This window comes from Sturnira hondurensis, unplaced genomic scaffold, assembly GCF_014824575.4.
Source record: "Sturnira hondurensis isolate 20B ecotype Veracruz unplaced genomic scaffold, ASM1482457v3 Scaffold0019186, whole genome shotgun sequence".
Lineage (NCBI taxonomy): Eukaryota > Metazoa > Chordata > Mammalia > Chiroptera > Phyllostomidae > Sturnira > Sturnira hondurensis.
In genome coordinates, this window is record NW_028091817.1 from 1,801,050 (window position 1) to 1,945,228 (window position 144,179).

The window sequence follows — 144,179 nt, forward strand, 5'->3', positions numbered from 1 at the left end:
GAACACAAATTGGTGGTTGCCAGAGGGGCAGGGGTGAGGGAAACTGGGTGAAAAAGGTGAAGAGATTAAGAAGCAGAACTGGTAGTTAGAGAATTGTCACAGGGATGTAAAGTACAGCATAGGGAATATAGTCAATAATATTGCAATATCTATGTATGGTGTCATGTAAGTACTGGAACTATTGAGGGGAATAATGTGTCTAGCATACAATTTTCTACCCACTAATCTGTACACCTGAAACAGATACAAAATAAAATTGAAAAAGAGAACATAATAAAATAAAAGTGCTGGCAAAAAAGGTTGTCCTTCTAAGTAATGTTTCAGCTACTTAAAAAAAATAATGTGTTTTGCAAATGGTGATAATAGCTCATTACTCCATGTTATTGGAGTGTGCTTGAAATATTTCATGGACTTCTCAGACCTGCTGGGCATCTTTCAGTGTGGGTAAGACCTAAGCTGGTAAGACAGATTTGAGGAAGTGTTGAGGAACCATAGCATGTAAAGAATAGCCTAAAGAAAGAAATATTTGGAAGGATCATGAAGGCCATTTTCAAGTTTCTGAAGGACAATGGAAGGGGAGATTAAACTTTGATATTCTCAAATCATAAAAATAAAACCAAGGTTCAGAGCTGAATCAGACAGTTTCTGGTGGGTTGCATTCTTCGGAAGGTAGGGAGTGAGGAGAACTTTGTCCTGGGATGCTGCGGATGGGTATCCAGCCTTGATCAGGGGTCCTGTGGTTTTCGTCACCGCCATTCTACAATTTGATGAAATTTTAGTGCTCAAAGCACTCTTGAAAACCACTGTCAGCTTAGCGCTTTTTTTTTTATTAATCTCTTTCTTCAGTTTGCTGCTTCCCCCCTCACCCCACCCCAGTGATATGCATGGCTGTGTTTCTCTCCCACCTCTCTCTGCCTTAGGAACTGGGCCTGGGAAAGGAAGAGTTGCCTGGTGTGTGGGCCCAACTGAAACACTAACTCAGGTGTGGCTTGTGCACTTTGCTTGTTTCTCTGGGACAACAACATCCTCCCTCCCACTCTGATAAGGGCTCTGTCTGTTCCTGGGAAGGAGTGAAGGAGATGGCTATGAGCTGTGGCTTCCACAGGTTCCCCTCCTATCTATTTGGATGTCAAAAAAGGCCCAGATCATGACAATCAGGAGGGAAAATCCAGAGAGAGTCTGTGGTTCTAATTTGCTACAACAAATTATTCCAAACCCCACACCAGCAGGGGCACATATAAGTGGTTCAAAAATGGGAAAAAAAAAGTGGAATTCTTATTTGGGTGAATGCAGTGGAATTTGCCAGGTGATTTCCAATCTTTGTAACTTCTGCAAAGACAGAAGCCCTACACTGGGAAGTCCTGCTCACTTTCCCAAACCTCTAAACCCTATTTCTCCCAGACACTATTGAGGAGCTTCCCTCAACCCTACACACTGAGAAAGTCTCATCTCTCAGAATTTCCACAGCATGGTGTTTATATCTATTTAGCATAAATTTCATTATGCATTGCTATTTGCATCATTGTCTTCTCCACAAGATTGCAATTTCTCAATGGCATTTTCATCTTTATATTTCGCCCAGGTTATGTCATCTGATGCCTGCTCATTGACAGGTAGTGGGTTATTTGTAAAGAAAATAGATTCACAAATCTACGTAGCTCATTTACTCACCAAGTCTTTTCTCTGTCTGAGTGAAGCAAACTGCACAACAACATCCCAGAGCAGGAGGAAACCCTAAAGTGAGTAAATTAATTAGATACCTGATGCTTCAGAATAATTTCACATGAGCTTGAGCACAATAACCTTTGTAGACAGTCTTTGTTCCAGAAAGCTTTTCTTTTCTTTTTTTTTTACATAGAGCTATTTTATTTTTTATATATTTATTTTTATTTAACTCTTGTTCAAGTATAGTTTTCTTTCTTGTATTCCCAGCTCTGCCCTCCCCAGTGCTCCCCACCTTCCTCCCATCTCCGCCCTCCACCTCAGTTATTGTCCATGTGTCCTTTATACTTGTTCATGTGAGTCCATCCCCTTTTCCCCTGTGATTCTCTCCCCTCTCCCCTCTGGACCCTGTCAGCACGTTCTGTATTTCAGTGTCTTTGGTTACATTTTGCTTGCTTGTTTGTTTTGCTGTTAAATTCCTGTTAAAGGTGAGATCATATGGCATTTGTCTTTTACTGCCTGGCTTATTTTGCTCGGCATAATGCTTTCCAGTTCCATCCATGATGTTGCAAAGGCTAGGAGCTCCTTCCTCCTTTCTGCAGCATAGAATTCCATTGTGTAAATGTATCATAGTTTTTTGATCCAGTCATTGACTGATGGGCATCTAGGTTGCTTCCAACTCTTGGCTATTGTAAATTGTGCTGCTATGAACATCGGGGTGCATAGGTTCTTTTGGATTGGTGTTTCAGGGTTCTTAGGATATACTCCTAACAGTGGAATTGCTGGGTCAAAAGGCACGTCCATTTTTAGTTTTCTTAGAAAATTCCATACTGTTTTCCATAGTGGTTGTACCAGTCTGCAATCCCACCAACAGTAAACTAGGGTCCCCTTTTCCCCACAACTTCTCCAACACTTGTTGTTTGTTTCTTTGTTTATGGTAGCCATTCTGACTGGTGTTAAGTGGTATCTCATTGTGGTTTTGATTTGCATCTCTCTGATAGCTAGTGATATTGAGCATCTTTTCATGTGTCTCTGGATCCTCTGTATGTCCTCCTTGGCGAAGTGTCTGTTCAAGTCCTTTGCCCATTTTTTAATTGGGTTTCTCATCTTCTTAGAGTGGAGTTGTGTGAGTTCTTTGTATATTTCGGAGATTAAAGCTTTGTCTGAGGTGTCATTGGCAAATATGTTTTCCCAAACTGTTGCTTCTCTTTGTATCTTGATACTGTTTTCCTTGGCCATGCAGAAGCTTTTAAGTTTGATGAGATCCCATTTTTTTATTCTTTCCTTTATGTCCCTTGTTCTAGGGGATGTATCAGTAAAAATATTGCTGCGTGGAATATTTGAGATTTTCCTGCCAATGCTCTCCTCTAGGACTTTAATGGTTTCCCGGCTTATATTTAAGTTAGAAAGCTTTTCTTTCTTTCCTCATTAAAAGTGCCCATATCTGCTTTAAAATCAAAACTGAACGTTTGGAAAGGTTCAAAATGAAATCTCTGGATTTATACGACAAGTTCTTGGAGAACCAAAAGTGTCTCCTTTATTTTAATCCCCAAGGCGATTGGTCTCATCCCAGGCAGCTGTGGGTTTTCTGTAAATAAATACTTGGATGAGTTTCTGAAAAAATAAAAGATAAAATTTCTGATAAAGTATGCATTTAATGTGTATTTCACTCCATCTGATTCCAAAAAGTCAATGACTAAAATTTTACTTTTTCAATCTTTAGTATTGGTTCAATCTAGAGAATAAAAGACATAGAACTAAAAAATGGTCAAACATTTTGGTTACTTTAAACTAGTAGGTTAGAATTGTGACAGAGGCAGGAACCAAAATTTAAAAAAAGAAAGAAAAAGGAAAAAAACCCTAACAAAATTGCGGTTGATTCAATGGTGTTATGTGGACTCAGATAAGTAGAATTGTCTAGTGCATAATGGATGTGGGGAGATGGCCATCTACTATTTAATGGTTTCGAAACTAATGTTTAAAGGAAAAAGAGTGGTTTATACCAGAATCCAAATCATATAGTTCTCAGCCAATATGAGTGTTGATCTTGGATTAGTAATGGTAGTGTATTAACAGGAAGGCTGAAAGATTATATTATCTCTGTGGGTTACATAAATAAATTTACAAAGAAAAATTTTTGTGTGGAATAATAAGAGTGATATTATATATGGATAGTGAGGAAGGCATTGTACTTGGAGTCTAGAAACCCCATCATTTTCTTGGCCTTGTAACCAACTAGCTCCCTCCTCTGGGAAACGGCAGTTTTTATCCATCTTTTGATTGCTGTGTTTGCAATTATATTATAGTTAACTGTATAAATATTTTTATTCCATTACCTCTTTCAGGTCAGAGGGTGAGTTGTTTATCTTTAAATTTCCAGTGCTTAGCAGAGTGAATACATATGTATTGGCTGCCCAATACATATTCAGGAATTGCATTAAAATGCAAAGGTTGTAAAAGATCATTAATTTCTGCTTCTAAGGTTCCAAGATCAGAGAAATCCAACACTCATGAAGTTGAAATTATGGGTTCAAAGAGATTTCAGCAGGAAACTACAGGGGGCATTTCATCCAATTTTTCTCCCTGGGTGAAGATGTAGCAATTTATTCTATAAGCTTTGCAGGTACAATATAACTACCAGACAGGAACTCCTGTAGGTTTCCCATACAGCCTCAACCCATGGGTACCTCTTTTCTCTCAGTAGCACAGGTTCTGGGGCCTCTTCTTGTGGGTGCCATATCCCCTCTTCCTAACTATCCTATTTTCTTTCATACATTAAGATTCTCCTTCTCAGCTTGGGCTATCTTAATGTTTTTGTTTTAAACAGTCTTAGTATTCCTTTCACTTAAAAAAACACAGCTTTTTGGATCTTATATTTCTATTTATCTCAGCCAAACTTTCTTAAAATTGTTATCCACACTCACTGTCCCTACTCCCCCTCCTTCTACTCTCTCTGCACTCTTCTAGCTGCCATTTGCCTCCAACACACCAATACAGTAGCACATGCTAAATCTGTGAGCAACTTGTTATTGAAAGTGACATAATTCTGGTTGCTCTTTTTCAGTCTCTTTGTCAGGCTCAACTTCCTCAACAATGTCTTTAAAATTAGGAATTCTTTAAAGCTCTAATTCTAAGGCCAATTCTCTTCTTGCTCCATACTCTTACTGCTTGATTCCATGCCCACATTTCCCTTTGTTTCTTAAACAAAACTCTTAAATTTATACTTCCAGTTCAAATCCCTCATCCCTCACACCCTTTCGGGTCTCAAAGCCATCAAGCCAAACATGTCCCCAAACAACTCATTACATTTCCCCTTGACACCAAAAATGTTGATACTACTTCAAAATTTTTATCTTTGCAAAGGGTCTTGACCATACATCTCATTATAAAATTCACATCAGCTCACTCCCATTGGACATTCTTTACCATATCTGATAGATTTTATTCATTTAATGCCTTTAATCTATGTCTATTCATTTCCACTGTCAAAACTCTAGTCCAAGCTACTATTAACTGTTTCCTGGATGATTTCTTGCTCTTTAATTGGTCATCCACATCTTCTCTTGCCCTCTTGCAATCCAGTTTCCAAAGTACAGCCCAATGGATCTTGTCAAAATCACAATTTGCTTAAATTATTCATCCTGTTTATAAATACTTAAGTGGCTTTCCTTTGCTCTTAAAATGAAAACTAAAATGCTTAACCAGTATTTATAATTGTGCATGGTCCACCCCTACTTACTGTCTGCCTCATTGCCCATTACCTCCTCCTCATTCTTAGCACTCTTCACACTTGACTTTCTTTTTGTCCAGTACATTGGCTGTCCTCACTCCAACCACAGTACTTCATGATGGTTTCTGGAAATTGTTTAAAAACTGGCTCCCTTGTAAAAATTTAAAAAATCACCTTCCACCCCCCAAAAACTTTTATCATATTTAAAGATTTTATTTACTTATTTTTAGCAGGAGGGGAAGGGACAGATAAGGAAAGGGAGTGAAACATTGATGTGTGAGAAAATATGTATCAGTTGCCTCTCACATCCCCCCAATCAGGCATGTGTCCTGACTGGGAATCAAACTGCTAACATTTTGGTCTGAGAGATGACACCCAACCCACTGAGCCACAACCCACTCTCAGAGCAACACTTATCTTGTAGCATTGCCAATATTCATGATGTAAATATTTCCAACACAATATCAAATGGCTTGCAGAATTTCTGAAAAGTCAGCAATCTACTCTTGTAAGCCAGTATAAGCTTGGTTCTGCACATGACTACAGCTGTTTCCTCTGCCTGGATTTGCCATTGTTAATGCTTTCAAAATGTCTCCTTAGTTTTGAGAGCTCAACTAAATCACTGCTTCCTCAGGGAGGTTTTCTTAGATCTCCTTGCCTGGGTTCAATCTTTTTACCAAATGTTTTCATAGCCCATGCAATGACTTTTTATAGCATTTTTCATATTGTACTTCTAGATTTGTTTGATGCATGTGATTAATGCCTGTATCCATGAGTAGACTTTTAAGCTTCATGAACAAGAGGAACATGTCTTCTTTAAGTCATCATCGAATCCCCAGGACTTCACACAGCTTCTGGCATGCAGTAAACATGCAACAAAGATGTGGTGAGTGAATGATCAAAGGGACTTTTGGAAAGAGAACATCTCAGTTCACCAGTATCTAGTTGTGCATACATCTGGCACAGAGCAATGTTTGGAATCAAAGCAATGTTTGGAATAGGGTCTCAATGCACTCAGATACGTTGTCTTACAAACCTACATCTAAAATTTGTTCTTCAAGAACCCAGCTAAGTTTGACAGAGGGAGAAAAGCATAATTGGGTTAAATCTTGTTTCTTACATTTGATTGACAAATTCTCCTTAGTTTACTGCTTCTTCTTTAGGTAAATTATAGCCCTGATTTCTGCCCCCTCCCTTTTCTCCTCCCCAAGGTAGAAATGGTGGGCACAAAGGGGGAGGAAAATGGCTGATGGGGTCTCTCTTAATAGTAGCTATGAACAATGCATCAGCTTACCCTTTGAAAAGTCTGCTTTTAGTTTTCATTACACCATTTGGCTCTATGGACCTACTGTGGTCCCCATGGAGTGTGGCATAGAATATAAAACTTTTGTGGCTCCCAGGACTCTCATTAGACCACTTTAAGATTTCCCACCTCAGACTGGAATGACCTTACAGTTCATTGGATATGTCTGGAACTTCTTTATTTCTGCACTTTTACTATGACAGTCCCTTCACTTGCAGTGTTTCTACCCAAACCCTATTCCAAGCTCACCTCCTTTGGCAGCTTTCCTTCTGTCATCCAGCCCAAGAGACTGGACTCACGGACACATGGTGAACTTTGCTATGTTTTTCAACATGGAAGTCTGGGTAGGTTGCATTCCAAGCTCTGCCTCTAACAAGTTGAGTGACTTTAGGCAAGTGGCATCAGTTCTCTAGGACAGATTGATTCACTCACCAAGACAGACAGTGAGTAGAAGAGTAAGCTGGGGAATAGAGGTTTAGGTGAACTGTAAGAGTGTTCTTGCAACTATGCTCTAGGCCACATTTTGTAGCTCAGAATCCAAAAGTCATGTAGTTTTTAAAATACTTAATTAGTAAACAACATGTAAAAATGGAAACTTTTTCATAATCTCTAAATTTCTGAGGTCTTTTGAAATAGATTTGTCACTATGAGGCTGACATCTTCACACAACAACCATATGTTGGTACTGCAAGGCCCATGGACAGGAGCTGTGTCCTCTGTCTCCCACACCCTTCTGGGCTTTTGTCAAGCTGCTTGGCACCTGCAGACACTGAGATTTTTGGTCCTGTCTTTAGGTAGTTCCTTGTGCCAATTCTTACACTAAACTATGATTCTTGCATTGTTGTTTAATTGTGTATGAATTAGTGGTTTGTTCCCCCAGGCACCCAATAATGGCCTTGAGGCCAAGTCTCTTATCTTATGATAATGGTAGCCAACACTTTCAAGATCTTGCTCTATGCCAGAGACTGTAATAGGTACTTTACATGTGTTAACTCATTTAATCAAACTTCTTATTTTATTTCCACAGCACATATGAAAATGTATTGCATGTAGCTGTTGCCAAATTAACTTGTGAATTATTTCACAAACTATCAGAATGGAGTCTGGCTCCCGTGTTCAAATTGTGCTCAAATTTCACTTCCATTATAACTGTGTAGCTTTGAGAAAATGGTTAAAGATTTTTACCCCCCCCCCCCCAATACTAAGCTCTATTTATTTATCTATCTGTCATCTATCTCTACCCTTTTTGGGGATATGATTTTCATAAAATAAAATGCATAGCTCAGTGAGTTTTGACAAACATGTGATGAACACATACACCTATGTAACCACCATCTTCACCAACATTTCTATCACTCTAAAAGTTCTCTCATGTTCATTTCCAATCAATATTGACCACCTTTTGATTTCTACCCTGATAGGTGAGTTTTATCTATTCTATAACTTCATATAAGTAGAATCATATATTATGATTTTTGTATTTTATATTTATATATTTTTGGCTGGATTCTTTACTCATTAAAATGTGTTGATTCATTCTTGTTATAAGATGTATTAGTAGTTCATTTTCTGATGGCTGAGTAGTATTCCTTTGTATGAAGATACCAGAATTTGACCTTTTGTTGGTGGATATTTGGGTTAGTTCTAATTTGGGATTATTACAAATAATGCTTCTATAAATATTCTTGTGTGATTCCTTCTTTGCAAACATATCATTTTCCCCTTAGCTTTCTTCTTTGCCAAATGGGGTCAAAAGCAATATCGACCCCTTCTTATCTTTTGAGGATTAAATGAAAACCTGATTGTAAAGCCATAACACAGCCCCAGCACATAATAAATTTTTATAATTAATTTTATCTATTATTGTTTTACAAGGATAACTAAACATGATTTTGCTATGTACATAGAAAGTGTTAAGGTATTAATTAACTATTTTATTTGTCTACAAACAAAAAAAATAAAGCACATCATTTCATAGCATTCTTTACTTGAGATCATTTGAACTATACAGATACTTACATTACATTAGAATTATCTGGATAATGTCTGCAGCTCAATTTCAAAGGTATTCAATTTTGAGTTAAACTCAAGTCACACAAACACATGCTAAGTTGAAGGGCATGTGAAACTGGTAATTGAGAGAACTTGTTTATGAGAAAAACTAATACCAGCCTTCTACAAGAAGATCAGATAATTTTCTGGACTTAAAATGAATCTTATGGGATAATGTTTGATAAGTTGAGTAGAAGTGAATTAGGACCATGTGGGAGTATATTTTCCATGAAAGGAACTTGAGTGTTCAAATATAATGAAAAAACCATGCTTAGGGAAAATGTATTTAAAACTTTGACAAACTTAAAACTTGTAACAGTTGCATAACCATGAAGGTCATTACTGCTCAATTTCCCCCCAGTAACTAGAGTTCCCTCTTCCACCTGCCACTTCACTCATGGAGACATGATAAAAACACACTTGTGTTGGCAAAGGAACTAAGTATAACATATTTCACCCTATAGGTAACATATCAACCACTTGCCACTGTCATTGGATTCTTTACATTATTGCTGAATGTCTAATGTTTCCCATGGGCCCTGTGTCATGGCATGGCTCTCTCAGGCAGGCCAGCCCGTGAGTGATGTGAGCACCAACCCTTGAACTACTTTGGGAAGACCCTGTGGAAAAGAATTACAAAAAAACTTAGACTGTTCAGTTTGTTGTACATCCATTACCTCGTTCTTGAATATTTTATTACTGGGNCATTGGATTCTTTACATTATTGCTGAATGTCTAATGTTTCCCATGGGCCCTGTGTCATGGCATGGCTCTCTCAGGCAGGCCAGCCCGTGAGTGATGTGAGCACCAACACTTGAACTACTTTGGGAAGACCCTGTGGAAAAGAATTACAAAAAAACTTAGACTGTTCAGTTTGTTGTACATCCATTACCTCGTTCTTGAATATTTTATTACTGGGAATACTTGTTCTAAGTATACATAGTTAAACAACATAACTGGGACATAATAAAAGAGAAATGCTTTTTTATTAATTAAAAAAATGTGTAATGGCACTGTTTAAGCTAGTTCTTCGACCTTGCATAACTTACAATTTTAAAGGGGAGCTAAATCATATGTATATAAAAACTATTTAACTTAAGACATAACGAATGCAGTTATGTCTAAATTTTTTTCCTCTTTTTTTTATTCCTATCACCATAAAAATTATCAACACTCTCACCTTTGAGAAAAATTCATATTAACATTTTTCTAGGTTTCTTGAAATTTCTATTTTTCTGTGAAATTTTCACATATTTGAGATCAACTATACAATCAAATGAGCATGAAAACAGTCTCTATGCTATTAAAACTTTTTCAAATGGTAATTTTTAAAAAACTGTGTGCCATTTATGTCTCCACTCCTTCTTCTATAAACATTATGGTTAAGTATTTAGGTTTTTCCTGTATTGCATCATTATAAACAAGCATCATCACAAATACAACTTTTTCTGTTTTTTTTTTAATGTTTAATCCTTTGTCTCATCTTTCAGGGAGTTAGGGGAATCAGGCTGCATGCCCATGTTGGGGCACTCACGCACATCGCCACTACTATGATGCTGCACCAGTCCGCACCTCAATAACCAGTGTATGATGAACTCCACAACTGCACAAGCAGCACCTCTTAGCATAGGAAAGTCCTGGAGAATCGAGTCACTGGGAAATCATCTTGCATTGCTTCAAGTTCCTAGTTCTGGGACAACTAATGAAGCTGAATACTTCATATATATATATATATTGGCCATCTCATATATGCTATTAACATGTATAAATAAAATCCTCTTATTATAGCCAAAATGTGGAAACAATCCAAATGCCCATCAATGGATGAATAAACAAAATGTGGCATACCCATACAGTAGAATGTTATTCATCCATAAAAAGAAATGAGGTGCTGATTCACACTGCAACATGGGTGTTTAATATTGCACACATTTTGCCAAGCAAAAAGTCAGTGCAAAAGATCATGTTTTATGACTTGATTTATATGAAGTATTCAGAATAGGAAAATCCATCATAACAGGTGGTAAGCTATTGCTTCCATGGTCTGGGGCAGGGGGTTAGGGAAGTTACTGGCAATGGCAATACGGCTTCTTTAAAGGGTGGTGAAAATGTTCTGGAATTGGGTAGTTGTGATGTTTGCATAACCTTATTAATATTTTTAAAAATTATTGTGTGCCAGGCATTAGGCTAATTGTTGGGGATACTAGATCAATAAGATCATGATGGAGCCTATACTTCAGTGGAAGAAGATACCTATGGGCACAGAGGGAGTACATGTAACTGAGTCTTACTTTTTTTTTAATGAACAACCTCTCCACACTAGTGTGTGCAAGAATAGTTGAGGTAGGAATGCCCTTATGGATTTCCATAAATTCTCTGATTTGTGTTATAACTCTTTCTCTTCTGGAAAACTGCACTCTTCCATTTGTCTCCCTTGATCCACTTAATTTAATAATTGGGCAATTATTAAATCTCCACTCCATTGTAGGCTATGCAATACATATAGGAAGTCTTCATAACTGTGACTTATTTTCTTAGTATTTATAGTACATATTAAACTAAGGAGAATCTCCTGTACCCCAATACCTTATTCAGTGAGTAATAGGTTGTTCTGCTCAAATGGTACCTAGAAATAATTAGTCTTCCATTGCTTAACATATTTTATCAGTAAGTGTAAAAATAATTTTGACTAAGTTATTTATTTTGTTTTGCTTGATTTTATACAGGTCTGTTGCTTTCAAATCCTGCCTTCATGAAAATTACATTGAATTTCTTTCATGATCTGTAAAATAGAAAAGACCTAAGTCAAATTTCATTTCTCATGTAGCCTGGAAATGTGGCTGAATAAGAAGAATTCAGGGTAAACGATCAGACCTTGGCTTAGTCCCCCACCCTTCTCCACTCCCCCAGTTTTTCAAGAGCTGGTATATGCTAAGCAAGCCATATCCTTTGGGATTCCCTTGCTCATCTAAAAAATGAATAATTTAACTGCATTGTGTCTTTCATAGAATTTCTTGTAAAGACCAAATGAAAAATAAATATGATATTTTGCAGGGCAGAATGCATTCTATAAGCTGAAACATCATCATCAATTAATCATTCTCATAAGTATTTTTTTCAGATGCAGACCTCTTTAGTTGTTAAGCAGGATGGCAGAGAATGAGATCAGAGTAGGGAATTATTCTTTCTTATTTCTCAAACTAATCCCAGTGAAGGTAATATTGGTCACCATCTAGTTATGACAAAAAAGGAATATTGCATTGGATTCATTTGCTTCAATTATATAGTGGAGTGTGCAGGAAAGCAGCAATTTTCACTCCTGGGCAGACTGATCATTAATTGGGCTGATTTATCTAAGTGTGCCACAGCGAGGCTGTACTGTAACCTCTAGGCAGTGCTCAGGGCTCCTGTCATCATTTTGTAGTGCCTCGCGAAGGCGCGCTGGAAAACAAGGCTGAGTTGCAGGCTGAAAATGACACTGCCTGCTAGCCCTGGCAGGCAGTGTCATTTTCATTTGCTGTCATTGAGTGCAGGAGAGTGAAGAACCACAAGGGCACCATATTTTGTGTCACACAGAATTGCTCTGTGATAAATGCTTACTCTGTAGCAATGGGAGACTGTAATGAGTCTCTGGAGGGTGGTATTGACAAGCACCCGTTGCCCTAGCAGCAGGAAAGCAGGGAGAGGGCTAAAAGTAACCATACTTATTCCTTTGAAGAGCAAACCGTTACCTTGTCATGGAGGAGGAGGAGGCAGCAGTGACCTGCCACCCCCTCTGAAGCTTTGCATGCTGACCTGATTGGAGGGTGTTCCCTAGACTATTTATAGGCAGCACAACTCATGGTGCTGCCTGTGATATAGAGATGCTTAACATGGGAACAGAACTGAGAGTATCTGGCTACTTGGTCTGACTGTGAGGAGCCACAGGGGTGCGGGCTATACTTTCAGAGTCCAGTTAGAAAACACGTTTCCCTCAGATTTATTTCTCAGAATCATTAGAGGATGCTCCCTGGAGGTAAGAGTTTCTTTAAATGATCATATCCCAGTGGCAGCTGCCCCCACTGGTGTTATATTTCCCACTTCCTTCCACTGAGACTGCAGGTCCACAGTCACAGATATTTTAGGCTTTTTCTTAGAAGATTTGATTTATTTATTTTTAGAGGGAGGGGAAAGGAGGGAGAAAGATGGAGAGAAACATCAATCGGTTGCCTCTTGCATACCCCCAACTGGGGACCTGGCCCACAACCCAGGCAGGTTCCCTGACAGGAAATTGAACTGGCAAACTTTTTGTTCACAAGTCACTGAGCCACAGCAGCCAGGGTTATTTTAGGCTTTTTAAAATCTACAACACAACCCTTCCTATAAGTTGGTGCTTGAAATTTTTCCATTGGAATGTCATTGTTCCTGTGAACATTCTTTCTGGATTCTTCACTCAAAACGCAAATAAAGATTTAACTAGAATGAGGGTTTTGGACCACTTTTCCTGTGGCATAGAAGAGAGAATCTGAGGTCCTGAAAGCAGTGAGCCTAAAGGGAGAGGGCAGAGTGGTGTGGGGAAAGGGAAGGAGTGGAGTACCTTAAAGGAAATTCACTTTCTTCCCATTGTTTTTGGCTGAGCCTGCCCAGATTCCTTCCATTTGGAAGATGGGTCAGCAGATGTGACCTTCTTGGATTAAAAGGATAATTAGGGGTAGATCTCAGCAGCTCCCACTTTCCCAGCCACACCTTGGAAAGGACAGCAGGCAGGTACCAGCTGGCCTCACCATCTCCAAATCCACCCAAAGGAGGCTGGAAGAAATGGGCACCATGGATCAAAGGGAACCTCCCCTGTTTGTTTTCACCTAAGGTAATGGAGCAGTTACCACACCCTTTCCCAGAGCCCTTCTAAGTTCTTCTTAATTCCTTAACCAGCATGAATAATAATCCACTTGACCCTCTTTCACGAATTAGAGCTGACTACATGAAAAGCTGTCCCCATTTTGGGGGGGGGGTGTTTTTTCTAGCTTATGTTTTATTACATAAAAAGTGTGTATTGATTTTATACAAAATAGAAAGAAACAAGAACATTATTCAAATGGATTAAAATACCGTCACTTTGAGGTAAATATGATTGACATTTTTGAAGCATAATCTTTAAGACTTTTTATTTATATGGATACACATATACTTTCTCAAAAACAAATTTTATAGACCACTTTGCAACATAATTCTCTCACCTTGTTATGTACATATCTGATGTAAAGTACATATCATCATCTTATAAAGAGATAAGTATTGTACCTTAATTTTAATTTATTTAGTAAGTTTCCTATTGTTGAATAATTAGGCTTCTTCCTTTCTTCTTCCTTCCTATTATCTGTGTATGTATATATGTATGATCTATTTATTTATCTATGCATCTATGTACCTATCTATCTAATCTGTCTGTGTATTGTAAATCCCTCTATCTATCTATTGTTCTGATAAATTGAACCACCAAAAGCATTCTGGAATATAAATTATATGGGCACATAATTATTATTTCCCTAGAAATGGGGTTTCTAGATAAAATGATGCATTTAAGGTCCTTAATAAATTATACATATTTTACATTCTCTTCATCAGAGTAGGAGTGTCCACTTCTTCAAAGTTTAAGAGAATGGCTTTCAACTCTCACCACTCACTGAAAGCATCTGAGGAAATTGTAGAATAATGCCAGTGCCTGGGCTCTACCACAGATGAATGACAGCAAACTCAATGCACAGCCCAGGTTAAGAAGCTACCTCATCCAGGGACGGCATTCTTTCTCCTTCCCCATGTCCACAGCTGACACCATCAAGGGAAACACTTTTCTCAAGCCCAAGCTCACAATCTCTGTCCTCTGGTTGCCACCTGTGGTGACTAACACATGGTGGACCTCAATCTGAGAGGGGGTTGTTCCGATTTGGTATGAGTTTACTGATTTTTGCTTGCTTATCCTATCAGTTGTTCAAAGAGGGTGTTAACACTTCATAAGTAGGATTGTGGAATTATCTATTCTCCTTTTATTTAATTCATGCTTTGTCATTAGATGCCTATCCATTAATAAGTATTATGTCTTCCCAATAACTTACACTTTTAACACTATAGAATATTTCTCTCAATCACTGGTAATATTGTTTTGAAGCTATCTTTTTTGTTTAAAATAGCCAACCCAGTCTTCTTATGCTTACCTTTTGCACTGAATATCAATTTTAATCAACTTATTTTCAAACTAACCCTGTCTCAGTATGTCTCTGAGAGACATACAAACTTTTTAGTTTGTGTAGAATGAATATTGGCACCATTTCATGTAAAATGGAGGGGTTGTATAAATATCATTAAGATAGAGTTTTTTGTTTTGTAATTCTTTACCAGTCTCAATATTTATCTTTTCCTGGAGGAAGTTAGGTCCTCTTCTTCCCTTTCTTCTTCCTACTACTTCTCCTCCTCATCTTCTTTTTGTAATTATGAATATATTTCATCCATTGGAAAACACCTATTTGCAATCTCCTGTCTTTTCCTTTTTTATTCCCTTTCCTCTTCTCTACTTTTCCAGGTTTCACTATGTTAAGCAAGCATCTGTAACACTTTACCTAAGCACTAGTAAAAGCATGTGCTTGGAAGTCAGACTGTTTGGTTTGAATTGCAACCTCTCTACTTATTAGTTGTAGAATCTTGGGAAGGCAGCCTCCCTCAGTTTTCTTGTCTATAGTATAGGGATGGTAATAACTCCTATATCACAGGATTATGATGAGGAATGGGTTAAAATACACAGAGCCCTTAAAATAGTGCCTGGCACATTGAAGTAACAACAGGTACATTATCCCCTAGTGCTTTGAAGGTTACATATTCAATTGTATTGCCAGTGGTAGCTACCTTTATTTAGAAAAATAAAGGAAACTAATTCTCTAACAGCAACAAAAATGTAATCATGGGTATTAAATCAATTAGCATAAGAAAAGAGTTTTGGCACACTCTTTTTCCACTCTCACAAATTATTCATTGTTTGAGTAACCTTAAATCCAGATAATAATGTATAATGTTATAAGTATTCTCATTCAATAATTTTTGGCATTTATAGTTTTTCATCACTATTTTAACAATATTTATTGAGTTATTTTTTGTTTCCTAATTTGGTTTCTCTCCATAATCTATCTTATGTTTTCCCAAAATTTATTTCTTTATTTTATTCATTATTAAGTTGGTTGGATAATTTTTAAAAAATAATTTGGAGGATGGAGTAGGATAGAGTGCAGAGTACCTTTGAGTAATTGGGTTGCTGGGAATTTCTCTTTATTTTCTTCAGTGATAAGATAGCTAGGTGGGCCCTGGTTGGTGTGGCTCAATGGCTTGAGTGCCAGCTTACAAACAAAAGGGCCACTGGTTCAATTCCCAGTCAAGGCACACGTGTGGGTTGCAGGCCAGGTCCTCAGTGGGGGTGCATGAAAGGCAAACACACATTGATGTTTCTCTCCCTCTCTTTCTCCTTCCCTTCCCCTCTGTCTAAAAATAAATAAATAAATACATTTTTAAAGGATAGCTAGGTGAAACAGAATTCTTTAATAATTGTCAACTACCTCCATTCCTATTCTTATTACTTTCTGGGATTTAGTAAAGCAAAAAAGTCTGATGACAATCTTTTCTTTCTGTCTGTAGGTTGAAAATCCCAACTCATACAAGATTGTTTTTATGATATTTGCTGAAAAACCAATAGTGATGATGATGATGATGATAGCATCTAAATATATCACCATTTAGATGATCTCTTCAGGTAGGTCTCCTTTCACTGTTGCACATTGTATCCTGGGCAGTGGGGGGTTGCCAATATCAAATGCAACTGAGTTAAAGAGAGTAACATTAAATCAGGTGAGCTCAAGCTCCTCATTTGAAGACCTGCAGTCAACATGTGACCAAAAACCTGATCTAAATGAGACACCTAAGATGTCCTAGCTTCTTCTCTTTCATCATTGTTAATAACTTTTGTGTGAGTTTCTTTACCTGTCTGTGTCTTAGTTTTATGTCAATTGGAGAAATGAGACCACATCAAAACTCTCCACCAAATTTTGACATGTTCACACTTAATGTAACTACCAACTAAACCAAGATTTGGACCATCTCTAATACTCTAGAAATTTTCCTTCAAGTCCATTTCAAGTTAATATCCTACCTTCTCCTCACCCCTACGCAAATAGCCACTGATCTGCTTTCTGCCATTATAGTTGAGTTTTGACTCTTCTAGAACTTTATATAAAAGTAATCATAAGTATGTTTTCCTGTCAGCAAATGTAGGTGTCCGATCTATATTTTTTGAAAATCATTTATTTTATTTTATTTGTTGTCTCCCCCTTTTATTTTTGCTAAGTAATACTTTATTGCATAAATATATCACTTCATTTGTTAAAATAATAATAATAAAACATTTATTGATAAATATTGGATAATAATTATTATTGTTGTTTAATAAATAATACTTATTATTATTATTCTCTTTTAGTTTTTGGATCTCCTCTAACTCTTTGAGTTCCTTAAAAGCAGACATTGTACATCATACAGTGCTTGGCACAAGTACTTCAGTAAATGTGTCTTGAATAACTAAATAAATGGAACGAACACAACTTGGGGACAGTCTTCTGGGTCTCTATTGTTCAGACCTACAAAGATGCACACAGAAATTGGGTCTAGAATATGGCAGTATATGAAGACTATACCAGATGTGTACAATTATGGTTGGTGATATTTCTCCTTATCTGAGCCACAGTCCTCACATGGACCCAGACTGCCCATGTGCTTGAGTGTGGGGTCTAGGAAAGAAATGTGGAAAGAAATGAGAGGAATTGGTAGAAATTAAGAGAAAAAAAGATGGAAGTTCTCTGAATGAGAGAGAAACCAGAGAGAGCTCCTGATGAAGGAAAACATTCTGGACTTGGGTCTACATCTTAGCTCTATTTCTTAGTACTTGAGTCACCTTGGGTGAACAATTTCATCACAATGGAATTCCATTTATTGATACAAATGGACTAGATGAACTCTAAGAGTCCTTCTAGTTCTAAGACACTATAAAACCCATTTTACATGGATAAACAAGAGAAAGAACTGACCATGCACTGTCAAAGCTCTACCCACAAGGCACAGGATTACTGGTTACTATGAAAGTGTTTGGTTTTACCAGGAAAGCCCCCAGAAAGTGCCTTTTTTCTTAGATTCTCTGCCTGAGCCTCTTATCCTGAGCTGTTCACTAGGCAGTTTGCAGGGTGGGGGGATGTTAAGACTGACTGATGCTGAGTCACTGAAGGCAGGAGGTCAATGTCCATAGATCAGATTACAGGAGGGTGGGCTTTGTAGGCAGTGTCCTTATCTTGGATCCAGGAAAACCTTGTCTTTTACTGATGAGTGCAGAGAGAAGGCTCTTACAAGACAAGGGACACGGGCCCAAGAGCAAATATCTGGCTAGCTCAGTGCCTTTTTAGCTCTTAAAGGGCTGAGTGTTCTATTTGATGGGAAGGTGTGTTTTCTCCCTAACAAACATCAGTGTCTGATCCCCAGCTCTCATTTCTAGATTTCATAGACAGAGCATCCACTGCTGGAGGTGGAAGCTAATACGATCCATTAGGAAAGTTTGGGTGTTTATTGTGGGAATCATCTTTAAATCCCCCTTCTTGGGACATTATTTCCTCCTTAGCTTGTTTTCTCTTGGGTAGCAGGGAAAGGGGAAATGGTTCAGGCATAAGAGCTTATGGGAGGATCTTAGTAATAAGAGATCAATCCTGCCATTTCAATAAGCACTTAGCTGATTCCAAGCCCTGGTTCCCTTCCCAGAATAAAAAAAAGTAACTTGCTCTCAATGAGTCTTCAGTCTCTAAGTCTCAGAATTGGTTGCATCAATGTGAACAGCAGAGCATCTGTATTTCATGAGGCCTTGCTACTTATGGAGGTCAGAATCACTCACTGTGACTGCTGGAATTTTACCCAGTTTGTGGACTATTTTTCAGTATGTTATTACTACTCAGGAAGTTTCATAGAAAGCTGTGGTATATGCAGTTTTCACTGTATTTTTTTCTTGGACCATGGTTAATATCCTTAAAAGATATAAAATATTTAAAAATAAATATGGACCCTGGTAATGGGCTCAGTGAATAACAGTCAGACATTAATTCTTTTGCAATGTTGAACTTTCTATAATAATGGGTTGAACACTAAAAGGGTTCTAGGGTGACTTTAGTTTTTAGTAGACTCTTGGAGCAATAGGGGGCACTGACATCCCCCACCAATGGGCTGTGTGCCAGTCACATAGTTCCTCTAGGCTTTAATGTCCGCTGTAAATGAAGAGGTTGGAAGTAATCATTTGGAGGTTTCAGTTTTGAGTATAGCCAGGATGCTGGACTCAAACAACTGAAGAATTCCTGGCTAAGACTAAGCTTGTAGAGACCAAAGAAGGAAAACAGAAGGAATAGGAGGAAGCTATAATAAACTCTGGAGGGGGGTGTTTGCATGTGTGTGTGTGTAGGAAGTTGGCTGGGGAAGAATAAAACAGAAAATAATTATTAGAGTTTTTCTGCTTCTTCATTGCCATTGCCTTAGAACAAAGAAGTAACCCCCTCTCACCTGCTGTATCTTGATCTCTGGTCCACAATCCTCAGGACTCAAATTGGGGCACATAGAAACCCAGCATTTATGAAAGCCTTAAAATAGATGTGCACTAGTGAACTACGGCAGTGATTCAGCACCAGACACAAAAGTACTATGCAGCCCCTCCTATCTACAAGGGGAGACCCCCCCCCCGCAAATAAAATTATCTTCTTGAGGGTGGGCCCCTTCCAGGACAGGCTTCCTTTACCAGGTGAGTGTTCTAGGAACCCATCTGAATCAATGTAGCATCTGGGATTGTTGTGAGAGACTGTGTTCAGCTTCAGTGAATTTTTAAAAGACAACATATTTGCCCATTTCATGATGGATAACTTATGAGAACACCTGCCCACATCGTGCCTTGTGTTCAGTAGTTTTTGACCAAAAAGGACATGACCCCCATGCCCCACTTTCCCAATTCACCTGATCTCACCCTAAGTGACATTTTTAGTTTCCCCAGATGAAAAAAATTCCTCAAAAAAAGAAACATTGCCAATGTGGAGGATGTGAAACAAAAAATAAAATAAAAGAAAGCTAAGGCACTAAAAGGCATAAAAATTGATGAGTTCAAAAACTGTTAAGCAGTGGAAAAAATGCCTCGATGGGTGTTTTGCATCAAATGGAGAGTACTTGAGAGGTGACTGAAGTTTAAACATGTAAGAATAAATACATATTTTTTTATGAATTAATTCAGGGTTTTGGGGGTCCTCCCTTACATACATGTTTCCTATGTGATTTATATACAAAAGTCAATTAAGTTTTAAAACAGCAGTAACCAGAAAAATTATTAAAAGTAGTCAAAATTTACAGTAATATCAGAGGATAGTAAGCATATCAAGGAACAAAGTGAACAATATAATTATAAGGTATCTACAGAAAAATATTAAAAATGTGTGGAGACACTAAAAGTCCTAAATAAAAAATAAAACATACTTATTGGTAAGACTTAATATTGTAAGTATGCAAATATTCCCCCAAATAATCTATGGATTCATTGCATTTTTAGAACACACACAGAATCTTCAAAGCAATGAATTATCTTGGTAAAGTAATTATATATATACTGTATATATATATATATATATATATATATATATATATATATATATAGTAAAAAAGGACTTGAGCTAAGGAGGAGGACTTCTTATAAAGTTATAGTTTGGGGGCAGTGTGGCTTTGGCATGAGGGTAGACAAATTGATTAGTTGGAAAGAAGAGAAAACCCAGAAGTAGGCAGCAAGAGAGGTGACATGTAAGATTGATAGGAAAGAAAAGAGACTTTATTTTTTTTAATTTTTTTAAAATATATTTTATTGATTATACCATTACAGTTGTTCTACTCCTCCCCTTCAATCCCTTCCACCCGCACCCTCCCTCCCCCACCATTCTGCCCGCCTTAGTTTATAACCACGTTTCTCAAGTTCTTTGGATTCTATATATCCCCAATATTCTCACCCTCCCCCCTATCTATTTTCTACCTACCATCTATGCTATTTTCTGTGCCTTCTCCCCCCTTCTCCCCCTCCCACCCCCCTGTTTCTACCCCTCCATGTGTTCTTCATTTCTATGGTTCCACTCCTGATCTAGCTGTCCTCTTGGTTTGCTTTTGTTTTAGGTGTGGTTGTTAATAGCTGTGTGTTTGCTGTCCTTTCACTGTTCATATTTTTCATCTTCTTTTTCTTATATAAGTCCCTTTAGCATTTCATATAATAAGGGCTTGGTGATGATGAACTCCTTGAACTTGACCTTATCTGAGAAGCACTTTATCTGTCCTTCCATTCTAAATGAAAGTTTTGCTGGATAAAGCAATCTTGGCTGTAGGTCTTTGGATTTCATGACTTGGAATACTTCTTTCCAGCCCCTTCTTGCCTGTAAGGTCTCTTTTGAGAAATCCGCTGACAGTCTGATGGGTACTCCTTTGTAGGTGACTGTCCCCTTATCCCTTGCTGCTTCTAGGATTCTCTCCTTCATTTTGGTCTTGGCTAATGTAATTATGATGTGCCTTGGTGTGTTCCTTCTTGGGTCCAACTTCTTTGGCACTCTCTGAGCTTCCTGGATTTCCTGGAAGTCTATTTCCTTTGCCAGACTGGGGAAGTTCTCCTTTATTATTTGTTCAAATAAGTTTTCCACTCGTGGCTGTTTCTTTCCCCCTTCTGGTACCCCTATAATCCGGATGTTGGAACGTTTAAAGATGTCCTGGAGGTTCCTAAGCCTCTCCTCATTTTTTTGAATTCTCATTTCTTCATTCCTTTCTGGTAGGATGTTTTGTTCTTCCTTCTGGTCCATTCCATTGATTTGAGACCCCGTTTCCTTTCCATCACTATTGGTTTCCTGTGCATCTCCCTTCATTTCAATTAGTTTAGCCTTCATATATTCCTCTAATTTGTGACTTTGTTCCTCTAATTTGTGACTATAATCTACCAGTTCTGTGAGCATCCTGATAAATTTTGTCCTGAATTGTGCTTCTGAGAGGCTGGCAATTTCTCGGTCGCTTAGAGTTATTGGCTCTAGGACTTTGAGTTCTTCTTGTGCCATCTTTTGGGTTGTTCGTGCCTGTTCCATAGCAGGATCAGAGCCCTAAAATGTTCACTAGAATGGGGCAACTAAGTCTCTGGGTTGTGACGTTGTATGTGGGGGCGGGGTCAAAGAGGGACTCTGGTGTCCTGTCTGCCGCCTGCTGCCCCAGCCCTCACCGGTGCCGAAGGGCAACTAAGTGGCTGGGTTGTGATGTTGTATGTGGGGGTGGGGTCAAAGAGCGACAATGGCTCTCACCGGTATTGCAGGGCAACTAAGTCGCTGGGTTGTGACTCTGTATGTGGGGGCGGGGTCAAAGAGGGACTATGGCGTCCTGTCCGCCGCCTGCCGCCACGGCCCTCACCGGTGCCGCAGTTGCTGCCATCACCTGGCCCACACGTTTCGTCCCACTGCTCGCGAGTATGCCACCGCCGTCAGCCCTCGTCCCCTGGGGCCTGCGTGGCCTGTCTCACTGTGCGCAAATATGCGCCCGCGGTCTGCCCTGCACCCCAACTGGTTCTCGTCTGCCTGCGCGCCTGGGTCAGGGGCCCTGTCCTGCCCGACCCTGCTCGCTGCTGGGTCCGCCCCTCTTACCGTCCCCGTTGAATGGTTAGATGTAGTCGGACTTCCGTATAATTCAATTTTCTGTCCTTTGGTTGTGTCTTTGTTTCTCCAAACCTTTGTTTTATTCAAACTTGGTTGTTGGAGAAGGCACAGTGTTTCCACCTGTGCCTCCATCTTGGCGGAAGTCGAAAAGAGACTTTAGTAAATGGAGCAGTAAAAAAACTGGCTGTCCAATATGGGAAAAATAACTGCATCTTGACCTCACACCATATATAGAAGTCAATCTGAAATGGCTTAAGAGTTCAAATATCAAAATAAAACTTTAAAATAGTAGAAATTATAAATATTTTTTTAGATCTGAGTATAAGAATGATTTTCTTAAACAAGGCACAAAAAAAATGCACAGTAGAAAAAAATGGTAAATCTGACTTTTTAAAGTTATTAATCAAAACATACTTTTAAAGGGAAAATAATTTTCAAACTAGGAGAAGATATTTGCAAAGTCCAGAAATAAAGCATTCATATCAAGAAGAGGTAACTTATATAAAAAAGTAATTAGAGAACAAATAGAAAGATAAGCAAATGTCTTAAACAGGCAGTTCACACATAACCAACAAACATGTTGGAAATATTTGATATCATTAATGATGATGGCAATGCAATTCATGGTGACAAGATAACATTTTATACTCATCTGATTGACAAAAAAATTATGAAGCCAACGATATCTGGTGCAGCAGAAGATATAGATCTGTAGGTTCTCTGAGATGCAGTAATTTTGAGTCATTTGTTCCCAACATTGAACCTTAACATACTCAGTAACTCAGCATTGCCACTCCTAGTTGTATACTAAGAGAAGCAAGCATACAGGAGAAATGTACAAGACTGTTGTTAGCAGAGCTGTTTGCTATAGTAAAAAACAGAAAACAATTAAAATTTCCAGTCAGGGAGAGTAGTTGAATAAACTACTATATTGATACAATGGAATATTATGTAGCTACCCAAATCCACAAATATAGTGACATGCAACAGTCTGCATACATCTTAGCAATATACCATTACGTTTGTGAAGACTACATATGGCTCCATATCTTTTTCATAAAACTAAAAATTGTATGTGTTTATAATTTTAGAAACACATAAAGGTACCATAAGTTAACATGAAAAGGAAAGCAAGGATATGATGAATACAGGATTTGGGATGATGGTACCTCAGGTGGGGGAAAGAAAGAAGTGGGATAGGAAAATCACATGGCTACAGCCCAATTCCCACTTTTCATTTGGGATGTCAGGATCATCAATGCTTATTACATTATTTTACATTATTATGAGCTAAGAAAGAAATAAAGGAAGGAAAAAAGAGAGGGAAGGAGAGGGGGTGGAGAAAGAGGGGGAGGAGAAAGAGGAGGAAGAAAAAGAAAAAAAGGAGAGCAATGAAGAAAACAAGGAAGCAAGCTTATTAAATGCCCTTCTATGTCTGAACAAGATGAAGTTCTCCAAGCAGGCTCTCAAAAATTTTCTCTGCAGAGCAGCACTTGGTAACTTGTTCCCCAGCCTGTGGGCTCTGGTTAAATCTGTCCTCATTAGGGATATGAAAGAAAACACTGATGCACCTGGGACATGCATGTATGTGAACAGTTGTCAACCACAGTGGCAAATCTCTGGCATATATTTAGGAAATACACACGCATTAGAACAGATATATCTTATATGCAGAAAAGACAAGCCCTCCACCGTTTGTATGCTTCCCTTCCTTTATTTTTCCCTTTTCTTCTTTTTCTTTCTTCCTTCTCATTGTTTCTTTCTCCTAAACCCCCACACCTTGCTCACACTCTGAAGGTGCGATCGTGTTGAATTTCTTTAGGGAGAAGGAAATATTAAGTCTTTGTCCTGGTGGCATCAGAACACATTTTGTTTAGGCAATTTATATTTTATGACACACATGTAAATTACTATGTGGAATTTAATAGCCCAATTGAGTACTTTCAGTTGGAGCCAAATTGGCATTTATTTCCTGATTTTTGAAGGGGTTTTCTGGGCTTAAGAATGGGGAACTTCTCACAGATGGCAGCATTTTGATTTAAAAGATTTTTCTGTGGGGAGATCAGTTCCAGACTTGTCCAACTCATAGAGCTTGGGGGAAGAGAGGAGCGGAAAGTGGTAATTTGCTAAGAAAGGAAGGAAAAACAATAATATTTATTTGATTACATTTTCTCGTGTTCTAGTAGGGGGTAAATTACAGGCCTAATGACTTCAGTGTTGAGGGTTTGCCTGGAACAAAGCCTCCTAAGATGTTGAGGGCTTTGGAGTTAAAGGGAACTCAGCAGAGTGGAAATTCTTCCTACATCCCCACTAGGATTTTATGTTCAAGGTCAGCATTTCCAATAATACCTTTTGGCTCCAAACACCCACGATTTTCCTGCTTTCCCTATGTTGACAAAAAAAAAGCAATAAAATAAGAGGGGGAAATTAGTGGATTATTAATGATAAAAATATGAATATAGTAGTATTTCTTACTTCCATTTTAAAAGTGAAGAAACTGAGACTTCATGTCCTTTGCATATGATTTACTGGGTGTTTAGACTTGAACTTTGTGCAAGCGTGTGATACTATTTTCCAAACACTGAGTTTCCTAGCCTTGCCACAGTAGTTCCAGACCCCGTTTTTCAGAGCTTCCCGTGTCCAGAAAAGGCAAGGCAGGGTGGGCTCCAGGATCAAACTGTGCTGGAATGGCCATCAGCCCGCATGGCTGACCAATCCCAAGGGCTTGGCCCACCCCTGTGTTTGGGTCTGCATGCTGGGAATCTGCACACGTGTACTGGCAGAGCAGAGGTTTGGGGAGTTTGTGGGCTCGGGGTCTGAATCCAGACCTTCTACTATAGCAGTGATCTTGGAGGGATTTTTAGCCACTTCAAGTTTCCCATTCCTCACTCTCTGTTTAGGGAAGATAATACCTGCCTCCCACGGTAGTTGGAGGCCTACGGAAGTTTAAACAGCAAAGCCCCCAGCACCACACCAGGCTGGGAGGGTGTGTCTGTGGCGCTGCTCCAGTCCACAGTCATGGACTGGGGGCCTTATCTTAAAGAACCACAAGGCTTCACACTCTTTGTTTAGAGAATCAAGGTGACAAAGAAAGGGAAACACATGCATTCAGGTCCTCCTGATTGGATGGAATTGCTTGGAATTTCCATTAGGGCGGAAAGGAAGCCTCTCCTCTTCCTGAAAAACTGAGCCCTGCCCTCCTATGTGATCCTGGGAGGGGACTACTGTGGCAGAAAGAACACTGCATTGAAAAAAATCCTTGTGACTCAAAATCCCAGCTCTGCCACTTCAGAGCTGAGTGACCCTGAACCATTCACATGGCCTGTTTGAATCATATAAATAATACCTGCTCTGTCGCCTTCCTGGTATTAAAAGCATTTAAAAGAGGCCAAACATGCAGAAAATACTTTTTAATTATAAAGTAACCCCCAACATAAAGCTGCATTATATTTACTCTTGTAATTATTAACATTCTATTCTGCAATGTATATTTCTGTATAAAATTTCTCAAGGAGACCAAGACTTAAAAATCTTCCTAAAATAGACCAAAACTTTGTTAGTAGAAAGTCCCACTTCTACTGCCCCTGGTGGCCTGGGCTCTGTGCTCAGGAATATCAGAAGGGTCTTGCTCACTAAGAACCATGGGAAGGTTGGGGGCTATTTCTAATCTGTGAGACTGGAGGAGAATAAGATCATGTGCTTTCTCATCTCAGTGGCAGAGAAATGCATTCTTAACACAGCTAGCAACCTTTAAATAAATGGTCCTTGTGACCAAGTATTTGTAAAAGGTTAATTGAAGGTACATTTCACATTTTCATGGATCTCAACCCAGGGACCTGATTGCATTTGGCTCAGTTCACCCAGTGTTCGTCTCCCTTCTACTTGTACTCATCCAGTGATAAAACGCCGTCTTTCTGCTACTGGCATTTGACCTTTAAATGGCAAAGCGCTGCTTTGTCATAGGATAGCATCATGAAGAGCCATAAAGGGGGAGGTGAACTTAGAATACTAACTCATTTCAAGCCAGTGCATTATAAAGCCCTTCGACTCAAGCATCTGTCAAAATAGGGAGAAAACAGAGTTCTGAATTTCCCCTCATCCCAGAGTCAATTACTGCAACACTATATAATTTATTGAGAGCCAGCTCTGCCATGATTCATCCATTCTCTCTTTCAAACTAGACTTAAAATTTCTACTTCCTTCTGATTCTATCTGTCCACCCACTTCCTCTGTTTAGGCTTATGATAATAATTTATGCCTGATTGCTGATGCATGCTAATGCATAGTTCTGTTTCCTTGGGTTGTCCAGGGTCCCCAGTCGTGGACACTGAAGACTCCCCAGTGCTTGAGCATCCTCTGTAAGGCCCTGTTGTGCAGCCTCAGCAGTACACAGGACACTGAGGATCATGTGTCTACTGTCATATTGCTGGACCACTCTGCCAAGCCTTTCTGCACCTCTGCTTGCATAGCTCTGAGGTACCATGTGTTCAAGAATATAACCTAACCTTCTAATGGGAGTATTCTGAGGAATAACTAATGCTAAACCTTGTAAAATAGGTGGACACCATAAAACAGGACATGAAAACAGGCTTTAACTTTTCTTTCAGGACTGTGGGGAAGAGAGAAGAGGACAAAAGAAGAAGGCACTGTAGCTGCATGTCTGTGCTGCACTCTGAACATCCTAATCCTTTTATGTTTTTGTACCCCACAAATCGATACATAATATATCTGGCATGAAAGATAACTATGTAGGACAGTAAGGGAGAATGAATAATCAATCGGGCAATGGTAGCTTTTTTAATTCCAGCTGGGTTTTTGGGTACTTCAGTAATCTAAGGTGACAAGTGTTCCTCATTGCTTGTCAGGCTGTCTCCCTACTCTTGGCCATCATCACCGCTCCTTTGCCACTCCTCACTTTGCATCGTGGGGAGTTGTTGCTCAAGAGGGCATGTTGGAGAGATGCTGAATTCATTGTTATCAAATCAGCACCTTGAGAAATTTTTCTCGAGGCCCTGGTGTTTAAACTTAAATTCTTGCCTTGTACCATTTTCAAATCAACACATACAAAATGCACAAGAGTTAGATAGGAATTTAAGAGATGTAGAACTATAAGACATGGTACCTGAAATACCAGGCATGGAACAATTCAGACATCACATAAAACTTTATATAAGTCAAAGTTAATGTAGAATGGACTATCAATTTGTAGGGTTCTGGAGAAGAAAAATCTTATAAAAAGAATAGTCATCAGAACAACATTTGCAAGTAAATAAGAATTGAACCAAGACTTTTAGGTGGATAAAATTGGAATTGGGGTCAGTGGTGGAGGAGATGAGGAGGCCATTACAGGGAAGGCAGGATAAACACAGATACAAAGAAGAGAAAGGGCTGGCATGAGTGTGAATGGGACATTCTGAGGAGCTGGAGAGGGACTGGAGAAAGTGTGTGCTGGGGCAGGGGAGCTCATTGGCTAAAGCTGAGATTATGCAGGAATTTGAAAGCAATACTAACTGCCTTACTTTTAATGAAATGGTTAGATGAAGAGGTCTAAAGGAAATGCTACTTCTTTTGCTGTGGACTAAAATTTGTGAACATTGTGATAGCTATTTGCAGCTCAAAACCCTTTTCCCTCTAACTTCCTAGTACAATTTGGTGTTTTGGAAGCCGGGAATTAAGAGAGGTAGAATTTTTAGATAATTGGGCTTTATTGTCCCCACTGCAGGTCTACTTCACAGCATCATTGTTATGAGCAAACCATTGAAAATATTGTTTAGATGTTAGAAAAATATAAAACAGAGTGTAGGATAGGAGAGCCCTCAATTCTCTAGCTGTACAGTGTGAGCTTAACAGTTAGGCAGAATAAGTAAATGTCTAGTCATGGTGTGGACTCAAGGATTTTGGCAAATTCACAAAGTGTCAAAGAAGAAAAGGCTCCCCCAGCCTCTAGCTGACTGCAATTCCACAAACAGCCCTAATCTCTTTACTTTAAGGTGTTGATCCCTATAAAAAATATCTACCCCATGGAAGTGGTAAGAATTTAAGCTGCCCCTCAAGCTACTGTCCCATTTTTTGCTTCTTTTTATTGTAAACTTTTAAATTAAGTGGTCTGCACCCCATAGCCCCCATTTCCTTACCACCCACCTCCTCCTTAATCTTGAAAAATTTATTTTCTGTCCCACCTTTCACCAGAAGCCATTCTCCCCAAGGTGACCAAAGATCTGCTAACTACCAACTCTCTCCTCACTGCTCTGAGCCCTTTACAATGCCTTCTTCCTGAAACTCGCCTTCCTCGGCGTCCATGGCACAATGTGCCATGATCTTCTCCTACTGGGCCCAGTGTTTTTTCTATGTAACTTCACTGGTTCCTTGTTCTTCTCTGATTCTCCACAATACCTAGTACTTGTAAATTCCTTTACCAGTCACTACACACATTCATTCCTATTTGCTCTGATTTTCAAAGCTTTTGGAGGTAGATATATTGTCACCCTATCAAGGACAAGAAAATCAAAGCTCAGAGCACTGATAATAAGCCATACAAGTGAAAAGTGAATGCAGGTGTCCTGACTCCACTCCCAGCCTGCACTCTAATTACGGACACATCTGCACAGCCAGATTCCAGTCCTATTTCCTTCCTCTGGACTTTCCACTACAGTAAATCCAGTTGCCTCCATAGTTTAAACTTGCTCATTCGTTCAACATAAATTATGCTGTGTTCCAGGATTTTAAGAATCTGGACATAAAATTTGGACAACACATCTCTAACTAAAACCCAGCAGTATAGGAAGGCAGAATGAGGAAGGGTTGAGTTCTGTGTTAGAATTCTGGTTTTTCTACTTAGTGGTCTTATAATGTAGGGTAAGTCTTACAATCCTTGCTATTCTTACTTCCCTTTATTTGTAAAACAGGGATAATAAGAATAACTCTTCCTAGTTTCATGAGAGGGAAAGGAGATAACATGGACAAAACATTTAACATGGGGTCTGAGATGTTGAGAGAACTCACACATATATGTGAGGTACTATTATTGGCTCTAGTAAAGAGGCCTGAAGAAATGCCCTTGAAAAACTTTTGCTCACATCTCTTCTTCTAGTCAAATGTAAGCCCTTCTTAGACCTTCTCCTTTCTATCCATGGTACTGGCATCACTCATTCCCCCGATCACCTGGATTTGAAATCTGGATCCTGTTCTTACCCTTATCCAATCTGCTACTAGCCCTGGTTTGGTCTTCCTCAACTGGGTCCTTCCACCCAAGTCACCAGTGACTTAGTTGCCATGGTCTTTCAGTTTCTGACCTCTTCTGACCTCAATTCAACCTTCCGATGTTAGTGAGATTACTTTTTCAAAACTACAGCTTTTACTACTTTTTTCTTGGCTGAAAAACACCTAGTAGTTGTCTATTTCCTATAGCAGAGCACAAATGGTTCCACGTAAAATTCAAAATCATCCTGAATGTGAACCCCACACCTAATTCTCATTTTCTGTTCAAAGTTTGAATTCCAACTAGAATCTCTACTCACAGCCCTAGACATTTGACTGGTAACCCTACCTTCCCCACTAGTATGTCCTTACCCTCTTCCAGGTACTCTTCTGGGATGCCCTCTGTTTACTTCTCTTCTCACTGGTCTTGGCTTTAGCCCAGCTGCCACATCCTTCTTCTCCAAGTCATCTCAACTATATTTAACCCCATACAGTAACAGCAGTCACTGTTTATTGATCATTTGCTGTATGCTTTACCCACCTTTTGTGTTATTAAATACTACTACCTCACAAAGCAAATATTGCTACCATCCACATTTTATAGCTGAAGAAACAAAGCCTTTAAGGGTTAATAAATAAACTTCACTATTCACGTATTCATAACACCATTTCTTCCATTTAAATATAAGCATCTGTTATGTTGTATAAATATTTTCAATATTTCTGTGGTGATCCTCTTCCCTTGTAGTGGACTGTGTGCTTCTTGAGGCCATTGTTGATGACTTAACAGAATATACACCTGTAGCTGTAGATGACTTGTCTAGATGTTCCACAGAAAGTAGAAAAGATTAGTATACCTGATTGCAGTGTACATTCTCCATAAATTCCCTATATCTTGAGATACCCAACAAAGGAAAAACAAGCTCATACTAGCCAAAAGAAGCATGAGTGTGCATCAGCCAAGTTATTTCACTTGGAGAAGAAGAGAGGGAAGGTACTGATTTTGATGTAAGAGGCCTTCTTTGAGTACACACTTACATTACTATTTAATAATACTCTTGAAAGTATATTACTGACAGCTGGGTCACCACAGAGATTTTGGGTCACAATGTATCACCTTTTGTGACATTGTGGAATAGATCTACATGCCTACTTTGATATTGCTATCCCTAGAATCAATATTTTTTACCACAAGTTTTTTTCCTTCGTTTTTGTCACAATGCATCTTCCCTATAAGTAGGGGTATTGTTCTGTTTTCACACTGGGATATCCAATATGTATTTGTATATTACAGACAGCACTAATTCATCTTCCATTATAGACCTGATAGATAATTATGAGAGAAAGGTGAATGTGAGACCTTGAAAACATTACCTTCATTTTCTCTTCTCATTTCAATACTCATTCAAATTTTGGAACTAACTCAGTCATTTAAACCTGTGTTCTTGGGAGGACAATTTTAGGAGAGGTTGTCCAATAAGTAAGAAAAAAGACATTCTTTAAAAAGTTAGTAATAAGCATAAAATTAAAAGACATTTTCTTGAAAACACATATTTCTAGGCCAATCTCAAAGACATGAGACTATCTAGGTACAAGATGAAGCTTTCTCCTTGATCTTTATTTAAGGCTCCTACCCTGGGGTTGATGTTCTCTAGGCCCCTCACCTGTGGTGGCTTCTCTGGGTTCCCCAGCTTTCTTTAAAGGGAATAACCTTGTGTTGGCTCTCTCTAGTTCTCTATTCTTGCTGATTCCTTGGAAGCTTTTATTCCCTGCTTCTTTTTAGAAGTCAACTTTTCTCTTTCATGCAACTTGGCAGGAGCCCCCAAAGACTGAAGATTATGGCATTTCTCTGTATCTGTGTGTGAATCTTTGTAATTATGTTCTCAATCACAAAGAAGTAATTTTCTTTACTCCTAAGCCCCAAAGCTCCCCTCTAAAATTTACAACCTGCTTCTGACTCAACCTGCTTTAAGTTGCTAACTTACTAAATTCTAAGACTACAAGAACATAATTACTTTTCAAAAGCAGATTTGGTCAGAATGCACAAATACTAAAAAAGGATATGAAACATTTGTCCACAGTCTTATTCCATTATATCAGTCAAAAGAATCAAAGTGAACTCTGTGTATTCTTGGCATCTCTGAATCACAAGTATACAAAGAGAGGTGTGGTGTCCACATTAAAATCTTTTTGCGTTCTTGGGTCAAAATTAAGTTTTGAATCCAGAACAGAGCAGACAGCAATGATCCATCAGTCATTGGTTTCCTGCTTCTCGGGGTCCTGTGTCAGGCTCCATGGGGAATAGGAATATGTACAAGACACAGCTGTTCTTTTCAATAAGCTTGGAGCCTACTAGATGACAGCAGAGTAAACACACAAATCATTCGGCCACAAAACAGAATTTCAAGGGAATAAATAAGAGAGAACACAGCTATAGACTCAGTGATTACTTTGTAAATGAAGGACATCTATGCTTTACTTTAAAAGACAGAGATGATGTCAGCAAGCAGAAATGATGGACAGGCATTCTGGATGCAGCAAGACAGTGAGCAAAGATAACGTAGGCTGAAAAATTCCAGCCATGATCTCAATAATTAAAAAGTCACATTTGGCTAAAGCAGCAATAGAATGAAGTCTAGTGGTGAATAACTGGCCTAAAACTGAGGTTGGGAGCATATAAAGTGGGGCTTAAATGTAAAGAAGTTTGAACATTATTCTTTGGCAATAAGAAACCACTAAAATTTTCAGAAATTATACGATATCAAATCCTGTGGTGATAGAAAATTCAAAATCACCTTTGGTGTGGAATCTTGTCAGAATATAAATGTATCCCTTGGGGATGTGTAAGTCCTTTTTAAGTTTACCAGAACTAAAAAAGAAAGAAAGAAAGAGATTAATAGAACAGTGATGGAGGGCAGAATGAATCCAGGCATTCTTGGTGGATACTAATGTTCTGTTTCACAGTACAGGATTTCAACTGTCTCCACCATCATAACAATAGATGCTCAGAGCCTGGTGTTCAATTGAGTGTTAGGCAACATGTTCCAGAATCTTTCTGTTCTCTAAAAAGCTTTGCCATTCATGGAAGAAAATATGTGGTCTCTCCCAAAAATCCAAGCATAGTCCTTATGGGCATTTTGTTGGCATAACAGCAGACTGTTAGCATACAAACAGTCATTAACCACAGGCTGTAGGCAATGCTAATCCCGAATGCATCGCAACCCTTTGGTACCAGGAAACCTGATCTACAGCTTTTAGGCTCCCAGCAGCTGATACCTTAGCCAGGTTTGGCCCAGCTTCCCATCCACAATAACAGGGTTAACTGCTTGCGCCCTGATGTTTAATTTTTGTTAGTGGATGTTTAACTGGGTGAAAGTAAAATCAAAGGTCAACATTCTTTTTCCCTCTGAAAATACAATATCAGAACTGGACAGGGATTTTAAAATCTTAATGTTCAATTATAATTCATATGTGGATACTGAGGCCCAGAAGAGGAAGGTTGACATGCAAAATTGTGCAGTGGTTTGTGGCCATCTCCCCATTTTCCAACACTACTTCTCTCACCTTCTCATGTTCAATAAATCAAGAAAGCAACAATTCCTTTTTCTCAGTTTTTCATTCATGAATGTTTTTCTTTCAGTGTTTCTCCTGGACATCTAAACTTATAAAATATTTCATTTGGTTCTGGTCCTTCTCCACAATGTCTCCTGAACATAGATCTTCATAGACTATTTGACAGAATGAGAGCACAGAGAAAAGGAAGGACTGACAGACCCAAGGAGCCAGAATAGGCAGAAGTGTGAGGGAATGTGCCCACAGTGGCACAGCCCACTCAGCCCAATGGATGTCAAAGACCAACTGTGGGATGTCTGTCATATAAAGGTCATAAGAAAAAACAATTCTGGACATCTCATCTCAACACTTACTTATGCATGTATTAAATAAAATATGAAGGCTGTTACCACATGTGAGGTGTTGAGCTTACTGCAGAGATTGGCCATCCCTTATTTTACCTATGAAGTTCAAATTTCTATCACACAGAATCTAGGTCACAGATCCATATCCTAGTGGCAGCTGCCTCTCACCAAAACTCACATAGGGCAGAGTTGTATAAATGCAAGATATTGAGTGGCCAAAGGAAATAACCACCTCATGCAGATGAGAAAACATATTCCCATAAAAAGGTCAATTCTGGGATTGGATACAGACCATGGTGGAGAGATCCCAGGGTCCAGGAGATATGTGATAGGGCTGCAGGTAAAAGAAGGACAAGCTGAAACATTTGGGTGCCACACCTATTCTCCTCTCCAAGTTCCCAGAAAAGAAGGGGCCCTGGCACTTCCAGATGGCACACTTCAATCAACTGAAATAATCATAACAGGACCATCACCTCATACTGAGGGAATATGCACCATAGGAGACATGTTAGACACTGTGACATAGATCCAATGAAGTGTTTTTATATGGAATTTTACTTCCTATAATGGATCTTGGCTTGAAGACAATGCAGCTGATCATATTGCTTGGTGTATGGGCATGCGTGTGTTTTGGTGGGGTAGGAGTGAATATAGGGCTTGGAAAATTAGGGATATTTTTCCTCTCTGGATAAAGTTTCTTTGATTCTTGCCATTATAACAAGATGGAGAAATTCGGAATTTTAAGACAATACCTTAGACTAGTCTCTCTCTGCTCAAAAGGTCTCCTTTATTACTTATTAAAATTCCCTTTTTCAAATTCAGTGAAATGCTATGCGCCATTCAAATAGTAACTTTATACCTTTAGTATTCCACCAAAAAGGGAAATCACTTAATAGTCAGAATAAACTGGACTTTAGCAATAATTTGACTTTCCCAGTGATAGGCTGGGAACTCAAGTAGATTTCTTCTACAGCCACATAGCTGATCTTCTGCGGAGGCAACTGGGCAATTGTTCAAGTAGTTGGAGATATTCTGACTCATTTTCCTTCCTTCCTTGTGGCAGAAATTGTGTTATAAACAATATTATCTTCTAATTTATTTGGGGACACTGAAGGGAAGTTTTCTCTCTACATATATTTACTACATATAACACCTATTATATGGAATATGTGATATATATCTGTATGTATAATATCATGCAAACATGATTTCTAAACAAAGAGATACTTTAAACATGGAAATTATAGACACAACATATTCTCCTTCTTCTCACAGATATGAAACTTAATTTTTGTGAATGAAACTTGCAGTTTGTCTCTCTTGCTTAATAACAATATAAAATATTTATACTATCTGCTTACTTTCTATTAAAAAGGGAAAATAATTACATTGTAATGTTAAAAGTTTTTGATTCCCAAAAGATCACTTCTTCTTTGGCCATGAGAGAATTAGGGAATAAGATTGATATTAAGTTATCAAATCTGTGATTTCTAGTTCTCACGAAGAAAGTCTTTTATTTTTTAAAATATAGGCTGACTAGCAATCCTGAAACTCTGATTACCAAACACAGGTTTTAGGAAAATAATATTACAAAGCTTTTAAATTCACAGATCAAATTGTAATAAAGCAAAGATATTTTTCTGAAGACAGGAAAAATGTGAGCACATGACTTGAGGATGTGAAGGGAGCCCTGGAGCCACCACTGCCCTTGGGGCAGACCCCGGGCTAAGAAGCTGGGAGCTCTAGCATTAGGGAGGGAGAGGGGACACAGCCCTTGAGTTTTTCAGGGTGAGGAGGCATATCACAGAAATGTCTGTGATTTTGTCTATCTATCTATCTATCTATCTATCTCTACATCTATCTATATATATATATATACACACATATATATATAGGAACTTAGAGTTTTATTTATATTATATTATATTATACTATATTATAATCAGTGGCACATGAGAAAAAGGTGAACTAGGACAACTCTAGAAACATCTTGGGCTTTGGGTCTAGGTAAGCAGGGAAATATGGAGACTTCTCCTCTCCATAAAGAAATCACAGTCATTACTGGCTTCAAATGGGTTTATACACTGAATTCACAATATTTATGTGGCTTTATAACTTACAATTTGAGAATTTTAACTAAAATTCACTTATGGGTGAACTAGGGGTGGTAGTAGCCCAAGGAACCTGACAGAAACAAGTGCTGTTTCTTCATGACAAATAATCACACTTCAGGCCTTAAATAATTTCCACTGATAGAGCTTTAGCAAACATATACTCACAATAAAAAATAATAAAAGAGCCCTGGTTGGTGTGGCTCAATGGATTGAGTGCTAGTTTGCTAACCAAATAATCACCAGTTCCATTCCCAGTCCGGGCACATGCCTGGGTTGCAGGCCAGGTCCCTAGTTGGGGGCGTGTGAGAGGCAACCACACATAGATGTTTCTCTCCCTCCCATTCTCCCTCCCTCCCCTCTCTCTAAAAATAAATAAATAAAATCTTAAAAATTTTTTTAAAAAAATGTATTTTATTGATTATGCTATTACAGTTGTCCCAATCCCCACCTTCATTCTCCTCCACCCTGCACACCCTCTCCCACCCACATTCCTCCCCTTTAGTTCATGTTCATGTGTCTTAAGTTCTTTAGCTTTTACATTTCCCATACTATTCTTGCCCTCCCCCTTTCTATTTTCTCCCCACTGTCTATGCTACTTATTCTCTGTACCTCCTCCCCCCTTTTCCCCCTCCCACTCCCCTGTTGCTATCCTTCCATGTGATCTCCATTTCTGTGGTTCTGTTCCTGTTCTAATTGTTTGCTTAGTTTGTTTTTGTTTAATCTTTAATAAATAAAAAATAAAACACATAAAGCTACTAAGCATAATGGGTTGAGAGCAGAACCAACTGCAGAGCCACACCTTAAAAATTTCAAGTTGAAGTTATTAGATCCAGAATACAAAATATGTATGTTAATATGTTTAAAGAAATATAAGAATAGAAATTATGAGTAAGAAGCAAGAAGCTATCAAACTTGAAAAGACTGATTATAAATAAATATACTATAATATTTTTATTTCAAAATACATAGTGATGCAGATATATATTTAAATTAAGACTCAATAAAAGGAACAAACAGAAGATTTAATTGAATTGGAGAGTGAGTAAATAAAATGGAAGGAACACTTAAAGGTATAAACAGAATGCATCACAAAGAGGAAAACAATCAGAAAAAAAAGTGAAAGAGATATTGAGTAACATTGAAGAAAGAGCAAGAATAGTAAAACATACATTTACTCAAAGTTCCAAAAGTTTAATAGAAAAAAAACAAGGGAAATGTAATGTTGATATTTGATGGTTGAGAATTTTCCAGAATTGATAAAAGATATGACTCCTTAGATTCAAAAAGCCCAATAATCTTTATACGAGAAAAATAAAATAAACTGATAATTTAAGCATGTCATAGTGAAATAGTAGAACTCTACATGAAATAAATTGACTTTAAGATGGACAGAGAAAAACAAACATTACTTACACAGAAAAGAAAGTAGATTGCATCTGACTTCTCAGTAGCAACAGAAACCCAGAAGACAATGTTATGATATCTTTAACTGATGAAAGAAAATAATTTTCAAGCTAGAATCACATTTCTAGCTGAGTTACCTTTCAAAAACAAGGATTAAATAAATACTTTTCCTGATAAACAAAGTCTGAGAAAGTTGACCAGCACAGACTTGCAATACAGGGACTTCTAATCTTTATATTTCAGGAAGAAGGAAGATTCAGAATACAAGAAAAACTGAGTTAAAAAAGGGTACTAAGGAAAGAAGTATAAACAGCTATGGATGGTATAAGCAACAACAACAGCAACATCTAATTTATTGAGTTAAAAAATGCAGAACTCAAATACTGGACAATAATACCACATAAACCAAACTGCTCAGTTAGATTTTAAAAACTCTAAGTTTCTTGTATTTTTCAGAAAGAAGGTAAAGATTAACTTAAAAATATGCTAATGATGCATGTTAATATTTCAAAGGTAATCACTAAATAATATAAATGTGGTATATAAATTTTAAACCATCAAAAGGAAAAGATGGAATAAGGAGGAAAATACCTGATCATTTCAAAACAATAAGAGGAAGAAAGAAAATGGAAATAAAGGGGGAAAAAGATATCCTAATGTGGGTAGTCTCCCAAGCCAAGACTGAAAGTAATACTTGTGCATAGGTAGTTTATTTGTGGAAACTGCCCTGATCCCAGGCAGTTTCCTGCTCTTCCAAGTAGGATGCTGGGAGGAGTGAGACGGGAAGGATGGAAAAGCCAGTCCAGAGGTGTGTTATTTAGAGAATCATCACTGAAATGTCAGCAGGAGCCCAGTGTGAAGTCATGGAGAAGATATCCCACAACTGTGCCCCTGAGGGAAGGTGAGTGGGAGTGTGTATCTGCTAGTTTCTATCTGTCACCTATTGGCCAGAGGGTGTTAGCTGTTCACCACTCCAGGTATCTGCGTGCATTGAAATGGTGAGTCTATTCTTGGAGCTATGGCACGTGGTGGCAACAGAGCTGCCCCAAGGGGAAGAGATGAAAGACACATGGGGCAGCTGAGATGAACTGCTGTTAGCTTACATCTGTGTGGAGATGGTTGCCACAACAGTAACTGAAATGAAGTGGTGGAGTAATATGATGCATGGCTGAGCACAGGAGATGTCTGATCAAAGCACAGACAGGAAGCAAAAACAAGATGATAGAAACACATACAAATTTGTCAGAAGCCACATGTAGTGTGAGCAGCCTTACACGTAGTTAAAAGGTATAGAGCATCAGTCGAGATTTTAATATTTGTTCTTTGGTGTTTATGAGATAGTGAAACACAGGGACAAAGGAGTGGTGGGTAAAAGATGAAAGGAAATCTCCCTCTTCCTATCATTGGCTCGTATACTTCCATCTCAGGGACAGGCTGTTTCTTCCCTCTGCACACCCTGCAGTGCCTTCTTGCTGGCAGCCTTGGGCCACTTTTTTTCACTGGGCTGCAGAGTGAAAGTTACCAGAGAAATGAAGTCTTTACAGATGAAGATATCAAGACATAAGGAGGAAAAGAGACCTGTTCAAAGACACATATTAATAAAGGTAGATCTGGGTCCAGCAGCTGGATATATTAACTTCAAGTCCATTTTCTCTTCCTAAGACCAAGGGGGTTGGTGAACATTTTTACATGAAAGTTGAATCTTTGAATGCCATTAGGTTTCTGTTGCAACTGCTCAGGTCTGCTGTTTCAGCACAAAAGCAGCCATAGACAATATGTAAATGAGTGGCCAGGGCAGTATTTCAAAACAATTTCACTTACTGAAAAACTCAATTTGGCCCATGGGCAATGGTTTGCTGACCATCACACTACACCATGATCATTGTTTCAGCTATACTGAAAACAATGGCAAGCGATATCATTGCCCAGGTGTCGCACTACAGAGAAACAGCCTCACATGTTCAGGGATGCTCAGCAAATGACAGGTGGTGGTCTCCACCCCATCCCACCAGCTGATGAAAGAAAAAGAAAAGAGAAAAGGTTGATTATGATTCTTTTCAGGATGACTATTTGAGCCCATACCTTTCTCTTTTCTCCAAAACTGCCTTGAAGTTCAGGGTGCCAGTGGCCTCCCGATGCAAGAAGCATGCTGGGTGGAGAAGGGCTGTCCCTTCAATTCACACCACTCAAAGCAATAGCACATTCCTGGATCTCTCCCTCACCCCCACTCTCTTGGCCTCTTGGATAAGTTCCTTCTCCCTGTGAAGGCCATTTTCCCCCTCATTCTAGACAAATACAAAAGAGACCACCCAAATCTAAAACAATATACATTTTCCCTCTTTCCTATTTGTCCAAGAGTAGGGACAAATTTCCCTTTTTTCTTATATACATTTTCTCACATTTCCACAAGGATCATAGGTTTCACTTTTAAGAGAGAAAAAAGAGTTCAGGACTGCCACAGAAATACTTTGTTTTTCTTCTTTCTTACAGCTATAAGCTTCTCTCCCTCTGAACATGACAAAAGATGGCTTATGCTTGTTAAAATAGAAAACTTGGCACCCTCAAGGCTAAAAAAGGACAGAATTTAATTTGTCCTTTGTAGTTCCTCTTTTCTATCCCTTTTGGTAACATTTCATTAACTTTTTGCTTTTCTCAAAAGTCAGTGTATTATTCTTTGTTTTTGAAATAACAAAACAAAACAAATCACAATCCAAAGCTAACAGCCCTTCCACAAAGAACAATAGGAAATGAAAAGTCGAGCAGTGACGATGATTATTATTATGAATCTTTGTGAGAAAATGTCACTGGGGCTTGGCCTCAGAATTGAATTCCTCTTCCCAATTTTATTGGTGCTTATTGGGTCTGACAGTTTGGTGAGAGAATTGTGTATTATTTAGAAGCTCTTTCATCTCTGATCCAATTCAGTTTGATAAAAATCATTTATTGAGTATTAGTTACAACCTCAGGTACCACAAGGAGGAAGAAGAAAAATTTAATCTGATGCCTTGCCTCCAGGAGAGGAGGAAAAGGAGCAATTCATGAAAGACATTCATCTTTTTGTACATTTAACCAAGATTTAGTCTTCACTTACATTTTACATGGTCAAGGGAAGAAATGCACAAATTGTTACAATGCAGAATGATGAAACAGAAGTTCTCAGGGGGATCTGAAAAATGGGGTGGAGATAACAGGGAAATCCTTCCTCAGGGATTAAACAATGCTAGATCATTAAGGAAAAAGAGAAAGGGAGACTCTAGTTTAAAAGAGCCTCCTCTATGCCTAGGATATCACAACTGCAAATCAGAAGATGTACAATTATTCCTTCTTTGAATACTCCCATTCTGTTAAGAAAACATTTAAATCTCCACCTTAAAAAAAAGAAGTACCTGCTTTCCCTCCCACTGCTTTTGAGTGTGGGCTGGACCTAGACTCAATCCAAAGAGAAACTGGAGAGAGAGACCTGGCCGATACTGCCGGCACCAAGTACCAGGAGTGAGCATCACTAGTGATAAGACACATGGATTTTAGCTGTTTCCTGAGTTGATGTGTTGAGAAAGGCACCTTACCTCTGTGGTATTCTTTCTCCAAAGCCTTAACCCCATATAATTATGAGAGCAGCCTCAGACAAGCCCAAGTTAAGAACATGCTATGCACAAAATGTCTGTGCAGAAAGCCCTGAAATTGCCAAAGTCATGGAAAACAAGGAAGGACTGAGAAACTGTCACAAATCAGAGGGAATTGAGGAGATATGTTAATTAAATGCAGTGAGGCATCTAGATTGGATCCTGGGACAGAAAAAGGACATAAGTGGAAAAATTAGTGAAATCTGGACATAGCCTGTCGTTAACAATAATGTACAAATAGAAATGTACCAAAGCGTGGAAATGATTTTTAATTTTGGCAGATCCACCACGGTGATGTAATATGTCAACCAGAGTGGGGGGACCGGGTGACGGGTATATGGAAGAACTCTGTACTATGTTTATTTACTACAGTGCTATGAGTATAAAATAATTCCAAAATGTAATGTTCAAAACAGTTGAAAATTTGAACAACATCCTCAAGTGCAGCAAATGCTGAAGGTGAATGCTATGATTTTCAGAGGATCAATTGATGTGATTTTGAACTTCAGTTGTATCTGAATGATTTATCATAGGGAGATCCAGTTTACATGTTCTACTTCACAAGAAAAAATAATGAAATATGAATAAACTTTTTAAAAAAGATAAAACAGCCACCATTGGATCCTTTGCAGGCTTCCCTCTGAGTTGCACACGAGGATGGAACAACACACGCAGACAAAGACTACCCAGCAATTCCACTGTTAGGAGTATATCCTAAGAACCCTGAAACACCAATCCAAAAGAACCTATGCACACCAATGTTCATAGCAGCACAATTTACAACAGCCAAGAATTGGAAGCAACCTAGGTACCCATCAGTAAATGAATGGATTAAAAAACTATGGTACATTTACACAGTGGAATTCTATGCAGCAGAAAGAAAGAAGGAGCTACTACCTTTTGCAACAGCATGGATGGAACTGGAAAGCATTATGCCGAGTGAAATAAGCCAGGCGGTGAAAGACAAATACCATATGATCTCACCTTTAATATGAACCTAAACAACAAAACAAATGAGCAAGCAAAATATAACCAAAGACACTGAAATACAGAATAGGCTGACAGGGACCAGAGAGGGGAGGGGAGAGAATTTTAGGGGAAAAGCGGAAGGATTCACAGGAACAAGTATAAAGGACATAAGGACAAAAATTAAGGGGGGTGGAAATGGGAGGGAGGTGGGGAGCACTGGGGGGTGGGCTAGGATGGGAGTAAAAGACAGAAAACTGTACTTGAACAATAATTAAATTTTAAAAATGCTTTTAAAAAAGACTTCCTCATGAGCAATGAGCACTGAGGGGCAGTGGCCATGCTCCTGGACTCTGCCAGCTGGTTGGAGCTGACTTAAGAAACACCAGGCAGAGTTCACCTAAATATAGAAAATACCTGTAACCTACTAGCTGATCTCAGCCCCTATTACTCTCCTTGTTCGCTCTCCCCTGGCACACTGACCTCCCTGCTATTCTTTGAACATAACAGCTGTATTCCTACCTTGGGACATTGTGTTGGCTTTTTCTTCTACCTGGAACTTCCTTCCCTTAAACATTCATATAGCTAACTCTTCTCCTCCAAGTCTTTTGCTATTAAAATATTCAACCCCATTAATATTTCAACTCATACCTACATGCCTATTCCCTAGCCCCCTTACTCTACTTCGCTGTTCCATTTTAAACTACTTCCCACCTTCTAACATTCTATAACATTCATTTATGTTTATTTATCACCAAAAATAATAAAATCCACCATAATATAATTTTATGAGAAAAAGGATTTTTTTTGTTTAGTGAACAATGTCTAGCACATTGTCGGTACTCAAATATCTTTTAACGTAAATGATGATACACTGAAAAAGAATGTTTAGCAGGGCCAGAGGTGAGAAGAACCTTACAGACCAGCATGCTGGGTAATGGGTAATATTATTTATTTAATAGATGGGCTTTATAATAGAGAACAAGACAACATGGTAAATGGTATTTCTTGGTAAAGAAGAGTTGCTCAAGTGAAAGTCATCTAAGTCCAGGGAATTGAATGTGGAGCTACACATATCAACATGTCCTCCACTATAGAACTATGAGATATATAAATGGATTTGGCCATCAAATTATAGTCAGGTTCTGTAGAAGCTTCTGGCTTGTTGATTGTCACTCAGTCTGGACAGTTCTTGTTTTAGCTGAAGAGGAGATTAAAAAAAAAACCACCTAAACAAATAAAACGGTAAGTCATATTGCTGTCATAAATATACTTGTTACATTTAGTACAAAGGATGTATATCTTTAATATATAAAGAATTTTCCTGCCTATGAGCAAAAGACAACACTAATACTGAAAAACAAAACAGACAAAGATGTAAATAGGCAAATCACATAGGGTAAAAAAAGTTTAATTTATTTAGTATCCTAAGAAATAGAAATCAAAATTATGATACTCTGTTTTCTATAGTGATATTAAAATATGAGTATTACAAAATTGTTCACAGCAAAGACTGTAACAATACACAGCATCCTTAGATTTAGTAATCTAATGCCTAGACATTTATTCCAAGGAAACAACCATGGAGGCATTAAATAATTGTTGCAGCTCTTTTCATAACATCAAAAATTGGAAACAATCTACACACCTGTATTTAGTTGGTTAACACAATAGATTGCTCAAAGGAAAAGTGCATGTGATCTATCATCGTTGCTTGTACTTCAATCCCAACTCTATCTCTTTTAAGCTGTGTAGCTTTAGGAGTTTTAGTAATCTTTACAAGTATTTTACAAGATGGATCCCTGGACTAGTATGGTATATTTTAGGAGGAACTAGAAATTCAGTATGGGTACATTGTAGATTTCCTTGGTAGGGTGAAGATATCTCTGAGAAGACAGGTGAGGTTTAGGCTTTAAATGGTGCTTGTTGACCACAGGAATCAATAAAGGAATTGAATATATATATATTAAACATATTTATGAATATATATTCAAGTGCTATTGTACATGTATTCATACATATATTGAATGTACATATATTCATATATACATTGGATGTATATATATTCAATTGATCATTTCAGCAAAACTGAGAAGTGACCATGAGAGGTGATGCTGGCAAATGCTGTAGCCCAGAAGGTCTCATAAAAATTCAGCATTGGAAGTAAGGATGATGGAAAGTCTGCACTTTGCAATTGAATTGATCCTCACGACTTTTCTCATCAAAATCGGGAAACAACTTGGGTTGGAGAATGAGAGCCTACGTGGGGATGAGAAAAACATTCAGAGACATTGTTGAAATGGTCCAATGATACTGAGTTAGTTGTTCAAAAGCAACATACTTAACCTCCTTCTCTGGTTGAGTTCATCAAGACAGCTAGGATTTAATTTCATATTAAATTGGATAACAACCTAGACAATTTAGAGACCAGTACTAGGCAAATACATGCTAGCTGCCTTCATGCTTTTGTTTTCCTTCCCCTTAAATAGTCATCAAACAAACATTCATTTTTAATACTTTTCATCTTTGGCCAGTGGTTGGAGGAGCCGGCAGTGGCCCAAACAGAGGTCAGCAATTTCTGAATCTTTCACTGCCAAGAGAATGTCCATGTACAATTGACAAACCAAAGCCAGAGCTTCAAGTTTGGGAGAGAAATATTTGTGAATATTTTGTGGGAACAGAGAATAGGTATAAGAAAAGAGGAAGGGAGGGAAGAAGGGAGGGAAGGAGGGAGGGAGGGAGAAAAGAAAGAGCTGAAGAAGAAAACCTATATGTCCAGCTTCAGAACTCAACATAGCTACAGCTCTACATGCTGCTGCAGTTATCACACACAAAGAACGATATTCAGTAATCTTTTTGATCAGTTGCTGAGGCTTCAAAATATGCCTTTGAAACACAAGTCACCATCTGGAGAAAATTACTTCCGGGGGAGCCCAAAGGCCCCATGGGATGAAGAAACATGGCTCTGGAGTTTAATGTCCTAACTTGCCACATCTTTACACTATTCCCTTCTCCAGGGTGAACCCCCATGAAGCAGTTGGCCTCTGAGGCCCAGGGCACTCACTGAGTCTAGTTCTTCAGACTTGGTTACACAGAGAAGAATATGGTTTGTATGTTCCTGCTTGGGGGTTTCTGGATTCAATTAAGAGAATATGGGGAGTTGGGTACAAATTAAATGACTCCTTAGCACAACTCCAGTTTCTCTGTCCCCTGCCTCTACTTTCCTTCCCACCACTCACTTCCAGCATTATGTAGGCCTATCTGGGAAGGCTGTAAACTAGGATTAGTTCGGCTGCAAGTGACAGATGATTAAATATTACAGTGGCTTAAACAATTCAGAAATCCACTTATTTTTTATGTAAATGAGTTAGGCAACCCCAGATACTGAGGAAGTTCCACAGAGTCAAGAGTTACTCATGTCCTTTTCAACTTATCAGTTCATAATTCCTGGATGCAAACTTGTTCTCATGATCAAAGATAAAGAACAGAACTCCAACCATCATACCAGAGCTTTAGGTATCAAAACAGAAAAGATAAAAAAGAAAAGGAACAAAGATTACACATCAGTAATCTCTGAAAGACATTTCTTAGAAGTAGCCTCACTCACATATCCTTGACCAGAATTTAATCATATTTTCATATCTAAATGTATGGGAAACTGGGAAATGAAAGTTTAGCCAAAAATCTGAGATATTCTTATTGAGACAGAAAGGGTGAATAGAAACTGAGTTCTTTGCCATGTTTGAAAGTTTGGCTACTGAAATGATCATGGGAACATACATTATGCACAGGACCATTCATGCCCCTCTCCAAAGAGGCAAATGCAAAGTTTCCACCATTTGCTACCTCCTAGCTCAGAGTCCAGAATCCATAGTCCTTTTCATCTATCTCCAGTAACTGCATCTGGCAACTTGAATATTTAAAGATAAGTTAGCTCTCAACACACCATGACAGAGAAGGAACAGGGTAATGGTGATGAAATGGCCCACTCCTAAACCAGGAGAGTGGCAAAAACAGCAGTTCCTGGCCCACAACAAGCTCAGTCCTGCTGGGCATGAACTCTGTTGCCCCTAATTCAGAAATGGAGAACATTCCTCAGTTAAAGGACTTTCCTGGTACTCGATTTTGGGGGGAATGTCCTTGTCTGGTGTATCCAAGCCTCTGTCCCCTGGTTGATTTCTGTACATTGTCATCAAAGGGGTCATCTAGAAAGCACCATTGTTTTGGACAGTGTGACCTCCATGTGTGCCGTCCAGCTCTCCAGGCCACTTTCTACTAATGTAAGTTCAGGGGCCCAAAGATTGTTATAGTATTAAGGGTCCTGGGGTTTAGCAGGCCTGAGTCAGGATTCTTTGGCAATACCATAACCTTAAAAATGAAGTAGGATTTTGGAATACTTCCTCTTAGTCAATTTTAGGTTTAAGTACCCATAGCGTAAGACTTTGTCCTGACCTAGTGTTTAGGCCTGGTGTTTTTATCTGGTCTTCATATTCTACCCATCTGGATGCTGTTTTGAAGCATCTGAAATGATAGATTTATGACAGAAAGACCATCCTTCCTTCTTTGCCACTGGGCCTATAGTCTTCTAATGGCAGGTCAGCAGCCTTCTGCTAAAATTGGACTTTCACTGCTATCCTGTGTCATTGTCTCTGTATGTGCCATAGAAGCAGTAGATTTTCTATCTTGCAAGACTCCAAATTATAGAACACAGTTGGCTACAGAGCAAGGATTCTACACTTACGGAGCTGATAGTGCTAAGAATGGGCAACCAAGGCCACTATTCTGAAATTTTCAGACTCCTGGCCTTAACAATACAAGCCCAGTCAGCCTGTGATCTGCCTTCCAATCTTGAGCAGACAACAGTTTGACCAAGTACATCACTAGTATTTCACAAAGGTTACACATTTTCCAGCTCCAATAACTGAGTCTTGCTCTTTGCCTCTGCCTCTACTAATATCATACCTCAGGTATTGATCTTACAATTTAACAGTTTCCAATGCTAAGTTCTGCATCAGTTAGTATTGCCTTAGGCATGGCTTAAGGAAGGAGAAAATTTATTTCTCATGGGGAGAAATAAAGTCAGGCAGACAATTGAAAGCATGTTAGTTATGTGGCCCTACAAAATCATTAGAAATGTGACTCCTAGCTCTGGGATTCACCATCCTTTATCCCCAAAGTTTAGATGAGAGCTAGAACTCCAGCTGGTGTTTCTCAGCTCCAGGTATGGGCATGGAGGAAGGGAGAAGAAAGACCTAGCTAGAACCAAAATTTCTACTAAAAAGCTGCTATCACCTTAGTAATAGCTAAAGTAAAGAGTGCTAATGAATATTGCCACAGTACTATTATCAACATTTAAAATGAGTTATCTGCAGCAATTTCATCCAGAAATGGTAAGAATATAAATTGGTGCAACATCTGAGGACAATTTAGCAGTATTTACTTAAATCTGAAGTGGGTAAATTCTTTAAACAAGAAATTTCACTTTTAGAAATTTATCCCACAGAAATATTTATACAAAGAAAAGAAGAGCTAAATGCAGTCTGCCTTCCACATGCTTGGGTTCTGCATCCTCAGGTTCAACCAACCACAGTTGGAAAACAGTTACCTCCATCTGCAGTTTGGAATCTGCGGATGCAGAGGGAGGTCTGTGTGCAATGTGCTATGGGACTTCAGCATTCTGGATGTTGTGAAAGTGTAATGGGCCAAGAAGAGATTATAAAATTTTCAGAAATAGAAAAAAAATGTGGAGAACTTGTCTTTCCAGATATTAAGACACTATTATGCCAGTGGAGGAAGACACTCACAGATCAATGGAGTCAATGAGAGTATATAAAATACACTTAAAACTTTATGAGATTTTGTCATAAGATAGAGATGTTACAATTAAATAAAGGGAAAATGGGACGATTATAGCTATATGTCCCTGCCTCACAGTGTGCACAAAATAAACTCAAATTATATCTAAACTCTGGATGTGCAAATGTGAAAAAATATGACAGAAATATAGGAGAATATCTTTATGGCATTAGGGTAAGAATGGTCCTTTTATTATTAAGATTCATTTTTCAATTATTGTGACAAATGTGGTTTCATTTATTAAAAGTTTAAATATTTAAAAAGAATATTAATCATGGCCATTTTCAAGCATATACAAAATTAGAGAAAATTGTATAAGAAACTCCACTTACCCATTACCCAACTTCAATCTTTTAAAAACTTTGTTCTATTTTTGTGTCATTTAGTCTTCCCTCCCCTTTCTTTTTTACATCTTGTTGAAAATTTAAAACTAATTCTCAGAACTATATTATTTCACATGTAATGTGTTTCTAACAGATAAAACCTTAAAAATCATATTCTACAGTACCAATTATCATACCCAACAAAATTAATAATAATAATTCCTTAATACCCCCTAATGCTCTGTATATTATTTTCCCAAATTGCCTCAAACATATCTTTTTATAGTTTATTCAGATCAGAATGCAAAAAAGCTCTAAATAGTTGCTTGTTATGTTTCTTAAGCCCCTTGCGATCTACAACAGTTTCTACTTCACATTCCCTCTCCACACCCCCCTTTTTTCCTTATCTCATTTGTTTTGATGACAAAAACTAGTCCACTTTTTTGCATCTTCTACTTTTGGCTGACTGCCTCCTATATCTCCTTTGCTCTTGCAGATAAGTGGTTTGAGCTAGAATTTTGGTTAGGTCCAGCGTTTGTTTGCCGAGAACAGTTTACAGGAGCTGCTGTGCATCTTGGAGCAGCCCAGCACATCTCAGTGGGTGCACAGTAGGCCTAGTTGTCTCATTTTTTAAGATACCACAATTGTTTGCCAGCCTCTATCCCCTAAGTATTCATGAAGTTTTCACCGAATGATTGAAGCAGTTGTTGGAACCTCTGTCTTAGACCCATTTTAAAAAATATATTTTATTGATTATGCTTACAGTTGTCCCATTTTTCTCCTTTTATTACCCTCGACCCTGCACCCTACTCCCACCCTCATTTCCCCCCAGCCCTGCCCTTAGCTCATGTCCATGGGTCGTATATATAAGTTCTTTGTATTCTACATTTCCTATTCTATTCATAACCTCACCCTGTTTATTTTGTACCTACCATCTATGCTACTTATTCCCTGTAGCTTTCCCCTGATTCTCCCTCCTCCCTTTCCCTGCTGGTAATCCTCCAGGTGATCTCCATTTCTGTGATTCTCTTCCTAGGTGCTGCATGGGGTTATTTTCTAATTCTATCCTCTCTTCTGCATTTATTTGCTTAGTTCTCCCCCAAGAATTCCCTCATCTACTCTGTAGTTACTTAGAAGAGTGGTTCTTACAGGGGAAGTAGATCATATAAGGTGGTGCCAACTTCCAAAAGTAATCAATAAAGTTTACTTTTTTGTTTTATACTACTATGACCTCGTGGACTTTTATGTATTTAACTGGTCTTGATTTCCCATAGTCATTATTCATTGTGATGCTCAAATTGCCCCTACTCTAACCAGATTGGTCCCTCCAAGTTGGCTCCTATGTCCTTTTGACACTGCCCCATTATTCTTTGGCAACTTTCTTGCTTTCAGGTACAAAATGTTTCGAGATCATCTTTTACACTGTCAGTCCTGGATATGAAAACATCAATTTCCCAAGGGAGATATTTCCTGTTATGGGAAAATTATATTAGGATACCATGACATTTGTGCTAAAGAAGAAAAGAATTTCTTAAATAGGACATAAAAACTGTATCATGTGGCAAAGGGCTCTTTGATTTTGTCAAAATTTTATTATTAAAAAGATTTTAAAGGTTTACTTTTATGTAAAATAAATACACTTTAATTTTTAAAATTAGTTAAAAGTTTCTGTGCTTCAAAAGGTGCCCAAAACAAAGGCAAAAGTCAAGTCACGGATTGGGAAAAAGAACTCTTACAAGGAAATAGTACTTAGGACAGATAAAGAACTCATACAACTGAAACCAAAAAAGGTAAACATCCCATAGAAAAAATGCAATAACAATAACAAGAAATTTACAGTAGTATGAAAGTAAATAATCAATAAACATCTGGAAAAAGACTTCGCTAGTGACTAGAAAAATAAATATTAAAACAGTAATGGTTTTACAACCAACACATTGGAAAAACTATGTTTTATAACAGACAATACCAAGTGTAGACAAATATGAGAGAAAAATAACTACAATCTTGCTACAACGTCAACAGAATTTGATATTTTTTAGTTAGATTGAAAAATAAGTCTAACTATTGATTCAGTAATTCCCCTTCTAGGTAGTTACATAAGAGAAACTCTTCATGTGTGTAAAAAAAAATATGCACAAGAGCGCTCATTTCAGTGCTGTCTGTGGAGTTGTTGAAAACAACTTTCTATTCACCAATGAGGGAATGGGGTGAATAAATTGTGTTGTCATCGCAGAATGGACTCCTACACAACATTAAAGTGAATGAAGTAGATCCTTATGCATGGACATAGAGAAATCTAAAGAAAATATGGAGTACAAAAGGAAAGTAGAAGAAAATCACAGATGACATTACTCAATATTAATTTAAATCAAATCTAAAAGTGACCACATATTTTTATGTATAAATAAATAGACATAAAAAATATGGGCAAGTTGAATACCAAAGTCATGAGTATAGTTTCATCTTGTGAGATAAGAAAACAAAGGGGACTTCAGTTTATCCACGATGGCTTTTTTACTAAAGACTTTTACTAAAGACAGTATTTTTAAATTACTAAATAATAGTGAAAGTAATATGATAACGTATAAACATGTATACATTTTGTTATTCTAGTATGCTCATATTAATATTTCTGTGTATGTTTTCCTTTTAACATTTTAGAAAATATCACTTTTTAGCCCTGGCCAGTGTGGCTCAGTGAACTGAGAGCTGGCCTGTGAACCAAAGGGTCCCTGGTTCAATTCCCAGTCAGGGCACATACCTGGGTTGTGGGCCAGGTTGCAAGTAGGGGCACATGAAAAGCAAACACACACTGATGTTTCTCTCCTTCTCTTTCTCCCTTCCTTCCCCTCTGTCTAAAAATAAATAAATAAATAAATCTTTAAAAAATATCAGCTTTTAAATAATATTTAACTCAAGGCTTCCTCAACAAAGACCACTGAATGTTTTTCAAGTGATGTGGCAAAATACTTTGAGCATACTGACAGAGAATACTCAAAACTATGCCCAATACAGTGAGAAATAATGATTTCAATATTTTTTTCTGGACCAAATTTCCCTAAACACCATATGTGAAATTTTCAGGAAAAGAAATCTTTAAACAACAAAAATTTAACAGTCTAGAATGTTTATAAATGATTCTATCATCTTTCTAATTGTTTCAAATATTCTACCTTTAAAACAGTCTATTCCAAAGAGGAGGTAGAATCAAGGGTGGAAAGTGGGGATGACTGGGGTTGGAGGGAGTGCTGGGGGGATAGTGGAGACAATTGTACCTTAACAAGAGTAAAAAGAAATAGTAAAAAACTATTAAAAATAAAAACAGTCTATTTTGTCCAGAAGGAGGTTGCCTACACAAGAAGCTGGAAACTACCATCTGAGTCAGAATCCAGCTGAATCAGGATCCCAAGGACGGAGGCCCACTGTGCTCCCCAAGGTGGCTCAGCAGATGTGTATTAGTCCTGACTCCCAAGGCACAAACATCTTATGAAAATATAACCTAAGTGAAACCAGGAGTTAGTCACAATCAAAGTATTTTCTAAGGTCTATATAACTTTTGAAAGACTGATTTATTTTAAGTCTTGTCCACTTTAGTGCTGATTTCCTCGGCTATCTTGACAAATCATAATTGTTTTATCAATATCCGTTCAGGTGGGGTGCCTCATCAATAAAGCCCTAGGTGCAAATATACAATCTAGTTTTCACTCAGAGATTCAGTGAACAGAGATCATAATTTTCACTTGCTATGAAAACTAGGGCAACAAAGGCAAGTAAGTGAGCCTTTAAATTATATAAGACTGTGTTTTTAATTTGCTATGAATGTAGTAACTTCCTGCTTTAAAAAAACTGTAGAAAGGTGTGTAAGCTTTTTATTAGTCATCAAATTGGACATCTATTTAAGGGCACCAAAATCCAAGTGGTGTTACTGGTGGTAGAACCACACTGAGCATTATTTGGAGGTTTTATGTTTTAAAAAGATGAACTGAGCCATATTTTTCTCAATTTCTTAATAATTCACTAAAGTACAAGGAATCAATTTACAAAAGCACTAATAATGGGGACAAGTTTGGAGGAATGGAACACAGCAGCAGACTAAAGATTTTCCATAGCTTTGGAAAAGATCTAATAATATTAGATTAGTAGAGGTAGTCCTAGCTTAGAGGACAGCCCTGCCACAGACACAGGAACATTTTTTGTATCAAAGTTTTGAAATTTAAATGTTTATAGAGCTGGAAAATGGTGGTGGGAGATTCTTTAAGAAAAGTTGTTTAGACAACTTCTCTTCAGGTCCCTTGTCCATCCCAGCATGTGCAGCAGACTGGAGCTGAAGATATCTCATTTTAACTAGGCATTTTTGAAGGAGAATTCGAGGCTTCCAGGAAGGAAACATGGCTCCCCAGAGTTAGCTTCTTTATTTTAGCATTTGATGGAAGTGAAGGTAGTGTTATGAAAGTTCCATCCTGCCTGCCTGCACACCATGAAGCAAAGCCTGGGCATTAATATCTTGCTTTGCATGCATAGAGCTTTTGTCACCAGGAAAGGGCTGATCACTGCAGAAAAATTTAACTGTATTAGAAAACCTCAGCTGTCTTTCAGAGAGCTGAGTAACCACTCAAGAATCATGAGACATTTCAGGAAAAGATTAGTACACAGCACACAAATGCATGTGCACACACAACACTCATAAAGGATCAATGGGAAAAACAGAAAAGACCACAGGGAAAGGCCAGGTTCAGAAAGGAAAGAGGAGCTAAAAGTTATTCTAAATGGTGTTCTTAGTGAGACTTGCAAAGATAGTTTAGATACAAAAAAATTATTGGTTTTGTATGAAAGAGAATAAAGCAGATAAGAAAAAATGTTCTTGAAATTAAAAATACTACTGCCAACATAAAGTACTCAGGGAAAGGAATAGTAGAAAATGTTGAAGAAACTTCAAATAGGGAGTAAAAGGTGTCTAAGATTAGAGATAATTGAGGAGAAACACTTATAAAATTATGCTAAGAAAAATTGTCACGGAAGAAGGGAGAAACAAGTTTTCAGACTAAAAGTACACACCAAGTACAGAAAAAAAAGGAATTATACCTAATCATGTCAGCATGTAATTCTGAAACGTGTATGTGTTTTTATGTATTTTCCTTGTCATCCAAGAGAAATAAAATCAACTGACTTCAAACTGCATCAGCAACTCTAGATTCTGGATGAAAATGAAAAATAAATAAATAAAACAAAAATGTTATCAAAAACTTAAGAACAAATAACTTTGTAAAAGTTTCTACCCTACTGAACTATAAACCAAGCATAAAGGGAAATACCATTGAGGTGACTCAAAAAGGTAGATTGATTACCTACCTACCAAGCTGTATATCAGAGAAATGATAAAGGATCCTAAGAGAGAGATATTAGTTCCATGAGCAGAACAAACCCATTTCTAAAAGTCCAGAACAGCCTCTGCAGTAGATCTAAAAAGGAAGTAACCCACATCTAGTTCAAGGGCCCTGAGAATAATGTCAAAAAGAAAATCAATTTTCCATGAAAACTAAAATTAAGAAGCTAGATCATTTTACTTAAATGACAGAAAATATATAATGTTAACTTTAAAGATGTATAATGTGCAGGTCAGTCTCTTCACCCCTCTCAACTACCTATACTAAAACCTATATTTTTAGGTGACATGTGTTTAATGACATAGGATTAGCATTTACTTCTCCATAAATCAAACTCACTATTTGGATATGCGGTAGATGACATTTAGACAACCATAACATGTTAAATGTCAATTACTGGTACTCAAATTTAAAAACTCATTTATAGATAAAATACTAATGACTTTTAAGTTACAGTATGAAATATGGAAGCTGTAGACCATGACAATATAAAAGTAATGGTCAGATGAATAAAAGGTGGGAATAAAGATACAAGGAGGTGTGGGGGGAAATGTAAGATGGCTGAAGGTTTCACATTGCATAATGGTAAGTCAGAGAAGCTCCTTAAAACAGGTGAGTCAAAAATATTTGTTATCGTGTAGCTTTGATGGTAAACAATAGATGAACTAAAACCTTAAGAGTAGGTGACTGGTAAAGAATCAGAAAGGTGAGCAATTATTGTGAGGTCAATAAAATTTCATTTTCATTACAGAGACTCCAAAGGCACTTTCTAAAAATAATCAATCAAGAAACAGGAGTCTAAGAAATTATTTAAAGTTCAACAGAAGTGGTAAAATTGGTGATCCCTGGGCTGTGGAATTAGAGGTGAAGGTAAAATAGATTATTAATTTTAATTTTATACTTGACAGTCCTAATTAAGTTTTCATAACCATGTCCGACTATCGGGTGTGAGTAAATCTAAGTATATTTACTTGTAGAACTGGAAGAAAAAGCACTAGACACCTTGGTGCCTCAAAGGGACAGAGAAAATCAAGAACGTAGCAAATGTGAATGGAAGTGAGACCTAAATTTGTGAGTAGCGAAACGAGAGAAATTCTGATCTTACATAGTAATGTACCTTCCATGTTCTATTTTTTATCTGTAAAATAAAGATAAGTATAGTAATCATACAGGGTTATTATAAAGATGAATGAATATATGAGTTTCATCATGGTGGCACATGGCAGGTCATCAGTGAATATCAGTTCTTTCTTTCATTGACAAATTACATCTCATAAACCCCATATTTCTGTCTTTTCCATCTATTCAGTCTCCACAAGTTTGGTTCTGTTCCCCCTGCCCTGGCCACTCATTAAGCAGGAAGCTTGAACAGAGGGTGCAGGGTTAGTGTCTTGTGTCCTACCCTAACTTGTGAATATTTCCCTTTAATTCCAACTCCTTGGAAAGTATCCACTTCTAGTCTACTGGACTCCAGGTTCCAGATGCTCCTAGCTTGCCCTGCTAGCAAAATAAAACCTGTTTCTACCTGCCTACAATTTCAGTTGTGAAGCAAAAACAAGGGCACATCATCTTCATGCCTTCTCACAACACGGTAACATGAAAATATTTCATATTAAATTTTATATTTTATAGTACTGTTGTTGATCAGTGAGATCTTTTTATTGTTGTTATCTCTTCTGTCCCCCATGTTGGTCCTTATTGTTTTTTTTTGTTGTTGTTGTTCATTTTGCTCTGTGTCTATCTGAGAACCCCACCCTTGGCCAATACCAAGAGAACCGAGGTCTTTGAATACAGTGACTGAACTGAAGAGACCAGGAAGGGCAGAGGTGCTTGCAATCTTTGCATTCACATCCCCATATCAGAGTAGATAAAGAAAGAGCTGAGTCTTAAGCTTACTCCCTGTCTTTCTTGCTTTTTCTTATCCTCAAGGGCAACTGAAGACTAGCTCTACCTTCCTGTAAAATCAGCAACAGATAAAAACATGTCTGTCCTCAGCAATGACTTTTCCCTGTAGGATACCTTACAACCATGGAATCTGCCCAACATATTAATGACACAAATTCATTACTCTAAATGCACATTCTGAGAGACACATTTCAGGGCTGTTGGAAGAGATGTGTGTGGACCAGAGTGGGGTGTGGCAAATAATGGCTATTTCCAACTAACTCTGAGGACCAGACAGATGAGTAGATCTACCCCCATACTCAGGTCTTTTTCTCTAACTATTTTATTTACTTATTTTTAGAAATAGGGGAAGGGAGGGAGTGCCACGTCCAGTCCTAGCACCAACCATGCTGTCTGACAAAGTTCGAGCATGGGGAGGACGACTTCAAAGAAGCATGTTCCGGCCTGGCGGACATGGCATGAATGGATATGTGGTGTTGATCTTAATCTTGCTGTCTCTTGGTGTTCTAACCTCTACTTTTCTGATAATTTGGAATCTCCTAGAAATGCTGACCATTCTCAGAGCTGAACAGCAACTAAGTCAGGCTGAGAACAATATCACCTTGGCCTTTCCCCAAAATAACACCTCCTTCCCTGACCTGATTAAGCAGCTGTAGGATATGATGATATCAGTTAGTAGGGGGCCTGGAATACCCAAGGCAGCCCTCTTAAGTAAGTCCTGAGGCAAATCCCCTTTAATGAAATAGCCCCTGAATGTTTAAAGTTGTTAGAATAACAGCCCCTCCTTTACCTTGAACGGGGATATATATCTATGGTCAAAATAACTTTTGTTGAAACTATGGGAATTTTTGTATTTTTCCTAATTACCTTTATATTGATTTTTTCTGTTCAACTGATTATACTATGCACCTGTAAATGTTAATGAAAATATAAAAAAACCTGCTTGTACTTGCAGTAAATGGAACAGTGCTTCATCTGCCTTTGAGCTGTGTAGTTGCCTGTTACCCATCGCCTACGGCTATCCTCGCCTTGGGGGACCCCTGGACCCTGCTGCGGCCGGACCGCGGCAAGGGAGAAAGAGAGGGAAACAAATATCAATGTGTGGTTGCCTCTCACCTGCCCTCTACTGGGGACCTGGCCCATAACCCAGGCATGTGTTCTAACTGGAAATGAAACCAGCAACCCTTTGGTTCACAGGCCAGCACTCAATCCACTGAACCACAACAGCAAGGGCCCCATCCTCAAATCTCTAATGAATGAGTTTCACTGAAGCAACCTCCCAAAGAACCAGCATTCCATTGGACCTTGGGAAGCAGGAAGCTCTGAAATAACAGAGACAGGTTGGACATTCCAAGCCACTTGAATCATTTCACAAAAGGAACACTGGTCAATTCACCCAAACCCAGTGCTGTTTCCACAATTTATACATTTTCTGTTTCTATTGTTAAAACATTTCAACAATAATAAGAGGATTTTAAAATTAAGAAATGGGCCATTCACAGTCTAGTTTTTTATGCTTCTCCTCCCAGGTATCATTGATTTATGGAAAGATGTTTGCCTCATTAGAGTATCATCACAAGTTGCATATTGTTTCCACATATTTATGATGACTAAAATCCCTAGGCCTCCTATTCAAAACTGTAACTGTATGTGCTCAAAGGCAAGCCGCCACACCTTGCCTAGAGCTTGAGTCAACATGGCACAAGAGAGTACTCACTCTTAAATGCAATCAGTGGCTCCCATTGAGTTGGCTTGCTTTTCTAATTGTTGACTGAATACAAAACACTGTAATCTATATATATCCCTTTCCAACTCCTCAGGGCTCAGCATGCTGACCTTGCTGCCTAGACAGTAAGAACCTTCTCCCTGGGCTCACCTGAAGGCTCTGTGGGGCCATGTGGTTGTGATTATTCATCTGGAAAGACAGCAAGCGTATGTGAATGCTGATTAGAGCAGAACTGGCTTCCCCAGGACTTAATATCACCAGAAGCAAACTAGACTGCAAGACTGCACTGTAAGAGACACAAGAGCCCAAAATTATATATATATATATATTATTTTTACTAAAAGTAACCATGTCCTGAAGCCAGACAGCATGTGTGGGGTTTGGCATGAGTGAACAACAAAGGCATCTCTCCTTTAACACTATCTGTTGATCTAGCCTTTTACTAAAATGATTATTCTTAAGAACCTTCCTATCCACACAAAAAAATTATGTGTGAAACTCCCAAAGCAGGGTCTTGAAAGGTACCATTAGGGGCACCAAGCCTATTACAAACTGGTCTTCCTGACAAGGGGGATGAATCCATGACTGTCTTAGTCAGAATAGTTGATTGTGCCATAGAAATAAATAAGTGACCTCAAATATTGGACTCACCCCCACATCCCTTCTTCCCAAAAAGGCTATTCTCTTGCAGGCTACATGGCCATTGCAAGCTGGTTAGGAACTCTACTCCATGCCATCACATACACTGGGGCCCAGGAGGATGGAGCAGCCACCAGGGTGCCACTGGCAGTTATAACAGAGGCAGAGGGAAGGGTTCTGTCATCACGTGCAGGTGTGCATGGGCTCCTCAGTAGGGAGGTGGCCACATTACATCTACTTGTCCTGAGTGGGTTAGACTAACTGCCATGGCCACACCTGAAGACTGGTAGCCCTACCAATTGCCCGGAGGAAAGAATATCTATTATTTTCAATAGCCCTAGTGACTTCTCCAGGGACCTAGTGACTTCCACAGGGACTTTGCCACTTTAGGACCACCTAAGAAAGAAGTCTTGTGAAAGTAAAGAAAGTGTGGTTTATGGGTTTACATGGCCTAGAGAGAATGGAAGAGTGATACACCAGTGGCCCAGATTAACTTATCCTATCACCTCCAGGGTGGGGCTGCCATTTCCCCTCCTTCAGAATGGTTACTTGGCAGGATTCCCAGAAGAGATCTGCAACTACTGAGAGTGGCACAGCACCCACAGACTTGCTCCACAACCCACACTGAGTGGAGCATTGAGCCAAAATCTGAGGATAAAGTGACAGGAGCCAAAGGGTTACCTTTAAGTTACAAGCCACAGAGCTTACAAAGGGATTCCTTTATCCTTTTCAATTAGCTAAAAATCAGAAAACTGCACGCACCTAATCAGTTAATTAACTAGTTGCTTCTTGTGGCTAGAGATAGGTGTAGACTTTAATCTCTGCCTTAAAGAGGCTCTAAAAATTGTGGAATTAAGTCATGTGTATGTGTAGATGAAGGAGGACCATGCATTCACTTCATAAGCTTATGAAAATTTAGTGTTTAGTTCAACTCTCAACCCAGCTGGCTTTGTTTGACTTCTACTCTACAATTCTTGCTCACTCTTCCCCAGACATACAGACCTTCCTTGCTTACTTTTGCAGTAAAATAGTATTTTCACATGGACCCTGAACGAGCCTCACTTGAATTAATTGGCTGTGCCAGTGTGTAGAGGTCAACCCTGCCACACAGGAAACCCTGGTCTGTGACTGGCAGTGGTTAGCACAGACATAGGCCAGAACATTGGCTACCTGTGATTGAAAGGAACACAGATGCCAAGTGATTTTTTTCTTTACTGAAGTGTCTGAATCGCCGAATTGTTTTGGCTTCACCTGTGACAGCCTTGTGTACATCTCACAGCACTTGCACAGTCTGTGCTCAGTCACAGTGACTGAGAAGAATGGATGGATTCAGTCTGAGGAAGATAAACTCGTTGGTTGACTTATCTGAACAATAACTCCAAGATCAAGGGACAGTTGGTTGTATGTATGGACATAGTTTTGCTCTTCTCAGCCAAAGTTTAGTAGAAGGTGAAGGTGATGATATGAGTACTCTGAATTACTCAAAAACCTAATTCTTAGGTTTTTGAGTAATTCAGAGTAATAATTGGGGGCCTTAGCTGAGGAAATGGTGTCAAACGTCTTCTAGAAAGACCTAAAGAATTTCACCAATGTCAGTGGCTTGTGACCTGAACAGACATTATACAATGCTGAGCAAAGTCATGCAAAACCTGGGCAGAGGAACTGAGTGTGTGGGATTAGTTTAAGAATGACTTCCTGCACAGAATATCATTATCCACAATTTTCAGGCATTTGCAAATAGCACTTAGGTCACTTTGAGCCCATTAAAATGCTTTTTAGGCATGATGCTGAACTAAAAAGTAGTCATTGCTTTAAATCCCAGTGAAGAGCTGATTGCATTACTACGCAAATTACAGGCTTTGGGAAACTATTTGTTGAGAATCCTTCTAACATCAGTTGTTGAATAGAACTTCAGTAGCTTTAATTTAATTATGATTAAAGTAAATTCCTAAGTGAAATGAGTGGGTGTGAGTGGAGAATTTGTTGCTTTTGTATGAACAAGAAAAAAAAAAGAGTGCTGGAAGCTGTATTGATCTAGCAAATAAAATAGTGAATGAAGAAGTCACTGATACAACCCTTCTAGTTTGACAAGTAAAAAGGGTCATTACGCTGCTCAGTTACCTCTTTAAATTACTGATTTTAGGATCACTCAAGAAGGAAAGACCAAACATTACTCCCATTTAACGAAGTAGGCAAGAATTGAGTGTAAATTAAACTTTTATTAAGAGCATTTATTTCATCCTACTAAAAAGGCAATTGAGCCCAAATATATGAAATTATTCATCAGCACATATTCTAGAACAATTGGAAAAAATGTTACACTTGGCCTCATTTTAGATTTGGACACATCAAATTGTGCTACTTAGCACCATTCTGCAACTCAGGTTACCACTGGAGGACATTGACAGAATGGAAAAATGTCAAAGCAAAGCCCAACAGGAACTGAAACTTCCCGGTGTCTGGCACTGCAGCTCACAGGGTCTGGGATTTGAAAATCGGTGGTATTTTCCCAAACTAATTCTCATCAGCTTGTCCACAGGGAGGTGAGTCCCTTTGCACATCTGAGTGGCACCTTTTAAGTGTGAAGACCACAGTGGCCTCCCTCTGCTTACTCTTGCCTGCAGAAAGCATAATGCATGTTTTCAGTTCACTGACAGAAAGGGAGAATGAGACACACATTCTTCCTTTACCTGCCGGAGCACAGTGTCTGACATCATTTGGTTTACTCTGTCTTTTCCCTCAGCACTGTTTTAGACCCACCTGCACCCCATCTATAGTGACGAAATGAGTTGGGCAGGGTGCATGGGGAGGGGGACACACGGGACCATCTTGGGAAGCTTTTCTGCATCATGAAAAACAGGATGTGTTTGTTCTTCCCAGTCTTCAGGCCCCAGGGCCTCCACGAAGTCAGGTCCCACCCCATTTGTAGGAACTCCTGGTAGTGGTACCTCAGGCCCACTCTGGAGTCTCAGGTCAATTCAGGAGCAAAGCTCACTGAGGGTCCATGTTCCATTTGCTCACTGTACCCCCTTATAGGGGTCATGTAAGAAAAGGTGGCTCTTGCCTTGGTTGGTCTTCATCTAATAGCTTCAAGACCCTTCTACACATTGGCCAATGGCCTCTGTGGCCCCAGACAGCTAGTGCAATTGCATCACAAGGGCATGGGGTTAGCTCCCTGCTTCCATCATGTTGGCTCATTGTTCTAAGTGAATGCCCCTCTCTAGTGGCCCTGTGATCTTGTGGAAGAAAAATGCCACCTGTTCCTGGACCCTCTGTTCATCACATTAGCTATTTACAAATGCCAGAAGCTCTCTCAATTCACCTCAAAACCAACACTCCTTTTACACTTACCACCAGCCCCTGTTCCATATTGGAGAAATGTTTTAAGCTGAGTGTGTTTGTAGCAAATACAGTAAGCACACAACAACAGCAAAATGCAAACTCCTCAAGTACTCAATGTTCACATGACATGATTCTATTTTTGGACTTTCTATTGTAGTCCAGTACTTGTCTGTGTATTCATGCACTAGTGCTATGCTATTTTAATTAAAGATTTATAGTATATTTTATTATCTGGAAGGGCTTATCCTCCCTTCACGTGTTTGTCTTATTCATTGTTTTCCTGGCTATTGTTGCTTGATTGCCTTGTTTTATGCAACTTAGTATCAACTTGTCTAGCTTCATAAAAAAGCTTTTTGGAATTCTTACTAAAAGGATCTGATTCTTTATTCAAATCCATCCCAACATTTTCAGCCCAACTTCTCTTGGCTGTCAAACATACGGCTTGCATTACTTTCCTAGGGCTGCTGTTACCAATTACTACAAACTGGGGAGTTTAAACCAACAGAAATGTACTCACTCACAGTTAGGGTAGAAGTCTGCAAACAAGGTGTCTGCAGAGCCAGACTCCCTCTCAATACTCTAGAAAAGACTCTTTGCTAGATTCCTTCTAGATTCAGGTGACTCCTGGCAACCCTTGGCCTTCCTTGTCTTATAGCTGCATTTCTCCAGTTGCTGCCTCCCTAGTCACTCGGAGCACTCCCTGGAGTATGACTGTCTGTGTCTTTACATGGCCTTCCTACAAAGACACCAGTCACTGGGTGTAAGGCCCACCCTAGTCCAGTATGACCTCATCTGAACTAATTATATCTGGAAAGGCTGTGTTTCCAAATAAGGTCACATTCTGAGGTTCTGTGAGGATGTGCATATCTGGAATGCACTATGCAACCCAGTGCAGGAGTGTTTTATTAAATAAAAAGATGTGTGTGGGAGACCTAGTGAGAGCCAAGTCCCTCAAATGCTAGCTCTTATCTTGGGAAAGTCTCCCTCTGGTTTGTCTCCTCCCTGCAGCCACCATGCTACTGTGCTGTGCCATTCTCAGTGGACTTCTACAGCAAGCAATACTCTCTTGACTTCTCTTTCCCTTAGTCACACTCTCCTAATTATCTTTATTCTGGCTAATAGCTGTCACCACTTAAAGCTCCCTTTTACTAAGTTGAAAGCTCCTTGAGGGTAAAATGTGTAGTGCTTCCTTTGTACCACTTACAGATTGAAAACAATGTGCCCTGGGAGACCTTTGGAACCTTCAGCTTCTTCTTTATTACTCATCCACAGAATGTGTCTTTCTATGCCTGAAGTATATTTTCCAGAACTTCTTGGACTATTTTACCATTTAGTATTGACACATAAGTCACAAAGTAGTGTTTCGTGAACAAAATTAGAACAGTACAGCTTTAAACATTAGTGATGATTCACTGATAAGTTTTCTAAGGCTTCTGTGGTCTAGTTTACCCAGGCCTCACCACTGCTCATTGTTTTCTAGGCATTACAGAGGTGGATTCACACACTATATGTCCACTTGTGAAGACTTTTGAATTTGGAGCCACACTTAGAGGCTTAGGCCACGAATTATGCCCAACTTTGCCCGGAAACTGTTTGTTTTGCACCAGGAGCTCAATACCTTGAGCCCTTTTATTGTTGCAAAGGCAGATACACACATTTTAAACAATTGTAAAGTGCAGGGAATAAAACTAGAAATATAAAGACATTCTATCCCATTACTCACAGAACACCACTTTCAACATCGCAGTAGGTTTTTTTCCCAGATTCTGTTATAACTTTTATGCCAAAATGAGTTTGTACTGTTCATAGTGCATTGTAACTTTTTTATTATTCTTCTTCTCTTTATTTCAATAATTTTCTTTATCTGGTGGCTAGGTCATATTTAAATTCCCCTGCTTGTCCTCCAAAGTATTTTTAGCTGCCTTTTTCAAAATTGTATTCAATCCAGAAGTACACATTGTATTTGCTTATTATGTTCCTTAAGTTTGTTTTCTTTTCTTTTCTTTTTATTTAATCTTTATTGTGTTTTTCCCATTACCATTTAGTTCCCTTATATCTCCCTCCTCTCAGCAATCACCACATTGTTGCCCATGTCCATGAGTCCTTTTTCCTTTTTTTAAAAATATATTTTATTGATTATACCATTACAGTTGTTCTATTCCCCCCCTCATTCCCCTCCACCCGCACACTCCCTCCCCCACCATTCTCCCCCCCCCTTAGTTTATAACCACGTATCTCAAGTTCTTTAGATTCTATATTTCCCCCACTATTCTCACCCCCCCCTATCTATTTTCTACCTACCATCTATGCTATTTTCTGTGCATTCTCCCCCCTTCTCCCCTCCCACCCCCCTGTTTCTAACCCTCCATGTGTTCTTCATTTCTATGGTTCCACTCCTGATCTAGCTGTCCTCTTGGTTTGCTTTTGTTTTAGGTGTGGTTGTTAATAACTGTGTGTTTGCTGTCCTTTCACTGTTCATATTTTTCATCTTCTTTTTCTTATATAAGTCCCTTTAGCATTTCATATAATAAGGGCTTGGTGATGATGAACTCCTTGAACTTGACCTTATCTGAGAAGCACTTTATCTGTCCTTCCATTCTAAATGAAAGTTTTGCTGGATAAAGCAATCTTGGCTGTAGGTCTTTGGATTTCATGACTTGGAATACTTCTTTCCAGCCCCTTCTTGCCTGTAAGGTCTCTTTTGAGAAATCCGCTGACAGTCTGATGGGTACTCCTTTGTAGGTGACTGTCCCCTTATCCCTTGATGCTTCTAGGATTCTCTCCTTCATTTTGGTCTTGGCTAATGTAATTATGATGTGCCTTGGTGTGTTCCTTCTTGGGTCCAACTTCTTTGGCACTCTCTGAGCTTCCTGGATTTCCTGGAAGTCTATTTCCTTTGCCAGACTGGGGAAGTTCTCCTTTATTATTTGTTCAAATATGTTTTCCACTCGTGGCTGTTTCTTTCCCCCTTCTGGTACCCCTATAATTCGGATGTTGGAACGTTTAAAGATGTCCTGGAGGTTCCTAAGCCTCTCCTCATTTTTTTGAATTCTCATTTCTTCATTCCTTTCTGGTAGGATGTTTTGTTCTTCCTTCTGGTCCATTCCATTGATTTGAGTCTCAGTTTCCTTTCCATCGCTATTGCTTTCCTGTGCATCTCCCTTCATTTCAATTAGTTTAGCCTTCATATGTTCCTCTAATTTGTGACTGTAATCTACCAGTTCTGGGAGCATCCTGATAAATAGTGTCTTGAATTGTGCTCCTGAGAGGCTGGCAATTTCTCGGTTGCTTAGAGTTATTGGCTCTGGGACTTTGAGTTCTTCTTGCACCATCTTTTGGGTTGTTCGTGCCTGTTCCATAGCAGGATCAGAGCCCTAAAGTGTTCACTAGAATGGGGCAACTAAGTCGCTGGGTTGTGACTTGTATGTGGGGGCGGGGTCAAAGAGGGACAAATGCTTCCCATCTGCCACCTGCCACGCCGCAGCCACCACCATCACCAGGCCCACGCGTTTCGTTCCACTGCATGCGAGCGTGCCACCGCTGCTGTCAGCCCTCCACCACTGGGTTCGCCCCTGGGGCCTGCGTGGTCCGTCTCACTGTGCACAAATGTGCGACCGTGGTCAGTCTGCCCCACACCCCGACTGGTTCCGGGCTGCCTGTGCATCTAGGTCAGGGGATCTGTCCTGCCCGACCTAGCTCCGCTGCTGGCTCCGCCTCTCTTACCATCCCCGTTGAACGGTTCGTAGTTGTCGGACTTCCGTATAATTCCGTTTTCTGGTCTCTGGGTGTGTCCTAGTTCTCCAAACCTTTGTTGTGTTCAAACTTGGTTGTGGGAGAAGGCACAGTGTTTCCACCTATGCCTCCACCTTGGCGGAAGTCCTCCTTTTTCCTTTTTGCCCAATCCCTTCCACTCCGTCAGCTTCCACCACCGCCCCTCACTCCCTGACTGTCATCCTGCTCTTCATCTGTGAGTCTGTTCCTATTTTCCTTGTTAGTTCACTTTGTTCATTAGATTCCACATATGAGTGAAATCATATGGTATTTGTCTTTCTCTGACTGGTTTATTTTGTGTAGCATAATGTTCTCCAGGTTAATCCATACTGATTCAAATGGCAAATTTTCTTCATTTTTACAGCCAAGGAGTATTCCATTGTGTAAATGTCCTGTAGCTGTTTTATCTGTTCATCTACTTAGAGATACCAGGGCTGCTTCCATATCTTGGTGATTGTAAATAACACTACAATAATTCCAGAAGTCTCTTTCAAACAGCACTGGCATGATTTAAGAGATCAGGCCAATGGCTCAACAGAATGTTTCTCCTTTTGTAATTGGCTACTTGCTCACTATATCATCTAACTTGTTTCTCTGTCTCATGTACAGTCAGCCCTTAGTACCTGTGGGTTCTGCTGACATACTGGACTCAACTAACCATGTATTGAAATGTATGTTTTTAAAAAAATGTTACCTTATTGTTGATGTCTACTATGTAGCTAGGCTTATGTGTTGCTAGTTGCATCTGTACTGAACTTGTACAGACTATTTTTCTTGTCATATTCCCTGAATAGCTATTTAAATAGCATTTATATTGTATTAGGTATTATAAGTAATCAAAGATGATTTAAAGTATATGAAAGGTTGCTAGTAGGTTATAAGCAAGTATTACTTGGTTTCATATAAGAGACTTGACCATCTACAACTTTTGGTGTCCACAGGTGGTCCTGGAAGCAATCACCCACAGGTACCAAGGGATAACCCTGTATCTAGTAAAAGAGTTAAATTTAAAGCTTGATGCATTTAAAGTAAAAATGTTTTGACACATAATGGGATAATTAACATAGGTGATGTGGACTTCACCTTGAGCCCCATTAAAAATACATATTATTTGATTGTCCCACTATTTATAATACTAAGATGGGACAAGATGCTGGATCAACTAAGAGATTAGAGTGATACAAGTCTGATCCATTTATAGTACAATTGTATTTTCCCCCTGGTGACTATGTTATGTCACGCACTATCAAAAATCCAGCTCACTTAATTTGTCTTAACAGTGATTCATAATCGCTTTCTGAATCAATGATTTCATTAATGTTTACAAAGTTATATGCTTTAATACTATAGTCCTTCTTAGTTTCTAGCAGGGAAACTAAGTATTTCCTTAGTATTCTTCTGTATTCACTCATTAGCAGGGCTGTTCAGTTGCCTAGAATATGCATATATTTCCATTGTAAAGGCAGGAGGAATGCTCTCTTCCTTCTCATTAGTTAATGATCATCAAAGATGGGAGTTGCTGTAATTGCCATCTAGGTTATAGGGGTTTCTGTATTTTTATTTTTTAAGTATTTTTATGATTCATGAATTTTCAGTCTTTAAATTCACTATAATATCATTTTTAACTATTTTTAAAAATTTTTTTCAGAGAAGTTTTTAGGTCTACCACAAAATTGAGAGGAAGGTCCAGAGATTTCCCAGACACTTCCTGTTCCCCTTCAACATGCAAAGCCTCCCTCACCATCCACATTACTCACTAGAATAGTACATTTTTAACCAAGGATGGGCCTGCAATGGTACACCATAATCACCCAAAAGCCATAGTTTACCTGAGGCTCATGCTTGGTGTTGTAACTTCTATGGGTTTGGACAAATGTATAATGACACGTACTTATCATTATAACACCATACAGAGAACTTTCACTGCCCTAAAAATTCTCTGTGCTCTGCTTCTTTATCCTCTACTCCCTCCATGCTCCTCCCCCTGCAACTGCTGATCTTTTCGTTGCCTCCATAGTTGGCCTTTTCTATAATGTCATATAGTTGGAATCACATAATATATAGCCTTTAAGATCAACTTCTTTTACTTAGTAATATGCATTTAAATTTCTGTCATATCTTTTCATGACTTGATAGCTCACTTATTTTTCTCACTGAATAACAGTCTATTGTCTGAATGTAGCACACTTTATTTATCCATTTGCTTACTGAAGGACATCTTAATTACTTCCAAGCTTTGGCAAGTATGAATAAAGCTGCTATAAACATCCATGTGCAGGTTTTTGTGTGGACCTAAGTTCTCAACTTCTTGGTAAATATCAAGAGATGATTATATTTAGTTTTGTAAGAAACCTCCAAACTGTCTTCCAAAGTGGCTGTACCATTTTCCCTTTCCATCAGCAATTGGAAAGTTGCTGTTGCTCCACATCCTCATTAGAATTTGGTGTTGTCAATTTTCTGGAGTTTGGCATTATAATAGTGTGAAATTGTATTTCACTATTGTTTTAATTTGCATTTTTCTGATGACAATGTGAAATAACTTTTTGTATGCTTATTTGTCATTCACATATCTTTTTTGGTGCAGTGTCTGTTAAAGTTTTGGGCTCACTTTTAAGTGAAATTGTTTACTTATTATTGTGTTTTTATTATTATTTATTAATTTATTTCAATGCACAATATATTAAGAAAGTACTAGGTGCTGCAAATACAGAGAATTCTGTAGTTATTAGCAAGATAGTCTCCAAAAGATCATTTTTAAGCTCATTTTCTTGGAAGTTGAAAACATAATTATAAGCATTATTACTAACAATTAGTAGTAGGTAGAGCTGATGAAATTGTGTTAGCCTCAGTGCTGTGAAAGCCTGTAGCTGTCCAAAACAAAATTTTTAAAGGAGCTTGACTACAAAAATAAATGAAGCATGCTTTGATAAAATTTCAGTCCATGGGTAAAAAAAAGAGTAAATACAATTATGTTACAATATTACCACTCCAAAAAAAAGACAGCCTGAAGAATGTAGATCATTCTCAACTTTTTAAAACCCTTTATTATGGACAATATAAGAAATATAGAAAATTAAACAGAACATTATGATTAACTTCATGCAACTATCACCTAGCTTCAAAAGTCATCAGCACATGCCTGATCTTGTATCGTTTACACCTTACTCACTTCTCCCTAGCTTCTGCATTGTTTGAAGCGAATATTTGCTTCAAATAAATTACCCCCCAAAAATCACTCAAATATTTTGAAGCAAAAAAAATTGGCTTCAAAAAATCACTCAAATATTTTAGTGCCTGTCTCTAAATAACAGGATTTTTAAAAACATGACTAAAATATCACTACCACCCTAGGAAATAAGCAATAAATCCTTATAATATTGTCATATTGTTCATATTTTTCTAATTGTTTTATACTAATGATCAACCATGGTATATGTTTAAGGTAAATTTGAGTCTTGGTTAAAATAAGGTCCAAAAATTCCATTTGGATGATTTGTTACTTTAGATTCAAAGATTCTTTTTCAAAATCTTTTTTTCTTTTTGAAAATTTATACTGAAGGAACCAAGTTATTTGTTCCTTCATGTAGAACATCATGTAGTAATTCTCACAGCCTGGATTTTGCAGAATCAGGCACTGTAGAATTCCCCATAATGTCATGTCACCCAATTCTTGTGCACTGTGTAAATGAACGGTTAGAGTGACAGAGGTGAGTTTAATTCAAATCTAAATTAATTCATTAGTGCTTGCAAACTGTGATGCTTGACTTTTATCTTTTTTTCTTTATTCATTAGATGGAACATTTCTCTTAAAAAATCACTTCTTCCTCATTGTTTGGTTACCCAGTGCTGCAAACATACAGAAAAGACAAAATAAGTGCTTTTCTTTCATTTACAAATTTTAAAAATAATAGGGAGTATTCACAGAAAAGGTGATTAATTTTTTAATATTATCATGACTTCATAAGTTTAAATACATTTAACATACTTCAATCCATTATCATTACTATTTATTATCCTCTAATTTTTTTCATTTTTTGGCCTGTGGGAGCCTCTTCAAGTTGGTTCTTGAATCCTTTCAAATGATCCCAGTAAATTTTATCTTCTTTACCTTCTTGCACCACAACATGTCCATCCTGTACATTTTCTTCAGACTTGAAATCAGCCATTTTCCTAAGGAGCTCTGGTTCCTGCTAGTGGGGATGGTGTTCAGAAACCATTACAGGGGCTCCCGGCACAATGGGCCATTGCATTTTTTATTGGAATTGCTGGTTTGGATGGAAACAGTGATGTCCACTTACTTTGAAAGCAGCCACCCCACAGAACTGCGATTGGCCCTCAAAGTCTCATTGGGTTCTCTTGGAATGTCCAGGTGGACAACAGAATCTGCACATACAAGTTAATTTTGACTTCTCCTTTAAAATATTTGTTCCCCCTTTGAAATTTCATATAGTATTCTTGAAATGAACTCTAAGAACCACGAGATGATAAATAGCACTGATAATAGTTGTTACTCTACTCTGATTTCTAATACTAGTGAAAATATAGCTATATATTGCCATTAAGAATATTTGTAATATTTTGAGATAACTATCCTTTTACCTGTAGTTTACGAACACTTTTTAATTTTAACTTTTAACAAGGAGTTTATTTCAACAAGACTGTTGAAGAAAAAACTCTCTAGGCTTCAAATTGTCTTTGGTTTTACAGTGATAAATAAAACATATTAAAATTCTCCAATCAAATAAGGTATGCAAAACTTTTTATTCTTTTTTTTCTTGTTAACCAGTGAGAGCAAAATAACTTACTGGAATATAAAGATAGCTGAATGATCTACTAATGAAAAAAAAGGTATTTTCACAGGACCAGTATTTTTCCCCATCCCATCGCTATTTGATGCTGATCAAAATATACCATTGGCCTTTTAGTTTTAAAAATGCAAGTGCTTGTGTGCATACTGCAGTTACTTTATGTACTAAAAAGAATAGGGAAAGGGGAAAGGAAAGAATAGAGAAGCCCACACTGTGGTGAAGGATGTGGTAGATCCAAATGGCATTTACTAATTAAGAATATCTTTTCGGTCTGGAGTAGCAGATTCCATCTTCAAGGGACACATCCGTTGTATCTTCACCCTCCACTCCCAGCCGTGCGTCTGCCTTACCCACTACCTGCCGGTCAGATCTGCATCTGGTCGGCCTCGCTGACGAACCCTGCCCTTCCCAACAGGCTCTCACTACTTTACTCAGTTGCAGGTGCGCTTCTTCACCTTACACTGCAACACAGAACCATCTGTCCTGCCACCTTCAAATTAGTATGACCCCTGTTCTCGGTCTGGGACCGTTCTTTGGTCTTCATGCTGGCCATGGAGAGTGCCCCAGTGCCCTCAGCTGCCGCTTCACCACACCCACAGAACCACACCCAACCTCCCCCCTCCCCCGCCCCGCACAGCCAAGCCCCCGGCCTAGCGCACCTGGCCGGCTGCTACGGAGGTATTTCAGAAAAGTAAAGTTGCTGTGTACCAAATCTGTTTTCCATTGTTCACAAGGTTATGAATGCTTCTTTTGACGTAATGGTACAATAAGCAGTATACATGTATTTTCTGATACTGAGGATTCATCTCACTCGGTCATGTTGCATTACTTTTTTAATGGAGTATTTGTTTTGATTTGCTTATATATTATTTAGAATTCTGTAATGATATGAATATTTATAAGGGTTTTTTTAAATGTTCTTTGTTGTGCTACTCATCAAGATGAAGCTATCCTTATGAACTGAACTGGCAAACTTTCTGTCTTTCCCTGAGCTAGAGATGTTTAAGTGGTATAGAAATTCTCCCTTTTTGCAGTCTGAAAAACTCATCCCAAAAGCATCTGGAAATGGCGCCTTTTAAGTTGTTAATTATCTAAAGCTTTTCTAAATTCTTTCACTATTACAAATCAACTCCAGTTTTCAACCTCCTTTTAAATTCATTCTTCTCATTCATATTTTTTAAAAATTTAATTGTTGTTCAAGTACAGTTTTCTGTCTTTAACTCCCACCCCCCCACCCCCCGCCCAATGCTCCCCACCTCCCTCCCATTTCCATCCCCTTTAGTTGTTGTCCATGTGTCATTTATATTAGTTCCTGTAAATCCTTCCCCTTTCCCCCCTGAAATTCCCTCCCCTCTCCCCTCTGGTCACTGTCAGCCTGTACTCTATTTCAGTGTCTTTGGTTGCATTTTGCTTGCTTGTTTGTTTTGTTGTTTAGGTTCCTGTTAAAGGTGAGATCATATGATATTTGTCTTTCACCGCCTGGCTTATTTCACTCAGCATAATGCTTTCCAGTTCCATCCATGCTGTTGCAAAAGGGTAGGAGCTCCTTCTTTCTTTCTGTTGCATAGAATTCCATTGTGTATATGTACCATAGTTTTTTGATCCATTTATTTACTGATGGGCACCTAGGTTGCTTCCAACTCTTGGCTATTGTAAATTGTGCTGCTATGAACAGTGGGGTGCATAGATTCAATTCAAGGTGGATAAGAGATTTAAATATAAACCATGACACCACTAAAGTCCTAGAGGAGAACATTGGCAGGAAAATCTCAGATATTTCACGCAGCAATATTTTTACTGATATGTCCCCTAGAACAAGGGACATAAAGGAAAGAATAAACAAATGGGGTCTCATCAAAATTAAAAGCTTTTGCATGGCTAAAGAACACAGTATTAAAACAAAAAGAGAACCAACTATATGGGAAAACATATTTGCCAATAATACCTCAGACAAGGGTTTAATCTCTAAAATATACAAAGAACTCACATGACTCCACTCTAAGAAGATAAGCAACCGAATTAAAAAGTGGGCAAAGGACTTGAACAGACATTTCTCCAAGGAGAACATACAGAAGATCCAGAGACACATGAGAAGATGCTCAGTATCGCTAGCTATTAAAGAGATGCAAATTAAAACCACAACGAGATACCACTTTACACCAGTCAGAATGGCCATCATAAACAAAGCAACAAACAACAAGTGCTGGAGAGGTTGTGGAGAAAAGGGGACCCCAATCTATTGTTGGTGGGATTGCAGACTGGTACAACCACTATGGAAAATAGTATGGAATTTTCTAAGAAAACTAAAAATGAACATGCCTTTTGATCCAGCAATTCCACTGCTAGGATTATATCCTAAGAACCCTAAAACACCAATCCAAAAGAACCTATGCACCTCATTCATATATTTTAGATTAGTTCATTCTACTGCTTTACATTGTGCTCTATTAATAGATTTTTGTCTAATTTCTATATTTTCACTTATTTGAGTTTTTTCTTTGTTGTCTCATATACTAATTACTTTTATAAGTGTTTAATGGATTTTTGGAAAGAAATGTATTTTCTTTGGTGAAAATTTTGATACATAAACATGTTGGTAAAATAACCTTATTAATTTTATTACTCAAATAATCTATGTTATTGTGTCTTTTTAGTCTAATGTCCTAGTCTAATGATTAGTCTGATGATAGTAACTTTAGCTAATGTATCTTTGCATAGATAATAATTATTGGCACTTATATATTTTAATTCTAGGCCGTTTGGACTATACAGGTTTATAATCATAACTAGCAGTTTTATTATGGATATTTTTACTTCCCAATTTTGAAATTTAATTTTGTCATACATTCTGTTACTTCTTTTTTTTCCCAATTTTTTTATTTAATTATTTTTCAAGTACAGTTTTCTGTCTATTACTCCCATCCCATCCCACCCCCATCCTCCCCCCTCCCTCCCATTTCCACCCTTCTCAGTTGTTGTCCATGTATCCTTTATATAGGTTCCTCTAAATCCCTCCCTTATTTCCCCTGAAATTCCCTCCCCTCTCCCCTCTGGTCACTGTCAGCCTGTTCTCTATTTCAGTGTCTTTGGTTATATTTTGCTTGCTTGTTTGTTTTGTTGTTTAGCTTCCTGTTAGAGGTGAGATCATATGGTATTTGTCCTTCAACACCTGGCTTATTTCACTCAGCATAATGCTTTCCAGTTCCATCCATGATGTTGCAAAAGGTAGGAGCTCCTTCTTTCTTTCTGCAGCATAAAATTCCATTGTGTATATGTACCATAGTTTTTTGATCCATTCATTTACTGACGGGCACCTAGGTTGCTTCCAACTCTTGGCTATTGTAAATTGTGCTGCTATGAACATTGGGGTGCATAGGTTCTTTGGGATTGGTGTTTTAGGGTTCTTAGGATACAATCCCAGCAGTGGAATTGCTGGGTCAAAAGGCAAGTCCAATTTTAGTTTTCTGAGAAAATTCCATACTGTTTTCCATAATGGTTGTACCAGTCTGCAATCCCACCAACAGTGGACCAGAGTCCCCTTTTCCCCACACCCTCTCCAACATTTGTTGTTTATTGCTTTGTTTATGATAGCCATTCTCACCGGTGTAAAGTGGTATCTCATTGTAGTTTTAATTTGCATCTCTCTGATAGCTAGTGATATTGAGCATCTTTTCATGTGTCTCTGGATCCTCTGTATGTCCTCCTTGCAGAAGTGTCTGTTCAAGTCCTTTCCCCATTTTTTAATTGGGTTAGTTGTCTTCTTAGAGTGAAGTCGTGTGAGTTCTTTGTATATTTTGGAGATTAAACCTTTGTCTGAGGTATCATTGGCAAATATGTTTTCCCATACAGTTGGTTGTCTTTTTATTTTAATGCTGTTTTCTTTAGCTGCGCAGAAGCTTTTTATTTTGATGAGATCCCATTTGTTTATTCTTTCCTTTATAGTCCTTGCTCTAGGGGACATATCAGTAAAAATGTTGCTGCGTGAAATATCTGAGATTTTCCTGCCAATGTTCTCCTCTAGGACTTTAATGGTGTCATGGCTTATATTTAAGTCTTTTATCCACCTTGAATTTATTTTGGTGTATGATGTAAGTTGGTGCTCGAGTTTCATTTTTTTGCATGTAGCTGTCCAGTTCTCCCAACACCATTTGTTGAAGAGGCTATCTTTACCCCATTTTATGATACTGCCCCCTTTGTCGAATATTAATTGACTGTAGAGATTTGGGTTTATTTCTGGGTTCTCTATTCTGTTCCATTGGTCTATGTGCCTGTTTTTATGCCAGTACCAGGCTGTTTTGATTACAGTGGCCTTGTAATACAGTTTGATATCAGGTATTGTGATCCCTCCTACTTTGTTCTTCTTTCTTAACATTGCAGCTGCTATTCGGGGTCTTTTATGGTTCCATATAAATTTTTGAAGTGTTTGTTCTATGTCTGTGAAATATGCCATTGGTACTTTAATAGGTATTGCATTGAATCTGTAAATTGCTTTGGGTAGTATGGACATTTTGATGATGTTAATTCTTCCAATCCATGAACACGGTATACGTCTCCATTTGTTTGTGTCTTCCTTGATTTCTGTCTTCAGTGTTGTGTAATTTTCTGCATACAGGTCTTTAACCTCCTTGGTTAGATTTATTCCCAGATATTTTATTTTTCTTTTTGCTATATCGAATGGGATTTTTTTCTTGATTTCTGCTTCTGCTGATTCATTGTTAGTATACAGAAATGCCTTTGATTTCTGGATATTGACTTTGTATCCCGCTGTTTTGCCAAATTCATTTATTAGTTCCAGCAGTTTTTTGGTAGAGTCTATAGGATTTTCCATGTACACTATCATGTCATCTGCAAACAGTGACAGTTTTGTTTCCTCCTTTCCGATTTGGATGCCTTTTATTTCCTTTTCTTGTCTGATTGCTGTGGCTAGAACTTCCAATACTATATTAAATAGAAGTGGTGAAAGTGGACAACCTTGTCTTGTTCCTGATCTTAGTGGAAAAGCTTTCAGTTTTTGCCCATTCAGTATGATGTTGGCTGTAGGTCTTTCATATATGGCCTTTATTATATTGAGGAATGCTCCCTCTATTCCCACTTTGCTGAGTACCTTTATCATAAATGGGTGTTGTACCTTATCAAAAGCTTTTTCCGCATCTATTGATATGACCATGTGGTTTTTGTCCTTGCTTTTGTTTATGTGGTGTATTACATTTACTGATTTGCGGATATTGAACCATCCTTGCATCCCTGGGATGAATCCCACTTGGTCATGGTGTATGATCTTTTTGATGTATTGTTGGATGCGATTTGCCAATATTTTGTTGAGGATTTTAGCATCTATGTTCATCAGTGATATTGGCCTGTAATTTTCTTTCTTTGTTGTGTCTCTATCTGGTTTTGGAATTAGGATAATGCTCGCTTCATAAAAAGAGTTTGGGAGTTTCCCATCATTTTGGATTTTTTGGAATAGTCTGTGAAGAATAGGGGTTAGCTCTTCCTTAAACGCTTTGTAGAATTCTCCTGTGAAACCATCTGGTCCGGGGCTTTTGTGTGATGGGAGTTTTTTGATTACTGCTTCAATTTCATTTGCTGTTATTGGTCTGTTCAGGCTTTCTACTTCTTCTTCATTGAGTTTTGGAAGATTATATTTTTCTAGAAATTTGTCCATTTCACCTAGGTTTTCAAATTTCTTGGCATACAGTTCTTCATAGTAATTCCTTACAATCCCTTCTATTTCTGTGGTATCAGTTGTAATCTCTCCTCTTTCATTTCTGATTGTGTTTATTTGTGTCCTCTCTCTTCTTTTCTTAATGAGCCTACTTAAAGGCTTGTCTATTTTGTTTATCTTTTCAAAAAACCAACTCTTGGATTCATTGATCCTTATAATTGTGCTTTTGGTCTCTATGTCATTTAATTCTGCTCTGATCTTGGTTATTTCCTTCCTTGTACTTGCTCTGGGCTGTCTTTGTTGTTGTTCTTCGAGTTCTTGCAGGCGTCGGGTTAGGTTGTTTGTTTGAAATGTTTCTATTTTCTTTAGGTAAGCCTGTATTGCTATGAACTTCCCTCTCAGGACTGCCTTGGCCGTGTCCCATAAGTTTTGGGTTGTTGTGAGTTCATTTTCATTTGTTTCCAGAAACTTTTTGATTTCTTCCCTAATTTCAATCTTGACCCATTCGTTGTTTAATAGCATACCATTCAGTCTCCATGATTTTGGGTGTTTTGGGTTTTTTCCTTTGGGGTTGGTTTCTAATTTCAGTCCCTTGTGGTCAGAGAAAATGCTTGGTATGATTTCAATTTTCTTGAATTTGTTGAGGCTCATTTTGTGTCCTATCATGTGGTCTATCTTTGAAAATGTTCCATGTGCATTTGAAAAGAATGTGTATTTAGCTTCTTTGGGATGAAGCGCTCTATATATATCAGTCAAGTCCATTTCTTCTAGAGTTTCATTTAATGCTGCTATATCTTTGTTGATATTTTGTTTGGAAGATCTGTCCATTTTTGACAGTGGGGTGTTAAAATCCCCTACTATAATTGTGTTGCTGTCAATATCTTTCTTGAAGTCTTCTAGGATTTTTCTTATATATTTGGGTGCTCCTATGTTGGGTGCATATATATTTATGATGTTAATGTCTTCGTGCTGGATTCTTCCCTTGAGCAATATGAAGTGACCTTCTGGGTCTCTCTTTATGGCCCTTTTTTTGAAGTCTATTTTGTCTGATATTAGAATTGCTACCCCGGCTTTTTTTTCTTGTCCATTTGCTTGGAAAATTTGTTTCCAGCCTTTCACTTTTAGTCTGTGATGGTCTTTTGTCCTGAGGTGGGTCTCCTGTAGGCAGCATATGTGTGGGTCATGCTTTCTTATCCATTCAGCTATTCTATGTCTTTTGATTGGAGCATTTAATCCATTTACATTCAAGGTTATTATTGATAGGGACTTATTCATTGCCATTTTTGTACCACAGTTCCTCTCTGTCTCTCTCTTTTCCTTCCTTTCCTTAAAGCAGCCCTTTTAGTATTTCTTGTAGAGCTGGTTTGGTGGAGGCATATTCTTTTAGACTTCTTTTGTCTTGGAAGCTCTTTATTTGGCCTTCTATCTTGATTGAGAGCCTTGCTGGGTAAAGTAGCCTTGGTTGTAGGCCTCTGGTTCTCATTACTTGAAATATTTCTTGCCATTCTCTTCTTGCTTGGAGTGTTTCCATTGAGAAGTCAGTAGCTAACCTTATTGGGGCTCCCTTGTATGTTACTTCCTTTTTCTCCCTTGCTGCCTTTAGGATTCTCTCTTTGTCTTGAAATTTTGCCATTTTAATGATGATGTGTCTTGAAGTGGGCCTCTTTGGGTTCCTCTTGAATGGGACTCTCTGTGATTCCTGGATTCGTGTAACTTTTTCTCTCATCAAATTAGGAAAATTTTCCATCATTACTCTTTCAAATAGGTTTTCTATCCCTTGTTCTTCTTCTTCTCCTTCTGGTATTCCTATTATTCGGATATTATTACGTTTCATATTATCTTGCATTTCTCTTAGTCCATCTTCATTCTTTTTGAGCCTCTTTTCCCTTTCTTGCTCTTTCTGGGAGATTCTTTCTACTGTGTCCTCCAACTCACTGATCCGATCTTCTGCCTCATCGATCCTGCTTTTCATTCCTTCTACTGTGTTCTTCAGTTCCGAAATTGTATTCTTCATTTCCTCTTGTCCTTTGGTGATAGTTTCTATTTCCTTTTTCATGTTGATATAGTTTGCGGAGAGCTCATGGTAGCTCCCCTCTAGTTTCTGGTAGCTCATTGTGAGCTCTTTGAATTTCCTGATAACTAGTGCTTTGAATTCAATATCTGATAGCTGACTTGCCTCTCTTTCATCTAACATTATTTCTGAGACTTCCACCTTTTCTTTCATTTGGGCATTGTTTCTTTGTCTTCCCATTGCTTATGAGACTCTTTTTGTTAGCTTCAGCTTCTTTTTTTTTAAATAAATTCTTTTTTTTAAGATTTTATTTATTTATTTATCCTTAGAGGGGAAGGAGAGAGCGAGAGAAACATCAGTTTATGGCTGCCTTTTGTGCGTCCCCTGCTGGGAGTTGGCCTGCAGGGAACTGGACTACAACCCAGGCATGTGCCCTGACTGGTAATCGAACCGCGATCCTCTAGTTCACAGGCCCGCGCTCAATCCACTGAGCTACACCAGCCAGGGCAGCTTCAGCTTCTTAAATTGATCTGTTCTGACTCCCTAGGTTTATGGTGTGAACTGCTGAGGTAGAATTCCTGTGAAATTCAGTGGTGCAGTCTCCTGCAGGTATCTTGATGTTCTCTGTTTCCACCTACTCCTTTCTTTGTGTGTGTGTGATCAGAGTTGCTGGGCTCCCGCTCAGTCCTCTGTGGCAGACGCCCCGACACTGGCTGTAGACAGAAGCCTCTGGGCCCTGGAAGCTGCGGCAGTAGCAGCTCTGAGGTCTTTACACGCCAGCCAATGCCTGCTGGTCCTGCCGCTGCTGCTTTTGCCTTTACTTACAGGTGCCGGGGTCCCAATGCATCCTCTGTGTCAGACGCCCCTGTCGCTGGGCACAGACGGAAATTCTGTTACTTCTGACATTAGTTTTGCCAATCTAGTTTTCTCTTTTTATTTCCCCCTTTCTTCTATCCTTATTTTCCTTCTTCCTGACTTCCTTCTTTTCTTCTTTCTTCATTTTTCACTCTTAAAATTTATAATATAAAGTTTATGTGTGAATATAAAGGTAATGCTTTATAATATAAATGTAATCCTCCCCATTTTCTGTTATTCTAACTTTCTACTTTTCCCTGTGACTTTTGAAATTAAAATTGTTTGTTTTATTCCAACTAATATGAGTATCTTCAATTTCAATGTAGATGTTTAATACACCCATATTGGTGTTTAAATACCATAATTTCCTCCTATTATTTATGTGCTCAGCTGTCTTTCTTTAAATATTTTATTTATTTATTTTTAGGTCAGAAAGTGAAGAAAAAAGAGAGGGAGAGAAACATTGATATGAGAGAGAAATGTCAAATATCTATCAGTCACCTCTCACAGGCACCCTGAGGGAAACTGAACCCTCAACCCAGGCATGTGCCCTGACTGGAAACTGAACCAGCCACCCTTTGCCTTGTGGAACAGTGCCCAACCAAATGAGTCACACTAGTCAGGACTATGCTTTAAGCTTTTTGTTTTCCCTTTTGCTGTGTTGCTCATTTTATTTCTCAAGTACTTTTTTTTCCTAATGTGGTGTTTTTTAAAGAAACTAGGCAAATTAATAGTTTGAGGGGATGCTAATAGACACTCTGGAAAAAATATGTAACATATTTCATGGTTATACAAAGTGGAAGTATTGAGGATTTTTCTGGGGGAACCACAATAAATATAACAAAAAGAGTATTCTTAAGATTCTTGGATATTGAGCAATCTTTTTAACTATGTTTAATCAGAGATAACAACCTTCTTTAAAGTCAAAACATATTTTTCATAATGCATTTAGTGATATCCTAGCTTGTAGAAATACAGGTTGGAAAACACATGCCTAGTGATTTAGAGCATGCACATTCTGCATTATTAGATCCCTGTTTACCTTTCAATATTCTAACAGTACATATTGAACCTATTTTCCAACCCTACTTTTGAGCTGATCTCCTGTTTTGTGTGTCTCTTCAACTAATTTCTTGGATTTACTTCTGCTCCTAACCTGGTGTCATGGTGTAATTCTATTACCACTAGAATCTAAGGCTGAGACATTTGATTAGCAAATGATTAACTTGAACTCTTACAAGAGAAATGTATAGTGACAACTACAGTTTGGCCTCAGTTAGACGTTCACACCACTATTGGTAAGAAAGGAATGTCTAATGGTTGGTGAGAGAGAAAACAGAAGATCTGAAAAGTCTGCACAAAGATGGACAGGAGATTACCTCCTAAGACATGGAGATTGGTTTTAAAAGGAGCAACATCAGCACAGTAAGCTGGCTCTTTTATTCCAAGGAGTTCAAAGAACTTCAAAGGTTCCACAAAAGAAGTATTTTATTAGAGCCAAGAAATAACATACTTGGCTTTGAAGCAGCCGACAATGGTTTGATGGTTTATTAGTTTGCAAGGGAAAAGAATAGGTGGCCTATGAGAAACAGTAGTTGAGAAGTCAGAACAGGGTTCTGCTGAGAACTCAGCACCCACTCATTCCATGTTCCTGTGACTAAGTCATTTCACAACTTCATTCTCAGTTACTACAGCTGGAAAACCAACTAGAAAAGTGGATGATGTTTGCATCATTTCATTATGGCCCCAGGGAATCTACAAATGTATGATTGAGTATTGGGATGCTGCTATAACAATGTCATAAACACCCTTGTTGTACATCTCCATGTGTGTTTTTGAGTGTTTCTCAGGGGGAGTATTGGGTGCAACCCATTTAGATGATTATAAACTAAAGTTAGTAAGTCACTATCAAAAATTATTAAGAAAGGTGATAGAGTAGTATAAAATATGAGAATGTATCACATAGGTATCGAGAATGAATGTTCTATGAAATTATGTTTTATTTTACTTATAAATGTTTATGTATAATGCACTAAATTATTCTGTAGAAGCTACTTCTTATTGTGGGTTGTTCAAAAACAGTTTGAAATACACTCTGCCAACAGTAATTTTCCAGATATGGATTTGATGAGTCAAACTCTCTGTTCAAATTTAACTTCATTAAAGATGGCAAACTTTTCTCTACAGTAGTGTTATCAGCTTATACTCTCACCAGCTACCTTTGGGAGACTGACTATTTACTAACACATTTTATTCACATATGCAATTCTTTCAAGCTAGAGGTTATAAAACTGCATGCTATTTTCAATTTCCAGTTTGAATTTTCTGACTGTTTGCGAGGTTGAACAACTTTTGTTAGATCTATTATTGGTCATTTGAGTTTCCTAATCATTGATTTATTTGTTCTTTCCCTTTGTCTACTTTTGCATTTTTATTCTGTCCTTACTGACTTATAAGAGTAAATACGCACACACACACACACACACACACACACACACACACACTATATATATAGTTTCATATATATATATATATATACACACACACTCATATTGTGGATCTTCATGAGATATGGCCATCGCTGTGTTTTTTTCATTAAGAAATGCAAACTTTATAACTTGCAGTTCAGGTCTTAAATTTTAACATGGTCAAATTTATTATTTTTCTTTGTTATTTGTGTTTTTTTGGTCTTAAGGAATGCTTTCCTGTTCCAAGTTCATAAAAACATACTTCTATATATTCTAAATGTTTCAAAGCTTTGCCTTTTAGATTTATGTCTTTATTTTATGTGGAGTTGTTTATGAGCATTGTGTAAAGTAAGGATCTATCTTTTTCAGTATGAAGAGCCAATTGCCTCAACACTATTTATTTAGTAATTCATTCATTACTCAACTGTGAAGTGACCTTTCTCACACACCACACTCCCTGATATGGGCAGCTCTGATTTTATTATAAAAGTGACTTACACCTTACAAAGATAATTTTATTTGCAGTTCAATACTCCCCATAATTCCTAAAAACAGTATAGAAGAAATTATTTTATGGAAGACTATAGCTTTGCATTGATTTTGAAGGATTTCAATTAGCAAGAAACTGTAAATGCAGGTTACATGCATTAAGTAAATGTTGAAATATACTGGTATCTTCTATGCAGGAGGCATTTGGTTACAAAGTAGTAATAAAGATATAAATATGATTGTTATCCTTGAATAATAAGGAAGATCTTCAAGGAAGTTATGGTCTGATAGAGTAGTTCTCAACCACATCAGACTGAGCACCAGCTTTTTTATAACATTTTTTTTACTTTGCTATCTTGGATTGTATTTTTATGAAGATAATATAACCCATCTGAGGTATATCAAAAAATTAATAAAGTACATTCTTGACATATAAATAAAAATAAAAGTGTTGTATAAGAAAATATATACTTCTATATGTAAATGCCCAGGCAAGGCTCACTGTCATAAAGTCATCAAATCCCCACCCCATATCCACAGTCACCTGGGATGTGCCAGCAGCAGTTGTAAGCTCATATTATTTAGTTGTTACTTTTTATTGAGTAAGTTACTACAGGAAGCCTTTCTGCTGAAATAGTGAACAATTAACTAGGTTGTAAACAAAGTATAATCTCTTAATTTACATAGTAGTCACATTCCTAGAAAAATTCAGTATATACGGAAAGTGTGGAAATTTACTTTGTATATAATATAGCATTAGATTATAGGTTCAGGGAAGTATAAACTGGGTGTTCATCCATATGAATGTCCCTCCAGCTGAACATTCAAAAATCAAGAGAGGTGAGGAGTACTTCTTTGTGTGGGCCTGTCCCCTGTATTGCAGGAATGTCCAACCTCTCTGATTAAATACCAACAGTACACTCTAAATCATTGTGACAACCAAAAAAATACATCTTCCCCACCAGCAAATTCCAAAAATTCTCTCCAGAAAATAGTACCGCCCATAACAACACTGGTCTATGAGAACAAGAAATACCAAAAGTGCTACCATAATGCATGTGCAGGATGCATGGGATTTGGTTTCAGAACCCTCTGTGAATACTGAGATCTGTGGATGCTCAAGTCCCTCTTAGATAATGGCCTAAAACAATGGATCCAGTTGCTCCTCTGCATCTGAAACGGGATATGAAACCTGGGACACAGAGGATTGACTGTATATTTTTTTAAAGAAATTACTGTATAAGTGGACTTCCACAGCTCAAACTTGTGTTCATGAGAGAACAGCTGTATGACAGAAGTGTGGCCAGTGCCACCAGGTGGGATTAAGTGTGGTCAGCAAAAGGCGCTCTGGCAGCCAACAGGAACAGAGACAGCAATGAGAAATAGGTGATACTCAGCTGGTGGAGTCTGAAGAGTGGGGTGGAAAGCATTTCTCATTCCTCTGTAAAGAAAACCTCTCTCCTTTCCTGCTGTTAGAAGATAATTGTAGTGTAAGTAACACACACTGAAAAAAATTATACATATAAAAATGTTACCACCTAGGAGTCTAAACATTCTTTGTCTTAACTAGGTTAAGACAGAAAAGATACTTTATTTTTTAATTCCAGATAACAAATTTTGAAAAATTTGTCTAGTTTGTCTAGTTTCACTTTGTCTAGTTTCATTGCCTGGAGAACTGGCAGCTTTGCCTTAACTATATCTCTTCAAATCTGTTTTGTTAATACATCTCTTCCTTAAACTGAGATATGCAAAAGGAAAGAAAAAATGAAAAGACCTTTAATTTTTAAAGGATACTACTCTTTACATGACCCGGTAAAGGTCATTTTTTCCCTGATACATTTATTTTAGCATCAATAGGCAAGCAATAGAAGAGAAAGAGAAGATCAGCTGAATTATCAGGCAGAATGTTCTCCACATAAATTTATTAGCGCATCCAGGAGTCTCACACCTGGGACAGGTTGTATAAAATAGTGCGTGCCTCTTCCTCTAGAGAGGTAACAGCTAGACCAAAACCTGATAGAAATGATCCCAAAGTGACATGTTCTACGAGGAGACATCTTATCACTCAATGAGGTAACTCTTGCTGTATTTAACTGCCCAAACATAATGTTTCTGATTATAACTCCATACACATCTCAAACTTTTTTTTTGCCATTACTGGATATGAAGTCTTGCTTCCAATTCAACCTGGTGCCATGATTAAGAATGGCATGTCCTCAGCACTGACCCTGTGCCTAGAATAATACATGTTTCCTGAGTTAAAAGAATGAATGAATGGCTGACTCCAAGAAATCAACCACATGAGCAAATACACCCTGTTAATTTACTCTGCTGATATTATTTCGGCACACCATGTTATCCATATTCCTAAATGTCACCATCTAAATCTATAAAAAAGATCTAGTGAGACTTTAAAGCAGGAAGCCCTCCAGCTAAGAGGACTTTGGAAGTGAGCCTAAAATACAACTGATGGCATCTGGTCTTTCTTTTTCAGTTGATCACAATGCTCAGCACTCAATATTTCCATTCATGTTTTTCTCCAGTACACTCCTGCCCAACCTGGGCTACTGGGCAAACTTAAAGAGAGAAATAAAATACTGAGGCAAGTAAATTCCATTTAATACTCCTATTGGAAAGGACTTCTGTAATGATGGCATCAATTAATGTAGTTCAAAGTCTTTCTTAAACTGTTAAGTACAGCTATTTACTGACTGTCTAGCATATACCAGTCACAAGCCTGTATGTTTAGAATATGAATAGGACACAGCTTCTGTCCTAAAGGAGCTGGCATTTAGTGAAAATACTGACATAAAAATTAACTGTAGTTTCAGGACAGAACTAAGACTTGTTAAGAGATATCTTTAAAAGGGCAGCAGTCTATTCAGTTTCAGTATTAATGCACAAAATATATGGAGGATGCAGTATCTTAAGACATTATGAGACAATCACAACATCTGATGATAAGGACTCAGTTGGGGTGTCACCCTGTGCACCAAAATGTTGTGGGTTAGATTTTCAGTCAGGGTACTGTCCTAGGTCATGGTTTCAATCCTTGGTCAGGGCATGTACAAGAGGCAACTGATCCATGCTCCTCTATCACATCAATGTTTTTTTCTCTCTGTCCCTCCTCCTCCCTTTAAAATCAATAAACATCTCCTCAGATGAGGATTAAAAAAAAAAGATCTGATGATAATGACCAGTGGAAATAGTGGAAAGAATTGTACATAAAGTATTTTATACACACACTCACAAGGGAACCAAAAGTAGAAAAGCAGGTGTGCGTGTGTGTATACACACAATCTGCATACACATCACACATATATGTACACATTATATACGTATATGTATAATGTGTATAATCTGTATGCACACATGTATACAGATTATATGTGTGTACATATAATCTGTCAGAAAAAAGTCCAGCCATTGTTAATATGATGAGAACAGTTTGCCTGACATGGATGTAACCTGGCAGTCAGGGAAAGTGGACTGGAATGCGCATGCATGAACAATGATGACTTCACTGTACTACTCAGTGGGGACAGTGGATGCTGTTGAGTGAGCATGTATACTGTGTAGCTGTCACATTCAAAATGACTGAGTGAGTAGAGCAAAGAATCAAATTTTGCATCAAGCTCAAATAATCCTCCATGGAAGCTATTCAGATGATTCAGAAGCTGCAGCTATGGGCAACTGGTGATTGGTAGCTTCATCACAACATGCCCACTCATGCATCACATATCATACAGAGTATTTTGGTGAAACATCAAATCACACAGGTGATTCAGCCCTGCAACTTCTGGCTTTTCCCAAAACTAAAATCACCTTTCAAAGAGAAGAAATTTTAGACCATTAAAGAGATTCTGGAAAATACAACTGGGCAGCTTATGGCAATTAGGAGAACTGTGTGAAGTCCCAAGGTGCCTACTTTGAAGGGGACTGAGGTGTCATTGTCCTATGTATAATGTTTCTTATATTTTGTATTTTTTTTCAGTAAATATCTCTCCTTTTTCTATTACATGGCTGGATATTTTCTGAACAGACCAATATTAGATAGATAGATAGATAGATAGATACACACACATATGTATATATAATCTTAGGGCACATACAATAAGGTCAGAAATCAAGATCTGTTCTCACAAGGAGCTGGTCAAAGCTGGCACACAGGCAGGGCTGCTGCTCTTCCAGTTGGTCCTCACTCTTTTCCTTCTTGTCTGGACTGTGCTGAATGCCTTCTTCTTGCTGGAGAGCCCTATCAGAAAGCTTTAATCTTTTCTTACAGGCTTATTAAAAATGGAATATTCATTAATAAATGTCTTTCAATTTTTTATTTCTCTTCAATACATCCAGCAAATGTTAACTAAGCCTTTTGACCTTTTTAATCTGAATGTTGTTTGTTTTTATCTGTGACCTTTTTGGGGTAACTGTTCTGATAAATACATTTTCTAATCATTTATTTGCCAATATGAGGGGTGTTCAATTGATTAAAAACAGAGAAAGTGCTAGCTCAGAAGCTGTGGTTTCCATGTGGAGAGAAGGAAAATACCATACAGATACTGAGAACTTTGTCTCCAAGTTGTCTCTTTTTAACGCCTTCTGGGGATAATCATTCTCCAGCTCCCATAATCTGGAGTTATTGCAACCACAACAGCATGGAATGATCAAATGTTCTTTCATGGTAGAGACAGGCACTGAGGTCAGCTCTGGTGGGAGGGTTTGTGGATTGGGGTCAAGGCTGCTGGGGAGGGTGCGGGGAGGGGTGGCCATGTCCAGTCAGTGAGCAAGCAGTGGGCCTCTGCTGCAGGCAGAGAGGGATCAGCAGAGGAGGTGTCAGAGCTGAAAAAGAGCAGCTGCTCTGAGCACATGAGGAAAATCACAGCCCTTGTGGCACTTGGTGGCTTTGGCTGTACAGGTGATGCCTTTCAGATGCACTGCTCAGCTGTGCTTCTCACTGATCCCTGTGGCCTCTGCAGCAATGTTGTCCCTTGTCTGCCTGTGCCTTTTGATGTCTGGTAAAATGATATTGTCTTCCCTCCCTGCTGCATCAGGTACACCTGTCCTCCCAGGTGGTCTGCTCCACATCCCTCAACAATAGTCTTACCTCAGCTTCAGTTTTCAGATACATTCTGTAACCCTCTGTGGGGCCAGAAAGCCCTCTGCAAGGCTTCTTCATTACAAAGGAGCTGCAAGTCTCCCACATGCAGGACTATCTGATGTCAGTTTGGCGTTACTATTGCCGGGACTAAGGTTTATTCTGCAGTTGGATAAGCTAGAAACTACACTATCTAAAATCCTCTTTCCCAAAATGGCTTGGAGTAGAGTTTGCCAATGAGGCATACTCGTGGGGATATCTAGAAGTTGATTGAGGAGAAGCATTACTCCCCAGAGGCAGCCAAAGATGCTAGCAGAGGTGAGATCCTCAGTGCTCCCCTGGTATGCTCTTGAGAACCCCCCAATTTGGTGTTCCAGACTGAAACCATTGAGGACAGCCTTCCATTCATACTTCCAGGTTTTCCAGGGGTTGTCTAAGACCATAAGTCCTTATATAAAAACCCCTCATACCTAAAGCACGTTCTGTATCTTCTTTTCTTGACCAAATCCTAACTAATGAATACATGTAGCCTCTTCTTAGAGCCCCAGTGGGAAATTGGGTAAACATACTCTCTGCTTCTGGTTTTCTTCCCATCCTGCTATCTCCTCCCACCAGGGACTTGGCTCCAGAAGCTGTGGGTCACCTACCTTGCCGCTTCTCTGCTCCTGGTATCCTTCTTCCTTCCCTCAATATTGGATGGGAAAGGGTTGAGCTGTTATTAATAATACTGTGTAATCATAGTATATCATCTTGTTCAACATTTAAAGACATTTAAATAGCCAATAGAATAGTTGGAAGATTTAACTAGAAATAACTATAGGGGGAATAGGAGATGGAGGAGAGTGAAATCCTTAGCTGTTATGGCAGGAAGTAATTTCTAAAATGCAAAAAGATGAGAAGAAAGTAATATGAAAATACTATTTAGAAATGTTGAATTAGCTTTTACAGAATGAACTAAAATAACTTTTTTGTTTTTAAATATGTTTAAAAACAAACAGAGAGAGAGGAAGGGACAGATAGAGAGAAACAATGATGTAAGAGAAAAACATTGATTGGTTGTCTTCCATACCTACCTTGACAGGGGATTGAACCTGCAATTTAGGTGTGTGCCCTGACCAGGAATTGAAACCCTAACCATTTGTTGTACAAGAGGACACTCCAACCAACTGAGCCACACTGTCCAGGGCTCAACTAAAATAGTTTAAAGTGATTGACTCTGGAGATGAAGATTAAGAGGCATGGAGAGATTAAGACAGTGGTTATTTTCATTTTAAGCCTTTTTGGTAAATTTTTTTAGTCATGTATATGTAATACCTCAATTAAAATATTGTTAGAAAATGCAAATGGCAGGCAATGGGCAGTGCCAGACAGAGAAGCAGCTCAGCAGGAGAAGTGTGGCTCCTTCTCCCTTCCTGCCTCTGTGTCTAAGTCAGGTAATATGCTATCAGCAGTCTTGGGGAACCAGCTGAGACAATAAGATGACACCAATACCTCCAACAAGTGAATGTAGACACACAACACAAACAGAACAAACAACTCTCCCATAAGTTCACATACAGAATGCTGGAGAGTTTGGAGAGGTAATTTGTGATTCCAGAAATGGAAACTTTCTCTTTATATTGTCTTTTGCCTGTCACAGGGCAAATGTAGAAATAGGTCCTAAAATTTCCATGAGCTGGAGAGGGCAGATGTTGCGCTCAGATGTGGGATCTGATGGGTCTGCCCAGGTGTGGAATAAGCAGCAGCAGAACTACAGGCAGTGGCATCAGAGAAGTCTTGGGGACTAATAGCCTGTGAGGGGACAATCACAGGGGTGTGGTTCAGGTGAGTATGGGTAGGGGTTGCCATTCCAGACAGCCAAGACTAGGTAGAGACAGGTAGAACATTGAAAGTTACCTTACGGGTTATATGTGGCTGCATCAAGATTGGAAAATATAAATCATTACTTGGTAAACTGGGAAAAAGGAAAGTTGGCCATTGTATGATGGGGACTGCCATAACATAATACCACAGACTTGGGCTTAAATGACAGAAATCTATTCTCTCACAGTTTTGAAGGCTGAGAGTCCCAGATCAAGGTAGCTGTCTCCCCCCATGTCCTCACATGGTCTCCTCTCTGTAATCTTTCTATTGAATATCCTCTGTTTATGAGGGTACCAGTCATATTTAGTGACCTCATCTTAGCTTAAGTACCTGTTTAAAGACCCTCTATCTCCAATATAGTCTTATGATGAGGTGTTAGAGGCTAGGGTGCAACATGTGAATTTGGTGGGGAGTGAGGGGGACCATAGTTCAGCCCACAACAGTCATAATGTCACATCTGACATGGCATGACACTTTCTCTCCTCCACCTTCCAGATCTTCTGTAAACATCCTAACACATCTATCTTTTTAGTCCCTCTGTGTGTTCCTCAGGCCCTAATTCTCTCACCCCCTCACCCCACCATCCCATTACTTAGCTTTTCTATGAATGTCACATCTTTGAAGATGTGACATTCCCCCCACACACTGCACAGTGCAAGATGACTCTGCACTTTGAAAAAATTTCCCCTAAAGTGAAATCCATTCATGACAGAAAAATAATAAATGGCATATTCCTTAAATCTTGTCATATTCCCTAATTAAAAACAAAATACATGTGATTTCTAAATATAAAAACAATGTTAAAAACAAACATTTTAGTATTTCCATAATTGGTGCTTGTGATAACAGGGTAGCTCATCACTGATCCAGGAGATACTTGAAATCCTGAGTGTACATGGATGCATCCAGCCAGGTCAAGCAAAGGCTTTCTGAAAACTACCTTTTTGCTGACACTCTGTAAAATGTTGACAAAAGCAATGCATAATTACGAGCCTGAAATTTTACCTGTTTCAATTAGCATCAAGATAACAACGAGAACTATTTTTTCTTTAGAAAGAAAATGCATGAAACCAGACTGAGGAATGGAGAGGAAATAATTCTTCCTTCTACCCTGGGCCACAATGCCAAATGGATCCAGAAAAGGACTTAAAACACCGTTAAAGTAGTGCCTTGGTGCCTTAAAATAAAAGTCTGAGTAGCAGTGGAGATTTTTTCAAACTTTACAGACAACTAATTATTTATTTATTTTTTGTCTTTTGTTGACATTGGTTTCTCAAACTTTTGACAGGTGGAAAGAACAAATGTTTTTTAAATAATTCAGTCTTTTGGATTATAAAAACCTGTGAAGCACCCATGGAATGAGTTTTATTTTAATGTTGTCTGACACTTATTTTAATGCTTATCTGACATTTTTGGAATATAGGCTTCTTAGGGTCTTCTCTGCATTTCAATTTTTTTTCAGTAATTAGTATTTTGCTTTATTTCTCCCCTCTGGATGGAATTCCTTCTTATCCCAGATAACTCTTTCTGGAAGCTAAATCTATTTTGGATCTTTTTTTTTAAGCAATAGAAATATATTACACCTTTCTTAAAAATAGATATATTGTAAGGAAGTGGGGATTTCACCCTCCCAAGTGTGGGGAGTGCTGGCTCAACCTCACTGGCCTAGGAAAAGGGTCTGAGATCAAACTAGAAGGATGCCCACCCCAACCTGCCTGGGACCATCACCACAAAGCCTGGACCCCAGGTCATTACAATCTCTTTCCAGTGACTTCAAAAGTAGTTCGTTACTTAAAAGTGATTCAAAAGCATGACTTCACTGAATTTCATGACAGTGAACATAGTAACCACCTCACCAGATTGCCACAGGGACAAGAGGAGCTGGCCTACTATCTCGGCCAACTCAGAATAGACACATATTTGAGAAGATACCAAATTTTTAAAAAGTGACAAATAGAAATGAGATTAAGAAAATCTCCTGAAACAATAGGAAACTGTTCCTAAAAGCTTTTCTGATTACACATAGCAATATTATAATTTCGTTACTGCCTGTGTACTTGGACTGCTTGGCAGGCTGCCTGAAAATATACAAGGGCATGCTGGAAAAGGAAAAAGATAAGTAAGAGTAACCAACAAGCTTACAAAACTGTGTTCCACCTAAGTGATAACTAACAACTGCATGTTTCAGTGCAAATTCCTGTGTGGTAGTTTTGCAATAAACAATAAGCACTTTAAATGTGCACACTCTTCAACAGAATTTCAGATTTGGAAATGGATTCTAAAGAAACAAATGGAGAAGTGAGCAAATATTTAGCTGAAAGAATTTATACCACAGCATTTTTATAAAAGTAAAAAAATTGAAAGCAATCTAAATGAACCTCAACAGAGTATTCAACAAATGTATTTAGTGAAATTCCACATAGCCATTAAAAATTCTGTTGGAGAGGAATAGAACAGAGAGCCCAGAAATAAACCCAAATCTCTACAGTCAATTAATATTTGACAAAGGGACCAGTAACATAAAATGGAGTAAAGATAGCCTCTTCAACAAATGGGGTTGGGAGAACTGGACAGCCACGTGCAAAAAAATGAAACTCGAGCACCAACTTACACCATACACCAAAATTAATTCAAGGTGGATAAAAGACTTAAATATAAGCCGTGAAACCATTAAAGCCCTAGAGGAGAGCATTGGCAAGAAAATCTCAGATATTCAACGCAGCAATATTTTTACTGATACGTCCCCTAGAGCAAGGGACAAAAAGGAAAGAATAAACAAATGGGATCTCATCAAAATTAAAAGCTTCTGCATGGCTAAGGAAAACAGTATCAAGATAAAAAGAGAAGCAACAACTTGGGAAAACATATTTGCCAATGATACCTCAGACAAAGGTTTAATCTCCAAAATATACAAAGAACTCACTCAACTCCACTCAAAGAAGATGAGCAATCCAATTAAAAAATGGGCAAAGGACTTGAACAGACACTTCTGCAAGGAGGACATACAGAGGATCCAGAGATACATAAAAAGATGCTCGATATCGCTAGCTATCAGAGAGATGCAAATTAAAACCACAATGAGATACCACTTTACACCAGTCAGAATGGCTATCATAAACAAAGAAACAACAACAAGTGCTGGAGAGGTTGTGGGGAAAAGGGGACCCTAGTTCACTGTTGGTGGGATTGCAGACTGGTACAACCACTATGGAAGACCGTATGGAACTTTCTAAGAAAAAAAATGAATGTGCCTTTTGACCCAGCAATTCCACTGCTAGGAGTATATCCTAAGAACCCTGAAACACCAATCCAAAAGAACCTATGCACCCCGATGTTCATAGCATCACAATTTACAATAGCCAAGAGTTGGAAGCAACCTAGGTGCCCATCAGTAAATGACTGGATCAAAAAACTATGGTACATACACACAATGGAATTCTATGCAGCAGAAAGAAAGAAGGAGCTTCTACCCTTTGCAACAACATGGATGAAACTGGAAAGCATTATGCTGAGTGAAATAAGCCAGGCGGTGAAAGACAAATACCATATGATATCACCATTAACAGGAAGCTAAACAACAAAACAAAAAACCAAGCAAAATATGATCAAAGACACTGAAATACAGAACAGGCTGACAGGGACCAGAGGGAAGAGTGGAGAGAATCATAGGGGAAAAGGGGAAGGATTCACATGAACAAGTATAAAGGACACATGGACAATAACTAAGGTGGGGGGTGGAAATGGGTGGGACGTGGGGAGCACGGGGGGCGGGGAGCAGGGCTGGGGATATAAGACAGAAAACTGTACTTGAACAAGAGTTAAGTAAAAAAAGAAAAGAAAGAAAAAAATTCTGTTGGAGAAATATTTTCTTCACATGAACACATGTTCATAATGTATTTTAAGTAAAAAATAGGTTACACAATGATATATTTAATATGATTCCATTCTCGTCCAAAATACATGTGGAGGAAAACTATTTCTGAGAAGAGGTGTTATTCACAGGGTTTGCCTCTGAGGGATGGGTTGTGGACAGTATTTCTACTTTAAAAAGTTGTTTTCTACTTTTTCCCATAATAACAAGTTTGATTTTTTAAAAAGGGAATTGGATGAGCCCTCTCATAAGTGAGAGACTCCTTTGAAATGTAAATAATCCTATCTTTTATTTCTTAATCTGGGGCATGTGGTTTGCTGTAGCATTGCCCCTCCTTTATAGATGGAAAACTAGCATTTTCTACTATTTCCAGCCCACGTTTTCACCATAGTTGTTCACTTAAGGAGAGTTACATTTTCTCAAAGTGGAATTTGTGTTTCTGAAGTGGAAAATCTTCCCCAAATCATCCACTTAGCTTCCATCCGTTGATTCAGCTCTCAGGGACATGCTGTGGGGGTTTCTGTTTTGAGCAGGATTTGAGCTTCCGCTGGAGCGCGCCCAGGTTGCAGCTGGCTGGGTTCTGTGATGTGAATACAGCCCCCATGAGCCTGGAATCCCCAGTGGGCTCCTATGGAGAAGGGGCATTGGGCAGTGCTCCATTCCCCAGCCATCAAATGTCAGCCCCTGCCTGGGTGTATGTCTTCTGAATACCCCCAGACCCTGGAAAGATTACATCAGAAAAAAATCTTTATAGGTCAGTACTTCTATTTTTGACAGGTGAACTTCCATTGACCTCCACAAAATTCTGCCTCTATAAGCCAAGCTAACACAGCATTCCACAAAAAACAAATAAGAAGAATTGTTTCTTTAACTGGACTGAAAGAGGTATTTTGCTAGTTCTTGACATGCTAATGACTGCTGGTTCTTGAAGGTGCTAATTTTCAAACTCCAGTTTGGAAAATGTGTTCATTTCCCCAGAGATTCAGCATTAGCCTTTTCCTTTCATATTTGTATTTTGACCTAAATAAGTAAATTAGAAATAACATACTTAAAAATAAATACCTGTTTAATAACCTCCTCCAAAAAACTTTATTATTATGCACATTTACAGAAAATAGAATGTTTGATCTTAAAAGCAGCCTCCCCTCTTTTATCTGAGAATAGCTTTTCTCAGATATAGAATGAATAGCTTTTATCATATATCTATAGGCTTTTTTATTTTAGGAAGAATTAGGCTTTTATTTACGGTATGTGCTGATCTTTGTTCTAATACTTCCCTGTTAAAAAGTGCATTATTTATTTGTTATAATGCAAAAGAGAAAAAGAATGAAGATATATAAATACAGACTTTTCTTCTATAATCCCTGGGCACACCGGGGCCTTGGCGTTACCTCTCAGTGGGAATTTCTCCTCACGCCACACCTAGATTTGCTAAACATCTACCTTTCCAAGAGTAGATGAGTTCTTTTCATAAAGCTGCTTCTCAAACAAGAGAGGGTGTGGGATGAGAGGAGGTGAGTGGCCCTGGGGATTGCAGAGATTTTTCCCTCAGGGTGCAGGAGGAAGCATTTCGACAAGTAAGTACAGAATAATTAAGCTAAAAGGAACGCTGGTGGTCAACTATAAATACCCCACTTTAGCATTTTGACAACTGTGAGGAAAGCCTTGGTCACTTACTCTATGTCTTCAACGACAGGTACACTTTAGAGTTTTTCCCACCATTTCAAAACTTTACTTCCACCTGCCCAGGCCAGTGTGGCTCAGTTGGTTGGCCATCATCTCATAGACCAAAAGGTTGCAGGTTCAGTTCCGATCAGTGGTTTGTGTTGCAGTTCTGTCCCCAGTTGGGGCACATGTTTCTCTCTCACACTGATGTTTCTCTTCTTCTCTTTCTCCCTCCCTTCCCCTCTTTTAAAAATCAGTGCGCATGTCCTCAGGTGAGGATAAAAAAGTTTTTTAAAAAAACAAAACTTTACTCCCCACTCCATGCCACCCAGTTTGGCTACAATGTAGACAGGTCCCAGGAGCCACCAGGTGTTGCTGCCTCTCAGGAGCCAATCTAACTCAATTTCATTTACAATCTCAAATTGAATCATTTCATGCAAGCTTCCTCCTAGGCACTGGTTTGCAGGGTGGAGGTGAAGGCAAGGGGTAAGGGCCTGACCTAGCAGAAACAATCCAGGCTTCTGACCAACCAGATTTGAAAATTTACATCCCAACTCTGCTGCTAAGTATTGGATCTTGACCACATTATAATCTTACAGACCTCAGTTCCTCACCTGGAATGTGGAAATGGTCATCATACTGTCCTGAAGGAGAATTAGAGTGGGCATAAGCAGAATACTTAGCTCTCTGTGGTTGCTCAACAAACAGCTGTTACTACTCCTACATCCACTTCTAAAATAAATAACACATAGTCTCTGCCCTTATGGAGCTGACAGTCAAGTGAGAAGCACTTTAGGCAACATGGCCTTACCATGTCTACAGCTGGGTTAACAGATTAGTCACTGGGTTAGTCAGCAAATTGGTTTCAGTAGCCTAGTCAACCTAAACGGTATTGTGCCAAGGAAATTATCTGAATGTCCTATCACAGATGGTTAGAAGGAGGAAGAGAAGAAAGAAGAATCCGGTAATGGGGTAAATTAGATAGATGCACCCCAAATTTGTCTCATTAGCCAAATCTGGATGCTGAAAAACTCACCTGTAAACATAAGACATTTGTCTTAATTCTGATCAAACTTCAAAATGGAAGAGGTTCAAACTGGAGCTTAGAAAGAATGTATCTACTTCCTTAAATCCTTTGTGCTTGTGTATGTAGAATTATGTTCTGCTATTCGAACAGACTGTAGAAATAAAAATATTACTAATAGATATATCGCTTACGAAGCAATGTTTCAATTCTTTGCTCATTGCTTTGTCCACACATGGGAGAGAAATGAGTGGTAACTAGTTCACAGTGTTTGAACTGGTCTCAAGTGAGCACATATTCCTCACTATAGCATGGAGCAAATGGAAGACATTTTTATATGTTTCAATATTTTGTCTTACTATTTTTCACTTCTCTGAGTCTAAATATTAAAGAAATATCTACAGGTGGGCCAATCTGTGCTTGGATCAGAAAGACCTCTGGCCCCCAGATTTCAAGGCCATTTAATCAGAAGCACAATTCTCTGTAAAGTCTTCTAATTAGCAAGTAGGAGCAATCTGATAAATTCCTTCTCATTCAAACAGGAGGAAAGTTCTCGAACTTTAGGAGGCACTAAATCTGTTGAGCTACAGTGTTTGTTTCCTTCTGACAACGCTATCTAAATCTGTCCTTCTGGCCTATGGAAATACATAAATACCCCATTTTACTCAAATGAGTTGAGCTAAAACATTGTTCTATAAATTTAGTGGGTTCAAAAGAAAATAGTGTTCCCTGTCCCAAAAGCATTTGATATCAGCTGGGGAAATCAGAGTCACAGGAGTAGTACAGTATTGTCATTAAGAACCTGACTTGTGGGCAAAAATGTCAATTTTTGTTTTCTACTAAATTAGGACCATTAACTCAAACTGTTGGTTTGATTTTTTCATCACTAAAATTGAAGCAAACATATTTATTTTATAGGGTGAAAACGGAATTAAATGAGATCATGTACTTAAAGCATTTAAAAGTGTCTGAACTCACTAATATCAGCAATCATGTTGAGCTATTAATATTACTGTTAAAAACTGGTAAGGATAGGGGCAAATGAGGAAGAGAAGAGGGAGTGAAAGCAGTGGTTTGCTTTAGAAATATGGTTTGGGGTGGTGGCAGCAGCAGTGTGTCATGTATCTGGAAAAGCTGGCTGTTGAGGGGACTCTCTGAGTGGCCTGAAAGATCAGGATACCAGTTACATGGCATCAATAGGTTAACTGACTGAGGTCTCTGATGTGTGGGATGAGAATGGGAAGTATAAGTATGAACTGGTGATTCTTATTAAACATCAGGGTGTTCTGAAAGTCTTAGTGCAATTTTATACTTTAAAAAGTTCAGAAAGTAAATGCTGCATACTTTCAAAAATTGCATTTGAAAGTTTATATGTCTTATATACATTTGTCTAATTTTGAAAAATTAATCTTTAATTTTAGGTTTTTGGTGTCAGTGTTTGCCGTCTTAAGTTAAAGGGATTAAATTTAATATAAAAATGTGTTAATTAAGTTCACAAAACTAAATGAATACAAAAAATAATGAAACTCAAGTTTTATTTTTTATAAGTTTGTAATATCTATACACTTTAAGTTATTAAAGCTTAAAAGTGCACAAAGATGTTTGGGGCATGACTGATCTCAAAACAGTTATAGACTATGTGTAGATGAGTGTACATAGGTGTATATTTGTATGTGCGCACATATAGTCCCCACCTCTGACCACTGTGAGGCTTTAAAACAGCTCCCACCTCTCCCCAAAGCGACAAACCCATACAGGTGGGTTCTAAATACTTCACTAAAATGAACCTAGACACCTTAAAGGAGTGACCTGAACCAGGGATGGGGCAATAAAGTACAAGCCAGCCCTGGGACACTGTGCCAGACAGTCTGGAAGAGTTTGAAAAATGAGGGGCATGTGTCTAAGAGTGTAGAAGTCTGCTCGAAGGATCCACAGACCAAAGCAGGGACAATTGGAGCATGGTGGGGCTAAAAAATATGAATACTTTTCCTCCTATCTTCTAAGTCCTTTGGTTACACTAATTATTGAATTAGCACAGACAGGTTAACAGGAGAAAATCAAATTTCTAGTACATGTTCATAGGAATTCACATAGGCGTGAAAATTCCAAAAACAGTGAGGCAACAATGAGTATATAAAACATTTTTGAGTATATAAAACAGGAGAAAGGTGGGAACAGGGTATTAGATTTCAGAAGTGAGACTGGGTGGTTCACAGGTAGTTGAGGAAGAGTGAAACACACACACACACACGCACACATACAGGGCTGGCAACTCCGAAACAATGGAAAACAGGGTGTATCTAGCCAACAGGCACCTGCTGAAGCCCTCTACTTACCCTACTTAATTCAAATTAGACTAAGGTGACATCCTAAGATTTCTTCTCTGATGCAGGTTTCTCTGTGTAATTCTCTTGGGCAAGAGAAGGGAGAAGGTCAAAGGTGCTTTCAGCATATTCTGTTTCTTAATAAATAGTTTAGAATTTATAACCCCAAAAGGCAGCTTTAGGATGTTAAAACTTTACTTTCCTTCAGCATCAAAACATTAGATTGCTGCCACAGATCTAATAAGGGGTTAATATTCAAAATATATAAGGAATTCATGACGCTCAATAGCAAAAACAAACAAAAAACAAATAACCCAATTAAGAAGTAGACAAAGGACTGGGTTACATGTTTTTCCAAAGAAAACATGCACTAGGGTACATGAAAAGCTGTTCAATATCACAGATACCAGGGAAATTTAAACCAAAGCCACAGTGAGATAGCACCACACATTTGTTAGAATGGCCATTATCAAAACGACAGGAAATAACATGTTGGAGACGATGCGAAAAATGGGGAACCCTAGTGCACTGTTGGTGGGAATGTAAAACAATGCAGCTGTACGGAGGGATCTGACCAAGATAACTCAGATCACTGGAAAGAAATAGGAAGGGGCCCTAGGAGCACTTTGTGGAGGTAACTGTGGACAATCTAGGGCAGGATTGGCTGGGAAGGTAAACACCTCCAGAGCCATTGGCCATAAAGAGAGGGCTGGCTGTCTGGTTCAGAGATTGGGCTCTGGCTCCCAAGTTGGCTCCAGCTCGGGCTCCTGTTTGGGCTTAGCCTCGAGCCTTGACTCGGGCTCTAGGATCATTCTCAGGCTCACTGTTGGCTCTTCTTCCTCATGGATGCTTGGATGACCATGCTGCAGCTGCCTGCATTTCCCAATGGATGGTATTTTCTTTAAGAAGGAACTCCAGATACAGCCTAGGATCAGGCTAGCCCAGCAGGGGATGGCAGGTTTACTCTTTGGGTGTTCTAGAGGGAACAAACTCTGAGGCAGAAGCGAGCCATTCTTCCAAAATGGTGTAGCTCTTGTATCTTATGTTGTTTCAGTTTGCAAATTAACCCTATGGAAACAAGATGACTAAAAACACAGAAAAGCTAGGAGAACTCAGGTGTTAGAGTTTAGTCTTAATTGATAGGCCTAAGTGATTAAAGCTGTGACTTGATTGACTAAAGTAACTGCTTTGGAATAAAGACTCTCTTCTTTTGTCACCAAACCTTTGCCTCTGGAATTTTTCCTGGTAGGGCGGCACCAGGCAGCAGAACTCCAGGTGCTGTTTAGTAACACAGCCACTGTAGAAACAGTATGGAGGTTCCCCAAGAAATTAAAAATAAAACTACCATCTGATCCAGCTATTTCACTGCTGAGTATTTATTCAAAGAAAATCACTTTCTTGAAGAGGTATCTGTACTCCCATAGCCAATGCATGAAACACTCCGAAGCAACATATGGGAGTGTTCATAAATACATGAAGAGAGCATGAAAATGTGAGAATATATATATATAAATATTATCCAGCCTTAAAAAGAAGTAAATACTGTACTTTGAGATAGAATAGATGGATATTTAGTATGCTATATGAAATAAATTAGAAAAAGACAAGTAATACTATATCATATCACATGTAGAATCTAAAACAAAACAGTCAAACTCAGAAACAAGGGGGGTAGAAAATGACTGCCAGGGGTGGAGGGGTGGGGGAAAGTTTGGTAAAAACTTCCAGGCATAAGATGAGTAAGTTCTGAGGATGTAATGTATAACATAGTAACTATAGTTGCTAACACTGTATTTTGTAGTTGAAATTTGCTAAGAGAGTAGAACTTAAATATTCTCACCCAAAGCAAAATCAAACAAAAACAATCCCTCCCCCAAATTAAAAACATGTATGAGGTTCTAAATGTTTTAATTTGATAGAGAATAATCCTTTTATAATGTACACACACACACACATGAAATCATCACATTGTATACTTTAAATATGTTTTATTTGTCATTTGTATCTTAATATCACTGAAAAAATTGATGGCCAGCCACATAAATATAAATAAATGACAGGAAATACAGACAAAGGGAGCACTCTTTCTTATGGCAGAACATCAGCTAACACATGCAGAATCAGTGATGGGGCTAAAGAAGTCACTCTGGCAGCCATCACAGTGGAAGGTGATGCAAAGGCTCTGCTAGAATTTGGACAGCTGGCCCATCCAAGTTTCTTCATTCTTTCGTTACACACATTACACACATTACATTTACATGCCATGTCTCATTATCTATATCAATCTGTAATAGTCCCTTGGTCTTTCCTGTTCAATCACATCTTTGAGTCTTAGAGTACAAGCCCCTCCTTGTCTAGGAGAACCCTCAACCTGAGTTCATCCACTATTTCCTTATTATCATATGCTGGTCATGTATTCATGGCACAAATACCACAGAAAAGATCTGGCTCTTCTCAGTGCCTTGTATCAGAAAGAACATAATGGCCATGCATGTTCTTTTACAGACTGAATGCTTGTGTTCTCCTAAAATTTCTATGTAGGTGTTCTAAACCCCAGTGAGATGGTATAAGGAAGTGGATCTTTAGGTTAAATAATGTGAGTTCTTATGAGGGAATTAGCACCTTTATAAAAAGAGACCAGAGAGCTTGCTCTCTCTCTCTTCTGTGGGAGGACACAGCAAGAAGGCAGCTACCTACCAACTAGGAAGACTGCTCTTACCAGACTCCAGAGTTACTGGAACCTTGGTCTTGGAATTCCAGCCTCAATCTGTGAACTCGAATATGGCTGTGAGTCACTTTCCCACTGTGTTCCAGGGAAGAGAACTACCTGAAAGAGTGCTGCGTTCAATAGACTCTTGCCCACGAGTTGCTTTGAAGTCATCTACTGGCCTTCCTGGAGGAGGACAGGATGAAATGGAGTCCCAGCTTTGAGGAGGATTTATTCCACTCCTTCCAGAATGCTTCCTGTTTTTCCACACTAGTTACATAGCCTCAGGCTACTGTCACTCATGGCTTCCCAGGGACTGGCTCTTGTCAGGAGATTGTTTTGCTTATCCTAATTCCTGACCTCAAAATGAGTTGAAGTTTTGAGTTTTGAGTTTTCTTTCTCAACCTTGCAACAACCCTCAGCTGTTTCAGGAGCATTCACTAGAAAATGTTTGTTTCTCATTAACTCATTTCTCTCATTAGAACAAACAGAAAAACAGAAAACTAAGGAAGAAAGGGGTCCCTGTTTAATTAGCCTAATTGAACTACCACAGCTGGCCCTGGAACAGTCATGTGACTGGTCAGAGCCTCATTAGCTCATCTACTCATGCCCCTGAAGTTCTTAGAATATGCTAAATGCTCTTATTGCTATGTTTTTTAATTTTTTATGGTAACATCGAAAGATATGGGTTATTAACCCTATTTAAAGACTAGAAAATTGGAGTTTAAAGAAGATAGATAACTTGTCTAAAATTCCTCAGGGCAAAAATGGTGGACCCAGCTTGGAATCTTTTAATGCCAAGTTGTTTCCTACTCTCAAGGTGTATTTGGAGGAGGCGGTACAGGCTTTGTTTTGTGGCTGTGGTGGCCTGCAGAGCTTAGGCATGGAGGACGTTCCACAGGCCCTGCCTGGACTACTGACTGGCTCGTTTCCTCGGGTGTGGGGCAAGAACATGAGCTAAAGCCCTAACTGATCTGAGAACTTGGAAAGGATGAGAAAAGTCATCCTGTCCTTATGAGCTGGAAGCAAAAATAATGATCGTTTAGCTCATTTCCCTCTTTTCAGAAGGGAAGGAATAATCTAAGGCTGGAGAGGGAAAATGCCTGAATTCCCTAGCTCATTAATGTCAGAACCAGGATGTGGAATTAAAAGTAATGTCAGAGACAGGTTGAATAGTTAAAAGTAAAACTAAATGTCTATAAACTGGGGTGAAAGTATGAGGAACAAGAGATTTGGAAGCACAAAAATATTCTATGACATTGTATTCAGATCCTCAATCCTTCTGCAGGGGCAGTCAATCAGTCAATACTTTGAACCTTTTCTAACTTTATTTTTATTGTTGACACTATTGCAATAGGTGGTTTTGAACATCTGTTATGTGCTATCTGTGAGGTTCTGTGCTGCAGGGGATATATAAAGGTAACAGTACCCTGTTACTCATTCCCAGCCACTGGGGGCAGGAGGCAGGGTGATCACGTAGAGAAGTGGCTGTCATTTAGCACAGTAAGTCTGGCAGCAGAGATCAGGGTAGGAGCTGTGGGAGCTGCAAACATCAGGTCTGAATCCAAAGGTGTGCTGGTCTAGCCCATGTTTGTGAACCTGGCTCTTGGTGCCCTCAGACACAAGTATAAGTGGGATTCTGGGCATCTCCCTAATGAGAACTGTCACACTGAATCTCTCTGGAAATGCCCTCTGACTGGTCCTCTCCCTCCCACCTTTGCTTCCCAGGACTCTGCTCTGCATTGTAACCCACTATCCTTATACTGGATTAGTGCTTGTGGAATAGATGAGCATTCTCACAGACTGCACCCCAATAAATAGTGTTTCTACTGCATGCAAGAGGTTGCCAAGGGGGCTGCAGTGACTTTTTTTAATACAGTGGGGGGGTGGGGGGAGGCAGGTACAGCTTACCCAGGGACTCTGTTAGCTGTGCCTGTGCCCTCCTCTATGGGAGGGGTGAATGTCAGGACCTTTCCACCCAGTTCAGGCCTGTCACTTTTGCCTTTTGTGATGACAAAGGGCCCCTAGGGACTCCATGCCAAAAGTTTACCTTCCAACCCAGCCAAGAAATGACACTGCATCCAGACAATGACCAAGTTTACAAGAAACACCTTTAATGAAAGGAACTGTGAGCTTTGTGTTAATGAGATTGGCTTCTCTAGTTCAGCCTCAGGAGGTCACAGAGCCATGGGGCAGGAGGCGCAGTGGGCCAGCTGTCCCTCTAGTGCACAGGTGGCAAACACAAGGCCTGCAGGCTAAATCCAACCCTCCACCTTGTCTTATCTGGCCAGGCACCTTGTTTCTACTAAGTGGAAGTGCCCAGCTCTTGCTTAACTGTTAAGGAGCAGTTACAATCCTAAGATTACATTCGGCCCTTTGAAGGTAATTGTGAGGCTGATGTGGCCCCCGGTGAAAATGAGTTTGACACCCCTGCTCTAGTGCATGGCCTGGACCCTGGAAGGGCTGCTGTGGGAGCACAGTCACTCAGCACAGACTTTGCCCTGGTACTGCAGAAGCAGACCCCCCAGGACCCTCAGCACTCACTGGAGAAACAGACACCACCCCCACCCCCAGACAGGGACAGCTCAGGACTCCAGCTGGCCTGCCCGGAGCCTGGCTTACTGTTACAGACAGGACCCTGTGTGTCTTCCCATGGAGTGCGAGTGAAATCATTTGACCTGAAAAAAACCTGCAGTCATCCCCATGTAGCAGGCAAGTCAAACTTGAGGAGTTCTTACTAATTGTACTGAATGAAATGGTAAAAAAAAAAAAAAAAGTCACCAAACATTCGCCTTATTTTAGCAGCTTCATGGTCATTGCATACACAGCGAATCCATTTCTGCTTGTTCTCAGTGCTCCAGCCTTCCCTTCTGGGAGTGGAATGTGGAGGGGTCCTGTCCGCTTCAGCCTCCTTCCGTCAGAAAAATAGGCCACTCCAGAGAGGCTGCTGTTGGCTTTGGTCACTGCATTGCAGCCTGGGCTCTTTCCAGAGAGGGAGGGCCGGCATAGGGGACGAAGTATTCTCTGTGGCTACTGCTCTGGTCAGGAGTTTGGAAAACAGCAACCTTCCAGCTCTCTGTTCTGTCTACCAGCTTTTGGAGGAAAGCTTCCCATTTCATGAAAGCAGGCCTCATTTGCTTTCTAATTTTGCTTAGTTAATAAAAATAAAAAGAATAAATTAAAAGGGGCAAATATCAATAGCTAAAAAGAAAATAAAAGCCAGTAAGAATACTGCTCTGGTGTATGTCTTTTCCACACTTTCCTACTATGTTTCTGTACACACATCATATGTGTTTGTGTAGAAATGTGCACACACATTTCTCCCCCTTCAGTGGCAAGCACCCCTGACATCTGGGCAGGGCCACGCCTTGTCACATGGGTGGGATTGATTTTGCCTGGTACCAGTTTCTATTACATGTCCCACCCCACTCCCCCAGCTTGCTTGCCCCTGCCTGTGACACTGGTCCAAAGGCTTTTCTGCACTTGCCCTCCAGCAGGGTCTCTGCACCAGGAGTGGCGCAAACACATCCCACTTTGCTGTCTTCGAGTTGCCACATTCCCTTGGTTGGCATTTAAAATAAACGCCTCATAGAGAATTGTCTGGTTTGCCCTTAAACAAAGAAGAAAAATGAATAAAGCTCATTCATAAGGAACTTTTCTGCTGTTGTAAAAGAAAGTAGAGAGTGCTGGAGCCTAGCAAAAATTGTTTACATGTGAACTGAATCTTAAAAGATAGGGTGAAGATCAGTTTTCCTGTGTGCTCCAGGCAAATTCAATTGAGTCTAGATCAGGAGGGACAATGTGACCCTATGTGAGGGGCCTCTGACGGGTGACTGTCAGAGTGGGAAGGTTAATGAACTTCTTCCAGCCTGAATTCAGCCTCTGTGAGTAGAGCCAGAGCAGTGGTTGTGTCCAATCATGATTCAGTTGGGAGAACTCTACAAAGCACTAGCTCAGAGCAGACCCCCAGGGAAGTTGCTAAAATTTTCCTTCCTTACTTCCTTTCTTCCTTTACTCCAACTCCCTACCTGCCTCTAGCCTCCAGCCTCACCTTTTTGCTCCCCTTCTGCAAGCAGAGAAGATAAAACTTGCGTTGTTTCTGTCCCATGAATTTTGAAAGAATTGAGTGGAAAAAAATGCTATGTAAAAGAGCCCCCAAAACCTAAAATGTGATGTAGGTGTACAGCTATCACAATGCATATAATAATGGGAACATTGCTCCATGTTTTGTGTCTTTAGTGCTTATGAGGAATCTCTGGGCAGCACTTGGGAACTAGAGGTGACTTCCTGGGCCTGTGCTTCACATGGACAGCTGAGGCAGTGCACTCCCTGTCAGCAAGGTCCAGCAACTCCTGAGAAGGTGGGGGTTTCTGCCTTTTTTCTCCTCCAGGTCTTCTGGAAAATGGAGCCCTCTCCCCCAATATCACAGTGTACATTTCCCCAGCCATTTCTTGCTTCTCATTCATGGGTAAGCCTCCACCTTTTATTTGATCTGCTTGAACCAGTTCTGTATGCACCATCCCCAGAGGATGCTGCCCAAAGGGGATTTGGGCCCCAGACCATCAGCATCAGTTGCAGTGTGACACACTTCCTCCAGCAGGTTGGACACGCTCAAACCTTGCATTGGCTTGTTTCCCCATGGTGGCAGGAAGATGCCATTGTCGGCTAATGAGGCAACCCATGGGATCACTGCCACTTTTGACAAAATTTTTAACTTTTAAACACTTTAATTTCTTTATTTTTTATTTTAAAAGAAACATATTATAGAAAATAAAGAGTATGCAAGAATTTCACTTTGGGGTATATATCCAAAGGAACTGAAATCAATACTTTGAAGAGATAGCTGCACTCTCATGTTCACTGCAGCGCTACTCACAACAACCAAGACATGGGGACAGCCATGTCCCCATGACATGACAGGTGCACAGAAAGTGCTCGTCAATAGGTAAGTGGATAAAGAAACTAATTTATGTGAGATGAAATATTACTGAACCTTTAAAAGGAGAGAAATATTACCATTTGTGACAACATGGATGAACCTTATATTAAAGGGGGACATTATATTAAATGAAATAAGCCAAATACTGCATGATCTTGCTTATATATGGAATCTAAAATAGTTGAATTCACTGAGGCCAAAAACAGAGTGGTGGTTGCCAGGAGCTGGGGGTTGGGAAGATGTTGGTCAAGGGCTATAAACTTTCAGCTATGCAAGATGAATGAGCTCTGGAATCTAACATATAGCAATGAGACTATAATTAACAATGCTGTATTATATACTTGAAATTTACTAGGAGGGTAGATATTAAATGATCTCACCACACACATACTCTCCAAGTTAACTACATGAGGTGATAGTTTGATCATAGTGATCTTTTCATAATGTGTGCCTATACCAAAACATCATGTTGTGTACTTGAAATATATCTAATTTTTATTTGTTAATTATGTTCAATAAAGATGAAAAAAGAAAAATTGTAGGGAAGGAGTGATCCTATTGTCCAAAGGTAACCTCTATTAGCACCTTGGTATATAACCTTTTGTGGGGTGGCAGGAATTGTAGCAGAGACTGGGCTTATACTAGACATATGAGGTCTGTCCAGAAAAAGTCCAGCCATTACTAATATAATGAGAGCAGTTTGTGTGACATTGATGTAACCTGACAGCCAAGGAGAGTGGACTGGTATGTGCATACAAGAACAATGATGACCTCACTGTACTAGTCAGTGGGGGCAGTAGACACCGTTGAGTGAGCACGTGTACTGTGTGGCCATCACATACAAAATGACTGAGCGAGTAGAGCAACAAATCTGCATCAAATTTTGTGTTAAGCTTGAACATCCCTCCATGAAAACTATTCAGATGATTCAGAAGGCTTTCAGGAATGATGCAATGAGTGCTGTACAAATAAAAGTGTGGCACAAATGCTTCAAAGATGGCCGAGAATCTGTTGAAAGTGATCCACATTCTGGAAGGCCTGTAACAAGCAGAACACCTGAAAATGTTGAATGTGTATGGCTGCAATAACAAAGATCAATGACTGACAGTGTGAGAACTAGAAGCTGCACTGAGGATTCCAAAAACTACTGTGCCCGAGATTTTGATGCAGAATCTTGGCATGAAATATGTCCTGGTAAAATTCATCCCATGGCTTCTGCTCCCAGAACAGAAGGAACACTGTGCTGCAGTTGCTAATAACTTAATTCAAACTGCTACCAATGAACCAGATTTCCTCAAGAAGGTCATAACTAGAGATGAATCATGGGTCTCTGGCTGTGATATGGAAACAAAGGCCCGGTTGTCCCAATGGAAGTCATCTGGTCCTCTACATCGAAAGAGGCACGGCAAAGTTGCAGCAAGATAAAGACCATATTAACTGTGTGTTTTTATTGGAAATGTGTTGTCCATCATGAGTACACCCCTCCGGGGCAAACAGTTAATAAGGAGTACCATCTCAATGTTATTCATTGATTGAGAGATGCAATACAATTAAAACTGCCACAACTATGGGCAACTGTTGAGTGGCAGCTTCATCACAACAATGCACCAACTCATGCATCATGTCTTATGCACAGCTTTTTAGCAAAACATCAGATCACCCACTTGACTCAGCCCCCCTACAGCCCAGATGTAGCACCCTGCAACTTCAGATTTTTCCCAAAACTAAAATTACCTTTGAAAAAAAAGAGATTTCAGATCATTGATGAAATTCAGAAAAATATGAGAGGGCAGCTGATGGTGATTCCAGCAAAAGATTTTGTAGAATGTTTTGAACAGTGGAGGGATGCTGGGAGAACTGTGTGAGGTCCCAAGATGCCTACTTTGAGGAGACTGAAGCGCCCTTGTCCTATGTACAGTGATGTTTCTTGTATCTTGTATCTTCGATAAATGTTTCTATTTTTTTTTTGTATTACATGGCTGGATACTTTCAGAACAGACCTACTTGTATAATTATTATTTTTAAAATATTTCCATTTCAGTATATATCCATTTACTGCACTATTCTTAATGGCTGAATATTGTTTTATTGCATAGATGTACAAAAACATTCTTTCAGTTGAAAATATTGGTCATTTCCTTATAAAAACAAGTCAGAGGAATGGACCATTTTTAGAACTATTTTGGAATAGAACCTCTCATACAACTGTGATTAGTTGCTGAAGAATAAGTACCTAGAAGCATTATTTCTGAATGAAGGTCAGGCTCCAGCAGGCCTTTTAGTAGACTGGCATCCCAATGGTGAAGCTCATTTGAGTCCAAGTAATAGGAAAAAGATTAATAACTAAGGGGCAGAGAGAAAAGCCTGTATTGATACAGAATCTCCAGGTTGACTCTGAGTCAAGGAAAGATAAAGGTGTAGAGCATCTTTTCTTCTTATTTCTGGCATTCTCTGTCTTAAGAAGGAAAGCTATGTTACATCACAAGTAAACATTAGAGAAGATGTTTCCCCATGTTTCCCCAAATTAGCCTGTCTGTATCCATTTTTGCCAGATCCTGGCACTGGGTTGTCTCATGTTTTTAGTGTCATTTCTATAATTTAATGCTCTTTGTCTTCATACATGTTTCAGTGAGAAGGAAGGAGAGGCTGTATTCAGGCCTCCTCACCCAAGTCCTCTGGAAACAGATGTCCATTAGGACATTCTTGTATACAGCTAGCAAGGATTTCCAACTCCACTGTGATCCTCTCCTGGACAACTGACATCTTCAACAGACTAGAACAGAGATGCCCCTGGCCCATCATAGCCTGTGACTTTCTGCAGGGCTGAGTTCTGATACAAAGCCATATTCCACTCTTAAGATTTCATAAAGTGTGAGTATTTATAGATAATCCCTTTACAAGGGATTATTGTGTGAAGATAGAGGGGACTTATTAAAGATGGGTCCTTGTCATGTTTCTATAAGCCTTTCTACATGTTTCAGAGGCTGGCCATAGGGAACTAAGGAAAGGAACTATGTCATATGTGTCTTTACATTTCTAGGGCCTAGATCTATACTTGGAGTACAGTAGGTGCTCAATGAGCACAGTAATTTTCTACAACCTTACTGCTGATACAAATGCAACTTGGCTTTGGCCACACCAATTCTATATTTGCTAGTAGCACATGCCCCACACTCCAATGACTGTGTGTCTCTAGAAAGCCTACTTCAAGCACTTATTACCCAAGGGCACCCAACTGAAGTCAGACAGTGCCTTCTTAAATGACTGGAAGAGCTATACTCTAAGTGTGGTCTGGGGACCCTGGGGGTTGTTGAGACCCTTTCAGAGTATCTGTGAAGTCAAAACTAGTATTATAATACTAACGAGAAGTTATTTTCCTATTTCACTCTCATCTGTGATGCTTAGAGTGAAGCTTTACAGAGGCCAGCAACATGTGATGATGGCACTGTCTTTGGTACAGTGTGTCACTGTGTATTCTTGCAGCTTAAAAATTCTCAGTTTTGATTTCTAATGTGATAAATATCATTAGATGTAACCCCATAAACAAAAGTTCTTTGAAGCCAGAAAGTTTGAGAATCTCTGGACTTGATCGCATTTCATTTGGTCTTCACCCAAGTAAGCTAGCCCTTATCAGGGAATAAAATTGCCCTACTTCTCCATTTCCTAATTTTTTGTTCAGTGCATATTTCATAAATTTCTACTTTGGATCAGACATTGTGCTAGGCCCTGGAGATTTAGCATTAAACAATATTGATGTGACCAAGTTGTTAAAGTCTTGTGGTGAAGACAGATATTCAGGGAAGGCACCGAGGCCCAGCTGTTTAAGGTGGGATCTCACAGAAGAATGGGAGTTACTTGAGGATGGTAGGGACCATATTTGTGGACAGGAAGACACATGAAGCTCCTGAAGGTCTCACAGAGGGCCTTGGTGGCTGCACAAGGGGAGCCCGTGGTGCTTGAGAAGGAGCTGGAGAGTGTAGTAATCACATGATGCCTGGCACTCCAGGGGAGGGGCATAGTCTTGACTCAAGGCAATGGCCAAGGGCCAGTGCATGGTTGAGTCTTTTGACTTTTTAAAAATTATTATATAATACACATAACATAAAATTTGACATTTAGCTATTTTTAAGTGTTCAGTTCAGAGGCATTAAGAAGGGTGATTGCATTAGATTCTTGCAGGGAATTCATGCTCATAGGCATTAAGGCCATATCAAGATTCAGCATTCCAGGTCAGCAGAAACCATGAAATGGAGTTAAATGAACAAAAATCAGGATCTGAAACATAAGAACCACATGTCAACCCACAATCTGGGTGCAGGATATTGGGTTCTTCTTTCTCTCAACCATCTTAAGGCCAACACCAAAGCCAAAGTGAGTGTGCTGCAGTGAGGAAGGGGCTTGATGCTGGTGATGTGCATGGCTATCCCTCATTTTCCTTGACATCTTCCTGGGGCCTCTGTTTTAAAAAGAACACATCTCTGGTTGTTTACTTAATGGGGCACAGACTGATTTGGAAAATTTAGCCATCACACTTAGGGTGAGAGAAAAGAGGTCTAATCAATAAAACCTAATTTCTAGAGCATTGTTCTCAGACTTGCATGAGCAACAGCATCACCTCAAACACTTTTTCCCCTCTAATAGGCAAACAATCTGATTAGACAGTTCTTTGTAGATGTACAAGTGGTCAATAAACACATGAAAATCAAAACCATGATGACTTACTATTTCACACCCATAAAACACATTTTTAAATACAGATCAAGGGACCTCAGCCCCAAAAATTTTGATCCAGTAGATCTGGGGGCAGGGCACTAGTATTTGCATTTCTAACAAGTTCCCAAGTGATTTTAATACCTCTGGTCCTGAGACCACAGGTTGAAAATCACTCCTTTAGGGACAGACAAGAATTAAGAGAGAAAGCTCATGAGTTTTAAATAGACCACTCTAGAATGCACATTCCTCTGTCTAAAATATTCTTTCCACGTCTCAGCCTGATAAGGATCAGGAATTTTAAGGCCATTATACAATATCTTTTCTCCTTTTCTGGCTTATTGAGCAGAAGTCATCTGTCAACTTTCTTATTCTTCCTTCTGCTTTCTAGAGGAAGGGACCAGGGTTTCCTCTGGGGCTTTTGGATGATAAAAGAGAATCCTCACCTTTTTATCACACTGCTGGCCCTGGGGAGGTCTGTGAAGGCCTGTTTATTGCATCTGCTGAAGCTCAATTCCCCAGGGTTTGAAGACACTGAATCTGCTGCTCCAGGGTCATTTCTTATTGGGAAGCAGAGTCACTGTCCCTCAGCTAGCCAAGTTTTTACCTCATACTTCACAGATTAGACAACTAAGAGGGGCAAAGCTTTCATCCTTAGTTGCAAATGATTTAAGTGTTGGGTCAGTAAACTATAGTTTCTTCTGAAAATTGGTAAGAACATTTGACCTCTGGTCAGGAATATAGGATGTAATCACTTCATCTTATTGTTGTTGTCCTGTCTCTGCATTATCAAGAAAGCGAGCTGATAGATAAGCATGTTTCCCTGAGGAATAGCAGAACAGGTCAACCAACTCAGGTCAGAGCATGCTGCACAAGACAGAGACCCTCAAGACCCTCTGCTGTTCACATTCAGATACCTTATCAAGCACAGCCCAGTGTTCTTGGGGCTTTTCTGGGCAAGGTTTAATAAGTGACCAAACAACACTGAAGTATGTAATACCATCATCTCCCCAGTTGAGATCCCTCCCCTTGCTGTAAGAACAGCCAGAATAGTAACTATAGCTAATATGTATTGAGTGATGATTGGACCACTACCAAGTACTGCTATATACACTATATTAGAATTTATTTATGATTTTGACGTGTAATGATCTCCAGTTTTTAGATAAAGAAACCCATTCAGCAGTGTTAAGTAACATCAAAGCAAAAAGAGCACCAAATCCTTGTTAACGGTGGCAAGACAGATTTATTCAGGTTACTGTAGTTGGGGGTGGAAAAAGACTCAGGTATAAACTGAGCTCAACTCCAACTAAGACAAAGGTGACTGAGATTTTTAAAAGGAGAGCATCTGTCAAACAAAAAAGAGACTATGTGGGTGTAAAAAGGGGGAACAAAAAGGGCACGGAGGGTTTTGATATAGGAAAATGATAAGTGACAGAAGGGGTGAGAGGAGAATAACTAGAAATGGTTGGGCAAGGTGGTTTGGTAAAATGTACATTCTATGGTTTGGAAGCATTGTTTTTCCTTATGCAAAGACTCATCCCTGGGGCTGGGGTCCCCTGTAAAGATGTGGATGACTGCAGGGAGAGACCACACTAAGGTTCAGGCAAGTCTTAGGTGCTGCATGGGCATTCACAGTTTTCTGTGACTTCTGAAGCAAGGCCCAGTAGTGAGCAGGCAGCAGAGTCAGGAAGTTAGGCTCAAGCAGTGTGATCGAGTTCAGAAGCACCATCTATACTGGCCCTGAAGACTTGTGCCTAGTGTCAGCCTTTCCTTGTTTCCAGAGCTTACACTGCTATCTTCCTGACCCATCTTCAGACCTGTCAAGTTCAGCTTAATGTTCACCCATTCAGTTCACCCATCTGTCAAATTCACCCATCTGTCAAGCTCACCCATCTGTCAAGTTCAGCTTAATCTGTTGTTCCCCTATTTCAGGGCCAGAAATCCTACTTAATAATAAAGTCCTCAGAGCCTTGGCCTCCAGCTGTGCAGTCATAGCCCTGACAAGATCAGAAGTACCCTTGGTCCTGGGTAGCCCTTCTCTCCTTACCCTCACCCCTACCATCACTCCTCCATATCCTCTGTATTCTGCCCAAGCTGGGAAAAGAACCCATTTGACCTCTATCAAGGGCCCTAATGACAAGGGAACATCCTTATTTGGCAAGGTTTTATCAACCTTAGAAAAATACTCCCATCCACTGATAACAACTGTCCTTCCCTGCCCTAACACAAAACCCAGCCAAGGGTCCTGGAAAAAAGAGACAAAACAGAAACTCTGCAGTTAAAACTAGGCCAATTATCTCACAAGCAGTATAATTTATATATTTTTTAATTTTATTTTTAGACATTTATATAATTTATAAAGTGACCCCCCATAAGTCTAGTACCCATCTGGCACCATCCACAGTTATTACAATATTATTATTGATTATATTCCCTACACTGTACTTTACATCTGTGACTATTTTGTAACTGTCAATTTGTACTTCTTAATTTTCTTCACCTTTTCTCTCAGCTCCCCAGCCTTCTCTATTTGGCAGCCATCAGTTTGTCCTCTATATCTATGAGTCTGTTTCTACAAACAGTATATTTTATGACCATTAATAAAGAGCTGCTTCCAATAAAACATATATATGTACAAGTGGTTTCACCTATGGCCACCAGGAAAGCTCACCTATCATCAAAAAGAGATGTGGGACAATTTGGCACATTCTGGATCCTGTCTTTTCTAGGGACTGAGTTGGAAACAAAAAGTGATATTGTCCAATATTGGTTTGAATTGTCAAAGAGTAGCCACATGCCTGACCTCTGGGGCTGTGAAGTCTGTGTCTGAACCTTGGGAGGGTTCAGAGCATCAGAGATCCTGGAGCTCCAAGGAGCCACCTTTGAGGAGATTAGGCCACTGCCCAGTCCTAGAGTCCCACTTCTGGGGCAGTGTGCACAAGGACACAAGTCATGGGTGGCACCACACCTAGTGCTTTGCAGACACTGTTCATTTTGAGTTTTATAAAAACCCTGTGAAGTCAGCATTGTTGTCTGCTGGCATAAGTAGACTGAGACTCAAAACAAATCAAATATCTCATGCTCAGCAAGGAATTTCTGATCTTCCAATGGCTTCTGGTCATCCTTCAGGGCTGCCCTGAAATGTACTCTTCCATGGAGGACCTTCTCTGACCAGCTAATAGAATCCACGCCTGCCTCTTCCTTCCAGGTCATTCCTTACACAATTACCCTGCTCTCTTGTCTTCAGAGTAGTCACCGTTATGTGACCTTTTGTGTTTATTTGTTAGTTTTCTTCTTTATGCTCTGCCTTCTCACAGTAAAAATACAAGCTCATAAAACAAGCAAACTTACAAAAGTCTTGACTTTCTGGTTCATGGATGTGTACCCAGCACCCCAGATAGTACCTAATAGCCACTCAACAAATGTTTCCTGAGCTATGTAAGGAGTAAACCTAGAAATTGGAATGAGGACTGTGGAGCCAGAGACCACTTTTGTCTCCTCACAGAAGCCCAGAGCCTTCTGCTGTTATCACTCAGTCATCACATATCTGATGGCCAGTGTGATGGGGGCCCCAGGGCCCAGCACAGTACCCTTATGATGAAAACATTGCTGTCTGTTCACAAAAGAGCAACACTTCCTGCCCAATATTCTTTTTTATTAATTGATTTGAGAGAGAAACATCTATTTGTTGTTGCACTTATTATGCATTCATTGATTGATTCTAGTATGTGCCCTGAACAAGTATTGAAGCCATGGTCTCAGCATATCTGGACAACTCTCTAACCAACTGAGCTACCCAGCCAGGGCACCTCCTTTCCAAAGTTGAGGTAACCAGGCATTTCTTTATCTTCATTTCATTATCTTCATTTCTTTAAAGAGATCCAGAAAAGAAATCTTACATTTCATTAGAGAGGATTTGAAATCCCACTGTTGGTGTATCATGGAAATAGCCCCAACCTGAGTTCCACTTGGCTTCTTCATTTGTTTTGTTTTGAAACCTTAGTTCAGTATCACAGGCTGATTCAGGTCTAAATTAGAGAACTGAGGGAAGCAGGAGCTCTACTCTTCCTGTCAGACTTCACTCTGCATCTTCCTCATGATGAAACCCATAGCTGATAGTCATCTTTCCTGCCTCAGGAGTTCCTGATATTTTATCTGCAACCCTCCTAAACCACTGGTTTCCTACATGGCATTACAACAGGTCATCTGTATGCCTCATTTCCCCAGATGTTCTGTGACCTTCTCAGAGATGATGATAGGATCTTAATTGTCTGTGCATATACCACAAACCTCCAGAGCCTACAGGTGATGAGAGAAAGGAGAGACAGAGACAGAGAAAAGAGAGAAAGGGAGAGAGAAGGAAGGAAGGAAGGAAGGAAGGAAGGAAGGAAGGAAGGAAGGAAGGAAGGAAGAAAGAAAGAAAGAAAGAAAGAAAGAAAGAAAGAAAGAAAGAAAGAAAGAAAGAAAGAAAAAGAAAGAAAGGAAGGAAGGAAGAAAGAGGAAATGGGAAAGAGACAAAGAACTTGGAAAAAGAAGTAAAAAGGAATGGGGATGGGGAATTACCCTATCAGAAAGTTATTTCAAGATTACATCCTTGTGAAGCATTTGAAATTTATATCTGGCATATATATATTAGGCATATAGCTCAATAAATGATTTTTAAGGATGAAATTGACCTACTGTTCTACTCTGGTTGAGGTGGTCTCATCTCCAAAAAAATCAGGAAAGTTTATTTTCTGAGTTTTTTCCTATGAGGGCTGAAAGTTTTACTTCAAACCTTGTCTTTCCTTGTACTTGGTTTTTCTTTGGAATTTTATTCCATGGACTAAGTGAGATTTAACTGGGCCTCTAGGAATAGAGTCATGTACGCAATGGTCACCATGTACTCCCAGCCTACACCATTACTGAGGAATCCCGCTCCTTCTTCCCAGCCCCACACACAACTTCCTTGTACTAAGAAGCCATAGGTCTGCCTTAGAGCCTGAAGTAGTCACCTTGATATTTGTGGAAGAACTACTGGAAGAAAAATCTTCAGTGGCAGAATAGGAAAACAAGAGGTCATCAAGTCCCAATGAATGCTCCTTTTAATCGGTGAACCCTAGAGCAATGGTTCTCAAAACAGACTTCCCAGGCCACAGCACCCACATCAATGGGGGACTTGTTAGAAATGAGAATTCTTGGGCTCCTCTCAGATCTGGTGAATCAGAAACTTGGGATGTAATTTAAGAAATACCATTCTAGAGCATGGACAATATTGACTTGATGGATAGTTTCAATACATCTTTTGTAAGCTGCATTATCATTTTTTCCATTTTTTAGTTTCTTGATTAAAACTTAAATTTGTATGTCCTTTGCCACTTACAATTTTTTTTCATGTGTGTTAACATATTTGATATTTATAAGCATTTAATAATGTTAGCAGGGAAGATATCATGATACCCATTTTACTGATTAATAACAGATTCTTTCCAATGTCACATGGTTAGAAAATCACACACTTTCTGGAGTTAGAACCTGAATTTTTCAACATTCGTTCACTTGATTATTTAGTCTCATTCACTCTCCAGTCTTGTTCACCAGTCTCTTCTTTTGTTTACATTGAGCTTCTGTCAAAGCTGGTTGCTTGTTTCCACAGAACCTGCTTTGGGTTCTCTTATTTCTGAACACTTTCTTCTTTATTGCCTATTGCTTTGAAAGCACAGGACATCTACACAAGTCACTTGAAGTCCTAGTTAAAAGGCAGGTTCTGTTCAGAGGTGTAGGCTGGGCTGGATATTGTGCATTTCTAGCAATACCCATGGATGCTCCAGGTCTCCACCGGGCCAGTCTGACACCCTGGTGCTTCGGTATGCACTTTACCCCTGGGGACAGTGCAAGTTCTTTGATGGCAGGACCAAGCGTTGTTCATCTTTATATTCCTGAATGTGAGGAGTAGCTCCTGGGAGGGAGCTGATGGAGGTAGAAGGAAGGAGAGGAGAGCACCTTCACACCAGCATCCACCTTTCTGAGCAGACAAGTGAGAAGATGGGTTGTTCACATCCAGTGTCTTGATCCTCACTTTTACCTTAGCATGCCAAAAGCAAACAAAACAAACAAAAAACAAACTCTGAAACTACTTTATAATTTTTCAAAGTCCAAACAGAGATAAATTAGGGAGGTTTGCAACTGCCAAAGCTCTGTGCTTCTATTTGGCATCTCATTTCTCAATGTCTATCTATTGAAGGATATCTTTCAACATGGAGAAAACATCAGATTTGGGGCTCTCAGTCCCAGCACTGTGACTGCAAGAAGCTGTGTCCCTGTCAAGGAATCAGATTGGGTTGCTCTGGTGTCTGCCTAGAATTTCCATGTAGGAATTAATCTCCTTAACACCATTAATACTAAGTTTAAGTATTATACTTTGGCAGGTAAAACTGCCTATGATCCTGTAAAACATAGCATGGCCATCTGGCAGAAACTTGGCATTGTCAGAAGGAAAGGGGAGATGCAGGGTAATGTACAATTCATTTTTACAATCCTCCCCATGTGGAGTGAAGTGAGTGGCTTGACAGCCAAGCCCCTCTCACTGTTTGGAAATATTTAATGACCAATGGAAAGGGTTTCTCCCTCTCTCTCTCTCTGCAGAAGAGAAACAGAGCTATAGCTACTGAGGCGGCAGCTATAGATTGATGGTGCTGGTGGGGCTGAGTAAAAGGGGTGGTAGTGGGAAGTATGTATGTCAAAGCTTCTTCAGTTCCAAGAATGTGGTTTCTTTGGCTTCTACACTGCTCACTGGGATATCCTGTTTTCATTTAACCTTTTTGGTGACTACACATGCCACCCATCTGCATAGGACTGCCTTGGAAGCACAGGCTGGCGACAATATCTGGGCCTCACCTGGGCCTCCATTTTCCTCTCCCATTTGTTGATTATAACAAACCTCTCCCCTTCAGCCATTATTCAGAATTTGCACAGATGAATGTGCCCTGCTCTCTGGCCCTCTGTGCCTTTGTACTCATTATTTCTTCCACATAGATGCCCTGACTTCCCTTTCTCTGTCTCACAGGTGGCAAACACTAGGCCTGCGGACCGAATCCAGCCCTCCACCTTGTTTAATCTGGCCCAGCACTTTGTTTCTACCTGGTGGTAGCACTGAGCTCCTTGCCCCTAGTTAAAGAGTAATTACATTTACACAGTCCTAAAATTACATTCAGTTCTTTGAAGGTAACCATGAGGCTGATATGGCCCCTGGTGAAAATGAGTTTGACACCCCTGCTCTATCTAGTAAGCTCCAAGTGCCCTTCAAAATTCAGCTTAAGCTTATCTTAAGAGCCCTCTTTACCCCTCCCCAATTCCCTTCACACTTAGGGTAGTATCCCATGCCTCTCTACATGCTTCATATTTTGATTGTATTTATTTGTCTCACCTACTAGACTCATGTGTCCTTGTCAAGAAATATGGTAAGTGCCTCGTAAAGTCCCAAGCATGTACAGGCTCAACAAATTTTAAATACTTAAATGAATAAACACAATAGAAACAAACTCATAGCTACAGAGAACAAATAGATGGTCACTAGGTAGAAGGGGATAGGTGGAAAAGATGAAAGAACTTAAAAAGCACAAATTGCCAATAATAAAAACAGTCATAAGATGAATGTAAAGTAGAGCATAAGGAATACAGTCAGTAGTATTGTGATAACTATGTATAGTGTCAGATAGATGCTAGATTTATAAGGGAATGATCACTTCATAACATATATGAATATGTAATCACTATGTTGTACACTTGAAACTACTATAGTGTTTTGTATGTCAACTATAATTGAAACATAAAATTTAAAAATGTGTCATAATGGATATCTGTCTATAATTATACCCAGTGAAGTACAAGGCCATTTTTCTCTGGAAGAGAATGAAGTAAAGAGCTTGCTTTCTTCCCAGTTTAGCTTTAACATGTCTCATGTCACATGTACAAGGGATGGCAGGGAAGAGTTCCAAAGTCCTAGTTATAGTGGCAGATTTCTATCTAGAGCAAAGCCTGCAAATGACTGCTCCCACATGTCATCTTGGCACTTCAGTCTTTAGCATGACCAAAGCCACATACCACTGGAAAAGCTACTGGCCCTGAGGTGAGAGTTTTCTGGCAGACTCAAGCCTGAGCCTGAGGAGTGGCTGTTATTAAGCATCCCTGGGGGGGGGGGGGGGCTCTGACAGGCTCAGACAATGCCCAGATCAGAGAGGAAGAGATTGAGCTGTGGGGCTGGAGGGGAGTGCCATGCACCTGAGTGGTGCTTCCACTCTGGGATTGGCTCAACCCTGTTTCCCATGTTATCATCCTGAGGAGAAATACTGACCCTTCCCTGCCCACTTCTGAAGGACCTGCCCTGCAGGAATCACTCTAGTGGATAGGTTTCTGGTGGACCCCAGCCTGGTCCTGGCAGGCAGCCCTTATTGAGGAGGTTTAGGCAGGCTTACCCAGTGCCAGAATCTGAGGGGAAGAGACTGAGTGGCAGGGCTAGAGAGGGGGGCCTCTTTCTCCTGTGTGTTGAGTAGGCCCCCCGTTCCTGTGCAGGGCCCTTCTTCCATTTGGCCAGATATTGGTCTGTTTTAGCCAGGTGAGCTCTGCTGGACTCATCTTGATGACTACCTGAGACCTTGCCCTACAACAAAGGCTAGAGGATCCCAGGCGGGTGGCAACTTACTTTGATGTACCCTGAGACTTTTTCCTGAGTGGCCTCAGACCCAGCACTGGCATCAAGTTTGAATCTGTATCAGCCTGATGAATAGCACTCATGCCAGCTGGTGACTCTCTGAGAACCTGCCTCACACAACTTGCAAATTGTCAGGGGCTCTTCCAATGACTGAGCCTACCAGGAAGCCATAAGACAGAGGCAAATCTTAGAGCACCTTGGGCCTTTTGCTTACCTGCCCCAGGCAGAAGCCAGCCTTGGTATACATTTTGCCCCCTCCCATGCACATCCTGGCCCATCAGGGAAAGTCACAAACTGAATCACTTGGTAGCTCCAGACAGGTAGCCCAAAGCCATTTCAACCTGCACCAAAATCTCTCCCAAGATGCCCCAGGATCAACACACCTAGTAATGGGCTTAAGACCACACCAGAGCATGACCCAAATAGCTCCTCGAGTAGCACAACCAAAGACAGGTCTCAGCAGGTACCAGATCCTGCAGGGGCAACTCTACTTCATGGTTCAGCCCCCAAATAAAAAAAAAAAAACAGGAGAAATCCCTAGAAAAAGAGCTAAATGAAGTGGGGCAACCAAGTTATCAGATGCAGAGCTCAAAACAGTGGTTATAAGAATGCTCTAGGAACTTAGAGAAAAAAAATGGGTGAACCCAGTGAGAGAGAGGTAGTAAGCATAACAAAGAACACAGAAACTATAAAAAAGGAGTCAGAAATAAAGAATACAACATCTGAAATGAAGAACACACTAAAATGAATCAACAGCAGGTTAGATGAAGCAGATGATCAAATCAGCAATTTGGGGACAAGGTAACAGAAAACCCAAGCAAAGAAGAAAAATAATTTGAAAATATGAGGAATGGCTAAGGTACCTCTGGGACAATATGAAGAGTAGCAATATCTGTATCATAGGGGTGCCAGAAGGGCAAGAGGGAGAACAAGAAATTAAGAATATAATTGAAAATGGTTACTGAAAACTTCCTTAACCTGGTGAAGGAAAAAGAAACACAAGTCAAGGAATCACAAAGACTCCCAAACAAGGTGAACCTAAAGAGGCCCACACCAAGATACAATGTAATGAAAATGGCAAAGGTTAAAGATGAAGAGAGAATCTCAAAAGCAGCAAGAGAAAGACAGTTACCTACAAGGAAACTTCCATAAGAGTATCAGTTGATTTCTCAACAGAAACGTTTAAGGCCAGAAGAGATTGGCATGAAATATTTCAAATGATGAAAAATAAGGACCTACAACTAAGACTACTGTACCCAGCAAGGCTATCACAAAAAAATGAAGGAGAAATAGCTTCCCAGTCAAGAAAAAACTAAAGGACTTCATCATCAAAAACCAGTACTACAAAAAATGTTAAAGGTACTTCTATAGTAAAAGAATAAGAAAACATGTCTAAATAATAAAATGGCAATAAATATATACCTATCTGCACTCACTTTAAGTGTTAATGGCTTAAATGCTCCATTTGGAAAACACAGGGTAGCTGAATAGTTGAGAAAACAAGACCCAAATATATGTTGTCTACAAGAGACCCACCTCACAGCAAAATATACCTACAGACTAAAAATAAAGAAATAAAAAAAGATATGCTATGCAAATAGAAGCTAATAAAAAAGCAATACTTATACCAGACAGAATAGACTTTAAAACAAAGGCATTAGAAAAAACAAAAAAAAGTCCATTATATAATAATAAACGAATCAATCTAACAAGACAAAATGACCCTTGGAAAAATTTATGCACCCAGCATAGGAGCACCAAAATATTAGAGAGAATGTTGCTAGACATAAAGGGAGATATCAATAGTAATGCAATGATCCTAAGGGACTTTAATACCCTATTGATATTAATGGGTAGATCTTCTAGATAAAAATTCAACAAGGAAACAGTGACTGTAAATGAAAAAATAGACCAGATAGATTTGATTGATATTTTTTTACAACATTACACCCTAAAACTGCAGGATATGCATTTTTCAAGTGTCCATGGAAGATTTTCTAGGATGACCCACATGTTATACCTTAAAATAAGACCAAATAAATTTAAGAAGATCAAAATTATTTCAAGCATTTTCTCTGACCACAATGGTATAAAACTAGAAATCAATTATAAGAAAAAAGCTGAAAAACACACAAACACACATAGACTAAATAACGTGTTACTAAAAAATGAATGAGTTAACAAAAAGATCAAGTAAAAAATCAAAAGATACCTTGAGATAAGTGAAAATGAGAACACAACAACCCAGACTTCATGGTACACAGCAAAAGCAGTACTAAGAGGAAGATTCATAGCAGTACAGGCCTACCTCAAGAAACAAGAAGTATCTCAACAATTTAACATTTTACCTAAAGAAACTGAAAAAAGAACAACATACAAAGCCCAAAGTGAGTAGATGCAAGGAGAAAAAGAAGTTCAGAGCAGAAATAGATAAAATAGAATTGAAAAAAGAAAAGATTAATGAAACCAAGAGCTGGTATTTTGGGGAAGGTGAACAAGATTATTAAATCTTTAATCAGACTCATCTAGAAAAGAGAAAGAGGAGCCAAATAAATAAAACTGTAAACGAAAGATAAGGAACAACAGAACCACAGAAATGCTGAAAAATTATAAGAAAATATCGAAAACAATTATGTGGAAATAAATTGAGAAACCTGAAAGAAGTTGAAAAATTGCTAGAAATATTAAGCTCCAAAGTATGAATCAATAGAAATCAGAAAGTCTGATAGATCAATTATATCCAACAAAATCAAAGAAATAATCAACTCCCAGCAAACAGAAGTTCTGGACCAGATAGCTTCATAAGTAAATTTTAGCAAACAATTAAAGAAGAACTAACATCTATCTTTTTCAAACTATTCCAAAAAATATGAGAGGAAGAAAGACTCCAAGTTTATTTACAAGTCCAGCATTATCCTGATTCCAAAACTAGGTAAACAGACTTTAAAATGGTGAAATTAGAGGCCAATATTCCTGATGAGCATAGATGCAAAAATCTTCATCAAAATATTAGCAAAATAAATTCATCAATATATTAAAAAGACAGAAATCTGTACGTGAACAAGAATTAAATAAAAATTATATTTAAAAAATCAAAAATAAAATAAAATAAAATAAAGATTATACACCATAATCAATTGATATTTTTCATCAGATGCAAGGATTTTTCAACAACCACAAATCAATTAACATAATATACTGTATAAACAAAATGAAGAAAAAAATTTATATAATCATATCAATAGATGACAGAAAAAGCATTTGACAAAATTCAACATCCATTTGTGATAAAACTTCTCTGCAAAGTGGAAATAGAGAAAATATACCTCAACATAATAAAATCATATATGTATGCCAAACCCACATCCAAGATCATATTTAACAGGGGAAAACTAAAAATGTTTCCCTTAAGATCAGGAACAAGGAATGTTTACTCTCACCATTCTTATTCCACACAACAGTGGAAGTCAGCCACAGCATCAGACAAGAAGAAATAAAATTTATCACATTACTAAAGGTAAAATTGTCAATATTTTCAGATGACATGGTAATGCATATAGAGAAACTTAAAAATTCCACCCCAAAACTACTAGAACTAATGAATGAATTCAGTAAAGTAGCAGTATACAAAATAATTATTGAGAAATCAGTTGCATTTTATACTCTGATAATGAACTATCAGAAAGGGCAACTAAAAAAAAAATCCAAAGTACAATTGCATCAAAAATAAATAAATAAATGCTTAGGAATAAATTTAACCAAGATGTAAAAGACCTACACTCAGAAAATTATAATACAATGGAAAAAATCAAAGACGATACTAATAAATGAAAGCATATACTGTGCTTATGGATAGGAAAAATTACTCTCTTTTAAAAAAAGAAGAAAATTTTACCCATTGCAACAGTATGGATGGACTTGGAGAACATAATGCTGAGTGAAATAAGCTAGTCAGAGAAAGATAAATACCATATAATTTCACTCATATGTGGAACCTACTGAACTAACAAGCAAAACAGATACCCACAGATGGAGAGCAGATGACAGCTCTTGGGGGGTGTAGGTTAGGGAGTGGAGGGATTGAGCCAAAAGGAAAGAAGACTCATAAACATGGACAAGAGTGGGGTGATTGCTGCAGGGAGGAAGGTTTAAGAGGACTAAATAGTAATAGAAAAAAATACAATACAGATTAAATCAATAAAATAAAATGTTCATACTACCCAAAGCAATATATATATTCAATGCAATTCCTATCAAAATACAAACACCATTTTTCACAGAACTGGAATGAGTACTATTCAAAAATCTGTGTGGAAATACAAAAGACCCCACATAGTGATAGCAATCTTAAACATGAAAAACAAAGTGGGAGGTATCACACTACCTGATATGAAACTATACTACAACTCTATAGTAATCAAAATAGCATGTACTGGCATAAAAAAAGAGACACATAGATCAAGGGAACCAAAAAAGAGCCCAGAAATAAAATCCATGCCTGTAAGTCCAGTAGGGAAAATTGGATAAATACACATAAAAAATGAAACTAGACTATCTGCTTATACCATACACAAGAATACTCTCAAAATAGATCAAAAACTTAAACGTAAGACCTGAAACTATAAAACTCCTAAAAGAAAACAAGCAATAAAATCTCAAACATTGCCCTTAGCAATAATTTTTCTGACATATCCTCAGGAAAGGGAAACAAAAGAAAGAAAAGAAAGAAAATAAACAAATGGGACTACATCAAACTAAAAAGATTTTGAAGAACAAGAGAAACCATTAACAAATCAAAAAGATAACCTACTGAATGGAAGGAGATAGTTGCCAATGATTCATCCAATAAAGGCTTAACATCCAAAATTTGTACAAAAGAACTTATACAAGTGAACATGAGAAAAGCAACTCAATTAAAAGTGGGCAGAAGCCCTGGCTGGTGTAGCTTAATGGATTGAGTGTGGGCTGCAAACCTAAGGGTTGCGGGTTCAATTCCCAGCCAGGGCATATGCCTGGGTTGCAGGCCAGGTCTCCAGTGGGGGCCACACGAGAGGCAATCACCCACTGGTGTTTCTATCTCTCTCTTTCTCCCTCCCTTCTCCTGTCTCTAAAAATAAATAAAGAAAATCTTTAAAAAATAAAGTGAGCAGAAGACTTGAATAGACACCCCTCTAAAGAAGACAAACAGATGGCCAATAGACATAAGAAAAGATGCTCAATATTACCAATCATCAAAAAAATTGCAAACCAACACCACAATGAAAAGCATCTCACACGTGTCAAAATGGCTATCATCAATAAATCACCAATGACAAGTGTTGATGAGAATGTGGAGAAGGGAACCCTCATGCACTGTTAGTGGGAACGCAGACTGGTGCAACCACCACAGAAAACAGTGTGGAGCTCCCTCAATAAATAAAAAAAATTGAACTGCCTTATTCCCTAGTGATTTTATTTCTGGGGTATATCCAAAGAAACCCAGAATACTAATACAAAAGAATATATGCACCTTATGTCCATTCCAGGATTATTTATAATAGCCAAGATATGAAAACAACTCAAGTGCCTGTCAACAGATGAGTAAATAAAATTTGGTGGCATATTTACACATTGGAATACTATTTGACCATAAAAAGGAACTCTTACCTTTTGTAACAGCATGGAAGGACCTAGAGTGTATTATGCTAAGTGAAATAGACATACAGAGAAAGACACACACCATATTCAATTACATGTGGAATATAAAGAATAAAATAAACAAAATTGAAACAGACTCACGGGTACAGAGAACAAACTGATGGTGACCAGAGGGGAGGGGCATTGTGGATCTGGGTGAAAAAGGTGAAGGAATGGGAAGTAAAAATTGGTAGTTACAAAGCAGGCAAGGAATGTAAAGTACAGTGTAGGGAATATAGTCAGTAATATTGTAATAACTATTTATGGGACACTTGGAATATTGGGAAGACCCCTTTTAAAGAGTATGACTATCTAACCACAAAGCTGTGACCCTGAAGCTAATATAGAATAATACTGAATGTTAACTGTAATTTAAAAATTAAAAATAAAATGACATACAAATGCAGAAAAATAAAAGAAAATCAATTTATTGGAGAACCCTAACCACAAATTTCCCTTAGGGATAGTTAAGGGATAAAGATTGCTTTGAAAGCAAATCATAGCTCCCAAACAAGTAGAACTGTCTTGGGCTGAATTGCCCCCATTTTGTGAGACATGAATCTAAGGGTAAATGGTTTATTTGGCTCCTGTGCAGACAACTGAGGCTTTGTCCCACTGAGGACCTCAGGAAGATGATGTGCAACACACCTCAAGCTTGATCTGTGCTAGAGTCAAGGAGGTGGGGTGTTCATTCTCTAGGTTTGTTCATTCATTCACCAGTTGGTGGGCATTTGGTTGTTCCCAGTTTTGGGCTATTATAAATAATGCTGCCTTGGACATTCATGGATTTTTGCATACATGTTTTTATTTCTGCCTATGGGAGGAACTGCTTGGTGGATTGGTAAGTGTATGTCTGAGTTTTCAAATTACTAAAATAGGCAAGCCTCTGGTTTGCCTTTTTATTTTCCTAACAGTGTCTTTTGAAGAGCAAGTGTGTTAAACGGTGGAGTCCAATTTATCAGTGTATTTTCTTACTTGATTTTTCTCGCAAAGACTTTCTTCTATTTTTTTCTAAAGTTTTTGTTTTAGTTCTTTCATTTGTGTGATCCATTTTGATTTTTAAAAGATTTTAAGCCCTGGCTGGCATAGCTCAGTGGATTGAGCACGGGCCTGCAAACCGCACGATCGCAGTTCGATTCCCAGTCAGGGCACATGCCGGGGTTGCAGGCCAGTTCCCAGTGGGGGACACATGAGAGGCAACCACACATTGATATTTCTCTTCCTCTCTCCTTCCCTTCCCCTCTCTCTGAAAATAAATAAATAAAATATTTTTTAAAAAGATTTTATTTTTTTAGTTTTAGAGAGAGAGGAATGGAGGAACAAAAAGAGGGAGAGAAATATCAATGTGTGGCTGCCTCTTACACATCCCCTATTGGGGACCTGAACCGCAACCCAGGCATGTGCCCTGACTGGGAATCGAACCAGAGATCCTTTGGTTTGCAGCCCGCACTCAATCCATTGAGCTACACCAGCCAGGCTTTAGTTAATTTTTAAGTATTTTTGTAATAAGGGTTGACATTTATGTATCTGTCTATCTGTCCATCTATCAATATACGTATTTATTTATTGGTATATGGATAGCTAATTGTTTTAGCACCACTTATTTATTGTAAATATCTTTCTCTCAACTAATTACCTTGATAATTTTACTAAAATCAATTTGCCATCTTTATCTGAGTCTATTTCTGGACTCTTTATTCAGTTTCACTGATCTACATTTCTACCTTTCCACCAATACCACAGTGTCTTGATTACTGTAGTTTTTAAAGTAAATATTGAAATCTAGTAGTTTATGTGCTCCAATTTTGTTATTTTTCAAAATTTGTTTGGCTAGTCTAGGTCCTCTACATTTTATTTTATATTTTAAACGTATTATTTATTTATTTTTAGAGAGAGAGAAAGGGGAGGGAGAAAGAGTGTAAGAGAAATATCAATCAGTTGCCCATTGCACAGCCCTAGCCAGGGACCTGGCCTCTAACCCAGGCATGTGCCCCTCCTGGAAAATGAACTGGTGACCTTTCTGTTCTCAGATTGGCACTCAACACACTGAGCCACACAAGCCAGGGCAGTCCTATACATGTAATGGTGTGGAGTCTTTATGTGAGCTTTGGGATCATGGCTATCTTAATTATATTTACTCTTCTAATCCATATTTTCTTTATAGTCTCTCAGCAATGCTTTGTAATTTCTAATGTACAAGAATTGCACATATTTTACAAATTTACCCATTTCACATTTTTATTCTTTGTAAGTGGCATTGTTTTTATTTTTATTTAAAATTTAAGGAACATATACTTATGCTCTTCTTAGCTCATCAATAGTTCATGTAGTTATATATGTATAATTATATATGTATTGTTTTGTGAACTTATTGCCTTGCTCCCAAACAGTTTCAATGAAGTCTATAAAAACATATAAAACAAAAACTTAGAAGAGAAAATGGAAAAGGGAAACAAGAGGATAGGTCCATTTATAGAGCCAGACATGAAGCTAATGTACACACATATCATACAATCTTTCCACATTTACTTTTTCCAGTGTGATTAGTGAAATCTGATTATTACATATTATAGAGCATCCTTAGGTGACAAAGAAACCAACCATTCAAGAAATCACAGGTATTTTCTATACTTTTCTGCAGCAAATCCTCAGAAACAGGATAGAACATAACGTAATAGAACAAATAGGGTCCTGAACAGTGTCTTTATAGAAGTTATGTTGTATTTTGATGCTCTGTTTCTTATGTCACTGAAAATATGGAAGAGAAGTGCTGAGAAGAATGTCTCTGAGGCTGTTACACTTGCCTGCAACCTCAGGAGAGGCCCCAAGACAGAACGGCTTGCCCAAGCTGGTCCTGGATTCTCCCCCCTCGAACCTGCCAGAGATAATACGTTTACTGCTTTAAACTGCTAAGTTTGGCAATTTACAAGGAGGCACTAGGTAACTAATATGGATTTGGGTTCCCAACTACCATTGAGGCAGTGCCTACTTCACACGGGACAGTTTACTAAGTGCTGTCTGATTTAATTCCCATTAGCTCTACGAGGAAGGAGTCATTCCTGGACTGTTTAACAAGTTGACATTGAGGACCAGAAACACCCTGGAGGACCAGGTCAAGTCATTTGCAGGGAATCTGATTTTGAATTGTTATCTCAAACTCATGTCATTCTGCCTTATCACCTCCCTCTCCCAGCTCAATGCTGCCAGTGGCTCATCTATGCATGGTTCCTGGATGGGGATGGCCTTACCCACAAGGGGGTGAACATAGGCTCTTGAGGTGTGGAAAAATCTTAGTGCAAAGGTTTGTGGTCCTCCAGGCCTCAACTCTCCCTGGCAAAATCATATTATTTATTGTTTAGTTTCTTTTGTTAGGGAGAACTTACATGAAATATTCTCTTTAGAGGAGCAATAATGACAAACTGAAATATGCTGCTTTATGACAAAGACCATTTCAGATGTCTCAATGGTCCAGAGTCTTGGAAAAAAAAACAACTTCTTAGTGCATAGCAAGTTCTTACGTAACACTGATAAACTCTCATGCAGGAGGCTCAAATCTCTTCTTAGGAAATAATCACTACAGAGATAAATAAGTGACACAAGCCCGAGGCTCTGGGCTCCACAGTAAATAAATCGAGTCCTCTGTAAAGACACCCCCTTTAGGAATATCGTTAGGAATGAGGGTGTGGAAGCAGCTGGTGTGAATGCCACCTGTCAGTAACTGTTATGGCAAATACAAGTTTACATTCTTCAGTTACCTGGTGACTGACTCAATTATGCCTGAACAACAGGTCTTACTGCACTTGGTGATTGGTGGATATATAAATAAATGAAGATAATTAGTTCAGGTGGTTAGACTTCAAAATGAAACGAGCTTCTGGTTTTCAAGAAGTAGGGTATGTGTCTGAGAGATCCACAATTCACAATTGGCCCACTCCTGGGGCCTGGGGGAAAGCTCACCTCCTGGGTCTGACTGGTCCATGGGCACACTCATCCCTTTATGGCTACATTGAGGGCTGTTACCCTGGCCACCTTCTAGTCTGAGGTAAGGAAGGAAGGTGGAGGCTGATGCTTGGGTCTCCCTTCCAATTAACTCCCTTCTAAGCGTATAGTCAAGGTTATAGAAATCTTAGAAGGATGCTATCACAGAAGCTCAGTAAGTCTGATGGTAGGGCCCAGGGTTACCCTGCTGGTCTGCAACAGAGTAACCCTGGGTGAGGATCCCCAGGACCTGACATTCCACCAAGGACTCTTCCCCTGAGCTGGCCTGTCTCCTCAAGATGCTCACACTTTGCAGCTCATCTCTAGAGGCAGTGAGCATGAGGGAACCTACTTATTTTCTTATGGAAAGTTCATGGCTTCTCCCTCCACCTTCCCCCTCCCCTTTCCACCCGACTTCTGTCTGGTTTGAGTTTACTGTCAAAACATTCCCAGTCAAATTACTTGTCTGCAGACATTTTTGCTGGCCTTAGCATATCCACAAGAGAGCTGCTAATGACTATCCTTCCTGCCCATACTTAGCTCATACTCAGAAGGGAACTGCTAGTTATCATTCTCTGACTGCAGCCTGCACTGTCTGGAAACAGTCAGACTGGATTCTGGTGGTGGAGTAAAGTTCTGGCATCTTCCGTTGGGTCAGATCTCCACTGGGAGCAGTTCTCAGCTGTTGGATGGCCCTGTGCCTGTGGTCCCTCAGGTCAGGCTCCTCTGAACTTGTGCTGGGGGTGGGGATGGGAGGGGAGGGGGAAATTAGGGATGGGAGTGGGTGAGTAGGTGACAGGCACTTCCATTTATGGTTGACTTCCTACAACCCCTACCAGGGCCAGATATGTAATTTTCAGAGCCTGATACAAAATGAAAATTCGGGGCCCATTGTTCAAAAAGCAGGAAAAATTGCCTTTTCCCTTTTCCTGAAGTCTCTCTCTATATATTTGTCATGGTATTGTTTTGCCACTTAGTGTACTAAACAAAAAATAAATTAAAATTTCAAATTAGCATAAATTTAGCATCCATCTTTATATTGTGCAATGTCAGCTTTCTATGCAAATATAAAGACATTAACCTGCATGCAGAATCACCAGAATTGCATACACTGTATTTTATAGCTCACACATAGATAATATTCTATTCTATGCTGCACAAAAGTAACTCAACTTGTTTTATTTCACATCTTGATACCTGTACATTGTACCAACTCTGTCTTTGGCTTACTGATGTATAAGAAAGGCCTGAAGAAAGGAATCATTTTCAATGTAAATAGGTGTCTACTACAGGGGAGTTCCGTTAATAAGAAAGGATATAAGTGTTCCTTAGTCCCTTTTGTTACTTACAGTGCTATCACTTTCTTTCTGCATTTGAAACAAGTTTCAACTTAAATGGAAAAAATGGCCTCTTGATTATTCAGTGTACTTGTGCTCACATTGAATCTCACTGAAACCTATGCATCTTGGGTTTACCAGAAGTCTTTTCATGGACATCATGAATATTATATGTAAATGGAGCAGCATATTGCATACCTCTCTGCTTGTATGCATGCTCCATTATCCCATAGAATTTTATCTACCAAACAGAAGTTCAAAGATTAAAATATTAGAAATTTTAAGACAAGAGCACCAGAGCATTAAGCCAAGTGTAAGGCCCTTCTGAGCACAGGGCCTTGTGTGACAGCATAGATCATACATCAAGGCACTGTCCTTGGCTCCCACTCCCACCACTCATGCCTAGGCCTCACTCTACTACCAAGGCATAGAAAAGGAATTCTAGAAATAGATGGAATCAAGGAGTTAAGTAAGCAGCTGAAAGTTCCTTTAAGTTAAAAGATTCTCAATCCTACTAATATGACCTGGAGAACTAAAAAAAAAAAAGAAAGAAAGAAAAAAAACCAAAACCCAAAAATCTAATACTGAGGCTTCAGCCTTAGAGCTCTGACTTAATTGATCTGAGGAGGTTCCTGGTAAGTTGTCCAGGTGATGCTAATGTGTACCCAGAGTCCATTGAGTCTCACCCTCCAGCTCTGTCCCATGCAGCCAAAATGTCTGTTTTCTTTTTTGGATTTTTTTGTTTGTTTATTTCTCTAGCCATCCTATTAGAGTGTTTTAATATACTGTAATGACACAAAATAGATTTTTTTCTCTCTCTTTTTTTAACTGAAACTTAAATTTTGTATCATGTTTAAAAATTAGTATAATGAACATACTTTCTATGGACTATTTATTAATGGTCCAATTCTCCATTTCATCCCATCTCAAATGCTAGATGTCATCTCTCTTCCTTGTTAGAGATGGCTACTTCATGAGTCCAGTTGGGCCTGGCTCAGTGATTCAAGTTTCAGATTTCTTCCCACAAAATATGAACAACCCACGAATACCTGCTAATAAACTTGAGAGCTTCACTATTTAAAGAAATCTCACACTGAATCTCTTTGTAATAAGTATAGTCATGTCCTAATTTGACTTTTAGTCAATCTTTAAAGATTTAGCTAATTTTATCATTTAGAGCATTAATATTTACAAGTTAAAAACTTCTTTTGCCAAATATTTTATATTCTATTATACTACAAACATTCATAAAATGTGTAGGTGGACATTAGATATCAGATTCTATACATCTGGTCTTGGGTCTAAATAGTCATTGCATAAACATTTCTTAGTTGGTTTTGACTACCAACTAGGTTTTGAAATAACGGATCTAACCCAAATTCTTATTTTTTTAAACATACATCATCCCTAGTACTAAAGTTAAATTCTAGAAACAAAGTACTAAAAATATGTTCTTGGCAGAAATTCTGGAGAATATTAAAAAATAAAAATATAAAAGCTATCCTTAATCTTATTGACTATAGAGAAGTACCATTTGCCCTTCCAGCTTTAAAAAAAGAATAAACAAGTGATATTAAAAAATATAGTTGTAGTATGGACACTAACCAAGGCTCATTCGCTGTTACACTATTGGGTACTTTCCCAGAAAAAAAAAAAAAAAACATAGGCTGTAAACTCTTTAACGTTGCTCTTAGCAATAGCTTCTTGGATACATTTCCTCCAACCAGGGAAAAAAAAAAGAAAGAAAAATGGGATAATGTCAAACTAAAAAGTTTCTGCATAACAAAAGAAACTATCAACAAAATGAAAAGACAATTTATTGAGTGGGAGAAGAATATTTGTAAATGATACACTCAATTAGGGATTAATGTCCAAAATATACTTTTAAAAGGTCATACAAATTAACACCAAAAAAAGAGTCCAATTAAAAAAATGAGCAGAGGAGTTGAATAGACATGTCTCTAAAGAGTACATAGAGATGCTAAACATTACTAACCATAAGAGAAGTGCAAATTAAAATGACAGTGAAATATTACCTCACCTGGCAGAATGGCTATGGTCAATAAATCAATAAGGAACAAATGCTGGTGAGGATGTGGAGAAATGGGAACCCTCATGCACTATTGCTAGGATTGTAAATTAGTGTAGCCACTATGAAAACCATCATGAAGTTTCCTCAAAAAAATTAAAAACAGAGTTCCCACATGAGTCAGTATTTCCACTTCTGGGTATTTATCTGAAACAAAAACCCTAATTCAAAAAATATATATATTCATTCTTATGTTCACTGCAACATTATTAGTAATAGCCAAGATATGGAAACAACCTAGATGTCCAACAACAGATGAGTGGATAAAGAAGACATAGTACATATATACAATGGGACATAGTACATATATACAATTTATAATGTACATTATAAAGCAACAAAAAAAAAAGAAATTTTGCCATTGTGACAACGTGGATAGACTTAGAGGGTATTATACTGAGTGAAATAAATCAGACAAAGACAAAGACTGTATGATTTCACTAACATTTGAAATCTAAACAAACAAAATAAATAAACAAACAAAATCAAACAGAAACAGAATCATAGATATAGAGAAGGCTGCCAAAGGGAAGAGGGTAAAGGAATAGGAATAATAATCATAATAACAACAACAACAACAATAATAAACTTGCAAAAACTAAAAAAACATTCATTTGGGTTTGTGAAGAGATTTGACTTTAAGTTTAGCAATAAACACTGTCAGAAAAAATAGATAAGTAAATAAATAATACACATGTACTGCCTACACATATATCATCTACATTATAAAAACCACAAAAATAGAAAAAATAATGAAAATAAATAAATAATGTATAAGCAAGTGGTATTCAAAGTACTATTGCAGCACAGGCACAAAGCAAGGCTTGTTAATTCTTACACTATTCAATAAATACTGACCAAACACTAACCCTATGTATAAACATATAATTTTTTTTACTAAAAAAAATACTACATGCTATGTATAGTTTGGTAACGTAAGATTTTTTCACCTAAAAGTATTTGTAATTTAAAAGTTGGAATTCCACATGTCCCGCCCTAAATATTTCATTCTATCCACTCTTTGCTCTTTCTCCTGACTACCCCTTCAATCAGCACCTCTGTGTTCAATGTCAGATTTTGCCTGTAGCCAGGTTTCTTCTCTGAGATTTAGCCTTCTATATACAGCTGCCTATCAGACATCTCCATGTAGACATCTTTCCAGGCACTTCAATCTCAATATGTCCAAAACTAACTCATCATATTCTTCTTCCAACTCAGAAAGTGAGACCACTTTCCATTCAAAATCTCAAGTGCTGTTTTTAACTTCTTCCTCATCTTCATTTCTCTACATAATCTAATCAAAGACTAAATTTAAATAACTCTACATTCTAAATATCCCTTCAAGCCATTTATTACTTTTCTCTCCACTGTTATCTCCCTGTACCAAGCCACCATCATTTCTCACCTGGAGAATTACAGTAGACTCCTACCTGGAACCCCCTCCTATAGGGAACATATCTGTGTGGAATGGCAAATATAGCTCAGCCCTATGGGAAAGCCCATAGGCGTGTGGTGGCACACAGGATAACAAACCCAGAGATTGATTCTCTCATGGGGAATCAGACCTGCATTGTACCTAGGCTGCTTTGTGACTTGCTCTTGCTAAAACTCCCTCACCCTGAGTTGGAGCAACAAACACTTACTGCATATTTTTAAAGTAACTTCCTGAAGTCTGTGCTAATTCTCTTAAGGACTGAAGTGTAATCAGACCAATTACTCTTATCATTCCCTTGCATTTGCAACATTTTTTCCTTGTTAATTTGTACAAAGTAGCCAGTAACATCCTTTCCTTTGTTATCTGTAAAAAGTAATCACCTAAAGCAAACCTGAGCATAATGAATGAGAACTTTCTTTGCTGTACACTATTAAAAAGCCAATAAAAGCTTGTCAAGGTAAGGGCCATGCGTGGCACTCTCCTCTTGAGAGAGTGGGTGAGGCACTCCTAGGTGCTTGTCCCTTGAGACAGTGGCCATGTTGTCCCTTTTCCTCCACAGGACTTGGTAGTCCATGTGAATTTGTCTCGTCTCATCCACAATGTCACAGACACTGTGGGCCAGTGTCCACATCACCCTCCTGTCTTTATTCCCACTGAAATCAGTGAACAAGTAGCAGTACAATATTTTGAGGGGGGGGGAAAGGACTATGTTGTGCTCTTAGTGCTTCATTTGCTAATGACACTTATACATTAGAAATACTACAGACAGAGGTTGAGGCTCGATAGCCCAACAGAAGACAAAACTCTGAAAATAGGAAGTCAAAAACTTCCCTTTTTACTTTCAGAATTGGTTCATGAAATGATAAAATGGTATAGTAATTTTAAAATTAAAATTTTTGTTTGTGAACCAGGGCTTTTCTGCTAAGAAATGTTTTGACTCCTCAAAGGCCCGGAGTCTGAAGCTAACACAATAGACACTAAGACTGGGAAGCTGATATAGTTGTCATTGTTCAAGAACCTGTTCTCTCTGAAGAACATGTTATTCAAAGGGACTCAGGAAGGAGACCAGGGGAGAGACAGAGAGTGAGGCAAATGATAATAACTCTAGGTAATTTTGAGATGACCCCAGTGGAGGATTCATCACTTTCTAGGAAATATTCCAGGAAAATTTCAAGGATTTCAAGGTACATATGGAAGCTTTTCTTTAGCAAGACCCTGTAGAGAAAATTAACAAAGAAGAGAAATCATGTGATCATTTCAAAAAGGACAGAGCAAGCATGTGATATCATTAATCATTTATTTGAGGTTAAAAGTATCATAGCAAACTAGCAATAGAGAGGAACATCTTTAATAAGATACAGTATATAATAAACCTACAAGAAGAATTATACTCAATAACAAAATAATAAAATATCTTCTATTTAAGGTTGAAAATGAAACAAGACATAATTACTACTTATATACACCACCACACTGGACATCTTGTTATTTTGAAAGAAGGCAAAGAAAAGAAATAAAACATAGAGATTGTAAAGGAAGAGAAAAATCTCATTTTTTTACAGATAGTATGACTAGAAAATTTGAACTATAAAAATTTAAAAAATAAGGGGACAAATTATTAAATTAACAATATGGCTGGATATAATGTCAATTGTAGTTCTTTATACCAACAACAATTAGAAAATAACATTTAAAATTTATACTATTTATAATACTACCAAAACTATTATATGCCTAGGAATAAATCCCATCTAAGATTGAAATACCTCTGTAAAGAAAATAGACAAATGAATTAAATTTAAAAAATTATAAAAAAATAAAAGAAAAGAAAATAGACAAATGTATCATATTCTTAGATTGAAAAACTTAATATTGTGAAAATAAAATTTTTATTGTTGTTGTTTTGGCCAGAACAACATTGGAGCTGTTCTTGATGCCTCTGTATTTCTTATATCTTGAGTTCAATCCATGAGATAATCCTATTACCTTTCTTTCTAAAAAAAAAAAAAAAACTGCATTCCTCTTCTTTTTTAAGCTACAATTTCAGTTTTCCTAGAAGCAAACTGTGAGTCAAAATTTAAGTGCAACTATTTTATTTAGAATTTAAGGAAGATCAGGGGAGTGGGAGAATGAGACAGGGAAGCAGAGAAGGGAAGGAGTCAACATCTTACCAATTTATTGTCTTTTAGTTCCACATATATCCTTCATTGCCTGTTCTGCAATATTATAGATGGGTCCTGTATCTATTTTTTCTGTGCCGGCAGGCCCAGTGTTAGACTTTTACAGCTAAGGGTGCTGAAGGGAAAGTGGAGGAAAAATGTTTCACATAAAAAGTTCTGGTGTGGTCCTTTCTTCAGGCTCCTTTAGCTCATCCAGCTCCTTCACCTCAGTGAGTCTGCCACAGACCAGGCACTTCTCTAGTGCCCAGACTTTGTAGTGTGCAGTGGTCAGCAGAGCCAGAGCCCAGAAGCTTCCCCCGGAAGCCCCAGCACAGCTTCAGGATGGAATGTCATGCCCCATGCCTGTATCCCCTGGCAACCATGAGGGAAATTTTGAGGTGCATTCTGAGGGATGGAACCTCTCTTGGACAGTTCCCCCCACGACGACAACCCAGAGGAAGAATTATCAGAGAGTTCCATGGCATAGAACCACAACGACTTCACCATCCAGAGAGCTGCATGTGGTATGTGGTGTCCTTATTCTAGATTTTTTCTTCTTTGAGTGCTCTGCCTCAGCCCTAAGGGTAGGTGTTGCTCCCTATACTGCTTTTTCTCTGTTCTTTAGAGACCTTTCTATATTTTACTGTATAATCTCTGTTGCTTCAAACCCCCTCTTATAGTTAATAATACTTTATATTAAAATTTCCATGCTGAAATAGTTGTGTGGCTCTCTCTTTCTGATTTGAATTTGGCTGATGCAGATATTTTATTAACACAACTGCTTTGGTGGACCTTAGAATTAACTTGAGCTTAATTCCATAAGGGAATTCTGACAAATTCGTGTAAAATATTATCCCAGTCAATGGTGAAAAGACTGTGTTATTTATACATCAATTTTTATCTATTGTTTAATCAGTGATTGGGAGGGGCTGATAGGGAACACTAATTTCTGGCACCTCCCACCTTTCTCCACACAGCAGAAATACTTTCCATGGTTCCTGAAGAAGATCCCAGGAACAGAGTCACAGGTCCTTGTATGTAGAAACCATGCAGAGCCCACTGAAACAGTAGGGTCCATGGGTTAGAGTTGGGCCACAGACAGAGTCTGTAATAGCCCAACACCACACCACTCAGATCTAGTCACGCCCCATATTAAGGTCACTCCACCTTTTCACTGATCCCTCAGGGTGGCAACTGGTCCCAATTTCTTTATAAAGCTAATGGAAGAAGAAGAATACAGCCAGAGAATAGAAGGGACCAGTTGTCTCTACCACTGCAGTTGAAGTTCCTAATGATGTGTCATCTCTCCCCTATTCCACCCATTTCTAGATTCCCCTCACTATCAGCCAGTGTTTCTGCTGGTTTACGATGCTCACTCAGTGGGAGTGCCATCTCCTGATCGAGTCTGGGCCCATGCTGCTCCTTCTCCTTCTAGCTGTGCTTGCTCTAACTCCCTAGTGTTCCAGATGTGACTCTTCCCATCCCCATGATGCAACAGCAAGCCTACTGCCTCAAAATAATTAGGATCGAAAGTCACTTTTTCTCTGCCTATTGACCTTCTGGAATAAAAAGTCCCAAATTACCAGCTGGTAGCCATAGTTACAAATTCACTGGGATGTTTCCATGGGCCACTAATGGAGCCATTCCTCCTTGGGAACTGGGACCTGTAATATCGAAGAGCCAGAATATGCAGGGACAGGAAGCATACATACCCAAAGTGAGTCACTGGAGGGTCAGGAAGAGGAGCCACTCTGACTTCCACCCTGAGGTTCTTGTCTTCATGCATTCTACCTACTGCAGACCTGAAATGCAGTGCCTCCGTGTCATTCTGCATGTGTCAAAATCATCTAGAAAGCTTGTTACAACAGGATTCCTGGGCCCCACCAATGAGAGTCTGATACAGAAGGTTTGAGGCAGGGCCTAGAGTTTTGTGTTCCTAACACACTCCCAAATGGTGTTGGAGTTCTTAGTCCAGAGCCCATAATCTGAAGCTCACTGAAGTATAGTCTACAACTGGAAGGACAGGGCTCCCCACTCTACAGACTGTCAGCTCTATGCTGGGGGGCTGAAGTCCCTGTAAGAGGCACCCCACTGTTCTCCAGACCTGGAGACGTGGTGTCTGTTCCCTCAGCCACCTGCGCATCTCCTTTTGCTGGAAAGTAGGTCCCTTGGACTAAAGCATGTTAGGCAGAGTCCAAGAACAATGACTCAGACACTCCATGAGCCCCTGAATCATGGTCCTGGAGAGGCACTGTGGGCAATGTGACTTTATGAGACCCTGAGAAAAAGCCATCAGACACAGAGATGCAATGGAAGATCATATTTCTCATGTGCTCAGATTATAACTTCCAGGGCTTATCCCACAAACTGAAAGAAATCCATTTTTCTCTCCCTCACATGGTAAGCCCAGAAATCAGGGGGAAGTTTGCCTGCTACAGGAAGTCAGTCCACTGCCTCATTTGTAAGAAATCCATTGTCTGGAGGTCACCAAAAGGCTCTGTCTTCAGCTAGTGCTTAGGCACCACTCCCAGGTTTTGAAGAGGTCATCACACTCTTGTGCATGACCTAACCAAAGTGAATCTGGGCTTCTGACAAACAGCTCTCTTCTAATCTATGTGCATACAAAAAATGTTATGCTTTCACAAAGTATACTTATTATTCCAGGAAGCCTCCAGAGAAGATATTTACCATGAGCCTAGAACAGGCTGTTGTGGGGTGATGGTTATTTCTATTAAGCCAGGGGTTACCAGGTAAGAGTACCCTGACTCTTATGATAATTTCCCCTCAAGGACCAATATGCTCATTTTTTGACAACCAGTCTCCATTGGGCAACCTCAGCCCATCAGACATGTTGCAATAACTTCAAACCACACATCAAAGAAGCAAAGGCTTGCCCTCTCCCTTCCCAGATCTTTCTATGAAGGAGGAATGACTTCATCACATTTGAGGATGGAGTATCTATTTCTGGTGTCATCAAAGTATCCAGTATTTGATCATATGGATATTCTAGTAACTTAGCCAGGACAAAGGGTTTTAACATTTGTCCACCCTTAAAATCCAAAGTGTTTTAACATTTGTCCACCCTTAGAAAACAGAAATTTTATTTTCATAAGAGGACTGATCTCCCAGAAGAAATGAGCTAGCCACCTCTTCAGCTTTGGATGCATTATCCTAAGCCTAGCGCAGGAGAGCAAACCCACACTGAGTTGTCAGAAACTAGAAGATAAATTCCGTGTTGTGTGTTCCAGTGGCTTCTTAAATTACATAGGTAATTTCCATTTAATGCCTCTTTCAAAATAAATAAGTACTCTCTTAATCTTTATCAATTCTAAAAAAAGCATTCATTATATTCAAAATACTTTATTTATTCTATCCATGATTTGTAGAGTTGCCAAATGGAAGACTTTTCCTCCCTGAAACCAATTGCTCAATCCTCAGGGTAAAAACAGGAAAGGGGAACGGGCCAGTGTGGAGCCTTTAAATTCCCGGAGAACACCTCTAAGTGTGCCATGCCAGCCTCTGGTGGGATCTGCTGAGATCTTTGCATGCTGTGATCAGGAACTTTTAAACATTCCAGTTGAAATCACTCTATCCCACTAGACTGCTTTCATGACTTTCACAACCTCAGCTCATCTAGTCACTGCTTCAAAGGCTGACCTCAGCCACTGCCCCTTTAGAAATCCAAAAAGTATTGGATTTCCTTTCCAGGAAAGCTCCAGAGCTTCTTTTTTCTCTAACTCTCCTACATCCTCAGAAGGGAGAGGGATAAAGGGATGGAGCAGGTCAGAGGGAACCAGGGTGGGGAGAGGGGGCTGGGAAGGTCCTAACTTTACATATGGCCTCCCTTTGCCTCCACAACTGTTAATGCCTTTGAAAGTACTTTTTAATAACTATAACTATCATCTGATCCTCACAGCAACCATGTGAGGCAAATAAAGATGCCCATCTCTCTTTAATAGGTGAAAGAACCTCAGCATGGAGATATTGCCCCAAAGACATAGAGTCTGACATCAGGATTTGAACCCAGATTTTCTGACAAATCATAAATGATTCAATGGTGTATTTCCTTAAAAATGTTTTTGTAACTTTGAAAGATTTTTTTTTCCCTTAATGCTGCCTGACATACAATACCCTCCTCCCTTTCCCCCAGATTTTTACACTGTTATTCCAGCCCATGCTGAGTAGCAGAAGGAGTTGTGCTGGAGTAAATTTAACTATGAAACATGTTCTGCCACAATCACAGCTGCTCCTCACAAGAATTTTCCCTACCAACCTCCACAGAACTTCCCTAAAACAACATTCTATCTGCAGGACACTGCCAGGGCAGGGCCACTCAGGCATGGAAAGAAGTGCCCAGAAATGTTGGAGATGAGACAGAAAAACAATCTGAATGCAGGTGTTCCCAAACATCCTCTCTGAGCTTGTGTTGAGGCATATCGACCGCCCCAGGGAAAAACAAATGGGAGAAAAGGTCATTTGTTGAAACCTAGTCATAAATGCCACAGGACAATGCCACACTGTCAGTCTGCCCCCTCATAACATTTCCCCCGCTGATAACACTGGTATGTGTGTGGCTTGGAGAAGTCCCAGAAGCAACAGAAAAGACAACATTGGCATGTCTGCATATTCAGTGAGCTCAGTCTTACAAAGTTCATCATAACTACGTGAGTCATAAAGGTCTACAGCTTTATTTTTCCTGCCCCCAGTCAGGATTCTTTCAAACTTTGTATAAACCTAGTAGCATTGTTTGTGGTCTGATTTAAGGGGGCTGTGAGGATCATCCTACTCCTTTTACTCATCTTTTCATGCCCTTCACTCATGGCAGAGTAATGATGCAATTAAAACTAGAATCCCTATGAGAACATGGGGTATTCATGGAAGTTATCACCATAAAATATCAGGCTTAGGAAAGACATCAGAAATTACCCAGTTTGAAGAGATAAGCAAACATACCTGTGGCTGTTCTTAATGATGCTCACCTTCTAGGACCCATGCCTTTTGTAGATCCCAAGGCTGACCTGTGTAACTGACAGGCTGTTGAAGAAATGATGCTGTGTGACTTCTGAGACATAGCAGTTTTGCTTGTTGTCTATGGCATTCATTCTGGAGGAAATAAACCACCATGTCATAAGAACACTCAAGCAGCCCTAGAGAGGGGTTCATATAAATAGGGACTGAAGGCTCTCAGCACCGGCAGTGACAACAAATTGCCAGTCACATGAGTGGAACATTTGGGAGAACTTCCTGCTCCATCAAACCTTCCAATGAATGGAACTTGAGACTCCATCCCAAATTCCTGACCTACAGAAACTGTGAGATCATTTATGAATATTCTTATTTTAAGGCATTAAGTCTTGGGGCAATTTGTTACACACCTATGATTATTAATACAAAACCCAAAGTGGAAACATGGAAATCCCAGCCAAGATGGAGGCATAGGTAGATACACTTTGCTCCCTTGCATGACCAAAAGAAGGACAACAACAAATTTAAAAACAAAACAAAAAAACCCCATAACTGTCAGAAAATCAAACTGTATGGAAGTTTGACAACCAAGGGGTTAAAGGAGAAACATTCATCCAGACTGGGAGGAGGGGTGGAGATGGGAAGCTGGGATGGAGAGGACTCAAGGCAAGGCAGTAGCTGGAGGATCGGGTCAGGCAAGGTGGTGGCTGGTGGAGAGGGCAGTCCCACATTTGCATGAGGATAAGCCTGGACAGACAGTGCAACCCAGGTCTTCAGCACAGGGAAATAAAGCCGCAAAACCTCTGATTAAAAATGCCTGTGGGGGGTGGAGGCAGCAGGAGAAACTCCCAGCCTCATAGGAGGGTTCCCTGGAGAGACCCACAGGGTCCTAAAATGTACACAAATCCATCCACCCAGAAGTCAACACCAAAAGGGCCCAATTTGCTTGTGGGTAGCCAGGGGAAATGACTGAAAGCCCTTGGAGAACTGAACAAGTGGCATTGTTCCCTCTTGGACCCCACCCTCACGTACAGTGCCACAATGAAGCTATGTGGGTTGCCCCACCCAGGCAAATACCTAAGGCTCTGCCCCTTACTACATAACAGGCTCACTGAGACAAAAACATATGCCCCAAATGAAAGAACAGATCAAAGCTCGAGAAAAAATACAACTAAGTGATGAAGAAATAGTTCAAAACACTGGTAATCAGGATACTCACAGCATTGGTTGAGTATGGTCCCAAAATAGAGAAAAAAGTGAAGTCTATGAAAAGTAAAATAAAGGAAAATGTATAGGGAACCAATAGTGAAAGGGAGGAAGCTGGGACTCAAATCAATGGTTTGAAGCAGAAGGAAGAAATAAGCATTTGACCAGAACAGAATGAAGAAACAAGAATTCAAAAAAAGGAGGAGGGCTTAGAAGCCTCCAGGATAATGTTAAATGTTTAAACATCTGAATCATAGGGGTACCAGAAGGAGAAGAACAAGAGCAAGAAATTGAAAACTTATTTGAAAACACAGTGAAGGAGAACTTCCCTAATCTGGCAAAGGAAATAGAATTCTAGGAAGCCCAGGAAGCTCAGAGAGTCCCAAAGAAGTTGGACCCAAGGAAGCACACACTAAGGCACATCATAAATACATTGCCCAAGATAAAAGTTAAGGAGAGCCTCTTAAAGGCACAAGAGAAAAGGAGACAGTTACCTACAAAGGAGTTCCCATAAGACTATCAGCTAATTTCTCAAAAGAAACCTTGCAGGCAGGAAGGGGCTGGGAAGATGTATTTCAAGTCATGAAAGGCAAGGACCTACATCCAAGTTTACGCTATCCAGCAAAGCTATCATTTAGAATGAAAAAGCAAATAAAGTGCTCCCCAGATAAGGTCAAATTAAAGGAATTCATCATTTTCAAGCCCTTATTATATAAAATGTTAAAGGGACTTATCTAAGAAAAAGAAGATCAAAAATATGAACAGTAAAATGACAACAAACTCACAATTATCAACAACCAAACCTAAAAAAAAAAGAAACAAAAATGAACTAAGTAAACAACTAGAACAGAAAAAAAAATCAAAGAAATATATCACATGGAAGGTTATCAGTGGGGAAACGGAGGAGGGAGGCTAGGGGAAAAGGTATAGGGAATAAGAAGTATAAATGGTAGGTACAAAATAGATAGGGGAGGTTAAGAACAGTAAGGGAAATGAGGAAGCCAAAGAACTTAATATGTATGAGCCATGGACATGAACTAAGGTGAGGGAATGCTGGTGGGAGGTCGGGTGCAGGGAAGAGGGGAATAAAGGAGGAAAAAAATGGATAGCTGTAATAAAATAATAATAATCAATAAAATATATTAAAATTAAAAAAAGTGGTGACATGATAGAGCCAAAATGAGAAAGGTACAGAATTAGCTTACTTGTTTTGTGGCCTATGAGGCTTTACCTTGATGCAGGAGGTCCTGACCAGTGAGTGTGTCTCCAGCCACTTCGGCCTTCTGTTTTCTTCCCAATTCTGTCCCTACCAGGGACTTCTACACTTACTCTACATTCAGCCTAGCACAGTCTGCCCTGGGGTTTCACATGGGTGAAGCCTCCTGTCCAACTCTCAACTGAAAGTCACTCAGAGAGGCTGTCTATGGTGACCAGTTCTAAGGATATGCCTTCTCCCTGCTCCCCCCACCCACCCACTCACCCACTACTTCTTATTACTCTATATGACAGACAGCACTTGTCTCTCTCCAAACATACTTATTTCTGTGCTGACTTGGTTATTGTATTTCCCCAATAAACTACAATGTTCATAAAAGTATCTCGCTTTTCTTATTTCTTTCTCTTTCTCTGGAAGATTAAAATATGCTTGCTATGGTAAGATGCTCAACAATATTTCCAGTAAAGAAGGAATGAAGAATGGAGAGAAGGAAGAAAGGAGGGAGGGAAGAAAATAGGAAAGCAAGAAAGGAGAAAGAAAGGGAGGGAGAAAGAAACAGGAGGAAAATTTATAAGGAGTGCCCCTTTAATTTCTTTCTTTAAAACAGCGGCACAACTTCCCATCAGCATCTATTGAATGAGCACCTACTTTCTGCAGACAGGGCTTGCACAAGCACTAGGGATGAAAAGCTACCATGCCTGGTCCCTCAAAGGGAGCCTGATGTTAAATTAATTTACCAGAATCCTTCCAGCTCTTAGAAGTCAAGTGCCAAGAAAGGAATAAAGTCTAAAGGGGGAAGTGCTTCAAGCAAAGGTTGAAAGGAGGGTTGGCATGATCTGGGGAAAAGTGCTGACAGAAGATCCCGAAAAGAGTTCTCACCAAACCTGTGAAAGATTTTCCAATTTTTGTGTAGAACCAGCAGGAGCACAGAGTTGAACCAAATACCCGCAGCCTCTTAAAAAGCCAATACTCCATGGACATCTTTCAAAAAGTGAAACCATTTTTTTCTCGTCCCTGAACAGGGCCTGAAAAGGCTACACCTATGACTTCTCCATGGGCAAACTCCCTCCCTTTCAGTTTTGGGAAACACCCCCCCACCAAGGAAACTTAGATCCACCCCCCGACTACCACCCTCATCCCCAGGTGGAAACAGGTGGTATTGGTGTGAAAGTGATACAGGCTGCAGCCGGCGCGGGGTGGGGGGGCGGGGGGCAAAAAGATTTGGAAGGGTGTCCAGAACTCAAAGTGTATAGGAATATTGGAGAGACATATAAGATGTCCTCACCCCTTCCCCCACAGGTATGAGTTGGGGGAAGGGACACTTGGAGCAGGAACATGCAGGGCTGTTTTATACAGCCACAGCCTTGGCTAATCTATGGCATGGTCATTTAACATATCTATAGCCTTTTGCGGATCACTTGGATATGTTAAAATGGCTGTGGCCAGGCTTGGAGCCAGAGGGATGAAGTCACTTTCCCCCAAGATGTAACTGGGGGGCAGGTCCCCTGAGTTACAGTGCCTGAGTGGGAACTTGGAGAAGATTGGCTCCATGACATGGGGCCATACCTGCCCAGACTCATGATGGCAGCCCAGTAAACTTGTAATAATACAGAAATACTAGCAGGTGTAACTGATCATGGGAGGAGTCGGAAATAAGGGTACAGAGGAAGATTGGCTCGGAGATTTAAACCCAGATACAGCAGCCACGGGGGGGAGAAGCATGCAGTTTTGGCAGAGTGAGGACCCTCTCTTGGCAAGGTAAAAGGGGAGGGCCATGTGGTTTGGGGCAGAGTTAGGATCCCCTCTTGCCCAGGTTGGGGTGGGGGAAGCACTTAGGTTTAGCAGAGTGAGGACCCCCTCTTGCCCAGGTGGCAGGGGGAGACACACGGCTTTGCCAGAGTGAGGACCCCTATAGCCAGTTGAAGAAGAAAGCCACGTGCTTTTTGTGGAGTGCAGACCCCTGCAGCTTTGGTAGAAGAGGCCCACGTGGCTTTGGGGTGCTCCCTTTGGTTGAGTGGCCTGGGAATCAGGAGAGACTTTGCCTGGAAAAATGGGTACAAAGAACTCTTGCCAGTGGATCATGAGAAGGTGCCACATGATTTTGGTTAATTGGAGATCCTGCCTGGATGGCAACACAGCTGACAGTACTAGCAGCCTGGAAAAATGGACCTGTGCTCTTTTCCTGATTTAAGGTACCGGTATCGGGAGTTAAAACAGGGGGAGAAGGGAGCGCTATGAGCTTAGGTAGATATCCTAAAGGACTTTGATATTTT